Source organism: Pecten maximus, chromosome 1, assembly GCF_902652985.1.
Source record: "Pecten maximus chromosome 1, xPecMax1.1, whole genome shotgun sequence".
Classification (NCBI taxonomy): Eukaryota; Metazoa; Mollusca; class Bivalvia; order Pectinida; family Pectinidae; genus Pecten; species Pecten maximus.
Window position 1 is genome coordinate 31,138,194 of NC_047015.1, and position 111,696 is coordinate 31,249,889.

General features: G+C 36.6%; 3 protein-coding genes and 3 long non-coding RNA genes across 9 annotated transcripts; 3 read left to right on the forward strand and 3 right to left on the reverse strand.

Moving 5' to 3' along the window:
• Positions 1–2,094: 2,094 nt before the first annotated feature.
• On the forward strand, positions 2,095–17,303 carry LOC117330259 (sulfotransferase family cytosolic 1B member 1-like). Its single transcript, XM_033888458.1, has 5 exons — positions 2,095–2,346; positions 3,699–4,010; positions 5,136–5,239; positions 5,612–5,843; positions 14,348–17,303. Exons 1-5 carry the CDS (start codon positions 2,178–2,180, stop codon positions 14,470–14,472), a joined length of 942 nt encoding a protein of 313 aa, XP_033744349.1. The 5' UTR covers positions 2,095–2,177; the 3' UTR covers positions 14,473–17,303.
• Positions 17,304–29,922: 12,619 nt separating this feature from the next.
• On the reverse strand, positions 29,923–30,616 carry LOC117326746. The gene is made up of 2 exons (XR_004532508.1): positions 30,371–30,616; positions 29,923–30,008 (listed from the first exon to the last, which is right to left on the reverse strand). It is a non-coding gene; the product is annotated as an uncharacterized LOC117326746 (long non-coding RNA).
• A 1,108-nt stretch (positions 30,617–31,724) lies between these two features.
• Positions 31,725–36,839, forward strand: LOC117330275. 2 transcript variants are annotated; one of them, XR_004533318.1, is made up of 3 exons: positions 31,725–31,920; positions 34,076–34,247; positions 35,452–36,839. It is a non-coding gene; the product is annotated as an uncharacterized LOC117330275 (long non-coding RNA). The 2 variants fall into 2 exon arrangements; XR_004533317.1 differs by lacking the exon at positions 35,452–36,839 and adding an exon at positions 34,607–34,726.
• Positions 36,840–36,952: 113 nt separating this feature from the next.
• On the reverse strand, positions 36,953–38,862 carry LOC117330286. The gene is made up of 2 exons (XR_004533319.1): positions 38,605–38,862; positions 36,953–37,358 (listed from the first exon to the last, which is right to left on the reverse strand). It is a non-coding gene; the product is annotated as an uncharacterized LOC117330286 (long non-coding RNA).
• A 10,156-nt stretch (positions 38,863–49,018) lies between these two features.
• Positions 49,019–69,625, reverse strand: LOC117330292 (splicing factor 1-like). 3 transcript variants are annotated; one of them, XM_033888476.1, is made up of 13 exons: positions 69,498–69,625; positions 66,555–66,719; positions 64,155–64,230; positions 57,678–57,830; positions 57,107–57,227; positions 56,601–56,753; positions 56,121–56,239; positions 55,563–55,667; positions 55,240–55,315; positions 54,731–54,847; positions 52,732–53,068; positions 51,499–51,591; positions 49,019–51,164 (listed from the first exon to the last, which is right to left on the reverse strand). In XM_033888476.1, the coding sequence occupies exons 1-13, from the start codon at positions 69,532–69,534 to the stop codon at positions 50,890–50,892; spliced, it is 1,827 nt and encodes a 608-aa protein (XP_033744367.1). In that variant the 5' UTR covers positions 69,535–69,625; the 3' UTR covers positions 49,019–50,889. The 3 variants fall into 3 exon arrangements, with proteins under 3 accessions (XP_033744367.1, XP_033744374.1, XP_033744383.1); XM_033888483.1 differs by lacking the exon at positions 69,498–69,625 and adding an exon at positions 67,432–67,452; XM_033888492.1 differs by lacking the exons at positions 64,155–64,230; positions 66,555–66,719; positions 69,498–69,625 and adding an exon at positions 58,961–59,194 and having other exon boundaries at positions 57,678–58,919.
• A 471-nt stretch (positions 69,626–70,096) lies between these two features.
• On the forward strand, positions 70,097–105,695 carry LOC117330309 (DNA-directed RNA polymerase III subunit RPC1-like). Its single transcript, XM_033888503.1, is given in 37 exon segments — positions 70,097–70,127; positions 70,130–70,154; positions 72,766–72,901; positions 79,648–79,797; positions 79,973–80,129; positions 80,283–80,437; positions 80,828–80,881; positions 82,017–82,138; positions 82,669–82,768; positions 83,198–83,275; positions 83,757–83,894; positions 84,471–84,619; positions 84,943–85,084; positions 86,067–86,207; positions 86,607–86,676; positions 86,864–86,991; positions 87,712–87,847; positions 88,056–88,220; positions 88,864–88,948; positions 89,304–89,391; positions 89,750–89,861; positions 90,342–90,455; positions 91,222–91,379; positions 92,506–92,661; positions 94,494–94,621; positions 95,495–95,571; positions 95,979–96,071; positions 96,761–96,856; positions 97,249–97,400; positions 97,896–97,982; positions 98,418–98,483; positions 98,851–98,967; positions 99,284–99,565; positions 100,083–100,151; positions 100,376–100,439; positions 100,953–101,022; positions 103,194–105,695. Coding segments are annotated over 37 exon segments (4,155 nt in total). The 5' UTR covers positions 70,097–70,111; the 3' UTR covers positions 103,273–105,695.
• The last annotated feature ends 6,001 nt before the right edge of the window (positions 105,696–111,696 follow it).

Below are 111,696 nucleotides of genomic sequence, written 5' to 3' on the forward strand. Positions count from 1 at the left end.
CAATGACTCGTCGTACCCACCACTAACATTACTCGTCGTACCCACCACTAACATTACTCGTCGTACCCACCACTAACATTACTCGTCGTACCCACCACTAACATTACTCGTCGTACCCACCACTAGCATTACTCGTCGTACACACCACTACAATGACTCTTCGTACCCACCACTACAATGACTCGTCGTACCCACCACTAACATTACTCGTCGTACCCACCACTAACATTACTCGTCGTACCCACCACTAACATTACTCGTCGTACCCACCACTAACATTACTCGTCGTACCCACCACTACAATGACTCGTCGTACCCACCACTAACATTACTCGTCGTACCCACCACTAACATTACTCGTCGTACCCACCACTACAATGACTCGTCGTACCCACCACTAACATTACTCGTCGTACCCACCACTAACATTACTCGTCGTACCCACCACTAACATTACTCGTCGTACCCACCACTACAATGACTGTTGATTCTGTTGTATAGTTATTCATCAATAATTCATTGATTTTTTTTACTTTATTATTTCTATTAAATGTACCGTATCATTTTAAAGGTAATGGGATTCAACGAGTGTCTTTTTATCAAAGAGAACTCCAGAGCATGACAAAAAGACACAGTAGAAGGAACTCGTAATCCACATTCATCGCCATAAATCATATTTTTATGAAGAACGTCGACAGAATATCTTTTATACTATTTTCAGGTGGATGTGGAAGTTTTGATAACGATTTTATAAAGACATTCCATTACTTACCTCTCACACCTTATGATAGGCTAAGAAATTTTGTAATCTATATGTTGTATATATATTGTTAAATGGAAATTGACAAATAAAACACAGTTTAAATTAAATCCGCTCCATCACAGTGTGTAAAAATATAAATGTATTAGGGGCCACTGTGTATAAAAGACCCTCAGATCTACGCATCATATACACAGGCAAAATTCCTTCATGTGAAATTCGTGTAATTTCTTTTTCACATGAAATTCACGTGAAAAAAAAAATGGAAATCATATAATTTTACTGAAACACTGTGATACCGTTATTTATTATTTTGTTTCTTTGCTATTGTAAAATATTTTCAGTATATATACTGATATACATAAAAAGCCGCCGGCTAATCAGATACACAAAGCCACGGTGACAATGGTCATCTAGACCTGTTACTCTTCTCGTCTACACTGGCACTAGCTTTACATCCTAACACTAGGCATAAAACACGAGATGAAACAAATTATCTATCAAATCATACACAATAAATAAAAACTACACCGAGGACAAAATACAGCACGTGCTATTTGCAAGACCATATCAAACTACATATAGATACATAAATAAATACGTGTTTTAGTATCTAAGTGTATATTTCCCTGATCATTGGCCGGACGTTATCTATTTCATATCTAAGATTACACAAAACATAGATAATGTTCATACAGATTACATTTGAAACGGGTGTTGATGCTTCAACATTAAATGTTTCTTTCGAATACTACAGAATTTAAGAGTAAGGTTAACAATGCTTTAAATCAGGTAGATGATCAACTGTACCTGTAGGCTGTTGAACACAGATGCTTCAATGTCAAACTAAAGTCATTCAGATAAGAATGTAAGCATTATTTACACAAAACAAATTAGATTTACTCTGAAATAATAGTAACATTCACAGATTTTTTTAAAACAAAACGTTAAGGTGAATGATCTTTTAATGTTGTACTGACGTCTGGACTCACTGGTTATAAATAAAACACGGGGTCATCGTTCTTAAGATCAGAAACACCACATCAGATAATGACGTATTTCTATAAACTGTGAACAGGTTTCACAGCTTTGTCAACTTAATCAGGTTCCTATTTTAAGAATCGATGTTGAAAAAATACAAATTTATATTCAGTCAGTCAATCCATTGATTTATGTCAAACACTCGAGGTACACCACAAATTTATCTTCCGTTTTATTTAGCATATTCCTATATTAGATGTTACCGGCAACGAACATATTTATATATGTATTAAGAGTATGTCAACATTTCCTGTGTTAGCGATTAATTTTTATGATTTTAAAGTTCACAGAGCACGGGTTTTACGGAAGCAGAAGGGTATATAGGCTAGTCATACATCTACCTGAGTCGATCTACCAAGCCGGATGACAACGCGATATGGAGATTCTGAGCATACCACTCGGGGAAAAGGCACTGTATCATAAGGTGTATGAGGGGAACAAATTTCCAGATATTTGTCCCGGAAATGTAGCTGACCATTTGGAAAAGATCAGGAACATGGAATGTCGTCATGACGATGTATTTATCATGTCATATCCTCGAAGTGGTAAGTGTTTATAAACAGAACAACATATCGTGTGCACCTGCAAAGTTCTGTCAGTTATAACCACTATAAAAATCATAGCAAGGCAGTTTAATGATTATATTTACTTTTTATACACATTTTAATGTTTACTGTAGATTGAAATATGTCCAATATTTAAAGAAATGTTGTCTTCGTGGCTGCATCGACTATTACATCATAACATGCGCAATATGAATGTCATTTACATTTCTTTAATCACACGCTCCTTTCTGATATCACAGTGACATTGCCTTGCATAAAACACAATTTATGTAATTATGTAATTTATTAAACTTGAATTAAGGCAGGTATTAATAAAACTAAATTACAATCTAGACTCTGAATGATGAACAGTTATATCATATACAAATAAACACGCATTGCAATAAAAGTAGTACGGTAGGTGTCGTGTACCGACCAGTCTTGTGATTACGTTGTATCATTAGGTTAGCTGGCTCGAAGGCTCAGGATGACTTGAAGCCATCGTACTTCGTCCGTCGTCGTGTGCCGTGCGTTTCACATGGCATTCAGCTCAAACTTTCCTCAAATGATCCTGAGATAGGCCTGATCACGTGTTGTTATTTTTCGGATCGGTCCGAAATCCAAGATGGCCGCCATAGCCGTTATCTTGTAAAACACATTTTAAACTTCTTCTACAGTTCCACTGACATCGTTAAGCTGAAAATTGCTGATGACGTGTAAGAAAGGAATCCGACAAAATGTTATTTTTTGGTCTCGTAAAATCTTCGACAAGGAAGCCAAGGCAGTCAGTCTGTAGCATAATTTTGTTGTGATGGTTTTCCTGAACTGCACATATTTTAGTTTCTTCACAAGTGGGATTCAGCTCAAACTTGGCTGAAACATCCTGAAATGGTACTGAACAGTTTTTATTATTTTTGGGTCAGACAGCTATGGCCGCAATCTTGAAAAACACAGTTCAAACTACTTCTCAAGTTCCACCAGTTCGATTCAGCTCTTACTGAAATTATCTCGAGATGGCTCTGACAAAGTGTTGTTATTTTCCGGATTGGTAAGAAATCAAAGATGGCCACAGTGGCCAACTGTTCCGCTAGCCTATACCTTGCAACTGAGTATGTATACTACAATAGTACTAGGGTGTTTAAAGTCAGATGACCGTTAAGGTCCATGGTCCTTTTGTATTTGTTCTACTGCCTAATATTTTGCCATTTCATTTTTACAAAAGGTAGAGCTAGGTGATCTAATGGTATCGAATACTCGTGTTTAATTGTTTCTCCAATTTTTCCACTTACAATTTCCTGTTTCATTATCGTAACTTTATACATTTATTATATTTTAACGTTTTCTTTATTCAGGTACACACTGGATTCGGGAAATCGTCGCCATGTTGATGAAAGGCAAGGCGGAATACATAGTGAACGACAATATCGACTTCCCTATCGAGCTTTTGGATATGCACACAATCGTAAATGAACCCTCACCGCGGGTTTTCTATTCACATATGCCTTTCCGGTATTTGCCGCGAGATCATTTAGCGAGAAATGGAAAAGTGATCGGATGTTTCCGTAACCCGAAGGATGTTATGACGTCAGCTTTCCATTTCTTCAACAACATTTCTTTTCAGGTTGAATGGGAAACCTACTTCAATGTTTTATTGGAAGGAAATGGTAAGCAATGAAAAATTCGACTATCAATTATTTCTAACACTTTCTGATCATTTAAATTATAGAAAAAATAATAGTATCGTTCTTCTATTGGATAAATGTTGAGTCTAGCTTAATGATGTGTAAGAATTATCATATATATCGTTTTTCATTAAGTTACGATATCTATATTGATTTAAATGGCCAATAAAAAGGAAAGCGGTATTATTAATCATAATTTATACTGACTGTGACTGTTCATAATGGCATTTTGACGTTTTTCTACTATTCATCAGTTTTCAGTTTTATTGGCAGATAGTAAGCCCCGAACACCGAGCTCCACAGCAAAAAAACAAAGAAAAAAAAAAGAAAAAAAATGGAGCTCGAGGTTCTGGTACAATGCCGACAAACCCAAATTACTATTTAGTTATAGACGCTTTCAAAATTAACATTTGAAATTGTCTGAAAAGTAAAGTAGAATATGACAGGTAATACACAGGATTGCCAAAGTTCCTGAAAAATCCTCCTCTATATTGTGTTTTGTTATTCAAAATCTAATCAATCTGTTCTACATATGTTAATCTGTGAAACATCAATGAGGTATCACCATACATCATGTTGGTGAAGTACTGAAGTCTCATCAAAGTCACATAACGTTTCGTTTCGGACTAGACCATTGACCTTATACTATTTGAGACTACTTTGAGTAATTCTTTATTCCTAGTACGTAATAGTAAAGTATGATCTAATCGAAGTGTAAGAACTTACAGCATGTATGCACTTAATATGACATTTAGCATTATATTACGAAATTGCGTACGTATACGTATACAATACACGTCTTTGTCACTGGGCATCAGACTGAATCGACAAATGCGTTACCTGTATCATGTCAGAATAGCAATCTTAAAAAGGTAAAAATAATAAATAAAAAAATTCTAGTGAGAGTTTCGGATTTTTGAATCCGTCGTTTTCTTTGTTTGATTCATTTTTTAATTAACTGTAGATTATAAAGTACGTATTAACTTTCCTGTGCTGTAATACTGCCTACGTACGAGATCTGTAGCTTGGGATTATCAAAAGACTTTTTCTCAAACACGTATCAACTTAACAGTTAGGTATATTTAGGCTTTTTGTTTGATTTTAAAGGTCCATACGGTTGTTGGTTTGCATGGAGAGACCAATGGGGACGTGTTTTGGATGACCAGACTGAAGTTCCACCCCTCACAGTTACATACGAGGATACCAGCAGGGTAAACAATGCACATATATGCGTGTACATACGTTACGGTGATATGATTATACAGTGTGTTTACTTAACACTATTTTTAATCCGTATAATTACAATATATATATGTATATGGATTTTATCGACTTGCTTTCATGATTATACTGATAACCACCAGTGAAATACTTCCTTGATGTCTGTTAAATCGTAGAAATACCGCTGAACATGTTTGATAACAAGCTTTAAAGGGTAAACAATTCTTATTTTGGTGCCTATCTTATCATAATTAACAAGTGATAACATGTAAGACAAGATGTTTAGAGCAGTCTTTGTTTCTTGAAATAGAAATGAAATAAATGTTTATTTAGTTCAACAAAACCCCGTGTTTCCATTTCAGAATTTAGAACGACAGGTGCAAAAAATCGCTGACTATCTAGGAGTTCCATACACCGAAAACTTGATAACAGACATCACACATGCATGCGAGTTCAACAATATGAAATCAGCAAAGACCCAAACCAAATCCAATATGATGAAGAGGATAAAAGATGCCGTTCAAGATTTAGAAACTTCTACATCCGAAGACGTCAACAGAAACAGAGGAGGGCACAATACAATTATTCGGAAAGGTAAGTAAAATTCTTATCATCTGAATGGTATGTTACGTAATACTGAGAAAGGGGGAAGGGTTATCTTGTATTCGTGGAGTGGCTGGTGTATCACGTGTTCGTGGAGTGGTGTATCTTGTGTTCGTGGAGTGGTGTATCTTGTGTTTGTGGAGTGGTGTATCTTGTGTTCGTGGAGGGGTGTATCTTGTGTTCGTGGAGTGGTGTATCTTGTGTTCGTGGAGTGGTGTAGCTTGTGTTCGTGGAGTGATGTATCTTGTGTTCGTGAAGTGGTGTGTCTTGTGTTCGTGGAGTGGTGTATCTTGTGTTCGTGGAGTGGTGTATCTTGTGTTCATGGAGTGTTGTATCTTGTGTTCGTGGAGTGGTGTATCTTGTGTTCGTGGAGTGGTATATCTTGTGTTCGTGGAGTGGTGTATCTTGTGTTCGTGAAGTGGTGTATCTTGTGTTCGTGGAGTGGTGTATCTTGTGTTCGTGGAGTGGTGTATCTTGTGTTCATGGAGTGTTGTATCTTGTGTTCGTGGAGTGGTGTATCTTGTGTTCGTGGAGTGGTATAGCTTGTGTTCGTGGAGTGGCGTATCTTGTGTTCGTGGAGTGGTGTATCTTGTGTTCGTGGAGTGGTGTATCTTGTGTTCGTAGAGTGGTGTATGTTGTGTTCATGGAGTGGTGTATCTTGTGTTCGTGGAGTGGTGTATCTTGTGTTCGTGGAGTGGTGTATCTTGTGTTCGTGGAGTGGTGTATCTTGTGTTCGTGGAGTGGTGTATCTTGTGTTCGTGGAGTGGTGTATATTGTGTTCGTAGAGTGGTGTATGTTGTGTTCATGGAGTGGTGTATCTTGTGTTCGTGGAGTGGTGTATCTTGTGTTCGTGGAGTGGTGTATCTTGTGTTCGTGGAGGGGTGTATCTTGTGTTTGTGGAGTGGTGTATCTTGTGTTCATGGAGTGGTGTATCTTGTGTTCGTGGAGCGGTGTATCTTGTGTTCATGGAGTGGTGTATCTTGTGTTCGTGGAGTGGTGTATCTTGTGTTCGTGGAGTGGTTGGTGTATCACGTGTTCGTGGAGTGGTTGGTGTATCTTATGTTTTTCATTTTTATCATTATGAGGACTTGACTTAACGTGGATTTGACTACGATTTGTCGATGTGTAGTCAGTATGGTATCTTATTTAACAACGAAGAAATGAAACACAATAACATTATGATTTTTGTGTGTTTCCATACATATCATATCTAATATCCACACATCACGAAAAAACCCAGAATATTGACCATTTAAACACCACTAATCAATGCTGTATCGAATATTTACACATCACGATTCACCAGCTAGTTGAATCCCTGTCTATTACTGTTTAATCCCACATCGACAACATATTACAACAACTGCGTAATTGCTACACATTAGTCTACATTGTGTGACATGCCAGTCTTCTGATAGCATGCCGGTTCAAATTTCATAATCCGTTAATACAATCTCAATTTTCATACATGGGTATAACATTGTACTTGGCAACAGCCTGACGTACTCCTATACTCTCGTGTAGAACGGTGACGTAGCCAGAAGTACTCCTATACTCCCGTGTAGAATAGTGACGTAGTCAGACGTACTCCCATACTCCCGTGATGAACAGTGACGTAGTCAGACGTACTCCCATACTCCCGTGATGAACGGTGACGTAGTCAGACGTACTCACATACTCTCGTGGAGAATAGTGACGTAGCCAGACGTACCCCCATACTCCCGTGATAAACAGTGACTTAGTCAGACGTACTCCCATACTCCCGTATAGAACGGTGACGTAGTCAGACGTACTCACATACTCTCGTGTAGAACGGTGACGTAGTCAGACGTACTCCCATACTCCCGTATAGAACGGTGACGTAGTCAGACATACCCCGATACTCCCGTGTAAAACGGTGACGTAGTCAGACATACCCCGATACTCCCGTGTAAAACGGTGACGTAGTCAGACGTACACCGATACTCCCGTGTAAAACGGTGACGTGGTCAGACGTACTCCCATACTCCCGTGTAGAACAGTGACGTAGTCAGACGTACTCACATACTCCCGTGAAGAACGGTGACGTAGTCAGACGTACCCCCATACTCCCGTGTAAAACGGTGACGTAGTCTGACGTACTCACATACTCCCGTATAGAACGGTGACGTAGCCAGACGTACTCACATACTCCCGTGAAGAACGGTGACGTAGTCAGACGTACCCCCATACTCCCGTGTAGAACGGTGACGTAGTCAGACGTACTCCCTTACTCCCGTGATGAAAAGTGACGCAGTCAGACATACTCACATACTCCTGTCTAGAACAGTGACGTAGTCAGACGTACCCCCATACTCCCGTGTAAAACGGTGACGTAGTCAGACGTACTCACATACTCCCATATAGAACGGTGACGTAGTCAGACGTACTCCCATACTCCCGTGAAGAACGGTGACGTAGTCAGACGTACCCCAATATTCCCGTGTAGAACGGTGACGTAGTCAGACGTACCCCCATACTCCCGTATAGAACGGTGACGTAGTCAGACATACTCCATACTCCCGTATAGAACGGTGACGTAGTCAGACGTACTCCCATACTCCCGTGTAGAACGGTGACGTAGTCAGACATACCCCCATACTCCCGTATAGAACGGTGACGTAGTCAGACGTACCCCCGTACTCCCTTGTAGAACGGTGACGTAGTCAGACATATTCACATACTCCCATATAGAACGGTGACGTAGTCAGACGTACTCCCATACTCCCGTGTAGAACGGTGACGTAGTCAGAAGTACCCCATACTCCAGTGTAGAACGGTGACGTAGTCAGACGTACCCCCATACTCCCGTGTAGAACGGTGACGTAGTCAGACATATTCACATACTCCCGTATAGAACGGTGAAGTAGTCAGACGTACTCCCATATTCCCGTGTAGAACGGTGACGTAGTCAGACGTACCCCATACTCCCGTGTAGAACGGTGACGTAGTCAGACGTACCCCATACTCCCGTGTAGAACGGTGACGTAGTCAGACATATTCACATACTCCCGTATAGAACGGTGAAGTAGTCAGACGTACTCCAATATTCCCGTATAGAACGGTGACGTAGTCAGACGTACCCCCATACTCCCGTATAGAACGGTGATGTAGTCAGACATACCCCGATACTCCCGTGTAGAACGGTGACGTTGTCAGACATACCCCATACTCCCGTGTAGAACGGTGACGTAGTCAGACGTACCCCCGTACTCCCTTGTAGAACGGTGACGTAGTCAGACATATTCACATACTCCCATATAGAACGGTGACGTAGTCAGACGTACCCCATACTCCCGTGTAGAACGGTGACGTAGTCAGACGTACCCCCATACTCCCGTGTAGAACGGTGACGTAGTCAGACATACTGACATACTCCCGTATAGAACGGTGACGTAGTCAGACGTACCCCCATATTTCCGTGTAGAACGGTGACGTAGTCAGACATACTCACATACTTCAATATAGAACGGTGACGTAGTCAGACGTACGCCATACTCCCGTATAGAACGGTGACGTAGTCAGACGTACTCACATACTCCCGTATGGAACGGTGACGTAGTCAGACGTACCCCCATACTCCCGTGTAGAACAGTGACGTAATCAGACGTACCCCCATACTCCCTTGTAGAACAGTGAGGTAGTAAGACGTACTCCCATACTCCCGTATATAACAGTGACGTAGTCAGACGTACTCCCATACTCCCGTGGTGAAAAGTGACGTAGTCAGACATACCCCCATACTCCCGTGTAGAACGGTGACGTAGTCAGACATACCCCGATACTCCCGTGTAGAACGGTGACGTAGTCAGACATACCCCCATACTCCCGTGTAGAACAGTGACGTAGTCAGACGTACTCCCATACTCCCTTGTAGAACAGTGACGTAGTCAGACGTACCCCCATACTCCCGTGATGAAAAGTGACGTAGTCAGACGTACCCCGATACTCCCGTGTAGAACGGTGACATAGTCAGACGTACCTCCATACTCTCGTGTAGAACGGTAACGTGGTTTGGTTTGGTTTGGTTTATTTTGTTTAACCTCCTATTTACAGCTAAGGTCATTTAAGGACGGCCTCCCGTGCGTGCGACATGCATGCGTGTGGCGAGTGCGCATGTGTGCTTTGGGAGTTGACGTAGTCAGACGTACTCCCATATTCCCATACTCCCGTATAGAACGGTGACGTAGTCAGACGTACTCCCATACTCCCGTGATGAACAGTGACGTAGTCAGACTTACCCCCATATTCCCGTGTAGAACGGTGACGTAGTCAGACGTACCCCCATACTCCCGTGTAGAACAGTGACGTAGTCAGACGTACCCCCATACTCCCGTGTAGAACGGTGACGTAGTCAGACGTACTCCCATATTCCCATACTCCTGTCTAGAACGGTGACGTAATCAGACGTACCCCCATACTCCCGTGTAGAACGGTGACGTAGTCAGACATACCCCCATACTCCCGTGATGAACAGTGACGTAGTCAGACGTACCCCCATACTCCCGTTTAGAACGGTGACGTAGTCAGACATATCCCCATACTCCCGTGTAGAACGGTGACGTAATCAGACATACCCCCATACTCCCGTGTAGAACGGTGACGTAGTCAGACGTACTCCCATATTCCCATACTCCAGTGTAGAACAGTGACGTAGTCAGACGTACTCAGACGTACTCCCATACTCCCGTGTAGAACGGTGACGTAGTCAGACGTACTCCCATACTCCCGTGATAAACAGTGACGTATCAGACGTACTCCCATACTCCCGTGTAGAACGGTGACGTAGCCAGACATACTCACATACTCCCGTATAGAACGGTGACGTAGTCAGACGTACTCCCATATTCCCTTGTAGAACGGAGACGTAGTCAGACGTACTCCCATACTCCCGTGATGAACAGTGACGTAGTCAGACGTACTTCCGTGTAGAACGGTGACGTAGCCAGACGTCCTCCCATACTCCCGTATAGAACGGCGCCTTAGTCAGACGTACTGCCATACTCCCGTATAGAACGGTGACGTAGTCAGACGTACTGCCATACCCCCGAGTAGAACAGTGACGTAGTCAGACGTACTCAGACGTACTCCCATACTCCCGTGTAGAACGGTGACGTAGTCAGACGTACCCCCATACTCCCGTGTAGAACAGTGACGTAATCAGACGTACCCCCATACTCCCTTGTAGAACAGTGAGGTAGTAAGATGTACTCCCATACTCCCGTATATAACAGTGACGTAGTCAGACGTACTCCCATACTCCCATGATGAAAAGTGACGTAGTCAGACGTACCCCCATACTCCCGTGTAGAACGGTGACGTAGTCAGACATACCCCGATACTCCCGTGTAGAACGGTGACGTAGTCAGACATACCCCCATACTCCCGTGTAGAACAATGACGTATCAGACGTACTCCCATACTCCTGTATAGAACGGTGACGTAGTCAGACGTACCCCCATACTCCCGTGTAGAACGGTGACGTAGTCAGACGTACTCCCATACTCCTGTGTAGAACGGTGACGTAGTCAGACGTACTCCCATACTCCCGTGATGAAAAGTGACGTAGTCAGACGTACCCCGATACTCCCGTGTAGAACGGTGACATAGTCAGACGTACCTCCATACTCTCGTGTAGAACGGTGACGTAGTTTGGTTTGGTTTGGTTTATTTTATTTAACCTCCTATTAACAGCTAAGGTCATTTAAGGACGGCCTCCCGTGCGTGCGACATGCATGCGTGTGGCGAGTGCGCATGTGTGTTTTGGGAGTTGACGTAGTCAGACGTACTCCCATATTCCCATACTCCCGTGTAGAACGGTGACGTAGTCAGACGTACTCCCATACTCCCGTGATGAACAGTGACGTAGTCAGACGTACCCCCATACTCCCGTGTAGAACAGTGACGTAGTCAGACGTACCCCCATACTCCCCGTGATGAACGGTGACGTAGTCAGACGTACTCCCATATTCCCATACTCCCGTGTAGAACGGTGACATAATCAGACGTACCCCCATACCCCCGTGATGAACTGTGTCGTAGTCAGACGTACCCCGATACTCCCGTGATAAACAGTGACGTATCAGATGTACCCCATACTCCCGTGTAGAACAGTGACGTAGTCAGACGTACCCCCATACTCCCGTGTAGAACGGTGACGTAGTCAGACATACCCCCATACTCCCGTGATGAACAGTGACGTAGTCAGACGTACCCCCATACTCCCGTGTAGAACGGTGACGTAGTCAGACATACCCCCATACTCCCGTGTAGAATGTTGACGTAATCAGACATATCCCCATACTCCCGTGTAGAACAGTGACGTAGTCAGACGTACTCCCATATTCCCATACTCCCGTGTAGAACGGTGACGTAGTCAGACGTACTCCCATATTCCCATACTCCCGTCTAGAACGGTGACCTAATCAGACGTACCCCCAAACTCTCGTGTAGAACGGTGACGTAGTCAGACATACCCCCATACTCCCGTGTAGAACGGTGACGTAGTCAGACATACTCACATACTCCCGTGTAGAACGGTGACCTAATCAGACGTACCCCCATACTCCCGTGATGAACAGTGACGTAGTCAGACTTACCCCCATATTCCCGTGTAGAACGGTGACGTAGTCAGACGTACCCCCATACTCCCGTGTAGAACGGTGACGTAGTCAGACGTACCCCCATACTCCCGTGTAGAACGGTGACGTAGTCAGACGTACTCCCATATTCCCATACTCCTGTCTAGAACGGTGACGTAATTAGACGTACCCCCATACCCCCGTGATGAACTGTGTCGTAGTCAGACGTACCCCGATACTCCCGTGATCAACAGTGACGTATCAGACGTACCCCATACTCCCGTGTAGAACGGTGACGTAGTCAGACGTACCCCCATACTCCCGTGTAGAACGGTGACGTAGTCAGACATACCCCCATACTCCCGTGTATGAACAGTGACGTAGTCAGACGTCCTCCCATACTCCCGTATAGAATGGTGACTTAGTCAGACGTACTCCCATACTCCCGTGTAGAACGGTGACGTAATCAGACGTACCCCCATACTCTCGTGTAGAACGGTCACGTAGTCAGACGTACCCCCATACCCCCGTGATGAACAGTGACTTATCAGACGTACCCCCATACTCCCGTGATGAACAGTGACGTAGTCAGACATACTCACATACTCCTGTCTAGAACGGTGACGTAGTCAGACGTACTCTCGTGTAGAACGGTGACGTAGCCAGACGTACTCCCATACTCCCGTGATGAACAGTGACGTAATCAGACGTACCCCCATACTCCCGTGTAGAACGCTGACGTAGTCAGACATACCCCATACTCCCGTGATGAACAGTGACGTAATCAGACGTACCCCCATACTCCCGTGTAGAACGGTGACGTAGTCAGACATACCCCATACTCCCGTGTAGAACAGTGACGTAGTCAGACATACCCCATACTCCCGTGTAGAACGGTGACGTAGTCAGACATACCCCATACTCCCGTGTAGAACGGTGACGTAGTCAGACGTACTCTCGTGTAGAACAGTGACGTAGTCAGACGTACTCCCATACTCCCGTGATGAACAGTGACGTAGTCAGACGTACTCCCATACTCCCATGTAGAATAATGACTTAGTCAATCGTACCCCCATACTCCCGTCTAGAACAGTGACGTAGTTAAACAAACTTGCATTCTCACGAGTATAGCAGTGCTGTAGTCAAACGTATTCCCATACTCCTGTGTAGGGCAGTGTATAGCTCGACGTTCGACAGTACTCCCGTGTAGAACAGTGACGTAGTCAGACGTACTCACATACTCCCGTGTAGAACGGTGACGTAGTCAGACATACTCACATACTCCCATGTAGAACGGTGACGTAGTCAGACTTACCCCCATACTCCCGTGTAGAACGGTGACGTAGTCAGACGTACTCCCATACTCCCATGTAGAACGGTGACGTAGTCAGACGTACTCCCATACTCCCGTGTAGAACGGTGACGTAGTCAGACGTACCCCCATACTCCCGTATAGAACGGTGACATAGTCAGACATACTCGCATACTCCCGTATAGAACGGTGACGTAGCCAGACGTACTGCGATACTCCCGTGTAGAACGGTGACGTAGTCTGACGTGCGGTACTCCCGTGGCATGATACAGTTTGCTAGTCAGTTATACCCTTTACAGTTTTTCAATACAATACAGTTGGTAACTTTCAAATGACAAAACATGAACACCATATACAAATTTAATTGAAAACAAATAACAACGTGCGTCGTATTAAAAAAATAATGTAGGAAATGACAAATGTGAAATTTGAAAATAGTTGTCTAAAACACAAGAAATTACATCAGAAATTGCAAAAATGCAATCTTTTTTGAAGGTCGTGGTGGTGTGTGTGGGGGTTGGGGTGGCGTGGGGTTGGTGCGAGGGGTTGTAATAAAGTTCTTTTCCGGCATTTTTTCGTTTCAGGGACAGTTGGTGACTGGAAAACACTTTTTACGAAAGAACAGAAACAAAGATTCAACACAGTGTATAGAAATAAGACATTGCCAGGCATTCGGTTAGATTTCAAAGGCTACATAGAAGATGCCTGATAGACTAAACATTCAAAAACTAATTCAGATTGTTTACGTGTGTGTTTATTAACATATATTGGTAAACAGTTTTTCATCTCTTTTTCTTGGTTTCGGATTTCTTAATATTGTTTACCGTTAATCACAGACGTCTCTGGTAAGGCACTGTAAATGATGTTTTCAAATTGTATCGTTTCGCTATTTTGGAGGATACAATGAAACCTCGGTAAATATATACATTAAATAACAACAGAGAAAATATTGGTTCGATTCACAATTTCCTAAAAAGCACAAAACAGTTACACTGTACAGTGTACATCATTCTATTGAAATCTGATGGTAACTTGAACCAACCATAAACAAACTAACTATTTCTATCTTCACAAATTCATATCCTCAGGTCATACAGAGATTAATAAGCAAAAATCTGTTGTGTTTTTTTTTTTTTTACAAAATCAAATGATATAAAGATTATGCGACACACAAAGTTAAAAAAAAGTTAAAACACACCAGTATAGACAAGGAAGGCGGTATATGCTGTCATTCTACTTTACCCTCTGCATAACATTGTCAAATTAATCTCGAACATGTTAACATTTTAATTATTCGAAATGACAATGTTACTGTAATACATATTCCAATTGTCTTATGTTCTTATGTGAGTAACCTTGCATTGATTTAACCAAAGGCGAATAAAATCACACAGAGGCTAGACTGTATTAGCTTGTTAGAATATCTTTATGGAGTAGATTGAACACATCTGGTAAAAAATCAATGTATTTTACGTCCTAACCTATCACGGAAATCATGTAATTTATTTTTGCATTTTGTTTTGACGCGTCATTTAATGTCCCTGTAAACAATCGTGTTAATCACTTATCTTATTGTAATTACATCATTTGAATTTATTATTTTTATTGTTCCTTTGCAACGACTCACCCTCAAAGATTTTATACGACTTCATTTCATTTCTTGCATACTTGTTTATTATTGATGATTTTTTCAAATTATGAATTACATGTAAAGTAAAAACAGATACAACTTGAAATAATGATGACATCAAAGGCATTCATTATTTTTTCATAAAGACAAAGATGTAAGCCTTCCCTTCAAATAAGATTTAAATAGGAGTATATGCCTCAATGAATAGTGTGTAATACAGGTGAGGTCCGCCACCTGTTTTATAACACAATCGAATTGATAGGGTGATACCGATGTTTGATGCCTTCAGTAAAATATGACTACATTCTATTTACGAAACCATCTTCACTCTTCATCAGAGAGTGAACGTGACATGCATATGTCTAGGCAGACATATACAAACAAGTTAAGATATGACACATTTTTGGACAAATACGAGTCATATGATATCTCTTAGTGTAGTAGACCGTATGCAGGTGTTTTACAAGATACATATCAAATCATGTTGATGTTTCCGATGCTGCATTCTTAGGCTGTATAATATGTTTTAGTTCTCCGAAGTCTCAAACCACGTATTCCAGTCTCAAGCGATCTATTCCAGCCTCAATTAAGCGATATATTCCAGTCTCAATTAAGCGATCTTTCCCAGCTTCAATTAGGCGATCCATTCCAGTCTCAAGCGACCTATTCAAATCACAATGACAAAGACAATGACAAAGATTTTATTCTCATAAACATATTGAGTGTAGAGAATTACATGTAAAAAAACCCAGCCTCAATCGACCTATTCCAGTCTCACGCGGTCTATTAAAACTGACTATGTTGTCTATCGTCGTGCGTCGTCCGTCGTGCGTCGTGCGTCGTCCGTCGTGCATCTGCAACAATTTACATGTTCGACTTCTCCGAAATCCCTGAACCAATTTCAATTATATTTTGCGGAAACCTTCCATGTCCGAAGGTCAGTCAAAATTGTGAATTGTACGGATCCAATCCAGAGGCCATTTGACTGAAAATTCAAAAATCCTCTTCTCAAGACCCAGATATACCAAACCTTCTTCTTAAATGGAGGGGTCGTAAGGTGCTTTATCAGCCCTTGCGGACCCCCAGGGGCTATTGGATGGAGCTAAAAAGGGTCAAATTACCTAGATATAATAAAAATGAAATACTGTTCATAAATTGAAGGGTATTAATGTGCTTTAACAAAGTTGTGAATTTATGGACTCTGGGGTATCCCGTTTCCTCCTGAGATGAGGTAAGCTTTACAATGGAATGGTTTACACATACCGGCCCTGACTGACCCTAATCGGTCTGAGGTTCAGGGCTCAAAATGGTCTGATAATCTGTTAGCTAGATATTGGATAAGACAGTTTCATTGTGGTTTGAAACATTGAATAATATTTATTTTGTTCATGCTTTGAAAACAAAAAATCATAATCCGTATATACATATTAAAACTCGGGTGACCGTTAAGGCCTAAACAAATTGGCTAATTCTGAGCCAAGCATGTATGTGATGAGTAAAAAACTGAAACATTGTCAAATGCTTATTGCGTTCAGAGGGATTATTGCGCAAAAGATGTCAAGCACCAACAATTTGTTCGATATAGCCAAGCTATGATATTCCTGGGTACAGGGACCCAAGAATTTGTCAATACGCATAGATTTTTAAAAAATCTCAGGTCCCTGTGCTCCTGGGTGCTTTTGATTTATGATTTAAACATACGTCCACTTGATACTGTTCTGATGAGTATATGTATGGACGGATACATATTGTTACATATATCTTCTTGTATATTTTCTAAAGATACCACATGCTGTGTATTATCGGCGTTCCTTATTCCTTGATTTACATCAAAGATTCAAATGGTATACTATTACTGTATTTTATATTCATTTTCTGTTTTCCACAGAAAAAATAAAGTTACATATATATTGGGTTTTTTGTCTCTTTTTTTCTCGTTTTTTATCATGTCCTGTTTTTACACAAGTCATAGTTTTTAAATGGAATACGATCCCATAAACAAAATTATTGACAATGTGCAGTTTTTCAACTTTATCAAAACTGATAATGTGAAGAAGACGACGGGGCAAAGAAACATAGAAAAATAGTCTGTGAAGACTTTAAATGATAGTTGATAGAAAAACAATAGACCCAGAGGGACTGCATCGCTCACCTGGATATTTCAGTAATTATGGCAAAAAGCTCTTACTTAAACCATATTTTCCTACTTTTCATTGAACTGCATCTCCCAACAATGGTTCAATTTACAGATCAAATCCAATCATACTTGAAGAAGAAAAAGGATTTTGTCCTGTGTCTAAAATTTCTTGCGTGTATCTTATGTGTTTAACACTATACAACCTAGGTTATTTGCAAGTGATCGGATAGGTGATTCTAAATGTTGTTTGTTACTCAGACTCATCTATAACTAGATGTTGACTTGTATAGTACACTAGAAGCTGAGAATCTGTAAACTGAACTGACAGCAGCCTCAGGAAGTAGTCTTATGGAAGGCAGATGTTTCAGATAGGAAGCTTTGGTGCCAACACTCCAAGGTCTACAGGTATTTTAGGCATATATTTTCTATCGAGGCAGGATGGGAATTTGAGTTTGTGGGACAATACTCTGCAGTTAGGAGGCCACAATATTTAGTCGAACACACAATCTGTCATAGAGTGTGCCCACACTGGGGTGTCAAAAAGTGCCTATTCTTAAGAACTCCGAGTGATATTTTGCTGGATATGCTGGAGAGATACATAGTGACTAGGTATTACTGAACCTACCTAGTTGGTGTCTAATTAAGGCCTGCTGTAAGCAAAAACTTTGATAGCCCCTCAGCAGGGAAGGGAGATAACTATGTCAGTCTTGCATCTTACTGAAAGGGATATAAAGATCCACCGTAACATTCATAGGCGGAGTTCAAGCGAGGAAAACTATGTAGTCCACATCTTTCTCCGCATCTACAAGATGTTTTGAATAGAACTTTTGATCAGGTAACCCAAAGTCAAAAGGAATTTGTTATAAGCATCAAGATATATTTGCAGGTCTTGATGGACATTTGGGGACTACCAAACTAGTTGAACATACTTTAGATACACAGAGAGCTCTTCCTATAAAGATACCTCCTAGAATGATATCCCAGTTATAAAGATTGTTGTTGAAAAAGAACAAGAGAATATGATTGATAAAGGTTTTATTCAACCCAGCTCCAGTCCTTAGTTTGCCCGAGTCTTGTTATGTTATGGGCCATAACAGCAAAGCAAAAACAGCTTTTGCAACCCATAAAGGCCTTTACGAGTTCAATGTAATGCCATTTGGCTTTTGCAATGCCCCTGCGACTTTTTCTCGCCTTATGCAGTTGGTGTTAGTCGGATTACAATGGTTCTATCTTGATGATGTAATTAATCTTATTTAAGGAAGCTAGTACATGTATTAGTTGTGACCCTGAGAAGGTTAAAGTGGTCAAAGATTGGTCACAACCTGCTTCTTCATCAGAAATTATAAGTATTTTAGACTTTGCAGGACATTACAGGAGGTTGATCCCGAATTGTTCAGACAAAGCAGCTCCCTTAACAAATTCAACTATGAAAAGAGAAGTATTTAAATAGGATGAACAATTTCAATATGCATCTACTAGTAACTAGTCGTATTCTTTCGTATCCACAAAAGTACTTTTGTATTTGATTGTGATGCTAGCAATTTTTGAATGGGATGTGTTCTCAGTCACATTCAGATCATAGGGGACACATAACCCTTAGTAGAGCACAACAAAATTACTGTACAACACGTAGAGAATTACTTGCTGTGGTCACCTTCCTTAGGATTTAAGCATTTTATTTGGCGTACCCATTTCATCATACGAACCGACCACGCTGCTTTAACATGGTTAAAAAAATTCAAAGAGCCATAAGGTTTACTAGCTAGATAGGTAAGCGTAGTCGATATGTTTATATCGGCCATCGGCCATGTTGACAGCACGGAAATCCCTGATAGCCTATCCCGCAGACCAAAGAGCAGTGTGGTAGACAAGCATATCATGACTGTATAACTACTGAAAATTTTATCTCTTCCTCAGAAGACGAAACAAACATATCTGAGTTGGGCAGTCGGGAAAAAAATTACAAATTGAATCATGGGGTATAGAAAAAAAACTCAGAAAAGTGCAGGACAGTGACCCAAATATAGCTGATAGGACTACCTAACAAAAAAGGGATGGGATGACATGAGTGAATTAGCATATGAGAAACGGATATCCCTGCTAGAGAATGGTCTGTGATGTACAGAATAATAATGGTAATATTCTTTTCAGAGTTCCTGCCCCTGTGAGTTTATGAGAACAGATTCTGTATCAGCTTTTGATCGGTACCTTGATCCATAGAAGGGCTATAACTCGAGTGGGTATTTTAATCATCACTGTGGAAAAAAAACTTGAGAGTTTGGAACACAACGTTAAATGAAACCCCCAAGAAAACAAGTATATCAAATGTAAATATTCATTGCCAAAGACGCGAATATTGCCATGAACATTTACACTAGATCGATTGCATAGATTGGGATACAAATTGTATTTTGTCGTCTGCTTGGTACGTATCAAAATTAGAGCGATAACGTACGGGAATCGCTTCCAGTGCGTGGCGCGGAACAGTGTGTGCATGTAATAAATAATTTCTTGTGGGTCATGTATTCTGATAAACATTGGATTAATACATACAACTATGCCAAGCCTTTAGTGTTTTTTACTTTATCTAATTCAGATATCTATACATGTAATTCAATACATAAATCTGTACTTTAAATAGATATGTTTGAGATAGATATTTCTGTATTTTGTCAACAAACAGAGATATACTTCTATGATAAACAGATATCTCTGATTTGATTAGATATACCTTTAATATATACCCTTATTTAAGACAAGAATTTCTGAATAAAATTGGTAAATTTAAATAATCAAATAGGTAAACAAAGTGGAATGAAATACATTTATAAAAAATAATAATATCAGGTTTGCATTCAAATTTGAAATATGGAATATTCTTGGGAATGGATCAAGATTTTATGACATGGACATTAGGCCTGTAATGCACTGATGTTACTTGTCAAATATATAAATATACATATATTGTAATTCAATGGGTTTTTGTTTTAGTTATTAAACATGATATACTACGAAAGCCGGTTGGGATCATTTTCGAAGGAGAAGAAAATAATTATATTTTTCTTGCGTTCTATCGCAAAACTAACGCGTTATTACGCGAAACATTTACGTTTTATCGCGATGCTTACGCACTATTAAAAAATGAATTATTACGAGAAACTTTCTTTAATCTTAAGCTGAAAAAAATACATAATGCAAAAACAAGAGGCCATGGGCATAAATGGTCACCTGACAAACACTTACAGTAGAGTTTTGTTTGGTTTGGTTTGTTTAGCGTTCTATTAACCAGCAACATTACCATTGATTGTCTGTTCGCAGCCAGTAATGTTTCAGATCAAATTTTGACTTAAAGGAGGGGTAGCATCTTAAAGCAAAATTTCAACCAAATTACCTTTTTGTGGCCCCGCCCCTCTGACCCCAGGGGAAGCCTCATTTATATAAATGATGGTTGCCCTCTCCCTATGATGTTCCACATTAAATTTGGTTGTAATCCACTCAAGGTTTAAGAAAGAGTAGGGTTTTAAAGCAAAGTTTCAGCAAAGTCCCGCCCCTGTCCCCAGTCGTCGGAGCAGCTGGATTTTTATATGAATGGGAGTGGACGGGGCACACGTTTTCAACTAATAAGCAAGTACACAAGAGAAGGGGAAGTGCAACACAAAATGGCACTTAGTTTCGAATTAGAAATGTTAGTCCAAATCTCGTACGGTGCTATTATGTCGGTGAGGTTGCCTGTTAGCTTGTCAATGTCATGAAGTATAAAGGTTATACCTCCGATTTTACATTGCTGAATTTTATTGTGTATAAAAACACACATGTATGATTTAAGCGGTATAAAACGCTACTCAAAGTCAACCAATTTCACCTAACCACCCGTACGTGTGAAACAATTGGCATTTAGTTGGTTGGTCAACATTTGGTAAAGCGATGGTCTGCAATAAGATATGACTGCCTATCCCCGATGATGTTTCACACAAAATTTGGATATAATCCACCCAACGGCTAAGAGGGAGTAGGGTTTTAAATCAAATATTCGCCAAAGTTCCCCATTTTTTGCCATGACCCTGTGTTCCTAGGGGTCGAAACAGCGTCATTTATATAAAAAATGATTTCCCTCTCAAAATGATGCTTCACAACAAAATGGGATGAAATCCACCCAAGGGTTAAGAAGTAGTAGTGTTTTCAAACAAAAATTCCCCTTTTGGAGCCCCACCCAACAGGACCCAGGGGTCATACTAGCCTCATTTATACAAAATGTGATTGCCCTCCCTCAAGAACATTTCACACCAAATTTGGTTGTAATCCACTCAAAGGTTAAGGAGAAGGAGGGTTTAAAGCAAATTACGGCAAAATCCCCCATTTGTTGCCCCACCACTCGGGCCACATGGGACACATCAGCCTCATTTATATACAATATTTGATTAATCCATCCAAGGGTTAAGAAGAATGATTTTAAAGAAAATAATCATCACCCCCCCCCCCCCCCCCCCCCCCCCCCCCCCCCCTCCCCCCCCCCCTGTCCCCAGGGTTCGGACAAGCCTCATTTATATAGAATATGATTTCGCTCCCCAAATGATGTTTCACACCAAATTTGGAAGTAGCCCGTTGGGTTTAGAGAGGAAAAGCATTTTGAAGTAAAAGTTTAACGGCAGACGACGACGGACGGATCATGATGGCGACAGGTCATCCTGACACTTCGAATCAGACGACCTAAAATTAGATCGAATGTAAAAACTCCTAAAACTCTTAAAACATCGACTGAACGTTAAGCGTTAAGTTAGCCAGGGGAAGCTGTTAGGGGTTAAGGACTCTGGTATGTACATTATATCTCCCATCATATAATTATCCCCAATAATATCTGTATACCCCATGACAGCTAGGATAGGATTCTTTATTCACTATTTTCTAGTGGGACCGAGCTCTAACTTGCCTGAAATGATCATGAGATTGTCCTGACCATGTGTTGTTATTATTCGGGTTGATCCGAAATCCGACATGGCTTCCATCTTGAAGAAAACATATTTTAAACTTCCTCTCCAGTTCCAATGGTATCATAAAGCTGAAAATTGTTAGAAATGTTAAGCCAGCAAAGTTTTGTTATTTTTCGGCCTTGTAAAAACTTTAACATGGAAGCCACAGCGACCATTTTGTAACATAATTTCATAATCATGGTTTTCCTGAACAGTACCTATTTCAAACTTCCTCTCAAGTTCCACCAGCTGGATTCAGTTCTAACTTAACTGAAATAATCCTGAGATAGTCCTGACCAAGTGTTGTTATTTTCAAGGTTGGTCCGCCATCTTGTAAAACACATTTTAAGCTTCTCCAGCTCCATTAGTACCATATCGTTTTTGTAACATGATTGCGCAATCAGGTTTTTTCTGAACAACATTTCAAACTTCTTCTCGATTTCCAACAGTGGGATTCAGCCCTAACTTACCTAAATGATCCTGAAATAGTCCTGAGCAAGTGCTGTTATTTATCTGTTCGGTCAAAAATCCAAGATGGCCGCCATGTCAGCCATGGCCAACGATACACTTTATTTGCTACTAAGTATGTATTCTACAATACTATATGGGACTTTAGAGTCAGATGACCGTAAGGCATTTGGGTCTCTTGTTTGAAAAAGCCAATCAATTTTTAACCATATGCTCAAATTTAAGCATAGTTAAGAATTTTCCTGCAAGCGAGCAACCAACTCAGTCAAATAGGTATACTGATCCAGTCTCTTTAATCACTGTACAGCCTTTGTTCATCTGGTGCGGCGCAGGTACATACTTTTATTTTAATCATTATTCTCTGTATTGCCTCCAAAAATAGAGTACAACCGAAAGTAGAAAACATATTATACACCTGTGGAAAGCATTCGGTACAATTATATGATAGACATTACATTTCTATACTTAATATAAATGATTTTGCATATAAAGTGTCAAATCAATAGAGCATATTAAGTATACCTAAAAGATCTACACTTAATTACAATACACTTATACGTGATGCATAACACATACATGACCATGTTTAAACCTTCAATGCATCTACATATTCGTAATTACGTTCGATAAAGGTATCTCTATACTATTTATTACATACCCCAGGTAATGCGTTTCGTTTTCCTTAACTATACACATAAGATTTATTTTGAACTATTACATGGCTCAAATGGATCACTAGCGTACTATTGAACACCTGTGACGTTTCGGAATGTCCTCCTATCCTTTCAAGCGTCTAAGTCAGATATCAACACTGTCGACGACAGAGATGTCAGTGATTCTCACTGTGTTTTAGTGATTATGTAATAAAACGAGTATGCCATGGGTGTCTGTGCAGTAATCCAGAATATTTGACCCTCGGTACTGGTGATCGACCGATGTTCTATTGCACTCGGCCGAAACAAGAATATTTGACCCTCGGTACTGGTAATCGACTGATGTTCTATTGCACTCGGCCTTCGGCCTCGTGCAGAGATGTTGACAGGAGGGAAAGCACTTCGGCCTCGTCAATAGAACATCGGTCGATCACCGGTACCGAGGGTCAAATATTCTGGACTATTGCACAGACACCCATTATATATTTGTATAATACATAGCATAGTAATACAATGAAGAAGGACGGCAACTTTATGACTCGTGCCCTGACCGGGCACGATCTATGGCACCCAATCGCCTAGCCAGAAATATCCGCAGCTTAAACTGAACGTTTCAATTAAGCAGTGATGGTCGATCCGATACCGTGACATGATCATATAGACAAGTCATCTATTTGATGATATGAATACCTGCATGGATCGCAATAAATATACATACATGGATGCGAATTGTAAACATATTATAAATACTCATCACAGTACAACTACGACAGGAAATTCAAATCTTTACCTTCGGATCAACACACATAGTACATGATACATTGTGCTAATAATTAGATATATTGAACTCAACTCATGATCTGCATTATCCAATCACTTAGCCAGAAATACCCGCAGCTTATATAGTATGTGGTATACAGAAAAAAACATAAACAAACACACACACAAAATAAAAACAAAAACGCGGTGGATACATTGGATGGTCCGGATCACACAATGACGAGGGAGGGCCTCACCCGTGGTGTTCTACCTGCCCACTCACATATACCATCATACTGGCATATCATGTTTGCCAAGTGAGTTGATACAAAAGCATACATTATATAAGAATGTAATTAACGTTTTATCAAAAATATTGTATACATTAGGCAAAGCATAGTTTACACATCTTGCACATATAATTAATTTTCCATTGTTTGTACGCAGAATACGGCTTTCTGATTGGTTGAGATTTTTTTTCATATCACTATGAAAAAAAATCCGAGAAAAAATGTGACGTTATTTTGTTTGCAAACTTCTGTATGAATCCTCGTAAGTTTGCAAACAAATTTTTTTTCATACCCCGATGAAACTTAAAAAAATTGACATCAATCTTATATCATTCAACTCGTCCATCTATTAGACAATTACTATGTCTAATCTTAACAACACGAGGACTATGTAATATCGCTCGGATCTGCTACTGATTCACTAATTGTCTCTACCTCCCCACAAGTAGCCATGTCTGTTTTGATAGACACTCTCTATTCCAGGAAAGTGCTATGTTTGCTTGTTCTTCTATCATGGGCACTGTCTATGATTTTCCCATATCCTTATATACTGGCTCTTGCCGACATCTGGAGACATAGAGCTAAATCCTGGTCCTATTTCATCTAGCTCGTCCTCCTCATCTATATGGTCAGGTATTAGTGGTCTGCTTGACACAGGAAATAACTTTTCTTTTGTTCATCTTAATGTCCAAAGCAGTAAACAAAAGATAGACATTCTTTATACTGAATTAAGTAATATATCAATTCTTTCCTTTACTGAGACATGGTTGAACTTAGATGATGTTATATCAGATCTAAGTCAGCCTGGTTTCTCTGACCATTCTGCTATTGTCGTCCCCACCATGTGGGCGGTGGTATATCAGTTTATGTGAAAGAAACTATTGCTGCAAAAAGAAGGACTGATATTGAGCTCGCTAGTGTTGAATGTCTTTGGCTAAAACTTGTTCTTGGTTCAGAAAAAAATAATGTATGGCACCTTCTACCGACCTCCGAACTCTCCTGCTATTGTATGGGCCCATATCTCTAAATCTACTGAAAATGATTATAATACTGGAAATCCCATATTGTGATAACTGGTGACCTTAATGCAAATATCCTAGAGGGCCGTCACTCGTCCCACTTACGCGATATACTTTTTTCATTCATTCTTTCTCAACTTGTTGAATCCCCAACATTTTATACTGAGGCTTCTGAGTCACTGTTAGATATTGTTTGTACAAGTAATGATAACCTTATTAGTAAATACTTTGTTGGAGAGAGTTTCCTTGAGAAACCGTCAGATATCACTGTCCAATCTAGTGTTGATTTAATATTCAAAAGCCAATGCAAGTATTTAAGCGGAATATTTGGTATTTCGACCAAGGGAACTATGATCTAATTAAGGGGAAAAACAGCTCAGTAAATTGGAATATGTTGAGTGATTTCGGTGATATAAATGATGCTATCAAAACATTTACAGGTCCTTTCCTTGATACTGCACGGTCTTGTATTCCTGATAAAGAAATTACCATCAGATCTAATAACCGCCTTGGCTACCAAACGAAATCAAGACATTAATTTGAAAACGTAAATGTGCTCATAAAAAGCCAAATGCTCATCAACTATTGCTCACCGGGGAATTTTTTTGTAAAATCCTCAATAAATGTGTTGACACCATCAAGCATGCCAAACTAACATATGTTTCTAATAAGCCTTCGTAAATCTATTATATGTGCTAAACAATGACGGAAACTTTAAAATTACTATTGCCCAGTTCTGGTAAATTTTGTATACCATCACTGAATCAAAACAATAATTGAATTTCAGATGACTTTGTTTAACTTGTTTATTCAATGAATTATTTTATGCTCAGTCAACAGTTGATGACTCTAATGTAAATCTCCCTACCATCGACGATGAAACTAATAAGTCTCTATCTCTATCTATATCACAGCAAATAATGTCGGGGGTGCCATTCTCACAATTGACTGTTCTAGGGACATTGGTCCTGACCTATTAAATCCTCCTCGACTCCTTAAAGAATCAGTAAATATTATAAGAGTTCCTTTAAGTAACCTTTTCAATAAATCAATTAGAATCGATGTTTTCCCAAATGAATGGAAATCTGCTAATGTTACCGCTAGGCGCAAAAAAGATTACAAGTCTATATTAACCAATTACAGATCAAATTCATTGCTATCTGTTATCGGTAAACTATTGGAAAGATGCGTCTTCAAATATGTCTACATCTTCTAACATACTCACTCCCTGTTTCCCTCCATCGATCTGGATTCAGGCATGGTGACTCACCAACCAATCAACTCATTGCGATTATTCATGATATGTGTTTAGCATTAGATAGCGGAAAGGAGATTCGTATGGTCTTTTGTGATATTAGCAAAGCCTTTGATCGTGTTTAGCACAAAGGTCTTCTTTCTAAGTTATCTAGCTTCGGTATTCGCAACTCATTATTAGCCTGGTTTGAAAATTATCTATCTAGTCGTAAGCAGAGAGTTATCATAAATGGTCAAAAATCTAATTGGTTATATGTTAAGTCTGGTGTACCACAGGGCTCCATTTTTTGGCCTCTTTTATTTCTGATATATATATATAAATGATATTGTTAAAGCTACAGATATCCTTAATAGTGATCTAGATAAATTCCATAACTGTTCAAAAAGGTGGTTGATAAATTTTAACCCTTCTAAAACAGAAACTCTCCTCATTAGTAGAAAACAAATAAACCTCTCCATCCACCATTAACCATAAACAATACTAACATCTCTAAGGTTACTTGACACAAACACTTAGGCATTTTTCTCTCTGTAAATAGTCATTGGAATGAGCAAATTGATAATTTAATATCAAAGATTACTCCCAAACTGAACATTTTACATAAATTTAAATTTTCTCTTGAAAGGAATAGTCTTCAAACTATGTATTTTACTCTTATTAGACTCATATTAGACTATGGTGATATCCTGTGGGACTGTCTCACCAAAGCTCAATCAGAACTTTTAGAAAGTCTTCAGCTAGAAGCCGCATGTATGTATATATATGCGTGTCGGTATTACATTACAACTGTGCACAGGTGGCTTCATTTGACACGGTCAGTTAATTTTGTGATTACAACTAGGATACATCACTTCAATAACAAACACTGGTCATATCTGTCAACAAGATTTACTTACATGAAAGCCAATAATGCCTTTCTTAATCGTAGCTGTCGGTACTAGCGTTTGTACTGCCGCCATCTTTAATACGTCAATACTAATAAAAAGTCGTAAACTGACACAAATATCCGGATTTCAATTTGGGCCAGAAAAAAAAATATTTTGGTTTTAAGAAGTAAGACTATAACACAAAATAATTAGTAGTAACACAAATATAATTAATTAATTAATTATTGTGTATTCTTTTTCTTTATCTATGAAAGAAAGGGAGATAATTTGATAGATACATATAGCATTATTTCAGAACAAAATATTTAAAAAAAATTATCCATAAGACCATTTTGAGTTATATTTTGTGTTTGGGTCCACAAAATCATTAAATATTAAACCCTTCAGATTTATAAAGTTTATGCATTTGTTTAACTTCTGACTGGTCTTCTGAATGCCCTGTTCAATGACAATTTATTTATGGCAGTTTTAAGTAAATTGGTTGGTGCAATAATTTTGACCTGTCTATAAAAGGCAACCTGTCTATAGTGACCGTTTTTCCGCCTCCCCTTGGGCGGTCGCTATAGACAGGTTTGACTGGTATATATATATATAGTCACCATTGGTACGAGACTGACGAGTAGGGTTAAATTGTATATAGAAACCGGTTGGCTCCCCCTCGAGGAAAGACGTAAACATCATAAGATCATACTTTTTCACAAAATGGTCCATTGCCTAGCACCTCAATATCTTTTTAATATTTTACTTCGGCGAAACCGAAACTATCACAACCATATAATACTCGGACGGGCAGTAACTTTCGTCCACCATCCTGCCACACGTCTCTTCATAACAAATCCTTTCTTCTATCAGTCATCAGTATCTGGAACTCTACCAGACAAGGTTAAAATCGATCCTTCAATCTATAACTGAAAACCCATCTACGCAAGCCCGCCAATAAAATTCCAATATTCTACTTCTCTGGTAGCAGAATTAGTCAGATCTACAACGCTAGGCTGAGAATAACTTCACTGAACACATCTTTTTGATAGTCCTCTGTGTATGGAATCACACGAAACAAACATTATCTATTACATTGTCGTCTCTTTTCACATATTTAACGACATAGATCTTCCTCTCACAACTGAACTACTTTTGTTCGGGAACGATGAAGTTTCCGATAATGAAAATACTTTCATATTTTCAAGTGTACAAAATTTCATCGTCAACTCTAAAAGATTTTACTGAATTATCTCATTCAGTCATCCTCTATTCCTATAAACTACTTTCTACTCTTATTGGCACGGGCAATCCCACCTTTTTCCCCATCTCTTAACCCAAGGCCTCTCGCTCACACCCAACCCCACCGTTATATATATTTTGTAATCATTCCGAACATTTGTCAACATATTATTTATTACTAATTGATTAGATAACTCTTGGAAATGGATCCATATAAGTTCTAGAAAACTTGTTTCCGAATCCCATTCCTCTGTATATACTCTTTGTTATGCTTATACAAAAATAGAATGGTACAAAGTTTATATTAAATCGCTCCCATCCGAGAGAGTAGGTCAATTTGTTATCAAAAATTCGACCTTGATGTGCTTTTTCGTGACTGGTTAATTATCATATGTGTTTTTGACACTGACATTTTTTTTTGGATAAAATCTGTACATGGGGCGAGGAATTTGAGGGGTTCCATATATATTTAGGGGATAGTAAGTTGTTTTGAGTGGCTATACTGGCGATTAGAACATGAAATTTGGTTTGAACTCGAGACCGATAGGTCGAGAGTTTAAACCAAATTTCATGTTCTAATCGCCAGTATAGCCACGAAAAACAACGTACTATCCCCATTTTATCCAATGACGCCTCGGTTTTTCTTTGATCTTTTGTTGGCGATATATTGCATACTATGTGATATTTCAAATATCACATATGTGATATCTGAAATATCACATATGTGATATCTGAAATATCACATGGCATTTCTGATTGGTCCATGCCTCAGTCTTGAGGCGGGGCCAATTTCAAATGTAGGCGTGACAAATGAACAAAGACAGGAAATGCATTTCAAACAAAATTTAATGAAATACGAGTGCCGTTTAGAAATTTTCTGTCTTCTTTCTTCACCTTGTATGCACGTACAGCCCTGCTGCGATGTACCGTTCTGTCCATAATGAGTTGTTCATCAAAACCTGACCGAACAGAATATAAAACCCTGTTCATATTTTATTAAGTAAAATCTATTTTAACAGGTCAGTAAAAAAAACGAATACATTACATGATTACATATAAAATTTCAGTCATTTAAAAAAAATGGTTATACAGATTACGCTAAATGTAACAATATACTTTCGTTGCATAAAAAAGCTTATCATAAACAAAATAGTGATGAAAATGATAACAAGACGAGTGGATAAAAATACCGATTAACCGATTCATTGATTTCTTTAAACAATTTCACAGATTTTGAAAGGATTTTAACATTGTGAACGTCGAAATTTACGAAAAATATTTCATTTCACAATTTGTTCAAACGATATGATTTTAGACTTACCTGCTTGGTAAAGGGAAGTAGCGCAGGTCCTCTTTCCGGAATGGTTTATGTAATTTCCCTCGAATCCTGCAGCCTTTCACATGTTTTTCACATTACCATTCAGTTCATTTACAACAATTGGCTGAGTTAATTCCTTGGTATCAAATATTCCAATGTCAGTAGCTACCGTGTCACTATCTTCAAGTTCATACTCATACTTATCTACGGCCTGTGATAATGTTGTATCGTCGAGGTCAGTGAACACATCGACATTTAGTAGATACTCGTATTTTTTCTATGGTATTATATCTCAGTTTACTGTCAGAACTTCAGACGCCTGTGCATGGTTGACAGTCTCACTAGAAATGAATAGGCTACTGTGACAGAAAACAAAACGTGTCAGAAATTGGCGGGAAACATATCACAGTGAAAGGTTCTGATCAATTTTATAGCTCCACCCCTAGGCACGTGGGTGACAAAACCTCGGCTGTCATTGGATAAAACAGATACAAAATGGGTACTCGTGACGTATCGCATATATCACACTCGTGCTACGCACTCGTGTGATATATCCGATACATCACTCGTACCCATTATGTATCTATTACCTAACACGTTTACTATCGCATATATTTAGAAACATTGTTTTACAGCGCTACAAGTACGCTGTTAAGTACTCTGTGACCTCCGTTAGTGACTTGTCATACTGTGGCGGATTGACCAATCAGAGAGAAGCTATCAAAGTCGGTCAATTGGCTACGCCCATACTGGCGAGAGCTCGGTCTGCATGTTAACGAAGCGGGGTATTTGGATTGTTGTGAAAGTCCTGTTTCCGAAGATTTAAAGACATATTTGGATTTACGCAGTATGCTTAAAGGCCGGGGATGACCTACATAAAAAACCGGGTGGTTAGCAATTAAGCCGATAAGGGAGTAGGAGGGGCTACAACAGCCTTTGCTGCTGCTGTAAACACAACCACATGGGCCTAAACCACGTGTACCTGGTCACAGCAATACAGAAGCACTACAGTATAACCAACAGTCATTTATGATTTGATACAGCCTGCATATTTATTTAGAAATATTCAAATTAAACATATAGACATTTCTATTTACATGCAAAAACCCCTATTTGATTAAAGCGACTATTCGGGGAAGAAATAGGTCAAAGTTGAAAAAAACGGCAAATCCATAAAGAAAATACACTCTTATGAAAAATTCTTATTGAAGTTTTGGCGATATGTAACTCCTAGAATTAAAAAATAATAATTTTCTGGGGAATCCTCTCACTGTCGAATGACGAGATAAAATGCAAATTTCCCGCTTTGGGCGCATGCGCAAGAATCTAGGCAAGTAGAACGTAAACATACGCGGCAGAAACATGGCTTCCGAAGCCAAGAGATGTCGGCCTAGAATTGTAACGAGTTCGGCAACATAGCGACGTAAATAGAAATGGTCACAGGTCAACCCGATTATACGACTGGGGAAACAACACACTAGGTGGAAGACATTCAATGAAGAAAATAGTTTCTCTACAAACGAGCATGCAGCACGGATTCTTCTGGATAAGTGGTAAGCCCGTAGAACGAATATTCATACCCTGCCTACACTGCTCTCCGGCAGGGTATGAAGTCCCTCCCATTGCCGATAGTGTAGCAAGCCCCGATGTGATTCACATCGGGCAGTATTTAGCTGCGGTAATTTTTTTCTCGAATAAAAAAAACATGTAAATTGATGATTCTGGTATCTATTATCAATATTCAAGCCACAAACCTGCACATTACGTAAATTGTTTGACAATAAATAGTAAAATCCAAAACGAGCAAGACATACGAAGATATCAGTTCAAACATACCGCCATCTTTGACACAAGTGTAAAGGTCAATTTCCTTATAAGGAAATCAAAATAAATTGATGCTAATGAGATTTCCCGCGAGATGTCAACAGAAAAACAGATTCGGAGTTATATACCTCGGTGGGGAAGGTCAATTCATTCTGAAATTATTTAATTACGCAAAGTAAGGGCGAATTTGTTCTCCTAAAACCAGTTTTAGTTTCGAACCGGTTCTGTAAACTTTCCATTTGTTGAGTAAACCAGTTTCAAACCACATTTAAACTGAAACCGGTTCATTCATTTGTTTCTGATAAACCTAAACTAGTTTATTAAACCATTCAAACCACCACCGGTTGTGGTTTGGAAGGTTTCGTTTCTGAAAACAAGATGGCGAATGTTGTCAACACACATGCAGAATGTGCTCTTGAAGTGCGCTACGTGCTCCAAACTTGCCAGCTATGGCTTGTAGTGTCATTTGACTGGACAAATAAAATATAAATTATAAATATAATAATTGTTTTCCCATTGGTATGACAGTTTTCCCTTGTGTTTGAAAGAAAGTCTGCTAGAACTGCATGCGTTTCCCTGTCATTGCATTGAATTGTGGAAGTATGTCTTCAACATAATTTGGGATTCGGGGGATTTTTGTGCATTCATGAGGTATTAACGTTTCAAATACTGCTCTGAAGCTTTTTCTCCCAAAGACACCATATTGAAAACTAGAATTTCGCATTTGTTTCTCAAGAGCAAACTAGTTTTAGTTTACAAACCGTTTTGAAAACCAGGTTTAAACCATAAACCCAAACCTAAACCAGTTTATTTGCAACAAATTTGCCCTTAGGTTCGCTTTCTTCACAAGAGTTACAAAACAGTGGTTAAATATCTCTGATTATGTATTTATTTATCGTAGTAGCTTCATCCATATATGGATCATGGGTTCCATATTTGGGTTAGAATCCTCGCGAGAGTTCTTCGAGAAGTAGCATGGCGGATCACGGAGACAACTCCGAGCAGTATGATATCAGAATATGCGAATTAAAGATTTCTAGATAAGACGGTAGGCTAATACATTGCAAAATTATATTAGAAATGTTTAATTATACGAACTATTACTCCAAAGTTAAACAATATCCGCTATTTGTAGCATTTTCGAGGTTCACCGTTTTGCTACATTACGAGCAATGGGAGGGAATCGTAGCTCTGACGACGACCATCTGTCAGAAAGTGTCCGTCCGTCGTCCAGAGCTACGTTATCGCAGCTAGTAAGCCCGTAGCCTGCGTAGGGTCAGTTCTATTCTATTGCCGCACATTTTATATCGTTATCAGAATGTAACTCGTAAATGTCCTTAATTTTGTTGACAAACAATGCATAAAGTATGTTGCTTAAGTGTAATGGTTATTAGTTTCAAGCAACATAAATGAAAAATGATGTGTAGAATGAAGAGATAGACACATTCCACCTCCGTTTTATGGGGCCCCGTAAGGGGTAATTTATACGTTTTTTTTTTATTGTTCGCATATCACAGCTATAGGCTATATTTATGCCACTATCATTTTAATTATGAAAAATTATAAATTGATGTATGACTGATGATTATGTCAGACCTATCAAGCTTACTGTTTTCTTTATTAAATACAAAATGGTGTATGTGTAAAGTTCAGTAGGACTTTCAGGACGACTATCATATTACATGTAGGCATATAGGCCTATATGTTTCAGATATACAGTTGACTCATAATATAAACGATTTGCAAATAATATTGGTGTATGGCTTCAAATACAAGTGCTGTTTTGTTCCATTCTTTGAAATGTGGTAAAAATTACGATTTGTGGGGAAAAAATTATCATTATAACTTAGCATGCAGTACATAATTATTTTTATATTTTTCAAGTGCACTTCATTGACACAAGAAGTTCATGCAGGTGAAGACATCCCGACACCAGCTGAAACTTCTATGGGACCGCCATCACATGTGTGCACCCCTACACCAGTAACATCTACGCCTGCACATGCCCATAAAGAACCTATAGCTATAGATAGACCTCCGATGTCTCAGATATAGAGTAAGTTCTTGGATCTAACTATGTTGGATTTATAACCCCTCAAAATATACATTGATGTATCTTAATTTTTTTATTCAGTGTTCATCGTTCCATGTTGAAGTAAACTGTAGCAGGTCACACATATATGACATTGTAATTCCATAAATGTTTTTACTATTTTGTTTTTTACAACATATTTTAACTGTTAGACCCAGCACCATATTGTATGGTAGGGTGAGCAGTCAAACATACTAAATTTATATTCTGTAATTATAAACATGCTCTGCTACTGCATGTCATGAATAAATAATACACCATTTCGGGCATATATATTTGTTTTTAAAAGAATTGTGTAATTTTTCATAATTTTAATATTTCAGAGCTCAGTCATCGCACTCGTCTGATTTATCTTGTGTGGAAGCATTACAATCAGACTCCCAGAGTAACATTAATGCCAGCTTGCTTTCCCATTACCAACAGAAGGCTAAAGAGGCTGACACCTTGAGTAAGTATGTTGTGTTATTTTTGATGGTGTGTTCTTATTGCTATAATAATACATTTACTTGTATATATAGTAAAGAGGTATTGGTACGCCCAATTTCCCCGCAGGACATTATGTTCTGTCACCTGTCATCCTGCACACAGTCTGTAAATGGATGACCTTGCTGTCAATGTCATTCAAGGTCACACAGGTCTAACATCCTCAATAGTAAACTAAAAGGACATTTTTGTCAATAACCAAGAAACATATAATTATAACTGTAATATGCTGCTGTGGAGGAGTAATGGGGCGGCATCCAACGTCTGTCCCGCTGTCTTTCTGTCTGGCCATCCGGTGTCCACGTTTTACTTTAAACAACTTTTTCTCAATAACCAAGAGGCACAGGGACTTGATATTAGGCCTGTAGCATGCTGGTGTAAAAGGCTACCAAGTTTGTTCAAAATGAATGACATTCATTCTATGTAATTTGGGTTAAATATAGGCTTAATCTTTAAAAAAAATGGTTTCTCACTAGCAGAGGCTCTGAAACCTAATTGTATGCTGGAAGTTAATTGTTATTGATAAACCTAGCCTACTGTGGTTTTGATAAAGCGGTAATCTTCATAGTATCTTCAGAAATAACTGAGATAACTTCAAAGTTGCTGTATAGCCAAGTGAGCGATACAGGTTCATTGGGCCTCTTGTTTAAATGAATTACATTGTACATTATCTTTTACTATCCAGTATACCTCAGACACATCAACCTGAACACTTGCCAATGGCTGAAGATCCCATAGAAATGGAAGAGGTTGATGTTGATGATGAGCTTGCAGAGGATGAAGGAGACATTGTGGAAACAGACACTCAAAATGATAGTGTTGAAGAAAGGAAATCCATATGCTTCCAAAGTGCCCTGTTGTAACTCACGTCAGTTCGAATACCCACAACTTGTCAAAGAAAAGCATGTGGTGCAAATATCATTCTCCAATGGGGATATGTTGGATGTGCAGTACAGTTGAAATGAATTGGAGGAGCAGCATTTGGTTCTAGTCCTGGATCCTCTGGTTCACCTACATTTTCGCAAAGGTCAAAAACTAGGCCTGGCTGACGATACACTAGCTGAAGAACTAAATTTATCAGTGGCTTTGGGTCCATCCTTCTGATTATATCCTAATACATAAAACAGTTATTATAGAACAAATCCATGTGGGTGGGAGTACTGTAGCATTCTAATGTATAAAAATAACTGTTTTTCCTTATTTTTGGTTTTTGAGTTGATAAATTTTAATGCACTTATATAACTTATCTATTTTCCCTCAAATTTCATCCCAAATTTTTCTACTAAGGTTTTATTTAAGGTATGTATGCGTTTTTTGATAATTGTTTGTGGAAGTAAGTATTGTGTAAATGTGGTGTTCAATTTCAGAACATGTAGGAGGTAGGTGTTCACTTAATGGTGTATTGCAGGTGTTTACATTTCAGTACTAGTGTGTGTTTGAGAGTGTTCACTTGACAGTAAATGCAGGTGTTCTTTCAACATTGTGTGTAGGAAGTGTTCAATTATCAGTTTGCAGGAAGTGTTCACTTATCAGTTTGTGTAGGAAGTGTTCACTAGCAGTGTGTATAGGAAGTGTTCACTATCAGTGTGTGTAGGAAGTGTTCACTTATCAGTGTGTGTAGGAAGTGTTCAATTATCAGTGTGTGTAGGAATTATTCACTATCAGTTTGTAGGAAGTGTTCAATTATCAGTGTGTGTAGGAAGTGTTCACTATCAGTTTGTAGGAAGTGTTCAATTATCAGTGTTTATACGAAGTGTTCACTTGTGAGAATGTGTTTGAGGTGCACGTGTGTACTAACATTGTGTGTAGTTGTTATTAACTTATAATAACATTGTGTTCATAGATGGTTCATTCTGATAAATGTGTTAATCAAGTGTCTAGTTGCATATTTTTTCAATATTCTGTGAACTAAAATGAAATACCCCCATGTGTAATGTAAATACCTACCTAGAGAAACAGGTCTTATAACCATACCATTCACTTGGTTGGTTAAAAATTAGGTGTTCATACACATATGGGAAGTATGTTTGATGTGTGAGAGGGTCTGTGTATTTTTGGTAAAATTTAACACTTTCAGTGAGTAATAGTATAAATTGTCTCCTGAATGCTTTGGTAAAATGTCTACTGTTCTGTTTGTCTGTGTACATGCCAAAGAAATATCAAAATAAAAAAGATATGAAAAGAAATAATACAGTACTTTGTAATTGATTATCAACTAGTCAAAATAATTTGAATGATGAAGTAAATTGTGGATAACATTCATAAAACAGTAGCATACAGAAAGTCACACTACTAATATTACAAAAATATGATTATTAGCTTTGTATGATAGGAGCGCAAGGTTCATGTAGATCCCTTCTCCTTTGCTGTTGCAATGTCAGTACCCTGGCCCGATCCTCCTGCTGCAGCACAGCAACTGTACCACGTGCACCCCTTGGCCCCCTTCCTCTACCTCGCCCTCTCCATCCTTGGACTGCTGTCTGCCCCGAGACCCCTTCCTCGACCCCTTAGCCGTCCACAGGTTCCTCCCCTCCTCCTTAATCCCCTCCCCCTCCTTGGGGATGTATGGACTTGTGCATATTCATAATCTATCTGATGAGAAAGCAAGAAATTATTGTAAGAGCAAAACTGAAGGAAAAAGTTTACAATGCAATGCAACGCAACAGAAAAGTTTACTGATGAATTTTATATTGCTATGCATATCGAAGACAAAATATAAATACATTTGTATATACATGTATATTTGTATACATGTACATACTAATTCATTTATATATGTGTAACAATAGAAAACTAAAGAAATTTGCATGTTCAGCAACCAAAAGTAGGTATTCTAATACACTTCAGTTAACAAGATCACATAAGCCTGGTATGAAAATATGATTAGTCTATAGCTATATACGTATGCTCTATTTGGTATATTGATTATGTTTGGTGATCAATGACAGCAGCATTCCTTTAAATGGTAATGATGGGGGTAAGACTTTGGTATCAAAAGAATTCTTCAAGTGCAAAATTTAAATAATGTTATACATACAGCAGTACTATGCAAACTATTACAACTTTCCATGGGGGAACTCATTATTCAAAATTAAACATAATTGAAATTTATTCAATATATAGAGACAAATAAAATAACAATATAAAATGGCATATTTTGAGTATTTCTTTTATAAAGAATCAATAGATCTTTAAATATACAAATAGTCTAGCTTTATTAATTGATAATAGTAAATTGAGCTGTCCAAAATTGGAAACTCCGTCCTAAACAGGGAGCTCGAGGTTGAATTGGCAATTCATTACATGAAGTTCTTCAAACTGATGAGAAAACAAAACACATATCGTCATGGAAGTAAGAATCTTGGAGCTAAGAGGCTTTGTCAATAGCCGTTATGTGCATGTATACATGTATAAAATATTGGTAATTGAAACGTTTCCCGAAGCTTCACTTCTGTCGAGAAATACATGTAGGTCTACATGCATGATATTTGATTGTTTAAATTACTGTAAGCATTCACCTCATCTACTCATATCCTGTTAAATCAATAACACTATGTCTTGATTGTTTTCTAATATATATATATATATATATATATATATATATATATGCCTACACAACTATTGATTTAGTGTAAATGAATTGATCACGATATCACCGGTGACGATGACATACATTAGATTACCCCACATTGGGCCCCATCTCTGCATCGGATGCCGATTCACACCGATTTCAGTTTTTATTGTTATTATTGCATGTATTAAGTCATATGAAAACAATCTTTAGGCATAAGTCCCACACATGCATCATATATGACATGTTAATTAAGTGTTTACGTACCGTGTTACTGCTTTGACTGCTTGATGAATCGGACATCTCTAAAAATTCACGTGTTTCTGTTGACGTTTTCTCACTGCCTCGTTTTCGAAATACCACGTGACTTATAAAAATAGATATGTGTTATATTAGGACAGGGCTTTTCCCGAATTAAAGTGGTCAAAACTGGACAATGCAAGCAGAACTTGACCATCGCATTGCTGTGATAGAACTTTTGGAAGACCAGATAATGCATCTAGACTAAGTTTGTTTCCCCGAATAGTCGCTTTAAATATATCTTTATTTCAAATACAGACATTTATTTTTCTTATATATAAACTATTATTATTATGTACTATACATTTTTCAGTATTCAATTCAAACATCTAAATAATATCTGAATATTTGTCAGGAAATATATATCAATTTGTACCGTATTTAGCATTCTAGATAATAATTATCTGAAAAAATACTAGATATCTGAATAAATAGGATATGCCTATACCATAATTACAAATTGTTAACTCACTTAGTCACATTCAGATGCTCACTGAATCACAATATGATTGTTCTCACGTGTGTATTCCTTTGTTCCATGTATAGCTTATATCACCGAAATAATTTTTTTTATACATTTGTTCCAAACAGAATTTCTATAATTGTGTGTTGGGGGTTTATAGGTTTTCTTTCAATCAACTGAATATTGTCAGAAATATTTGTGTACATATATATGTTAAGAGTAAAAGTTGACCCCTTAGGTCAAGTCGATTTCATTGAAGTTGAGGTTAGTTTTACAATTAGGCGCTACTCAGGCTATCCCAGTGCAGTCCGTATGATAAATTTCATAGCTGTCAGGACACCTAGCTTTGTGACAACGGTAGATGTCAGATAACTTGATGCATGTCGTTAATGAATTTTGGATTTAGAATAGCGTAACTTTATTTCATGCCTATTTTCATTTTATAATTGCTCAAGGATTCCTTTGTATTGTAAATGGTATATCAAGTAAACTGAATTTGATACCTTATACCAAACACATGTTATGATGCAACAGGAAACACTGACCTCCATCTCACTGGTCAAACAGATATAATCTGGGGAGTGTTTGGAGGGAAATATTCTCAGTAGGTCTCTCAGTCATTGTAAGGTGTGGCAAGATAAACATGGCCAAGGAAAGAAAATACTGTTTAGTTGTGAGCCAGGAACAGAGAGACAATATTTTTAGTTTGTTTTCACATTATGACTGGGATTTAGAGGAAAGGATTTGTAATGAAAAGTTTACTGCCAGTGATGAATTTGAAAACAGATGTAAAGCCACAATGACAGAACCTGAGAATATGTCAAAGGAATATGAAGAAACCGGCGATTCATCTCAACTAGAGCAATATGCAGAATTTATTATTGCAAAAGATCCTCTGTCAAATGAGTGTCCTCATTGTTTTAGTCAACCATGTGTCACAGACGAAACTTTCAGACAGATGTGGTGGGAAACTAAAAACCAACCACAACATGCACGGAATCATCATTGCAGGAAAGAAATGTACAAACGGTTTTGGGTTATGTTACTACATAGACAAGTCTGGAAAGATGCTAAATACTTAGTTAAGAAAAAAAAAACAAGCACTTGAGAGGAAAAGTGAAATACAGAAACTTGTGTGGCATAAACATGACATTATGCCTAACTGTGTTATACAATTAGTGAGGAGCTGGTATCTTAATCCAGATGGTTTCCATACATGGGCCATTTCTGGGACTAAATCTGACCACTAGCCGAGAGAACCTGTGTGATACTTATTCTAGACTGTAAATCTTGATGGAGTAGATTAAATCTGGTGATGATTGCTTTATACATATTTGCAGAGACATATATACAGAGAGATTGGCAGCTCTCTATTTGCCCTTGTGTTTACATAGTGGCCCCTGACCTTCCCACAATCCTTTGCGGTCGCTCGGTTCAGTCCTCACTAGACGCCACATTGGAGAAAACTTGAAAACCAGACACATAATTATCGATAATTTCTATTTGAAATCATCACCAAGATCCAATTATGTGCGTTAATTTTATTAATATCAAAGTGCAGAAGTGTCATCAATATGAAATATATCACAATTTGCTGTCCAAGTGTTTGTATTTTGAGTATGAAAGTCAAGCACAACGCAGGAAAGATCGGCGGGAATCTCCAATTTTCGAAAAGTCCCTATTGGGTTTTCGAGAATACGGATAAATGACAACAATATGCATGATAATCAAGACCACATTCCATAAGTATGATTGTTTTTGGTTAATGTGGTAACTTTTGTAGTGGCCTAGATAAAACGATGTGCTTTTTGTGTGCGTTTAAAATTGACGATGTTTTGGTCGGACGTACATGTAATGGCTGCTAAATTACAAAACTTGGACATGTCGAATAGGACCCAATGGATTTTAGAAAATACGGATAAATGGCAACGATGTGCATGATCAATAAGACTATATCCCATAGATATGATAGTTTTTGGTTAATGTGGTAACTTTTGTAGTGGCCAAAATAAAACGATGTGCTTTTTGTGTGCGTTTAAAATTGACTATGTTTTGGTCTGACGTAATGGCGGCTAAGTACAAACTTGGACATGTCGAATAGGACCCAATGGATTTTCGAAAATACGGATAAATGACAACAATGTGCATGATCAATAAGACTATATCCCATAAGTATGATAGTTTTTGGTTAATGTGGTAACTTTTGTAGTGGCCAAAATAAAACGATGTGCTTTTTGTGTGCGTTTAAAATTGACGATGTTTTGGCCTGACGTAATGGCGGCTAATTACAAATTTGGACATGTCGAATAGGACCCAATGGATTTTCGAAAATACGGATAAATGACAACTATCCCATAAGTATGATAGTTTTTGGTTAATGTGGTAACTTTTGTAGTGGCCAAAATAAAACGATGTGCTTTTTGTGTGCGTTTAAAATTGACGATGTTTTGGTCTGACGTTATGGCTGCTTAATTACAAAACTTGGACATGTCGATAGGACCCAATGGATTTTCGAAAATACGGATAAATGACAACAATGTGCATGATCAATAAGACTATATCCCATAAGTTTGATAGTTTTTGGTTAATGTGGTAACTTTTGTAGTGGCCAAAATAAAACGATGTGCTTTCTGTGTGTATTTGAAATGACGATGTTTTGGCCTGACGTAATGGCGGATTAACCAGAACATGTCGAATAAGTTCCAATACATCGATACACACATGCGCAAAGCCCAATTTACCTGCGCTCGCTTGGTTTGATAGGAGACAGGACGCTCTCGATAAGGGATATGCTTGAGTGAATAACGAATAAAGGGAGCCACTACGTGTACGGGGAAATAGCGATGTTACTTATCTCTCTGTATATATGTCTCTGATATTTGTTTAGGAAAAGTGTGAAATAATTGGATTAATGTATATTCCTGTAATATATATGTGCTTCAGGGATCTAGTTTCTGGACATTGCCGCCAAAATGTTGATAAGGTAGGAGATTTTGTTTAGTCAGCATGCCTAGCTAGGGTCATAGCAACACTGTGTATGTAAACTTCCGGTATCAACTTCCGGGGAGGCAAATTCAAATTTCAAATTTGATTGACAGCCTCCAACATTGGCAAATAAATATTTTACATCAGGATTAAAACTAAATTAGATTTTTAAAAAGAAAACCATTACCATATTCAAATTCATTACAAGAATATCTTCATCCCCAACAAAATTAGTAACATCAGCTTTATTGAAAAACATGAATTTATAGAAAATCCTTCTCTGAAGTGAAGGCAGCCAAAGTTTTGCATATTCCTCCATTTTCCTGAGTTGTCTCCCTTTTATACCCCATCCCCGGCCTTTAACGACATGTGTATTTTAACAAAGTCAGGGTTGATGTGTTTCTACAGGCTCAACCGTTATGTGAAGTTGTGTGCACTTGTTCCATTTCATTTCGGATTTTACTTGACCTTAGATGCTTACACACGGACGAAATGAACGTTTCAATCAATAAATGACGGTAAGAATGATGTTAACGATTTTTGTTAAATTTATTAAGTTAATACATTCTATTCGATTTCTTCACTTTCGATTCCAATATCGCGGGTCATCAATCATAAATGGTGCAGAGTGTTGAATTTCGCTACGAGTCGAACTTGACGCCATATTGTTTTGATTAGAAACGGGGCGTGGCTTAACACGATATGTCATGGTTCTATCGCAGATTAGAAGTCGGTCCGCAACCAATCAAAACACGCGTTGCAAACGAATCGTGTTAGAAATAATTTTTCTTTGTTTTCATGGTAAATACTCAAATGTGATTGGTCGAAAAATTCTTTTCATTCTTCTATGAAAGAAATTCCGAGAATGGCGCGAAAAATGTGACGTCACAATACGACAATTGACGTTGCGTATTGATTTGAGAAAAAGAATCCCATTTAAAACCAGTAAAATTGTACATAAAACATGTTTTAAATTAGAAAATCATTTTCAAAACAAATTTTGTTTGCAAACTTCTGTAAGAATCCGCTACGCGGATTCATACAGTTTGCAAACAAAATTTGTTTCATACCCCGATGAAACTTTAAAAAAAATGACATCAATGCTTAAATAGATCTATATATATAACATAGTAACACAAATGACGAAGGAAGACAACTTTTTGACTCGTGCCCTGACCGGGCCTCGAACACACGATCTACGGCACCCAATCGCCTAGCCAGAAATATCCGCAGCTTATAAAAAAAGAACGTTTCAATGGTGCAGTGATGGTCGGCCCGATACCCTGAAATGACAAGTGTGGAAGTCGTCTTTTAGATAAAATGAATACCAGGATCGCAATGTATTAACATTATAAATATTTCTCTCGGTACAACTACGACAGGAATTTGAAATCTATATTTTCGGATCACCAACACATAGTGTATATGATACATTGTGCTAATAAATAGATATACAAGATAGTAACACAAATGACGAAGGAAGACAACTTTATAGATGATCTTACAAACACCCTAATGTATAATCGTCTCAGATAGTCTGTAGTTAGCACGTTTTGAAGTCTATACGACGTGTGCTGAATTTATGAATACGTGTAAGATTGCGTTTAGCATCATTATTGCATAAAACCTGACAAACGTGTTTAAAAGAAATTTGAACAAGTATGACATCTTTATAAATATATGCATGACGAGCTGATATAATATATATTAAGGTAATTTGTTCAATGTCGGAGAGCGTGTAGATGTTTTTACCTTTAAAACATTTTATGGAAAGCAAGGTTGTCATTAACAAGGGTCATTGAATAAATGCTGTCACTGCACGGCTATAAACAATACAGCGCTTTGACACACAGAAATACACTATTTTATAGCAATGTACACGTGTGCAAGAAGATTTAGAATTTGATGAATAATATATACTCCTGAACAGTGACAGTTTGATTATATTGAAAATCACGAGATATTGTTATAGCTTTGCCGTCTGTCAACTTATAATAGGCATTCTCCTCACACACTCCTAATGACCTTAGCTGTTAATAGGACGTTAAACAAAATAAACCAAACCAAACCTCACATACTTCAGTTTCACGTAAACATAAGCTCGGTTATGTACCTGCGATCTGACCAGCGAAACACGTCGTAATTGGTTACATGTATCGGTATCTTCCATTTCTTTATTCTCTGGTGGCCATTTTCAATTGCAAATTTTCAATGTGTTGTCGCTATTTCTTCGGTCTTCATCGGACGATATTTTCCAAATTTCATATACGTAAACAATATAAGTTCTCCTTGGTCTCTAGTTGTGTAAATTGAATTTTGTTACTGATCAGAAATTTGGCATTTGAAGACTGTTACTGCTACATGTATTTTCAAAAAGTTCTTCGTTGATCATTTATTCCTCTGAACGTTCTGTATGGATCTTTCTCAAAGGTGGGGTCAACGCCTTTAGCGATGTTACATTAGCGCCGGCTCCAACTCTAATTTCTTTTGATTATAAACCATAATTGTATAAATCATTCACCTCCTTGCATAACACCAAGTTGAGTGAAGGCGGTACCCTAGCAAAATGGTTAACGATTTTCACAGGCAAATGTAGATTTAAAAATCAATTATAACAGTTTTCAGTGTATATAAATTTACTGTTATTTTAATACCAAATATGTCATATTGACATACATGAAGTGAGCAAAGTGATAAATTTAATTAGAAAAGCATGCAAAATTTCCCCAAAATTTCCTAGTAAAATGCATCCAACATGGTCGTATTAGAATTTATCTAGTTTAGTTGTGTAATTGACCGGTTTTGAAGTTTCTTCAAATTAATTCTGTAGAAAGTATACTTATATGTGGAAAGTTACAAAAAAAAAAAAATATAGACAGTGATTACAACTATACTTATTCAAGTCGAGAAGATTGTATACTTTTTAAATTTTGTGAAAATTTTGCATGTTATTCTAATAAAATGTATCCCTGCACTTACTTCATTTATGCTAATATGACATATTTAGTATCAAAATAACAGTTAATTGATTACACTGTAAACTGTTATATTTGATTTTCAAAGAAGTATGTGGCATTATTAACCAATTTTTTTAGAGGGGGCGGGCAAGGCAAAAGTTGACCAAACCTTTCAAAATGTGAATTCCTTATATAAACTAGTAATGTTAACCTCCTCCCCAGGGGCAAACATGAGTGAGACGCCAGGGTCATGAAATTCACAATTTTGGTAAAACACTGTAAGACCCTTCCCTCTATGAAGAGCATTTGATTCTATTTTATTTCGGATTTGAGAAGAAGATTTTGAAATTTCAGTAAATTTGACCTTTTCTGGCCCTGCCCATCAGCCCCTCGGGTCAGTGCCAACATGTGCATACCATAAAAATCTCATCCAATGCTGATAATGTTAACCAAATAAAAGTGAGTTCCGAAAGAATTCCAACTATTCAAAAATGTGATTTCCCAATATGAACTATAGTAACATTTACCCCTTCCCCAGGGGCAAACTTTCGACCCCAGGGTCATGAATTTGGAAAGTTTGGTAAAGCACCCTTCGATCTACGAAGAGTATTTCACTTTACCTCATTTTGGTCTAAAGAAAAAGATTTGACTTTTTTGCCCCTCCCCCCTCCAGCCCAAGGACATAAAAATGTCATCCCATGATAATGTAAACCAAGTTAAAATGAATTCTAATAAATCAAACAAATGATACTTAAAAATGTGATTTCTCAATAAAAACTATAGTAAAGTTTACCCCCTCCCTAGGGGCAAACATGAGACCCCAGGGTCATGAAACTCACAATTTTGGTAATGCCCCTGGAGACCCTTCGATCTATGAAGAGTATTTGATTCTATCCTGTATGGGTCTTGAGAAGATTTTTTGAAATTAAGTAAGTTTGGCCCCTCTCCTCAGTCCCAGGAGAAGTGGGAACCATATAATTCACAATTTTGGAATTTTGGAGGATTTCATTAAAATTGGTTCAGGGGTTTCCGCAAAGTCGAAAATGTAAATGTACAGATACACAACTGAGGACAAAAGGTGATTAGAATACCTATAGGTCGCGTCAGACTTTGTCTCAGGTGATGATCACTATTTATTTCGTGTACATTTTCCAAATTTCAGTTGTAGGTTCCTCTTGGTCTCTTTTTTTAGACTTATCGGAAAACAATGTCCAACGGACGATAATTTTGAATTTCTACATGAATCTTTCTCAATTTTCAAAAGAGGATAAGGGTAGAGATGATTAAAGTAGAAAAGGCTGTCTCACCAGGAACTAATAAAGAATTTAATGGTTGGTGCAAATGTCCCTAAATGTAGTTGTGTTAATATCTGACTTTAGGTAAAAATATTGAGGGTGGTTTACTATCTATTCAATCCCAAATGTAGTTAAATATTAGTTAAATTACTTAAAATTGCATCAGTTGACTGCTGTTAGCTGTTTCTTTTGACATTATTGTCCTGAAATTTGTGTAGCACTGCATCAAACTAAAAAAAGTCATTCAGGAGAGGTCGTTTTGCTCGTGACAGATAAGAAGTATGCGAAGTCATATGAGTAATAAATAGATTTGTTTCGGTGTCGATGCATTTTTACGTCAATCAGAACGAATATTTATAGTTTGAAATATGAGTTATGCATCTTTGTGGTTCTCTGTCACTGCTCCTATTTAAACTTGCGACATAAAAGAGCGTTATCCAAATGAGATAGTTTAATGTTGTCTTACAAAAATCTCAAACTTTTGTTGTTGTTAGGCCTTAAAAGCCTGTTAATGTATGTCTTTATATATAGTGTCATAAGGAACATATTGATGCATGTCAAATTGTAGTGAAACCTTCTTTTCCCCCTTTTCCTCTTAACACATGTATATACTTGATAGCAAGGGCGACCTACATACATGTGAATCTAAGTAAGATAAATAAGAACTGCAGGTAACCAACACATCACATTTGAGAAATATCCCTCCAGTTCTTCCAACAGTCAAAATCCAAGATGGCTGCCTGTCAGCCATTGTGCTTTCCTGACTAAACTCAAAATGTAATGGCAAACTAAGGGACAAAGGGAAACCTACATATCCAGTTTGAGAAATATAATATCTTAATTGTAACAGTACTTCTCAAGAAATAGTGATAAACTAAACAAGGCATAATTAAGTACAAATGGGAACCTACACCTGAAGTTTAACAAAGATCTTGTACTTCTTGTACTTCTCAAGACAAGAGGCCTATATGGGCCTTAACGGTCACCTGTCAGTGAGTTATAATATATTTCAGTCAATTTTACCCCACCTTCCAGACCCTGGGGGTCAGTCAGCGCCAATATGTGCATATCAATTGTACTATCAAACTGCCATCTGATTCTGATAATTCTAACCAAGTCGGAATTATTCCAATGGCAAATCATCATATGATGCTCAAAAATGTGATTCCTCCAATATATGATATACAATAGTCAATTTTACCCCCTCCCATGGGGAAGCACGAGACCCCAGAGCCATGAAATTAACATTTTTTGTAAGGCACATTAAAACCATTCGACCAATGAAGAGTATGATTATACCTTATTTGGGACTGAAGATGAAGATTTTTGCATCTCAATTTGACCCCTTTTTGCTCCTTCATTTAGGCCCATGGGATAAAGCACTTGAAGACCCTTCAATCTATAAAAAGTATTTGGTTCTATAATGTATCTACTAGTAGGTAATTTGACTCTTTTTAGCTCTGCCCATTAGCCCCTGGGGTAGGTTAGGGCTGATAAACCATCTTAAGAATTCCTTCATTTAGAAGAGCATTTGATTCTACCATATCTGAGTCCAAGAAGATTTTTGAAATTTCAGTCAATTTGTCCTGCCTCTCAGGCCCCTGGAATTGGGTCCATACAATTCATAATTTTGATGGATCTTTGGCCACAAAACTGCAAGGTTAGTATCATATTTCCTTACATATAGCCTCACATTCTGTGTGTACCGTAAGCCGACACATACAGATCAGTACCTGCAGTATGACAGTCATCAGCTTCTTGGAACACAAACTTGGGGTTGTAAGAACTCTTACTCATCGGGCGAACACTATTTGTTCTACGGATGATAGTTTGGAGCAGGAGATTGACCACCTAAAGCAGGTACTGAGTATATCCAGCTACAGCAACTGGGCATGGAACCAGCATAGCAGCATGAAGAAGACACCCCACCCTTCCACCATCAGGGAACACCCAGCTAAAGGACATATCACTATTCCTTATGTGGGCGGCGTGTCTGAGACTATAGCCAGAAAGATCCGTAAGCTGGTTGTGATGGTCCACACCAAGCCAGTCAACACCATCCGTAGCATGCTAGTGGCTCCTAAGGATAAGACCAATACACTAGATAAGTCAGGAGCTATCTACCACATCCAGTGTGCAGACTGTCCAGCTACATATGTAGGCGAGACAGAGAGAGCTCTCGAAGAGGGTCACAGAACACCGCCGAGAATCATCACCTGTGGGAGTACACATGGACCAGCGTTCCTACTCCTTTGCGGCACAGAACATCAATGTTCTAGACCAGGACCCGCGCTGGTTTCAGAGAGGGGTTAAAGAGGCCATCTACATCTCGGCATCTAGACCCACACTCAACCAGGACAGGGGACGCTACCATCTACCACCAGTCTATGCCAGCCTGATTCAGTCACATGACCTAGGGTTGATCCCTGGGTCACGTGACTGAATCCCACACCAGATTAGTCTGTAGCCCCTGACTGACCACAGTTAGGGCTGAAGAAGGCCACCAGATAGTGGTCGAAATCTACCCGTGAGTAGAATCTAAAGCTACCCGTGAGTAGAATCTATGTGTTGAGTGACATTGTAAAAGATTTCATTTATTATGTTAGTATCATATGTTACTGCAAGGTTTCTGCAAAATTTCATTGACCTAAAAAAGCGATAACAAACTTAGACTGTCAAAATTCAAGATGGTTGTAAGTCATTTTATTTTCTAGATAACTCAAAATCAAATTGTACAACTAGTGACCATGGGAAACATAACTATCAAGTTTGAGAAATATCATTCAAGTACAAACACCTGTCAAAATTCAAAATGGCCACCTTTCAGCCAGTTTTTTTCCCAATCATCATGCACAACTAGGGACCTGGAGAAACTCCCAATGAAATTGGAGAAACAGCAATACAGACAGACGGCAGACAAAGGGCGAATTGCATAGAGAATGAGAAGTTGTTTAAAGACTAGCAAATTTTGATCAAGTGACCTTGAAAGTTGGTCAAGGTCATTTATTTGAACAAAACACAAAACTATGTAGCTCATCATCCAAGCATACTACAAGCCTATTTTCAGGTCTCTGGCTTCATGGTTATTGGTAAAGACACTTAAATCTTTTTAGAATATTTGATCTCTGTGACTTTGAAAGTAGATCATTTATTTTAACACATCTGGTATCCGAGAATGCTACTGGTCCAATATCAGTTCTGTGACTGTGAAAGTTGTGGTAATTGGTACTTAGAAGCTCTTCATCCAAGCAAATTACAGCCAGATTGTTTGGCCTCTTAGTTATTTAGTTGTTTGAATGAAAAGTTTATGCTGGATGAACAAAGGATAGGATGCCATCATAACAGAAGCTCACTTGCCGCATGGGCAGTGAAGGAAAAATGTTTGCCATAGTCCTACAACTGGTGTTAAGTAAAGTTTGTATTTCATACATATATTTTCCATCAAAAACTATTAAAAAACTTAATAACATTCTTTAATATTTTTATGTTTATTTCTGATAATCAAATCAGTGCATTTTATGTATAATCATCGTGCAGATATAGTTTTTTTAGTTCTTAGAACCATAAATCCAGTTTATGGTATGGTATGTACATACTTAAGTTCCAGTGTTTACTCAACTCTGGAATAGGTCGCTACTGGTGCAATTAAAATCAGTATAAAATGCAACATGAAAAGAAAATGAAAATGTGACATACACATGCTGAAATTATAGACAATGAAAGTTTGTAAAGTTTAAAGACCTTTTACTATTGTAGCAAAGAAGGTTGATTCAATGAGAACAAAATTATCATGTTGAAATGATGATAATAAAGTTAACAATTTTGCAGCAGAACCAACAGCCTTTCCTGCTGCTCTGTCATTCATTCATTTTAGCAAAATCTACATTAATCACACAAAAGATCTTTACAAATTATTTTCATCAATTTAATAGAACTTTCCCTGAATAAATACCAATTACACTTGAACTTTTTTTATTTTCATCCTTTTCATTCTAGTGTTGGTTTAATTTTCAATTCATTTACATGCATACCATGATAGATTAAATATAATGATTTTTTTTACTAAGATCACTGTATTAAAATTGCCAAAAAAGGGTATTTTATTTAGGCTGTAAAACTACTGTACACAGCTCTTTTATGGAGTTATTTTCTTTGAAAATATATAATATTAAATCATGACTATCTTTCTCATAAATAAAGCGATAACATACATACAAAATTTTTGATCTTCACTATATTATAATCACACAGAAAAATTAAAACACAATGTCACATTAATAAAAAATATTATTATTCACCAAAATCTGGTAAGAGTGACAGATTTTGGTATATAATGTGTGCTATCTTCCCTCTTACAAAACATAACATTGTATGAATCAATTAGTCTGAGGCACAAGACTAGCAGTAATTCAGGCTAGTGTACAAGGTCAGATTTTGTTGCACATGGCCAGCTAGATATCTGAAATCTGATTTTGTAATAACTAAAAGAACACACATTTCAAGTTGGTTGGAATCCTGGAATACTGTCTGTTTTTACAACGTAATGCTGCCATCAGTTTGGAGGAGGGGGTGGTGGATTGACCAACATTTGGTTTAACCCTCCTAAATTGTTCATGTCAAATCCTCCTGGAGGAGGAGGAGGTGGTATCGGGTTGTAGCCTCCTGGCTGACTAGGTGGTGGAGGAGGTGGGGCCACAGGGTTGGGCGCATGTCCTGCTTGCTGCTGCCAGGGTGCCAGCTGTGAGGGGGGTGGGGGAGGTGCTGTTGTACCCCAAGGAGAGGGAGTTCCTGCAGATGTCACAGGTGGGGGTGGAGGTACACCTGCATCTGAAAAAATAAATAAATGAAAAAATAAATTAATAAAATCAAAAATGTTGATAGCCAACAATTATAAGAAATGAATACTTAATTTCATTACATTTGGAACATAGACTTTTTTCATTTAAGGTTTTTTGATGTTTCATAAATGCCCTCTGCCACTTGCCACCCCAAAACACAGTTTGGTGAGGATCGCATCAGCAGCTCCTGAGATTACATAGTTACAATGCAACAGTATGGGACAGACATGAGTAACAGTATATCCCCCCCCCCCCTCCCATTTTCTAGCAGGGGCATAAACATTATTCATGCTGCACATTCATTTACTTAAAATTGAACTTACTCTGTGGAGGTTGCATCCATGACATAGAATTTGGGGGCTGACTGCTTGGTGGAGGAGGTGGCGGAGCTGATAGCAGTGAAGGAGGAGGAACACCTGAAGTAAAAAAGTGTCATTATATTATTTCCATTAGGCCAGATAATAAGTAAGATCTATCATATTAAGCTTATATTAACTATTATAATGTTAAATCTTATTTGTGTGTTTTCCTGAGATGTATATTCCAATTAGAACATCTCTATTTATCTCCAGCTAGAGATCACAAAATGTCATATAATAGTTCTTATTCTGCACAATACAATTCATAATTATACACAATTTTATCAATTGTTTTTTTTCCTTATGAAATACTGTTTAAAGTGTTTAACTCTTTACGTACTCATTCAAATTTCGCAGTCGCTACCGGAAGTGAATGCTGGGTAGGTCCTTTGTCTATTGGAGCATATGGCTATCACATCAGACGTCGATAAAACGATCTTTTACTGATCTTTTACTGTTGTATAATGCTTAATATTAAATGAAGTTTATCATATGGAACAAGTACTGAGTACGGAAACTCTTTTACCCAATTTTTCCTTTAAAATACGGCGAAATCACCAGGCAGAATCGCGGGAAATGACATGTTGATCGGCACATGTGTCACACGTGTGCAAGAAATCACGCAGCCAAAACATCGCTTTTTCGGTGTGTAAAAATATTTTACGTATTTCTTATTTATTTTGATGATAAACGTTACTCAATTATATATATATTATCGTTTTTAATTGTTTTATTGTGTTTAACACCTCAACAATCTCGCAGAAAACGAAAGTAAATCTGAGGCCGCCATTTTGTAGCTATGTAAACAACTCGGCATGAACCGGCAGAATTCTTTGAAATAGACAATCTTAACGAATGAATATGCATCTGGTACGTAAAATATACCATCAATACAATATTTACATTGCTTTTTATTTCTTAAAAACATCATTTCCGTGTCAATTCCTTCGTATGACTATGCTAAACCAGCAAGTAATATCAACATCTTTCGCGATGTTTTACGACGATTTGAGTCGTCACAAAGGATGGAAGGCATGTTAATTGTGACGTGTGTAGTCGTCATGAAGGATACAAGAGCACGTTTTTGTGACGTCTGTAGTCGTCGTGAGTACGGAAAGAGTTAAGCCATAGAAAAGCAAGATTTCATTTGTGATATCCCTGATGACGCAGGTTCCACTATACATTCCAAAACCTTACCCATGACTGCTGTCGTGTTGGAGCTACTCGGTGTAGGAACTGCAGTGACAGACTGCTGCCATGGAGGTGGCACTGGCCCTGCAGAAGAATTGAACTGAGAGGGGGGTGGGGGGCCAACAGGTGCTGGCATCTGACTTGGAGGGGGCTGCATTTGTGTAGGGGGCATGGACCCCATGGGCATACCCATACCAGCAGGGGGTTGCCGATGCATGAACTGCTGCTGTTGTTGCTGCATCGGAGGTTGATTCTGCTGTGACGTCGGATGTTGGTTCATTCTCATCATTGAGGGTGGACCAGGTCTTTGCATCGTGTTTTGCTGCCATGGGGGATTTACTCCCTTTCAAACAAAGAAATTGACATATCATCTCTTGAGGTACAATATCTCACTCTCTGTATGAACTAACAAGTATGCAATGTTTTACTGTTTTTCCATTTCTTGTAACAAGTACAACTGGTAACATATTTTATAAGTAGTTCAATCTCTGTAAAAACTTCTGTATATTCAAATACACATGAGGCCCAACGGGCCTGCATTGTTCATCTGAGTATTTCAGTGATTATTGAAAAACACTGGTAATATTACAAATATTTTCCCATTTTGGGATCTGCCTCTCTGTGAGTTCTGTGCAAGGAAGTCAACAAAGAAACATAGTTGTGTAGGATTAACAGAGTCCAACATATTAAGGTAATTTAAAGTAATGTTGATATTTCTATCAACTAATGAGTATATATTAGTGGTGTCAGAACCAAAACTGAATGAGGTTAGATTCAAAACAAGGCAGCCATTTGTCAACCATTTTGTTTTTCTGATCAGTTTTACAATTGATCATGCCCAACAAGGGACCAAAGGGAATATACAGGTGAAATTTGAGAAATATTCTTTCAGCACTTCTCAAGAAAGATTGTTAACAAAACAATTCATCGAATTACAGTTCCCCGACGAATCTGAAGTTGTATGACAAGAACACACAGATGACAAGTAAATCTGATGGTAATTCCTTTTACCATGAAATTGGATCTGTCAACACCTATATATAAATATATTCATAATTTGATTGCATTTGGTGGTATGAATTTTAGTAATAAAAATAATTCTACATCAGGATTGAAATGTGAAAACAAAAATTCAAAGAGGCAATGTGACTAATTTGACTAATGATAATGCCCGTTCAAGAGTGTAAAAACAACCACAATTATTTGAACTGATAATATAACTTATCTAAAGTTGGTATTTTACCAATTTAATCATCTTATGTTGATACTGCTTCCTGAATTAGAAATATATTTCATACCCAAATTTGGTTAATTGTATTTAAAAGGTCTATTTTCAATATATCATCTTCAATCTGCATACAGATGTATCAGGATCATACTGTATGGAAACTGAATATCTAAAGTTGTCCATCACAGTAGTTCTGTAGTCTGCCTTACATGTAGTTCAAAGGGCAAAATGTGGGTTAGAGTGACCAACTTCTGGCACACAACACATTGCCTTATTTAGGTGAACTCATGCATGCCCCAGGTATGAAGTGCCAGTGTTAAGAAGTGTAGGAGAAAGAGCCTGGACAAACTTTTTCTTTGATGTAGGTCAAAGGTCACAATGCAAGTCAGAGTGACATACTTTTGGTAAGTGACACACCGCCTCACTTAGGTGAACCCATATACATTGTATGCCACAAGTATGAAGTGCCAGTGTTACTAAATGTAGGAGATAGAGCCCGGACAAAACATTTTCTTTGATGTAGGTCAAAGGTTACAATGTAGGTCAAAGTGACCTACTATGTTATGTGCAACAAACCTCATTTAGGGGACCCATGCCCCAAGTATGATGTGCTAATGTAGAAAAGTGTAGGAGATAGAGCCCAGACAAGATAATGTGAAGAAGGACAGATATGTGCACTTTTGCTGAGGTACGAGAAATATAAATACGGAGTATAAAGTGTGAATGATCTCACAAGTGCATTTTCTTTTTTTTGTCAATCGATATGGATATATTTACCATAGGATTGGGAGGAGGGTGGCTCATCTGAGGTCTGAAGGGTTGAGCTGGATGAGGAGTGGGTTTCTGTTGTGATGGGGGTGGTCCTTCCCCAAGTTCTGCCATCAATGACATGTACTGTAATAAAGTTTTAGTCATGTATTAAAAATCGTCATTTTAAATGTTTGTCCACCTAAATAGCATTTAGTATCAATCATCAAATTAGCACTCAACTGATTTTATCAAATCATTTTAAACAAAAGAAGCAGTGAAGAAATTAATATTAAATTTTCAGAATAAATCCTTCCCTTAGCAGGAATATAATACAATCATAACAAAAGAACCAAAATTTCAATTTATAGAAATTACATGTTAGTACACTGTAATTTACCTGATCAGTTATATGTTGCTACACAAATATATAAAAATCAATGCAAGCAATTTGGAAAATCAAGTTATTTTTGATGGCCTACAATAAACACTCAGTTATGAGGATATCGAAAGCCTAAAAATAATTCTGATCCATTTACCTCACTGTCCATCTTTGCCTTGTCAACTTGATTAATGGCTGGTGTGGGTGTAGTTATTCTCAGCGTGTCACCAGGTCTGTAAGAGGGAAGCCACAGAGTAGTGATAAAATACACAATTACTCATTTGAAACTAATGTCACATTTAATAGTTCAAAATATGGAAGTTTTGTCAATATTTCATATAAAACTTTCAATACACATATTTCTCTGAAAAATAGGATATCACAAAAAATGTTACTAAAACAGACAACACACTAGAAATAATAATCACTCTTGAAGATGTTACCATTTAATGAATCAGTCGCTATGGGCAGACAACTCACCGTTTAGCCTTACAGTCCTGAGCTATATGACCAGTCCCTCCACACACAGAACAGATGATTGTGTTAGTGATAATGGTTTGGGCCTGTTGTAACTGCTTTAATTTCCTGAAAAAATTAAATATAGAATTCCTGATTCCCCCATTAAATTAAATATAGAATTCCTGATTCCCCCATTAAATTAAATATAGAATTCCTGATTCCCCTCTTCTGACTGACCAGTATGTCAAAAGTTCTGTCTCACAGTTTACAGGTTTTTCTTCTGCCTTTCTTTAACACAACTTCTTTTTTAATGAGTAATACTGCATAATCAATATATTTCAGTTGCATACATTGTGGCTCTAAAGAAGCATTTAACAAATTTTAATATCAATTACATTCATTCTGACACCAATGATATGTCAATTGAAAACTTGGTGAAGAGATCAGAAACAAGATGATTGACAATACCATGATATGTAAGTAATGTGATAATCAGTTCACTTTTATAAATTTGAATGACGCATATTTTAGGTTTTGATAGAAAGTTAACAGAATTAACAAAAACAGAATCAGACATACGCTAAGCCATCGTTTTCTCTGAGAGTTCCATTGAGCAGGGCTAATTCTCTTAGCTGTTGGCGGCGGAGATCGTTTTGTCCTTCAGGAACCTCAATACCTTGAGTTATGATTTCCTTTATCTGTACAACAAAACATGAAATACTGTAGTCAGGATAAATGCCAAGAAAAATATTTTAAAGAAAAAACATGATAGTAATACATGTATACACAAGCCTTAGAACCTACTTATTGGTATTTATACAGTCTACATCATCTAGCAATTTTTTTCTTCATAATTTTATTCTAGAACACTACATACTTATTGTAATCTCCACATCAATTTATTCAAAAAATTCAAGTCCTGTTAGATAAATTGAAACTTCTAAAATTATTATTTTTCTTTTTTTTTTGCTGAAAAATCTATCAGGGTTTAAGTAAAATATAAAACAGGATTTGAAAAAAAATATAGCAAAAATGGTGTAGCTTTCAATCAGTACATACCTTCTCAACAGCTTTTTTCACATTTTCTGGGTTGTTGGCGGTGACATAAGCATGTAAGGGCTCATCCTCTCCTGGTAAAGGTTGTCCATCCTTTCGTCCAATTTTCCCTTCCTTCACTGATCCCTTCCCTCGGATGATAATTTTGGCCCCAGTCTAAATTTACCAAACGAAAATCCCATTATATATAGAAAATTTTATAAAACAAAATATCTGCTCAAGACTTTGCATAATGTCAACAGATTGTTAAAAAGTTCTATGGAACCAGATGATAAAGTTCATTATATCTAAAATTTGTTAAAGGATTTCAATGAGTATATGGTTGAGGCAAATCAGGGCTTTTTATTTACTTTAAAATATCAATGCAGAAATTTGTATCAAGCCCATTAATCTTTTGAAAATTTTAACTGTATAAGGCATGAAATTTTTTCCAATAAAAATATTTTTATTGACTAGTGCATAATTCAAACTTTGTAAAAGCAATCGACATGTATGTTAGCTTACTGTACCTCTTTTTCCAGATTTTTCAGTGTATTTCCTCGAGGTCCAATTAGAAGCCCAACAAAGTTGATCTCTGGGTTTTCTTCCTGAGGTATCATGACTTTGTCATTGACTCTTATCACTGGTGGCCTGAAAATACCCATGCCAAAACAGTATAATAAAAGATTATTTTCTCTCTAGAATGATTATAAGCAACTTCAGGAGTGGAATATTATTTGACACTCATCCAATTATTTTAAAGAATTTTACCAGTATTATATAACTTTTCAATTCTCCCTGCGCTCTCCAATAACCAATCAAATAATGTTTATTTCATTACATAATTATAATTTATAAATCATCCAAATCATCATACCCTAGGAAGTTTATCCATAATAAAATCAATATATGACCGGACTCATTTTAAAAGGCTAAATGCAGACCTCCTATATCATTTGATGGATAATTCCAATAAATTCAAGCCAGGAAAACAAACATACATATGCAAATTACTTGTTGGAATCACCTCTACTACAACATTTAGAGTTCAAATGGAATGTCATCTTAATGGTATTGTTTACCAAAACATTTGTAACATACTTGTAATCTGCTGGAGGTTTGTACTCATCGTTGAGGTCCATAGCTTCCTGAACAAGTTTGTGGCGTTCTTCCTCAAGTTTTTTCCTGGTTCTGTACTCTCGAGTGTTCAGCCTCTTTCCCTCATTGTTATAGATTGGCTCAGGTGAAGGGGACCTAAAAAGAACAAACAGTTTACTAATATTACTCATCTGTTTGGGCATTAAAATATACATTTGGCCCTACCTATCTTTAAAAATCCAAAATCTACCTGTATTGAATATCACTTTATGACGAAAGAAAACATTAAAATCGTAATTTAAGATACTGACTACATAGAAAAAACTGTGGCTTTCAATGATGTAAATAAGATACCAAACAAATGGTAAAAAAATCCCCTTGATTCATTTCAATCCTTACAAACAAAAGTTAGGACATGAACCACATCTAAAAACCAATGTAACAGGTTGCAGTTTCTACCCATATATAGTCTGACAAGTCAAAACAACAATAACACAGATTCAACAGTACATTTATCTTATAATAAAAATTTTAAAAAAAAATAATTAAAAAAAAATCAGATTTGAAAAAAAAAGTTTGTGATCTTATTGTGTTGATATATCAGCAAACTCATATAATTCCCACAAACAATTGTTGAAATGTGAAGTATCTTTTGAAGAGTTCTCATCAAATAGCTAATGTGTTTTGAATTTAAAGTTGAAACGATGAAATTTACATCAGAGTGGAGAATAAATGTTTTCTTTAGTTACTAAATTAAATCTATCAATTAACTAAATGAATCATAACTATTCTTATACTGAAGAAGAACTGTATACTTAATAGTTTAGAAAATGGGGCATCATTATTACTATTCATTAATTTATATTAATATTAATACAAATATATTTTGTTTCATGATAATGGATGGACAAATGACATTGGGGTTACCCTAAAGAACATTCAAGTACAGTACCTTACAGAAGAATAGCATCAGGCCTAGGTATATCTTAATATATGGAATGTTAGTATATGTACATTGTGTACTTATATTAGTAACAATATATATGATGTAATCAAACATTTTCCTATCTTAATGTAATATTCTACTAAACACTTATACAAGATCTTGGTAAAAGAAAACAAAAATTAATAATTTATCCTGCAAAATTTTATATTAATTGAAAATAGCAATTGGAAAAGATAACTCCATGCCAATTGTGATCTGAAATCAAATGAATCACTTCTTTCAGCATGTTACATCAAAACCTTTGGATAATTTCACTTCTTTCAGCATGTTACATCAAAACCTTTGGATAATTTCAAACAATCAAATCCACTGGGAAAATTAACTGTTTTCTAAACATTTGTCATGATTGCATCAATGTTTTAGAAAGTTCCAGCATTTCTTTCTGTTTAATTAACATGTATCCACATCATGCACTTTCAGGTCATTATTATCATAATAAATTGATATCTTTTATCAAACATTAAATAACTGCTGTTTTATTTGCTGAGAAAACAAACTATATATAGCTACATGTATCTGTTTTTGTATGTTTTTGCAATATAGCTCAGCTTCATTATCAAACAGTGGTTTTAGTGCAATATAAATACATGTATATGGTTTTCCTAAAAAAAAAAAATAATAAAATAAAAACAATTTGAAGCTATTCAGGTTGATCATTTACTAAATGCTAAACTTATACAATATAATTCTCATATGAGGATGAATGTGTACACAATGAAGCTGAATACATAATCATATATACATATACAAGTCCTTACAATGATTGTCTATTAGCTGGGTTTAGTTAGCTGCCCCATGAACAGCCAACAAAATGTTCATTTTGAGGCAGGGTCTCCTTGTAGTAGTTAGTGACCACCTCACTGAACAATATATGGGAGGCCTGTTCCATTGAAAACAATTATGGTAAAGCTTTATGACCAAGGACACAACCAGGACAGCACAGACTGGCCCATTTCTCAGCTTCCTGAGAAACACATACTGATACAGGCAAGAAGTATTGAGCCATGTACCTCAGATCTTCACCTGAGGCTACGTGATCAACAATCTAACTGACTGAGCCATCGTGGCCCCCGAACAAATGAAATGTCCATATGGTATGTATAGATTTAAGTAATTACTTATCATTATATAACTAACTGCCTGAAAACATCAAACACAAAATTAACATAACAAAATCTGTAATGTAATATTTTATGATAAAAAATTAGAGCCGCAATATTCACAAAGTGACAGAAAACAATAATCAAGGTTACATATTTATGACTAAATCATATTTCTGAAAAATCAAGATTAAACTCAGTGACAAGTAAAAGTATTTGCGATGGACAGCTGCCAGTAACAAAATCACATAAGTACCCATTAGCAATGAGTATGATGTCCCTGCTTTTCCAGGCTCCTTATATATATCGTTTTTCATTTCAATAGAAAAATGTATGTGAACTTCACAGCATAGACAACAAAGTCAAAAATAAAATTTCAGATCATGGACTGACTTAATGCTGAGAAGTTAAGAATGAAAGATGAAAAAAAAAAATGTGATTTCAATGCCATAAAAATTGTAATATGTATTCAATGCAAAATTTGAGGCAAAATACCAGGGAAACCAAGTCTAGAGTACTAAGCTATGAAGTCCAAAGTGACCTTCCAAAAGCAGTAACTTGATATTCCTGCATCAATTATCATTTTGATACAAAACATCAATTGATGTACATACATTTTGTATATTGTAAATGTCCATATCAATATACATGTAGTGTCTAGTAGATTTATAGCTATGGAATAGAATACTACACAGATGATTTAAGTCTTATGATAACAAACAATGACATTGACATTTCGCTTCAACTGCAAAGAAAATATTGGGTAGTAAACATTGAAAAATTTAATCATTTTCAATGGATGAATTGTGACTATGGGAATTGCTTACAATGTAACATATATATTACTATAAATTGGAAAAAATACAAAAACATCATTAATAAAAATATAATTTAAAAGCTTACAATTCGAAAAAATGCCACACTTACAATTACACAAAACTTTGAAAACAATATTCTATTTCCTATGGAATAAAATTACTGTCAGAAAAACAGCCTATATCTAGATTATTAAGACATATGTTTGCTAAAATGTTAAAAAATATATGCATACGTCATGCCAAAATGACATACCGAGTACATTCTTGTCTGAAATGTAGCACTTAAAAAAATTAGTTTAAGGCTATAACTATTTTCAAGCAGTCCAATCAACCCGCCACTCAGGAAGCACAACTACACATATGGTTAAGGAGATCTCCAAATAACCTTAACATAATGATACTCTATCAATTATTGTGGAGTCAAAATATCACTCAGGAAAAAATAACTACCTTAAACCTCAAGGAAACTCGAGAGAGGAGATCTCCAGACAAGTAAGTATGGCAGATGTACAACACCATACAATACCAGGTAATGTTTCCGTGAAATTTTCGAAAGCATGAAAAAGGGTACCTGTATATCAAAAAACAAAAGGCTGTAAACACTTGGTGTTTGAACAGAGAGAGAGAGAGAGAAAAAAAACACTAATTAAATATTAAATGAAAAGCAATCAGTGGTATTGAAAAATCAACCTCTTTTAACTCACATTTCAAAATATAGGTATACAAATCAAGAAATTTACCATATGAAAGCCACATTTTCTACATACATTAATTTTTTTCCTCCTGTATACATTTAGAAATAAAAGATCTAATATCTTCCATTCTAATGGATATGTAAAATTATTTAGTTAAAGATAAATAGTTTGTAAAAATTTGTAACTATGTACACCTAACACCTGAAGGCAATACTTTTTTGTGGACTTCATGAACTAGTGTATGGCCAGATGACATTGAAATTTTAAATAGTTTCATTGTTTTTTAAATCTATTTGTTAAACTTAAATATCCAGCATCATGAATTCAATTACATTCAATGACCGACGTCTTCTTCAATCTTCAAGAAAATGTATGGGAATCATGAAAATTAATGAATATTCTTGGATAATGGACCATGAAACCATTTTCTTGAAAATAAGAACAAATGTTTTGTAAAATTATTAGGTCATGCATGTCCACCTCCAAAATCAGGTTCGTGAGGTTCCATTGTACGGATTTAATTTTCTATGCTGTTGTGCATTGTACCTCAGTTTTCAAAATCCGCAAGAAGATAATGTGTACATGTATATTGAAGGTGAAAGCAGAGTTTTGTATATTAAAGGATTATTATGCTGCTACTTTTAAATATCAGGGCTTTTTCCTTCATAAGGACGGGGCCTATTTGACTCCTTTCTGGAAAGAAAAAGGAGACTTGGCAAGAAAATTTTCAGGACAATTTTGGGAATTTGGCTTTCATATGAATTTTCGACTGGGACCGATGCCCATTCTCAGCCCCAAAAAGCCCTCAGAAAAAGCCCTAATCTATCAGTACTATAAACAATGACATGAATGGATTGGATTTTAAAAATTAAATCACAAAACTTACCTTTGTTTTTGTCCCATATTCTCTGCTTTACTAGCACTAAATTACTTTGAAAGATTAAAAAGTTTCTAGGTTGACGTGCCTATACAATGTTTTCTTTCTGATATTTCATTTATTGGAAGTAAAAGTATCTATCTCAAAGAAATAGATTTCAATGATATTATCAAACAAACAAAAAAATAAACAATGGATCAAAACTTTAAACTGCAATAGACATGGGTAGGGTTGTTTCTTTCAAGACATTGGTTTATTGCTAGATAAATATGGTTCTTAAATAATTTCTGATTTGCTCATAACAAACCTTTCTCATCAGATTCACTGGTTCTTCAAAATGTCTTCAAATAAAACAAATATAAATTCCTACCTCAGTGTGTTGTTCTGAATCAGAGGACATCGTTCGTGTGGTCCAAATTTCTTACCTACTCTTTGGAACTTACCGTATATCTCTTTCTTACTGTATGTCTCTTTCTATACCATTACTGTGAATTATTTAAGCAGTAACAGACATCCTTTTCAAAAGTACCTATTTAATTTTGAATACAATTCGTACAATTACTCCCAAATATTATACTGTAGTGATCAATTCTGAAAGGAAGGGGTTATTCTCTAGTCCTATCCTACATGATAAATGTAGCATGATCAGGGATCACATCATAGGATTCGCTGCTCTAGTAACTACACCTGCGGAGAACACCTGTTAATTAGGTTTGATGGTTTGTCTTTGTCCCATGTTTGTGTACACAGGGCCGCACCTCCATTGTCTTCGAAAAGAATGATTTATTATCAGGGAGAAAATGTTAAGATTAGACAATAAAACATCTAGTTACACTATACCTGTGTGTAGGGTTAGAAATGGCACAATATTAAAAAGTTATTAGCAATAAAAAAAAAAGTGAAAAATTTAAAGCTTGCTATTTTTCAATTGCCAAACTCGTCTAACCAGAATATCATAATTTAAATGACTGGAATTTCCACCTTTTTATGAATTTTCATTAATTTAGACTAAATATACTTTGTGTTGAGTATTTTTTATTTTACCATAATGTTATTTTGAAAATGTCTACCCTCGCCAAAAACCTATTAAAAAAGTTTCATATTTTAAAAAAATATATTTTTACAGAATAACTCATTTATCACAGTAAAACCACCATATTTTCTCTGTATGTAGTGTTAACTTTTATTTTTTTATGTGGAATACATGTATTGGAAATCATAAATTGTGAATTACTGAATTTTGCATGTAAAAATAATTAATATCTGTCATTTGGACAAGATTCTTTTTTAGTTTATTTATATACATGTATATATAATTACCATATAGTATCTACATACGATGTGTAAAATATTATTAGTTCTTTGCCAAATTACAATTTTGAGTTTAATACATTGTATTGATGAGCAAATACTCTTTTTTTCAACATTATTTATAGAAAGCTATTTATGTTTAACATTAAATTCTATCCAGTTGATTATATAATTACTCTTTATATTTTCCAATCATCAATTACAGTCCTTATATACTAATTGATCTTATAACTAAATTTTCTCTCCTGGGTGTAGAACATTTTCCCTCACATAATTATGAACCAATAATTAATACAATCTATCTCTTCCATATCCCCCCCCCCCCCCCCCCCCCCCCCCCCCCCAAAAAAAAAAAGAAAAAAAAAGACACTATGTAACTAAGAGTTATCAGTGAAACAGAAAATTTATTTCATCTCCCTTAAAAATTATGATCCAAAAATTCCTCTGCATCCTCTCTTTTTTGAGGTACATAAGTTTCTTGATAAGGTGCAGTATTTATCTATTTCATTATTTTTTGGTGATCTGTATAAATGTTATATGAATGTGTTTACATCTTGTGCCATTTCGCCCTAACATCGACCCTGGGACATCTACAGTGACCGCTCTCCTGTTTTGCAAAGAAGATTGGTTATTCGGTTACAGGACAAAACCGGTCTGATGTGGCGAACCAAACCTGTCTTCTGGATTGGGTGGAATCCCCAGGTCTCCTGTCCGCAGCCTGCGACTAATCTCTTCGATTTGGAGGTGCACTGTAATACAAGCGGTTAGATTAACAATATATTGACACAACTAGATACTTCCAAATCACACTTCAGCCACCAGCTTTTAGTCCAAAGTTTAAAATAACCTAGTGCCCTAAATATGACCATTCCTTTCTTAGAGACATTTTAAACACATACTGTTTAAAGTATGAATGGTTTTATTACTTAGAAGATATTTGGTTATCAATGGTTTGTACATATTACAAATCTTACTTTATATTTTTATGAGTTATCAAATGTTCGGCAGAAATACTGTTTTGGGACATTTAAAATGGCTTGTAGTTCAGGGTCAAATGGAAGCCTAATCCATTTTCACACATATCGATGTTGATATTTAAATTTATATTTCATAATTTTCATTCCAAAAAAATGTATTTTGCATTCAATTTCTGAGCTTATATCTACAAGGGATTAACTTTTAAATCTAAATTTCTATGGAATATCTCATAAACTACAATTTTATCTATTTGCAACTATTGATAAGTTGCCTGAATAATAATTGTTATCTTACCTGGTCAAAAGACTTGGTTGGCAAGCCAATTTGATTTTGAATGCTATTTTGTAATGTTCACATAATACGTACAAGGGAATTTTTTTTCTAATTCAAGGTACATACAAAAATAAGCCTTGAAGTTCTGGAAATACTTCTATTAAATTATTCAAGATTATAATTGATTAATGAGAAATTGTGTCATACTTTTGGGGTATCATTCACAGTATTTCAAACATTTTCACAGATAGAAAAAAAAACCTTCGACTGATCATGATTTCTTTAAGGACATTCAGGTATTGATCCAATCTGTATCCTCACTAAGTAAACAGTTTATTAAAATGGCATATTGATAGGACACTAGATATTTTTCAACATGAAAACTCCTAATTTTAAATCTCAATCTTGTTCTAATTTTATTTTTATCTATTTACTTTTTTGCTTTTTAATTTTAAGAAAGTGACATCAGACTACATTATCTCTGAATCCGTTTAAATATTGGTCCAAGATAAAATCGAGTCACCATATCTCTTCACTGCAGCATATACTTTACGGGAACACTTGGCAGCAGTAGTTGGTGTTGGTAAATTCATTCACTGTTAATTTATGTAAATAGGATTATGAAAAAACAGGTTCCTTGAGAAGCTGATATACTGAAAAATACTGATTGATAATGTAAATTCATACAATTTTTATGAAATAATTGACAGAATTTTAAATCCTGGTACAATTGGTAGGATCTGGTATCTTGTGTGTGACCCATGGCCATATGGTTTCTATTTTCATTAATAAAAAAAAACATCAAAAATTTATCAAAAACTCAAATAATTGATTTATTATATATATAATTAATTCTATTAATGTGCAGTTATTTTGATTATCATATTGCAACGAAAAAAATAATGAACATCTGTAAAACATTTCTGATGGAAATTTTGATCGGATGCCCATATATAAAGACATAGCTGATGGCATATTACATGTGATCAGGAGAAAAACTCTACAAATAAACTGAATGTATAATCATTAGAACTGCTTCTGGAATCGAAGGAAACTAATGATCTTGTTATCAAAAGGAATGATTACTTAATACAAATAGTATAATAATATATGCGGAAGATTTAAATTCATTAATTCAAAAAGGTATATAACTAAGCAATTATTATTACTGATGAATCATCCAGATTGTGATTTTATCAGAACTGAAAGAATCAATTATTATAAGCTATGATTAAATGTGATTTCATTATATATCTATATGTGTATGTCATGAACAGAGAGCAAATATTCTGGTATTAAACACGATAGTGTGAAAAGCTAAATTGACAATTCATATGAACAACATCAACAACAACATCAACAATGTGTACAAAAAATCCACAAAACTTTCTGTCCTACAAAATTAAATGTTTGGGTAAATTAATGTGAAATGTTTGCATTAAAGCTGAAACCAGATTTTTGTTAATAAGTACATTATGTTCTGATAAATGTATACAAAATGAAAATTTACTCAAGTGCTTCAATAACATGCTCTGAAAAGGAAGGGAAACTTTAATTTAGATTTGGTCTTCACTTCACTTACCACACATAATTTGGACCGAAGCATGCTGATCTGTTAAAAAGCTGACAAAATATCTGTGTGAAGTGCAAGTATAAAATAGACTTGATCATCAGGACATTATCAACTACCTATTTTTTCAATTACAGACAACATGTATTCTGGATGTACAACCTAAATGTTGAAAGCTTTTTTATTTTGGTAAAAAAAAACATTTTGAAAGATAGAGTAACCTCCCATATTCCTTTCCAGTGCCATACTTACGAAGATACTGTTTTTCTTGGATGGTACTCATGCCAGTCGGAATCACAGTTGGCATGCCTGGAATCACTGTCTTGTCTACCTCTGTATCTGTTGCCCACCGGCTCTTCCTTTTCTTTTTCCTGTCTGATTCACCACTACCTGCTCCATTGGACCAACCTCCAGATGCTATAACCAAGATATCATTTCAGACAATGCAAATATTTCAAAGTTATAAAGATGTGCAACACAAAGGACTGTCATGATCAGCACTTGATGACCTATTCTCGTCGGAAAGGTTTCCCATTCATGTCACGTCATATATATAACTAGCAGAAACTACATGCTTAACGAATAATACATTTCCCCCCATCATTTAAACAGGTATCCAGTTTAATGATTTATCGGAAAATGTTTTCTGGTGATCAGTCATGAGTAAATCATATCTATTTTTCCTAGTGTCTGTGATGGAAATCAGTTAAGATTTTCACAATTGATTAATAGGGATAATCGGATGACCTTATCCTATCAATTATCGTTTATAATCGGATTTTTAAAAATCAGATTTAATCTGAAAATAAATGTCTAAAATGTGTCTTAGTTATGCAAATGATTTTTAGTAAACATCATTGCTTTATTGTTTGTTCAATTCAGGAGCAAAACAATTGATCAAAACTTCAGTATGTTGCTTTAATTTGAGGTAGAAAATATACCAAAGATGACTAGATATTAACCAGACAGATCATTGCTTTGATCCTGGAATTAGATAATACAAGTCCTTGTTTGATTGATATTTAATTGGTGAAGATCACAACTACATAACAACTTCACTTCAAATTCAACTGTTGCGGTTATTGACACATATCATGTCTATATGTAAATTAAATACCCAATGAATTACCTTTATTTCAACCACATGTAGTGCTGACGCATTTACATTTGTCTACTCCTGATATCTTTAATTCATTCACTTATGTTTCCATACACAAACACCACATCCAGTGACCGCCAAGTACCCTGTTTGAAAGCTAAGGTCATCTTTACATTTAAACATCAACATACACACCAAACCTTGGCAAGCTGGTTGACTGAACAAACAAATTCATATGCCATTTTGTAAAGTGTGCATGGGTCAGTCAGATGCTTTAGTGCTACTATAATTATATATATAAGCAGTCAAACAAGCGTCTGCAGGACCCCGTTGACTAATAGAGAAAACAACAGATTTTGAATGTAATCAATGGGTGGCTAACCACTATTTTTTCCTTTTTAAGAGTTAAGGGAAAGAACCGATACTATTATATAACTAAATTCTTAAAATTAGGTTGCATGATGAATATTAGTGACAGCAAATTTACAAAATTCTGGGATCAATAGATTCCAATCACAAAATCATACAGAATCTATTAGAATAATAGAGGGTATTATCTCATGCAGTAGCTATATATATAGCTATCATTAGGTATTTCAATGATGCAGTCAAGTTGAAGTTTTCATCAAACAAATAAATTGATTTTGGGAACCTTCTGACCTTTCAATGTTTCCAAAGAGATAATAATGATGTTTAAACATTTTAATAATCCTCACATCATATTTTTCTAATGTTCTTATGTCACTTAATAAGTTAAGTGCATCATCTTGAGCTTGTCCCTATCGATATCCAAATCTCAAAGCAAACATTTGAATGTTCATGATATATGTGAAGTCCTGAAGCGTCTGCATTGGAAGCAGTAATCGTCAGTCTTATGTAATCAAAATAGGCTTCCTAGTCTATGTGAAGACCCAATCGTTTTTTTCTAAATTAAAGATTTAATTTTGAAAAATCAGTATTTAATTTGTCTTCCAAGTTTCAGCTGATATTTAAAGATAATACAATCGTTTTATCATACGTAACCTCAATGCTGAATGTATAATGTTCACAGTTCAATACTGAATGTAATGTTCATAGTAGCAAAAGTGCTTGATGAAAACTCAAAAGGTTTCCAAAAACAATATTTGTTCAATAGTTTAAACTTTAAAATGCAATTTAAGCGTTTTCTGCTGTTATCAGGAGAATCTGTGCATGAAGCTACATGTAATGTCAAATGAGCGTATAAATTGTGTTGATCAGTCCTTTCAAAATGACGCTGTCAAGTTGATGTGAAGTAACGTCACAAAGACAGATGACATCGTGAATTATGTTACTGATTCCAGCACTTTTTGACCCTATAAATTTTGCAATGTTTTTAAGATTATGAAATGCAATAAAAAGAAAATTGAATGGTTTCCCGTTTAACATAACATATATGCAATAAACGAAAATTGAATGGTTTTCCGTTTAATATAACATAATTTGTCATAAATTTCACTCGTATGACAGAATATTTCGTGCTTTGCACTTGTGAAAAAATTGATATTCTATCATACTCGTGAAATACATATGTTATATTAAACGGAAACCATTCAATACCCTCTATTTCTTCATTTATGAATATATGTTCTTTAATCCTAGACATGATATTTTTATGTTTTTAACAAAACATTTCAAAACTAATGAAAATATTATAAAATCAGATAAGTGACAAACACTCAACGTATCAGACTGGGTCTGACACTATAGGTAAGTTGTCACAGTTATTTTATTTGTTTAATGCATATGTACGATCGCGACTGCACAGTATATAAAATATGCATAATCCGTCAAAACAGGTGACACAACTGAAATCAAACGCATTACGATAATCGGGCCGCGATAATCATGTCATATACGATGGATTGTGTTTAAAAATGCAAACTGTAACGATATCAACTGTTATATATGCCTAATGCATGTTTTCTAAATGTAGAAACATTTCATTATGTGAAATATCAGAAATTCGATGCAACGCGGACAGGAAATTATTTTGTTGATTGACGTACCTTTACCAATAAATTAATGATATAAAATGGTGCAGTTATATGGAATACATATATTCATAACATAGTTACCCATATCAGAAGGCCTCTTTCCTTGTGGTGTAAACATTTTCTCAAATTAATACTGCTGTATGCACTCAATATACGGAAAGTCAATAAAAATGGAGGCCAACGAGTTCTGACGTACGGTGTGCTAAATTCGACAAAGTCAACAAATCAAAAAACGGAGAATTAACGCCAAGAAGATGGAAGATGCTAAAGAAATAATGTCACGTTAATCCTGCAATTAATTATGAATATTGCAGGCATTTAAGAGTAATATATAGTCACTAATATTATTGAAATCACATAAATCGTCCTGCTACAAATATAATTCTACAGTTCTTAAGCCTCTCTCTATTACGTTAAAAATATCCGAATGTTGTTTAGTATTACTTCATGGTGCATAATCTCTAAACTCTACCTTTAAGCATGCATGGCTTCTTTTCCAGATTTGATAGGATTTAATTAATCATTCAAGCTTAAATCATTAATATTCTATTAGAGACTATATCCTTATATTTGAAAAAAAGTGTAATCAAAGCAAAGCAAAACTCTTAAAAAATACTGTATAATCTCGAAGCTACAAACAGGGCAAAATGATGTAAAACACGTGAAATCTTGGTTGGCGTAAGAAAAAGGCGACCATGGTGAAGGAACAATTCGAGAGGCCGATGTGGCCAAGAAAATGTAATTTTATGTTTGGTTTTGTCTGTTTAAAGCGCATCCATGTTTTTTTTTATTTATGGCAAACTGATTTCAGGCTATCGGATTCGACGCACAGGGACATGAGTATTGAAATTATTCCGCGCACAGGGGCACGTCACTATCGAACTACTGTTGTAGGTTTTGTAACTTTGGACTAGATATTTACTAAGTGTGGTTTGATTGTACCCTACCTCACTTCATCCAATATGGGTACCATCATAATAGTGCCTCATTATCTGACGTTTATCTGTAAACATGGGAATTTCTAATTGGATATATTGTAGCGAAATAGCCGGGGAACTTTAATCAAAGTCCCGCAGCCCTCGGTAGGTGTCCTCGAGGTAGCGTCAGACACCCGCCACAATACCCGAGTTTAGAAATAAGTAGTGTGGGTCGTCGAGAAACACAATTCAATACCGTTGTGAAGTTCCAGTCTATGTATATTCAGCAACATCAGCAGTGTACAGAGCATATATAACTAGCAACACCGCTCTCGCTTTCATCAAAACACGTAGTAACATCCAACAAAGTAACACCTAGGCACGCAAAACTCAAACTCCCTCTCAAACTCCAACTCCGCTCTCGCTCCTGCTCAAGCTCTATTCTTTCAGTATAGGAGATAACGTGGCGATATGTTAGAAGTCTACAAAATATTATCAAGGAAAAATGATTGTGAATTGTCGGATATTTTTAAAATCAGGGATGGTTCCTCGACATGGGGCATGACCTCAAATTCTATAAAAAAATTCTATATTAAATGTTACAAAATATTCGTTTACAAAGAGAACTGTCAATGTGTGACACACTCTCCCGTCAAATGTAGTAAATACAAACACTGTCAAGGCATTTGAATATAAGTTTTTCAAACGGAAAAATAAACCACAGAAATATTGTTATAAAAAGGCAAAAAAATGACCTATGAATGTTTCATTTTAGATATATCTGTAATTTTCTACTTTTGTCAGAATAAAATCTATGTATGTATAACTGTAATTGTCACTCTTCTATACATGTTTGATTAAATATTAAGGTATATCCCTTAACCTTCATCATGTTTACCTGTTCTGAATGTTATTTTTTTTATCTTTTTTTTATTATTGTTTTGATTAATTCCTCTTTGCATTGATCACTAATTTTCCTAAATATGATAGTAGACTCATAACATTTTCTTGTTTTATCATTTCTTCAAACTCTTTTATCCTTTTGTGATACTTTTCAATTGTTTGACCTCAAGTTTCATATTTTTCTTGATGGTGACTCAGCAAGAAGCACAGAACCTTCTCAATGTTTGTTGTCTCCAGTGTTGATTCACCTAGCTTTTATTTGGTCCTTATTGCTTTAGTATGATACCAGCATACTCTTACACATTCAAATACATATCTGCTACCAAAGACACATATACATTCTCCTTCTTTCCACACACAATGGAACACTAAATGTTAGAGGACTGCAAGGTACACATACCACATACAGTCCTTGAAGCCCTTGTAAACAAACACTGGGTCAAACACACCCCTTTTACCTGTTTTAACCATACTACATAAAAAAACAAAACTTTAACTCTTACTAGTACCCCTGTGTATCCCCTCAAAACCCCATAACTGTTGACATTGACAGAGGGGTTTTACAATAAGAAGGAGAAGGGTCTGTCATTAATTAATTATGGAACGCCAAAATTAACATATATTAAATTCATTGAACCTATCTTCAATTATTTGAAGATAGGTTAAATTAATTGAAGATAGGTTCAATTATTTGTACCTACATTTAATGTACCTTTAATTATTTAAAGAAAGGTACAATTGAATTGAACCTATCTTTAATTAAATTGAACCTATCTCTAATTGAATTGAACCTATCTTCAAATACAACATATCCTTAATTAAATTAAACCTATCTTCAATTCAATTGGACCTATCTTTAATTCAATTGAACCTATATCTTCGTCCCTTTTCCATATTTGTTCGTAATTGAAGATAGGTTCAATTCGATTAGAGATAGGTTTAATTCAATTAGAGATAGGTACAATTCAATTAAATCAATTGAAGATAGGTTCAATTAGTCTTATTTAAACCTATCTTTAATAGAATTTGGCGTTCCATAATTAATTGCATATATTACATGACCAAGACTTACGGTAGTTTTTTTTCCAAGTTTTTGGTGAATGTATGCTCCGACTGCTAGTGTTTCAGTACTTGTTCATTGCTAAATGGTTGTCGAGATTTGAGATGGAATTTTGTTTTTGTTTATTTATTTATTTTTTTACATTTAAAGGTCAATATTTCAACTTGCAAAATGGGAGCCATATTTCACAAGCAACATCAACAAAATTTGAATATCCAACATGAACTGACCATTTCTTTATTCATTGACATTACATGTATATACCACTAACCATATTTATACTGCATCTCTGAATATTTTTGTAAAAATCAAATACCAAATAAATTATATTAAGAATGTGTGGTTCAATGAAGCATATAGAGTAAAGATGATGTAAAGTGTTTTTATATAGATATAGATCTAATTAGTTGTTTGAAGATTGATTTTGATAAGAAAAGTACATGTATATGTCTTTTTTTTTTTACAACAGAAGCCATGTTACCTTCGGGTTGTTGAATTCCCACCAAATGCAGCAGATGTCTCATTTACATGTAGTCAGTAAAACCCTTTACAATCAAGATGGTAGTCGAAAACCTGTGCCAAATGGTGTACTGGACCATAAGATGGTGAGTGAAAGATTATAAGATTGTCATGTTTAAAGCAGAAGAGTTATGAAACGTTCCAAATATCTCATTCTGAATATAAATTTCAGGGATTTTCCTACAATTTTTTAACTGGGCCCAGGGTCCATTGAATTGGGAGTTCCTATGCGACAAAATGTGACATTGGAAAAAAAAAAGTGAAATTCATACAAATTTCAGTTTTTAGCCCACCATCATCAGATGGTGGGCTATTCAAATCGCCCTGCGTCCGTGGTCCGTCGTCCGTCCGTCCGTCCGTCCGTCCCTCCGTCCGTAAACAATTCTTGTTATCGCTATTTCTGAGAAAGTACTGATGGGATCTTTCTCAAATTTCATATGTAGGTTCCCCTTGGTGCCTAGTTGTGCATATTGCATTTTGGGACCGATCGGAAAACAACATGGCCGACAGGCAGCCATCTTGGATTTTGACAATTGAAGTTTGTTATCTCTATTTCTGAGAAAGTATTAAAGGGATCTATCTCAAATTTCATATGTAGGTTTCCTTTGGTGCCTAGTTATGCATATTGCATTTTGGGACCAATCGGAAAACAAAATGGCCGACAGGCAGCCATCTTGGATTTTGACAATTGAAGTTTGTTATCGCTATTTCTGTGAAAGTACTGAAGGGATCTTTCTCAAATTTCATATGCAGGTTCCTCTTTGTGCCTAGTTATGCATATTGCATTTTGGGACCGATCAGAAAACAACATGGCCGACAGGCAGCCATCTTGGATTTTGACAATTGGAGTTTGTTATCGCTATTTCTGAGGAAGTACTGAAGGGATCTTTCTCAAATTTCATATGTAGGTTCCCTTTGGTGCCTAGTTATGCATATTGCATTTTGGGACCAATCGGAAAACAACATGGCCGACAGGCAGCCATCTTGGATTTTGACAATTGGAGTTTGTTATCGCTATTTCTGAGGAAGTACTGAAGGGATCTTTCTCAAATTTCGTATGTAGGTTCCCTTTGGTGCCTAGTTATGCATATTGCATTTTGGGACCAATCGGAAAACAAAATGGCCGACAGGCAGCCATCTTGGATTTTGACAATTGAAGTTTGTTATCGCTATTTCTGTGAAAGTACTGAAGGAATCTTTCTCAAATTTCATATGCAGGTTCCTCTTTGTGCCTGGTTATGCATATTGCATTTTGAGACTAATCGGAAAACAACATGGCCGACAGGCAGCCATCTTGGATTTTGACAATTCGAGTTTGTTATCTCTATTTCTGTGAAAGTACTGAAGGGATCTTTCTCAAATTTCATATGCAGGTTCCTCTTTGTGCCTGGTTATGCATATTGCATTTTGAGACTAATCAGAAAACAACATGGCCGACAGGCAGCCATCTTGGATTCTGACAATTAAAGTTTGTTATCGCTATTTCTGTGAAAGTAATGAAGGGATCTTTCTGAAATTTCATATGCATGTTCCCGTCGGTGCCTAGTTATGCATATTGCATTTTGAGACTAATCAGAAAACAACATGGCCGACAGGCAGCCATCTCAGATTTTGACAATTGAAGTTTTTTATCGCTATTTCTGTGAAAGTACTGAAGGGATCTTTCTGAAATTTCATATGCAGGTTCCCCTCAGTGCCTAGTTATGCATATTGCATTTTGAGACCAATCGGAAAACAACATGGCTGACAGGCAGCCATCTTGGATTTTGACAATTGAAGTTTGTTATCGCTATTTCTCAGAAGGTAATGAAGGGATCTTTCTAAAATTTCATATGCATGTTCCCGTCGGTGCCTAGTTATGCATATTGCATTTTGAGACTAATCAGAAAACAACATGGCCGACAGGCAGCCATCTCGGATTTTGACAATTGAAGTTTTTTATCGCTATTTCTGTGAAAGTACTGAAGGGATCTTTTTCAAATTTCATATGTAGGTTCCCCTCAGTGCCTAGTTTTGCATATTGGGACCAATACAAAACAACATGGCCGACAGACAGCCATTATAGCTAAATCTTAAATTCTATATATAGGTTCCCCTTGTTTGAAAAGTACTAGAGGGCTGTTTCTGAATTTACACAGATAAGTAAGACTTAGAGGAAGGGAAAAGTAGAGAAAAGATCAATCTGACATGGAACCTATAAAGATCATTCAATGGTGGGCGCCAAGATCCCTCTGGGATCTCTTGTTCTATGATAAATATTGCATTTAAATTATTTTTGATTTCATTTTGTTATCTGTCCTGTTTTTTAGCCCACCATCTGATGATGGTGGGCTATTCAAATCGCCCTGCGTCCGTGGTCCGTCCGTCAGTCCGTCCGTCCGTCCCTCCGTCCGTAAACAATTCTTGTTATCGCTATTTCTGAGAAAGTACTGAAGGGATCTTTCTCAAATTTCATATGTAGGTTCCCCTTGGTGCCTAGTTATGCATATTGCCATTTGAGACTAATCGGAAAACAACATGGCCGACAGGCAGCCATCTTGGATTTTGACAATTGAAGTTTGTTATCACTATTTCTGAGAGTGTACTGAATGGATCTTTCTGAAATTTCATATGTAAGTTTCCCTTGGTGCCTAGTTATGCATATTGCGTTTTGAGACCAATCTGAAAACAACATGGCCGACAGGCAGCCATCTTGGATTTTGACAATTGAAGTTTGTTATCGCTATTTCTGAGAATGTACTGAAGGGATCTTTCTCAAATTTCATATGTAGGTTCCCCTTGGTGCCTAGTTATGCATATTGCGTTTTGAGACCAATCTGAAAACAACATGGCCGACAGGCAGCCATCTTGGATTTTAACAATTGAAGATTGTTATCGCTATTTCTGAGAATGTATTGAATGGATCTTTCTGAAATTTCATATGTAAGTTTCCCTTGGTGCCTAGTTATGCATATTGCGTTTTGAGACCAATCCGAAAACAACATGGCCGACAGGCAGCCATCTTGGATTTTAACAATTGAAGATTGTTATCGCTATTTCTGAGAATGTATTGAATGGATCTTTCTGAAATTTCATATGTAAGTTTCCCTTGGTGCCTAGTTATGCATATTGCGTTTTGAGACCAATCTGAAAACAACATGGCCGACAGGCAGCCATCTTGGATTTTGACAATTGAAGTTTGTTATCGCTATTTCTGAGAAAGTACTGAAGGGATCTTTCTCTAATATCATATGAAGGTTCCCCTTGGTGCCTAGTTATGCATATTGCGATTTGAGACTAATCGGATAACAACATGGCCGACAGGCAGCCATCTTGGATTTTGACAATTTAAGTTTGTTATCGCTATTTCTGAGAATGTATTGAATGGATCTTTCTGAAATTTCATATGTAAGTTTCCCTTGGTGCTTAGTTATGCATATTGCGTTTTGAGACCAATCTGAAAACAACATGGCCGACAGGCAGCCATCTTGGATTTTGACAATTGAAGTTTGTTATCGCTATTTCTGAGAAGGTACTGAAGGGATCTTTCTCAAATTTCATATGTAGGTTCCCCTTGGTGCCTAGTTATGCATATTGCGTTTTGAGACCAATCCGAAAATAACATGGCCGACAGGCAGCCATCTTGGATTTTAACAATTGAAGATTGTTATCGCTATTTCTGAGAATGTATTGAATGGATCTTTCTGAAATTTCATATGTAAGTTTCCCTTGGTGCCTAGTTATGCATATTGCGTTTTGAGACCAATCTGAAAACAACATGGCCGACAGGCAGCCATCTTGGATTTTGACAATTGAAGTTTTTATCGCTATTTCTGAGAAAGTACTGAAGGGATCTTTCTCTAATATCATATGAAGGTTCCCCTTGGTGCCTAGTTATGCATATTGCGATTTGAGACTAATCGGATAACAACATGGCCGACAGGCAGCCATCTTGGATTTTGACAATTGAAGTTTGTTATCGCTATTTTTGAGAAATTACTGAAGGGATCTTTCTCCAATTTCATATGAAGGTTCCCCTTGGTGCCTCTTTATGCTTATTGCATTTTGAGATCAATTGGAAAACAATATGGCCGACAGACCGCCATCTTGGATTTTGACAATTGAAGTTTGTTATCTCTATTTCTCAAAGTACTGAATGGATCTTTCTCAAATTTCATAAGTAGGTTCCCCTTGGTCCCTTGTATTGCATTTTTGGACCAGTCTGTCCTGAAAACAACCTGGCAAACAAATAGCCATTATCGTTAAATCTCAAATTTCTTATATAGCTAGGATTCCCTTGTTTGAAAAGTACTGGAGGGATGTCTCAATTTGCACAGATTAGTAAAATGAAGGGAAAAGTAGAGAAAAGATCAATCTGACATGGAACCTATGAAGATCATTCAATGGTGGGCGCCAAGATCCCTCTGGGATCTCTTGTTATTTTTAGCTCACCTGGTCCGAAGGACCAAGGTGAGCTTATGCCATACCGTTGCGTCCGTCGTCCGTCCGTCCGTCAACAATGACTTCTTCTTCATAACCACTGATCAGAATTTGACAAAATTTTGTCAGAAGCATCCCTATGGGATGTGGACTCAAAATTGTACAAATGGTGGGGCTGACCCCCCTGGGGTCTGAGGGGCGGGGCCAAAAGAGGTCAATATACCTATATTGATATTAACGACTTCTCTGAAACCAAGCAATGGTTCTTGCTCATATTTGCCTGGTAGCATCACTATGGGGTGGGGATTCAAAATTGTACAAATGATGCAGGGGGCTGACCCCCTGGGGGCCTGAGGGGCAGGGCCAAATGTGTTCAATTGGGCTATATTGATATAAACGACTTCTTCTCTGAAACTGAGCAATGGATATTGCTCATATTTGCCTGGTACCATCACTATTGGGTGGGGATTCAAAATTGTACAAATGGTGAGGCTGACCCCACGGGGGCCTGAGGGGTGGGGCCAGAGGGGTCAATTTGGCTAAATTGATATGAACAACTTCTCTTCTGAAACCAAGCAATAGATATTGCTCATATTTGACTGTGAGCATACCTTTGGGGTCGGGATTCAAAATTGTACAAATAGTGGGGCCGGCCTCCCTTGGGGCTGAGAGGCGGGGCCAAAAGGGGTCATTTTGGCAGATTTGACATAAACAACTTTTTCTCTGAAACTAAGCAATGGATATCTCTAATATTTGACTGGTAGCATTCCCTTGGGTTAAGGATTCAAAATTGAACAAATGATGGGGCCAACCCCCTTGGGGCTGAGGGGTGGGGCCAAAAGGGGTCAATTTGGTTAAATTGATATAAACAAATTCTCTGAAACTAATCAATGGATATCACTCACATTTGTATGGTAGTATGGTCATGGGGTGGGGATTCAAAATTGTACAAATTTTAGGGTTGACCCCACCAGGGGGCTGAGGGGTGGGGCCAAAAGGGGTCAATTTGGCTAAATTGATATGAACAACTTCTTCTCTGAAACAGCTCATATTTGACAGGTAGCATTCTTTTGGGTAAGGATTCAAAATTTTATAAAGGAAGGAACTGACCCCCCGGGTGCAGAGGGCGGGGTCAAAAGGGGTCAATGGGTTTAAACAACTTCTTTTCTGAAACTAAGCAATGGATATCACTCACATTTGTGTGGTAGCATCCCTAAGGGGTTGCGCCAAAAGTCATTTTTTGGCATGACATAGCAATACCAGTGACAAATATACTTAATCATCATTCTTGTTTCATATATCATAAAATCCAGGTGAGCGATACAGGCCCTCTGGGCCTCTTGTTCAACATTGCCTTAATATAGGTCTTTGTTTATAAAATATACTTAATCATTCAAAAGTGACTTCAAAATTGGGAAATGTTCAGTGGCAAATTGGGAATTTTCTCAAGATTGTTTTTAGGGGAATGGGTCCTTTCAACAAACCCTGTTTCTATTGTAGGAAAATCCCTGTTTATGACTATAAAGGTGTTCATTGCCCACATGATAAAATATTGGTCAGATATCAAATTTAACCATGCATTTTGCCTCCAGATGTCTATTCCTACTTTCTTTGACTGGACAGTCTGGTGTCCAGCTTGACAATTAAAATACTTTCCTATAAATATCCCTGTTTAAAGGCTAAATTTGAGTGACACGATTATATGAAAAGCAAGGCTATAACTACTACCAGTATATATAACATAGAACAAGATCTAAGTACCCAGATTGTGAGTTTTTATTTCACTTCAACAACAGGTTCATGAAAGATTGAAAGTTTAATTTTGTTTTGATAGACAGTTAAATTTTCATTCATATAGCCCTTATTGAGATAAAAATTACATTAAGTTTATGTACTGCATGCTATATGAAAGCAATATGGGATTGGGCATAGCATGCAAAAAACTAGACTTTTTCCCATCTGTACCATGTCAAGTAGAATGCAGGCTTCTCAGTTTTGTTTGATATTTTTTTCGGAACCAATAGACAATCTTAAATTTGCACTTAATTCATTTTAGGCCGGAAATGGTAATATGCCTTGATGCTGACCACTTTTAATGTATTAGATTTTCCACCTTTTAATGTACATGTATCAGATTTTGATGACATATATCTCTAGTCTTGGAAGCAGTTCAGTTACTGCCATTTGTGTTCTGTTATGATATTTTCTGCTTTAGTCCACATGCACCATATATATTGGAGTGTTACCAGGTTCATACAAGGGAATTTGTGTGTGTCACAGCAGTTTTTGTTTTTCTGACTTCTTGCAATGGTGATAGCAGACAAGAAATGTATGATCAATATTAGGAATACCTTTAGATTCAAAGAAAAAATCATATTAGAATAATTAGTATGTGTTATAATAATGATTTCAGGGAACAAGTGAGAAAGACAACAACTGTGACACATGTGGAAAGGGACTGGCAGATTGTACAGGACATTTTGGATACATTGACCTTGAGCTACCTTGCTTCCATATAGGATACTTCCGAGCAATTATCAATGTTCTACAAATGACATGCAAGGTAAATAGCTCTCATTTCATATTGTTAATTTTTAAGAATTATGATTGAGTTAATATTCCTGTGAGTAAAGACTAAATGCCTCTCATCAGAAATAAAAATGTCTGATATTACAATTAAAACAAATTGAAAATGTTTATTGAAGCTCGAAATATTATACATATATATATGAATGCAGGAATGCAGTGGAATTCTGCTCCGTTCCGAGGACAAGACACATTTTTTAGAGAGCATCAAGCGACCACTCACCTACCTCCAATGCAAAGCAATGAAGAAAAAGATCTACGAAAAGTGTAGGAAGGTGTCCATTTGTCCATCTTGTGGAGCATACAATGGTGAGGAATACAGGGACATACTCATGATTAGTTTTATATTAGAATGAGTGTCGTACTTGGAAATCAATAAAATTTATGATAAAGTTTAGAATCAATTTAATCTATTTGTTATGTTACTGTGATATACTATAAAGTTTATTGATGATTTTATAGGTATGGTGAAGAAGTGTGGTTTACTGAAAATCATCCATGATAAGTATAAAACTGGCCACAAGGGTAATGAAATCATCCGTTCAGACTTCCTGTCATCCTTTCAAGATGCAGTGGAGCATGACAAGGAGATAGAGCCCCTCCTGAATAAAACACAGGTACTGGAGCTATTATTACTGGTAGTATATACTTGAAAAGTCCTTAATCTGTATTTGAAAAAAAAGTATTAATTTGAATCTGCAGTATTATCTTGTGTTGATATATATTTCTGGGTATATTGGAACTGTAATCATCAGTTTAGGAAAAGTCATCAGATTACCAAAAAATATTGTGATATATACCTGGTAAGCTTCAAATTACTGCCATTAAAATAGTTCTTTAAATGAAGAAAGTGTGGAGAACATCTATTGTACATCTGAGGTTATTAAAATCTTCCTCATAATTCTTGAAACAATTGATAACAAAACAAAAATATGATAAAACAAAGTAAAATGTTAATTGCAGATTATTGTAATTTATCAATGAATTTGGTTTTGGTGTTGTTGAAGGTTATACTCAATCCTGTCATGGTGCTGAAGCTGTTCCAGAGAATTTCTGATGAGGTTAGTATTAACCAATGTATTGTTTTCCACAATCTTGCAGAAAGGTAGAATATGTCCACATACAGTCATCCAATAATGCCAGTCTTATTTATTCTTTTTCTCTAATTGGGAATGATAATGCCACTGTTATATTAATATTAATATGGGGCCGCGGTGGCCGAGTCGTTAAGGTGTCCTGACACTTTATCACTAGTCCTTCACCTCTGGGTTGCGAGTTCAAAACCTATGTGGGGCAGTTGCCAGGTACTGACCTTAGGCTGGTGGTTTTTCTCCGGGTACTCCAGCTTTCCTCCACCTCCAAAAACTGGCATGTCCTTAAATCATCATTAGATGGTGGGCTATTCAAATCGCCTTGCGTCCATGGTCAGTGGTCCGTCCGTCCGTCCGTATGTCCCTCCGTCCCTCTGTAAACAATTCTTGTTATCGCTATTTCTCAGAAAGTACTGTAGGGATCTTTCTCAAATTGCATATGTTGGTTCCCCTTGGTGCCTAGTTATGCATATTGCATTTTGGGAACAGTCAGAAGACAACATGGCCGACAGGCAGCCATCTTGGATTTTGACAATTGAAGTTTGTTATTGCTATTTCTCAGAAAGTACTGAAGGGATCTTTCTGACTTTTCATATGTAGGTTCCCCTTGGTCCCTCGTATTGCATTTTGGGACCAATCTGAAAACAACATGGTCAACAGACAGTCTTTATCACTAAATCTCAAACTTCATATATAGAATCCCCTTGTTTGAAAAGTACTGGAGGGATGTTTCTCAATTTATACAGATTAGTAAGAGGAAGGGAAAAGTAGAGAGAAGATCAATCTGATATGAAACCTATATAGATCATTCAATGGTGGGCGCCAAGATCCCTCTGGGGTCTCTTGTATCAATTTATTTTAAAAAGAGGTTCTACCTGAAGTTTTCAACAATTTTTTGCCATAACTATAATGATGTTTGTTATATTAATTTCAAATATAAAATAAAATCATAATATTTATATGCGTAGTACATATCATACCTTTTTTCGTTGTAACCATGTTTCTGTGTGTCCTATCTTTGTCTTGATTTTTTAACTTTATTTTGGTGAAACTTTTCACACACACCATCAAAATCATCTTGAGAATTTATTGTTTTTCCTGTCAGGACATGCCGCTGTTGATGATGAACTCAGATATTGCTCGACCTGAAGACCTCATCCTAACAAGAGTTTTAGTGCCACCCATTTGTATTCGGCCATCTGTACTGTCAGACCTTAAATCTGGAACGTAAGAAGGATAAAAATTTTCTGTTCAGAAGCCATTGCTGCAATAAATTAGGACTGCTATGTGGATAGAATTTCAGTCTTGGGCATCATTAATTACAAATCATGTATCTTATCAAAATCTGTGATATTAGATATGGGTTACATTATTTAGTTCAACACTCTTGCCATAATTAATAGCACATTGAAATTGGTTTCCAGCTATATGTGCTAATGTTGAAAAAACCCAAATCAATCCTGTTTTTATTATGCCACAAAGTGTATATTTTGTACAAGTTCACTTGAGAATTTTACCAGTTTGCAAAGCATTTAAATATGGTGATGGGATGCTGATGGTTTGCTTTAAAGCTCTTACAGGATCAGATACGATTGCTTTTCAGCAAGATTTAAAGTAATAACAGTTTTTTTTTCAAATCTTTGACATGTTTTGAATTCAAGTTGAAGTTCTCCTTCAGCTCATTTTTTTAGCATTCAATTAAAACCAAAATGTCCAGAGTTTACATATTTCACAATCTTGTTATTTATTTTTTACAGTAATGAAGATGATATCACAATGAAACTGACTGAGATATTGTTCCTTAATGATGTCATTCAGAAACACAAGGCTACAGGAGCAAAGATGTATATGATTATGGTAAATCCTTTATTCTTCCTGACTCCTCATAAATAATTTAGAGTAGATGATGGAATACTCATTCCAATGTCATATGATCATGGAAGAAAAATAAACAGCAAAAGGAAATTGTTGAAGACCAGTTACCAACATGTCAGTCTCCCATTTCACAATTGTTAAATGATTTTGTTATAGACAGAATTTTGTAGGCAAATTAATGTACATTTTATTGATAACATCAAAACATATCCTGAAAATAGATATTCATGTGAAAAATAATAAATTTTGTGTTATTTACAGGAATCATTATAAAGAGGTTTATCTTAACACAAATAGCAAATAAAGACTGATGTAAACAAAGTTTTCTATCACTGTTTGTATTTTAATGAAATATCTTTCCTGATAATACTTCTACCCAACTGATGAATCTCATTCAAAATTATTTTACAGGAAGACTGGGACTACCTACAACTACAGGTGGCATTGTTATACAACAGTGAGACATCAGGCATACCTATACATATGCAGGTAATTCCTTACTGAATTATTGATTGTACTAAAAATAAGTGTAATTTCACCAGGGTATATTCATCATGTACACTGGTTGACCTTATATGGGTCATCCATGTACTGTTGTCATTATGTCAAGTGCAAATCCATTGGCTGTTGGGCTCAAACTTGAGTCACGGAAATGGGCAAAACAGAATATGATATGGCAGCAATGAAGAAATATTTGGAGCAAATAAACAAAATTTTTTTTTGACAAACTCAGTTGTAGACTGGTAACATTTTATTAGGGGCTTTCTAATTAGAAAGAAACAATATTTCACATGCTAGACATCGCTTATGTTGATGTAGATTGATTTTATAAAATATCATTCAGAAATACAAAGCACTGGAGACAAGATGCATATGAATGCATTTCATCATATGACCTCATGTTAATGTTCAGTTGTTTGTGTTAATTCATTCAATAAATACTTTTATTAATAGAGATTATTGGTTTCAGCCTAAGAAATCTACAAGGGGTTTTGTACAAAGACTGAAAGGGAAACAGGGTCGTTTCCGTGGTAATCTGTCGGGCAAACGAGTTGACTTCTCCGGCAGAACTGTGATTTCCCCCGATCCCAACATGAGAATAGATCAGGTTTGTTTTGTATGGTAATATTGTGGCTTGCTGATTTTCACCTGATATTGCAGAAATTAAAGACAGGGATTTTAATAAGTGTACTTTACAATTGAAGTGTAGTTGATTTAGCCTGTGCCAGATAGTAATCTACTATGAAATCATACCAAATAATATTTCATTGTCCTGAGATATGCAAACTTCCTACCTCAAGTCATTATTAAAGTCATTAAAGAACACAGTATAAATATGGTATAATGAGAGTTTTACATTAATTTATTGATACATATGGCTTTTATCACATTCCTGCGAATCACTGTGTATCATATAAATTGAAGAGAGAGAAGTAATAGTTATATCATTGATTTATGTTCAGTTTTCTTCTTAAAATTATGTGTGTAATATCTTTGCAAAAATATTTTAGTATTCTATTTCTATGAATTTAAAGAGAAATCAAAGACAGATTTTTTGTGTCTTGATAAAAAGTTAACCCCAGATATTAAATATTTCAACAGTAGGATGCCTTAGAAGATTATGCTTTCCTTATAAAAATATCTTTTGTTTGTCAGTTAAGTTTGATAATCTGCTGCATAATAGGTTGCTGTACCAGTACATGTCGCAAAAGTGTTGACGTACCCAGAGCGTGTCAACAAAGCCAATATAAAGATGCTGCGTAAACTGGTAAAGAATGGATGTGACATCCATCCGGGGGCTAACTTTATACAGCAGAGGAACCACATCAAAAGGTGGAAATCATTTTGAGCAATTATTATTGAACAATATTATGAACCATCTACAGATTTTTCTTGTTTGTAATTTTGTTTATTTTCAAAATGAAATTAACTATTTAAGGAATACAAAAATTTTTGAAGTGCTGATTTTGCAAATTGACAAGAAAACTAAAATGAATTCTTGGTTTTGTACTGATAATGGATCAGTCTTAAAGATAAGTTACAAAATGTTTCTAACAGCGTGAGCCTAAAGGCAAACACAAAGTTACCTTTATGTATACCATCTGCTATATATATATATATATATATATAATTAAAGAAGTGTTTTTTTTATTCAGATTTTTAAAATACGGAAATCGAGAAAAAGTTGCAAAGGAGCTCAAGTATGGTGACATTGTAGAACGACATCTGATAGATGGTGATGTTGTACTGTTTAATCGACAGCCTTCACTCCACAAGCTCAGTATACAGGCTTTTTATGTAAGTGCCCATAATCACTAGGTTTGTACATCTGCTTTACTTATACATACATTTCATCTGAATTCAATAATATGAAGGAATCAACACTCCAGACATCTTAAATAGCAGGAAAGTTCTGTAGTGAGGGGACCAAAACTTTGTCAAGGGGAACATTTATAGGGAACAACCAACCAATTGAAAAAATATATTTTTGAAACAGCCCCTGTGTATAGAAAGTTGAGCCAAGGATAAAATGTCGGGCAGCCACTGATTGGCCAGTATGTTATGAAGCGAGAAAATAGATATGTAGCCTGATAGGTAACTATCAATAAGAAATGTTGATATAAATTTCGTAAGTCCGATTGATTTTTTTCCCAAAAGTTCAGGTAATTATAATAAACAGGTAAACATTTAAGATTTTTGAGAATTTTTACTGCGAAATTCACCTATTTTCAAAATGGCTACCCTGGAGAAAATTTGAGCTGAAGGACCCAACTTTTTTTTTTGATTAGGTGTTATATCAGACCCTAAACTTTTGTTATAAACCATAATTGTCATATTGAATTCAAGAATTTGAATGAAATACTCCAAAACGTTACCACTAAAGTCTATGGGAAAACAATTAACACTAAAGTCTATGGGAAAACAATTGGTTGGTTGGTCTCTAGAAGAAGTTAATAAATATCTAGTTAAAACAATGGTGTATAGAAAGCTGCATTTTCTCCAGCACTACCATGGATAGAAGTTCTCTCTTTCAGGAGTCCTTGTGAAGGATATAAATTTTACTGGAATAGTCCTCAATAATGTGTTGATGACTATCATTTACTTTTAGGTTAATTTCTGTATACATACTGCACCATATTTATTCAGCAATAAGTTCATACTTATTGATTAATAACCTCTCCCATACCTATTGTCAGAGGTCGAAGGTTATGTGTTGACCATTGGCTTATTGCAGGATAAAAATAGTACCGTTAAATCTCTTCATTTATTTGGTTTTCAGGCAAAAGTTATGCCCCATCGGACATTTCGCTTCAATGAGTGCTGTTGCAACCCTTTCAATGCAGATTTTGATGGTGATGAAATGAATCTTCATCTGCCGCAGACAGAGGAAGCCAAGGCCGAGGCAATCACTTTGATGGGGGTGAGAAGTTGTTAAGATGTTAAGAATTTTATTTATTCCCATCCAGTTAATTTTTTCTCTATTATATGTTTTAATAATAGATCATTCTCCAAATGCTTCACAACATTTTTCTTTTTCTACCTCTCAATGTCTTGAAAAATGAGTGAGAAAAATGATTCCATACTAACGGTAAAGTATGTCTGACATTTAACAGGTATATATTCTTTTTTATGGAAATAATGTTCAGAACTTTTCATTATATTCACATGCATATGATGTAACTTAATTTGATTTAAAATATGTTTTAAATGTTTAACTGGGTGTGGAATGGTTTTTATAGCATTCCCAGAACAATAAGTCATACATCTGATTGTGTATATGTATGTTAGACATTGTCTGTTTCTGTTTTGTGTGTTTCAGTCTAAAGCTAACATCATAACACCGAGAAACGGAGAACCGCTGATAGCTGCTATACAGGATTTTATCACAGGTAGCTATATATTTCTTCATTTCATCTGAATTTGGTTTTCTTACTGAAAATAAAGCACAAAAAAAGATATTTTAAAATTATCATTGGAATAATTATAGTGTTTATTAAAGTCATAGTTTAGCTGTGGAATTTTCCTGATCTTAATAAGAAAAAAAGAAAACTCTCCATATTTTGAATTCTTTAACAGGTGCCTACCTCATTACCCAGAAAGATGTGTTCTTTGATCGGGCTCGAACCTGTCAGTTGATTTCAGCCATGTTGTCAGGGACAGACAGTGACATGAAGATAGATTTACCTCCTCCATGTATCATAAAGGTTAGTGAAGCTTGCTGATAGATTTACCTCCCCATGTATTGTGAAGGTTGATTGAAGCTTGCTGATAGATTTACCTCCCCATGTATTGTGAAGGTTGATTGAAGCTTGCTGATAGATTTACCTCCCCATGTATCATAAAGGTTGGTGAAGCTTGCTGATAGATTTACCTCCACATGTATTGTGAAGGTTAGTGAAGCTTGCTGATAGATTTAACTCCCCGTGTATTGTAAAGTTTGGTGAAGTTTGCTGATAGATTTACCTCCCCATGTATCATAAATGTTGGTGAAGTTTGCTGATATATTTACCCTGACCATGTATCAAATGTTGATGAACCTTGCTGATATATTTACTTACCCATGTATCATATAGGTCAATGATCTACCTTTTCTCTGTATCATAAATGTTTGGATGTGGACAACAAATTTTTAAAAAATTTCTAAATCTTATTCTATTAAAGTGACCATGTTATAATTATGTACAATTTATTAACATGAAATTTGTTAAGGTATAGATATAAATTAAATAATTAAAGTCAGATATCAATGATGTTCGAAATGAATTTGCAAGTACATATTGTAGTTAGTAATATGTTTCATGTACCACATTTCCTGAAAGTTATATACATTGTGATAAAATACCTCACTCTGAGAAGTGTGTTTAACCTTTATATCATTATGTGTATATGTTGAGTGCTCATTATTACCATTTTCCTTTTAATAGCCCTGCAAGTTGTGGACTGGCAAACAGATATTTGGCGTACTGTTACGACCAAATAAGAATTGTCCAGTGAAGGCCAATCTTCGTACTCGTGGGAAAAACTACTCAACAGGGGAGGATCTCTGCTATAATGACTCTTGTGAGTACATATTAATGATTGTTATTCTCCAGCACCCATCATGCATAGAGTTTCTTTTACTTTCTTGTGCTCCCATTTATTTAAAGGATTTATTAACTGGAATAGCCCTAAGAGTGAATTTTATTTTTTTTCAGAATTCAGTATTGAACCCAGTGATTTTAAGCAATTTGATCAACAGAATAAACAATTGTGATATTTGCTGTTGCAGTTGTTGTCATACGTAACAGTGAACTAATGTGTGGGTCAATGGACAAAGGAACGTTGGGGTCTGGCTCCAAAAATAATATCTTCTATGTGATTCTGAGGGACTATGGTGAACAGTATGCTGCCTATGCCTTGGTTCGCCTGGCCAGACTCTGTCCAGCTTTCCTCAGTAAGTAACAGGAAGTCACCACTTGTCAGTCAGCGGACATTAGATTCACTGCTATCCATAAAAAACTATATAAACTCTTTTGACTTATTGGTATATTATAAATGCATAAGAAAACTCTTTGACTCTATAGAAAATAACCTACCTCCATGAAGTTGCAGGGAGGGTCAAGGGAAGGACCTATCTTTCAAAATATTCAAAAATGCATATTTTTTTTTACACAAATACCATAATATCATAATCAAAGAATGATCGATTTAAAAAACAATACTGTTCTGAAAAAATGCTCGCAATTTAAAGAAATTTCTAAAAGACAAACTATATTACAAAATTGTTGCATTTTGAGTATTTTTATTGTCAATAGCAATGCTACTGTATTGACTACTGATAGACTATATAAGTATTATGAAAAGTAGTTATCAGACAAAATATTTATATTGTAGTCAACTATCAGATTTACTGACCTTCAAAATATTTTTCTGTAAAGTGTCAAGGAGGGCTAAAGTGTCAAGTGACCCTCTGTCATTTGTTTCTATACAAAACATTACTCTTGGTGACTTGGTTGAAATAATTATGATCATTAGGATAATCTAAAATAACCATACAGAAGATTATTAGAAAAATAATTACAAGATGTTTACAACAGGTAACCGAGGGTTTTCCATTGGTATCGGGGATGTAACACCAGGTGTTGGACTGGTCAAGGCCAAGAACCTACTTCTGGAGGATGGGTCAGTAGTAACCATGACAACCACATTACAATTTTTGTCCTGGACCTAAGGACCAATGCTACAATTGTTGAAAATCATGTTGATATGACTTCTTCAGAAAAATGTCTTCAGTTAATACATTGCACTGTATGTGTTAAATATTTTCCACTTTATACTTACTTGAGGTAAGAAAAAATATTTCAATACTTTAAAATTGGAAGTATTTTAAACGATAGAAAATAAGCCTCTAACTGTAAATCAATGCCAGCATAGCTGTGTTTGTCTTAATCTATATGTTGCCTTTGTAGTTGAAGAGTATGACTGTTTTGTAGTAATCTGTGTTACCTAATATGTCTCATTACTTTTTCTTGTACAGATATTCAAAGTGTGAGAGTTACATCCGTGACTTGGATGAAGGACGACTACAGACACAGCCTGGATGTAGTGAAGAAGAAACACTGGAGGTAATAGAGAAGGGGTTAGAGAATGATTTTCATTTGTTGGTTGCTGGGTTTATTCTCATAGGAACAGCTGATGGCTGTCTCCAGATCAGCAACATGTGGGAGGCCCAGTGCATGCTATCTAGAGCAACAGTAATAGTGTCATGCCCATGGACACAGCTGTGACAGTACAGTACGGCCTATGATCTCAGCTTCATGAGAAACACAAACCATCTTGTGTATGTTCGCCTCTGGGCCTTATTACAGTATAGATATGGTACTTTTGAATTAATCATTATTGCAAGTTGTCTTAATCTCATTACAGTCAGTTTAACACATTTTGGTGATGTCTTTAAGTGGTCATGGTTATGTGATGTTTCAGGCCTGTATCCTAAAAGAACTGTCTGTAATCCGTGACCATGCTGGAAAAGCTTGTCTTCGAGAGCTACACAAGAGTAACAGCCCCCTGACTATGGCCATCTGTGGTTCTAAGGGTAAGATCGACCAAATCATCAACATTGTAGACTTGTACTATGTTTAGTTTTCTTGTACCAGATCTAGAGGTGTTCAAGTGTAATTACATCAAAGTAGTTATATTCAAGAAACACAAAAAAAGAAAAGTTTTAATAAGAGTCGTATAAAGGTGTACCCTGGTGAGAAGTCAGGTTGTGGGGATTTGTGTGATAATACTTGGTTGCTGTTATCAAATGTTCATCCTCATCATTTAAACAAATTGATACTTCATCGTTTCATGCCATTTAATCTGTTTAGATGTCAGTTTTGTAGATCACGTGACTCAGTATATTTGTTTTTATTTCCACACTTTCCACTGCTAACATCACTAACAAGACTTAGTAGTATGACACATCTATATGATGGTGCAGTTTTATGTCCATAATTAACATGTACTTAATCTATCACTAAATTCATCTATAGAGGTGCTGTTCCCTTATCTTTTACACGATCTTTTGTAGGATCATTCATCAACATTTCTCAGATGATATCCTGTGTGGGACAGCAGGCCATAAGTGGTAAGAGGACACCCAATGGCTTCGAGGATCGTGCTCTACCTCACTTTGAAAAGCATGGTGAGTCTTATGAAGAAATCAGTAACATTCTCTGCCCTATGAAATGAAGGAAGGCATAATGATTCAGTACTGGGTCTGATCCAGATATATTCTTAATCAACGATATGTTTGATTTGTTTACAGGTTAGGACCCGACCCAGCAGTTAGACTGGTTCCCTACTAAGTTACCTCTCTACACAAAGGACTGGTAGCAAGTAACCATCTTGAGTAGAATTCCAAATTCAGCCTATGTGCATCTTTATTGCGTTGTTATGTTATCATGGAGATGTTCCTTCAGCTAAAGAAACAAGCTTCAATAGTGTCATGGTCATAAACATATTAGGCACTGTTTGTCTGAAGTAATTTTTAAAAATAAGATCCTCTTCCTTTGTTTATCAGCCAAAGTGTATGCTTCCTCTTGAGGCCGAGATCCATCGCTTTATGTTTATTAGGGTTTTCCGTGTCTTAAATTAGCAATACATATGTCATAGAATGTAACAATTGAAAAAATCGTCATGGTTACCCACTACCGATCCTTTGTGAGCGGAGTGCAGCTCTGGCTGAGAGAATTAAAGGAAGGAACCAGTCTACCCAGCAGTGATCTGAATCTGCTATATGTTTGATTTGTGAACAGCTAAGGACCCAGCATTGATCTGAATCCGCAATATGTTTGATTTGTATACAGCTAAGGACCCAGCATTGATCTGAATTAGCTATATGTTTGATTTGTTTACAACTAAAGACTCTACAGCAATCAAATTCAGCAATATGTTTGATATGATTACAGCTAAGGATCCAGCAGCACGAGGTTTCGTTGAGAACAGTTTCTACACTGGTCTGACACCAACAGAGTTTTTCTTCCATACCATGGCAGGCCGAGAAGGTTTGGTTGACACAGCAGTCAAGACAGCAGAGACTGGCTACATGCAGCGACGACTGGTGAAAGTAAGTCGACCACACCGTTTGTCTGTTAAGTGTTACAGTAGTGTTTGATGTTGTGCTGGTGCTTTTGCAGTAATTAACTACAGGTTCAAACACCCTGAGTAGTCCCTGAAAGTAGGTTCGATAATTGTTGTACATGTTGTCTCCAACTTTTAATGGCAGTTTAATTGTGGACTTTTATCTCTTCTATCCTTTAATAACTGTATCTTTCCTTTATGACTCCATGGACATTTCCTCACTTTCAATTGGAGTTAGGTGTTTGCCCTAACTATAATAACATAACTCTGGATGACTGACGGATGATTTCTGACAGTTGGTCCTGCCGGAGAGTAGTGTACGCAGGGTATTAATATTAGTTATATGTTTGCCCCAGTGAGAAAGGCTTTGTGTTTTGTCCCCATGCTGTGACCTACCTATATGTGTTGGACCATGTACAACAGAGCTGTAATATTACCTTTAAATCACATACGTAGCGGACATTTACAAAGGTGTGTAGAATATCTGTATAAAGGCATATCAGAAAAATATTTGAATACAATTTTAGTTGATGTAAGTAAACAGATAAAAATTGAATAGCATATAATAATGAAAAATGCTACTAACATTTGAAATTTGGCATGTGATTCTGTGAGTTTTAAAGGTAGCATTCATGAAGAATAATTAGCTTAATTTAAATTTATTATGCCACCATTTTTTAGAATAAAACACAACAAACCCAAGAGTTATACCCTAGACCAATAAATTGAACTGTTGATTCCTGCTAATGTCTGTTAAAAGTAGAAATTCATCACAAGAAATGAATATCGCATATTGTACACTTAGGGTGCCTAGGGTGTCTCAGTAGCCGTGATCTCTAATGCGATGAAAGTAGAATGCTGTCATGAGTACTGGTCGTGTTAGCATCATGCCACTCTTCCCTAGAAAATGAGATTGAGACGCACTGATGGCAGGGGATGGTGTTTGTTTGGTTAGTTTCCCCACTAACCCACTGATGGCACATTGGTTTTCCTCCAACATCTGTAATAACAAAAATGTTCTATTAGCAGTGATGTAATTAAAGCTTTACAGAGCTTATGATGATTAGAGGTTATTATTATCACTGATTTACATTTTATCCTGTGTTTTCTAGTCACTTGAAGACCTGTGTTCCCACTATGATCTGACAGTAAGGAGTTCTACGGGAGATATCGTCCAGTTCCTGTACGGAGGTGACAGCCTCGACCCAGCTTGCATGGAGGGCAAGGATACACCCATAGACTTCAAACGTGTGTTTGACCATGTCAGGGTCAGTGTATATCTTGAATTATTTAGCATTCACCTGGAATCTTTCATCGCTAAAAAATGTGTCTTGTCCTACATATCAAGCATTTTGTTTGACCATATCTGGGCTATGATGTAGATCTTTTATATAATTATAATAACAGAAAATAGTTACATTATACACCTAAAACATTTGACTGATATGTCAAGGTCTAGGTTGTAACCTTGTGATCACAAATTTAGATATTGTTTAAGCACAGACATGTTTGTGAAGGTGTAGTTTTAGTGTATTATTGTGTTAAAAATATGTCAAGAGAAAGCGGCTGATGCTTACCACCTACACATATACACATTTGTTAGGATGTTACAATCTTAGTTGTAGCTATAGGCATATACAGGTATGTGTATCCCAATTCAATTGCAGTCAGTTTCATCAAAATTTAAATTTGGACTTTCTTTTACCCACTATCGATTTTGAAACATAAGTGTTAATTCATAATATGTACATGCAGGCAACACACTGAAATAAGAATGCACCATATGTGCATTGAGTACATTGTCAATTGAAAGATGCCAATACAAAACTACCAATTTTGTGTCATGAAGTGTCATTGAGCTTATGGTATGGTGCATGAGTGGGCATCCGTTCGTCAACTTTTAACTTCTTCTTGAAAACTACAAGCAACTCAAAACTGATATTTTGTCAGCAAGTACGTAGGACGGAGTGGTATAAAGTTTACTCATATAAATGACCTTGACCCATTCTCAAGGTCACTAGGGTCAAGTAGTTGAATGTTCCTTTGTGAATTTTCTGCTCGTGTTCTAAAAGACCTGGAGTACTCATCTTTGGCCAGTTAATACCTACTATGGATTGCTAGGAAATTTTTTATACCAATGACCTCAATGGGCTCAAATATGTTGAAAATGTCTAGAATCTTCTCAAGTCCCAGAAGACCCAGAGGCCTGATATTTTGCTTGCATGTACCTAGGAAAGAGTGGTATAAAGTTTCTTCATATGAATTACCTTGACCTATTTTCAGACATTAGGACCAAATAGTTAAAAATAAATTTTCAAATCGTATTCTCAAGTCCTAAAAGACCTAGGGTACTCATTGTAGGCCAGTAGGTTCCTGCTATGGACTGCTATCAATGATATTTACCTGTTTTCCAAGTGACAAGATTTTAATATGTTAGAAACTTTAATGATCTTATTTTCAAGTTCCAAAAGACCCATATGTATAATATTTTTCCAGCATGTCACAAGGATTGAGTTGTATGTAGAATCAGGATACAAATGTCCTTGACCTATTTTCAAGGTCACCATTGAGAAATATGAATTATGTGACCTATTATGTACACTCTGTACTACACATGATCAACAACATGCTTCACATATTGCTACAGTATTGTACAGTATGTAATGGGTTTTGCACAGGTTATGTTTGATTTAACAAAAACACCATCAGACTGAGGTAATTTTTGGAATTTCAATACATTAACTGACTTGAACATTATTATATGCATCTATGCGAAACCCTACATTATGATTCACCAAGGCATCAGTGAATCATTTCATCTCTGTCAGAAATATAGTATGCCTTTTCATTAAACATTACTAAAATATACCTCAGTATTACAATCATAATGAAAATGGGAAATTATAAAGTATGTTGCCATAATTACTAACTGGCCACATGAGCAATTCAGGCCTTCTGGGCCTCTTGTTTGAATTTAAAATTCATATTCAGCATTATTGTTTCTTCAAGGCAATATATATTTGACACTTGAGAAAAAGTTTTATAGCAGTGCAAGTGCAAGAAATAGTTCACATTGGTGTAATATTTCAATATTCTACAGGCAAACACCAGAAGAAGTAGTCAAGGAGAAAAAGCACTCAATGGTAAAACCATTGTCCAACTGGTTGAACAGAAATTAGCTACCAACATGTTCCAGACCTGTAGTGCAGAATTTAAGAATGACCTTAAGTATGTGACTTTTACCTGTTATTTTACTATAGTGTGTTTATCACAAAATAAGCACACAATAAGCTTATTACCAGTGATTAATAGAATCTTTTACCCCCATGGAAGTGAGAAGGAAATCTTGATCGAAAGGGAAGATTCTTAAATGGCCAAAGATGAGGCTTTGATTATTTTTCTCTTACCCTGTTAACCAACTTATGTATCCAATATGGACATTACATCAATGCAAGGAAATGATGATGTGACGTGATTGAATTGTCATCGGGATGTCATTGTATTGTTGTCGTGACGTCATGGTATTGTTGACGTGACGAAATGCAATTATTGAGAATGTGTAGCTTGTCTCAATCTAGGGTGAGATAAGAAAATCTCACACCGGTAAAATTGTGAATATCCCTGTCCAGGGCAAGAGAAAAAAAATCTCACACCAGTAAAATTGTGGATATCCCTGTCCAGGGTAAGAGAAAAAAAAATCTCACACCGGTAAAATTGTGGATATCCCTGTCCAGGGTAAGAGAAAAGGATATCCAAGTCTACTGTGCTCCGTATAAAATTAAGAATATCCTATTTCATTGATCTTAAACAATACCACCCTACTCTAAGTCAAAGGTTTATGTAGGAAGTACTGTTGATCTTCTGGGCATATGACAGGGTAAACATGGTATATATAAGATAATTTAGCTGGTAATTAGTTACTATCATACCTGGACTTTTGTATGACATTGTTATCTACAGGTTACCACACATAAGATAGGATTTAATATATAGTTTAACCTTTTATGTTCAAGATAGGATTTCATATGTAGTTTAACCTTTTATGTTCTAAACCCTTTTGTTTATCAATGAAATGTCATTCTGTACAGGCAATTTATAAAGAAAATGGCTGAAAAGTATCAACAAATCTAGACAAAAGTATGGTATTCTTGATGAGCAGGAGCAGCGACTTCCACCAGGTAATTTGGAAAATCAGCATAGGATAAGTTCAGAAATTTGTAATTAATCAACCTTTATGCAACCTTTTTCAACTTCTTTCACTTTCTAAATGACTATTTATAATAATATATTATGTATGTAGGGACACAAGACATCTAGCTTTGATAACTTAATGAAGGGATTAAATGTGATTATTTAGTGTATTGTATAGAGTAGAAATGTTTCTGCATTAATGTTAATGATTTCAGTCTCAAAACCAAAAAAACTGATTACATCAAATAAATTTATCTCTTTACTGACTCAGGTTTACATGGATAAGCTGATTGTTTCATCAACAAGTTAGATTTTGAATATAAAACCATGGAAGATGTTTTCAGATATACATACAATGAATTGAGGACATTTTGACATCTCTTTGATTTAACAGTGCTCCTTGAGGTGGAGAGAGTGACTGAAACCCAACTTGACCATTTCCTGTCCTGCTGTAAGCACAAATTTATGCGGGCCCAAATAGAACCAGGTAAGCTGAAGGTCATGTGGTACTTATTTATTGTGTTATATCAGTAAGTGAATTTATTAATTTATTAATAATTCATTCTGGAAATTTATGTCTTTTAACATTGTACTGTTAATTTGTGCTACAAGTACTTTTAATTGGAACATTTACTTTGAATTTTGAGTGTAGAATGAATTTAACTGTTACACTGTGTATTAGATTTCAATATTATATTATATCTTTTAAATTTCTGCTTTGATTGCTGAATTCACCTCCTTGTTTTCTGAGTGCATTACAAATATGGGAACTGTACAGTTACTGTAATTACCTTTCAATACGTTAATGCCTAGTAAAAAGCTCATCATATTTATTGCAGTTCAGTATAATTGCTGAATTAGTAAACTAAATAAGCCCACTTCCTGACTTGTAAAGTTGTCTTTTGGCTCCTTGAGCATATTTCAGTATAAGTACGTTAGGTGAGTATTGTTTTTACTCCCTTGGCATATTTCAGGATAAATACAAAAGGTGAGTGTTGTTTTGTCTCCCTGGGCATATTTCAAGATAAGTACGGTAGGTGAGCATTGTTTTTACTCCCTTGGCATATTTTAGGATAAATACAGAAGGTGAACGTTGTTTTGTCTCCCTGGGCATATTTCAGGATAAATACAGTAGATGAGCATTGTTTTGACATATATAATCTCTGTGTTTTACAGGGACAGCTGTTGGAGCTGTGTGTGCACAGAGTATTGGGGAGCCAGGCACACAGATGACCTTGAAGACATTTCACTTTGCTGGTGTTGCTTCCATGAGTATCTTTGACATACACAGCTGACTCCTACGTTGAGATACCTTTGACTCTCACTCGCCTATATTGATGGAAAATCTGGCATCGGTAGGGGACATGGTATTGCTTTAGCATTACTCTCAGAGTGCTTGTTTATCTATATAAGTTGAAGTTCTCTCCAGATCAGGGGTGGCAAGTTGACAGGTTTTTGCAGGGAAATGACTAAATGACTATAATAATGCTTCACCGTTGTCAGGCCATTTGATTTTCCATCAGATTAAAAGTGTGAGTCAGAGGAAACTCACACTAACTTACAATAATACTGCCTTTTAGATCAAATCAGCGGTAAGGTTTGTTTCTTTTTCGGGAAATGTTCATTACAATGATGTTGGTACTTTGACCTTAACCCCAAAACAGACATCACACAGGGTGTGCCTAGGATTAAAGAAATCATCAACGCCTCAAAAATCATTAGTACACCCATCATCACAGCCCAGTTGGAAGTGGAAAATGATGCAGAATTTGCACGAGTCGTCAAGGGTCGCATTGAAAAGACAACTTTAGGAGAGGTTTGTTGATCATTACATTGGGTTTATAACAGTGCGACAGCCATTTCAGAGTGAAGCTTGATAATAGTGTGAAGTCACTTTTTCAGACCTACAGAATTTAATATTTGACAACCTTTTAATTATTAAGTATTGATCTTTCATGCCAGAGTGTTCATCTTTATAGAGCAAGAGCAAAAATGTAATGGTAGGCAACAAGAGTATGTACCTACAACTTATTAGTCCCCTACTTGTAAAACCAGGGGAACTTTAGGTTTCCTCTCTGTCTGTCCTGTATGAATGTTATAATATATGTAATGCCAAATTTTGTCAGCATTTTAGTGGCTTCATTTCTTGAGAGGAGGGCTTTTATATGTAGTAATTAAGCTACATTTATTTATTATTTCCCCTGCTTTCATTGGGGATATTAATTTAGGTTTGTCTGTCATGCTTTGTTTCTGTTAAATAACTGGAACAGACCCATGTTAGATTCTTAGACTATTGATGTCTATTTGATAGGTGTCTGAATATATGGAGGAAGTGTTCTTGCCAGATGACTGCTTCATATTGATCAAGCTTGACTTGGAAAGAATACGCCTGCTCAAGGTAGGTCCCAATTAGCATATGGAATTAATAAAAATACACTCAAGAAGGACTTTTCATGATAGTTATTGTTTATGCTAGGACATCACAAGGTCTTTATAACTATTATTCAAAGTTTGTATTAGTATGATTTAATTAGCATAAACATATAGAAGGTTGATTTATGAGATGGACATTTGTGTAGAAATTATGAAACAAACCAGAGATTTTTATTTCGTATTCAGTGTTAATTAATTTTGTATTTTGACATTAGATTAATATTTTTGTATACAAGTTTGAAAATCAATATAAACTATGTATTCAATAAGCTATTAAATCAGTTGTTAATTGTTAAGTAAACATTTGTTTTCTACATTAATTTACTTTATAAATTGTTGCAAAAATAACATTGTATTTATAATAAGATATCAACTAAACCAAATTCTCTCAAATCCCCAGCTGGAAGTCCATGCAGACAGTATCAAATTTGCCATATGCAGCTCCAAGCTCAAGGTGAAACCACAGGTAAGTACTTGGTATACAGTGAAATAACATTCAGGAGCATTGATTTTGACACTGCAGACATCAACAAATTTTAAAGCACTTTACAACCAGAGAATCCAGATTGTCACTGTTAAAAACTTTATTTTGATCAGATATCATGTTAGTCGGATAAACCTTTGTGACTTTTGACCTTACCTGGCATTGAATTTGACTTGTGATATAGCAATGCTTTGGTGTATAATGACTTGGTTGTTGTCAATGAGTTGTTGATAAATTTCATCTTAGCACTAAAATTTGACTTCAGACATTTGCCCTTGAGTATTTCTATAGACAACATTTGACCTTGATTATTTCTTACCTTGGAAACATTTGACCTTGATTTATACAGCACATCCAGATCCACAGTGAAGCTGTCATTACAGTGAAGCCAAACGAAACTTCCAAGAGCTCAATGTACTACGTTCTGCAGACACTGAAGAAGGAGCTGCCAGGTGTAATGATCAAGGTAGGTCACTGTCATGCTCTAGCTGACAGGGTTGGTTAATTAGTCATTGTCATATTATACCCTCGCAATGTGATTACTGGGGGTATACTGGAAGAATACTGGGGTTTACTTGAGGAATACTGGAAATATTCTGGTTAGGTTGGAGGTAATTGGAGAAATACTGGAGGTATACTGGGTCATTATTGGCATAGTGATGCATAATTCTCTGTTTGAATGTACATGAAAGGTCAAGGTCGGACTAGGGCCAAGGAGAATACAGCTGACCTTTGCTAGCAAAGGCCCACATTGTTATAGAAAAAAATGTTGTTTTTACCAGGGTATACCATCCGTGACTAGAGCTGTGATACACATAGACGAGGGTGAGGGAGACAAGTACAAACTACTGGTAGAGGGGGACAATCTGAGAGCAGTCATAGCCACACCAGGGGTAAAGGGTACCCACGTGTCGTCCAACAACACACTGGAAGTAGAAAAGACATTGGGTATTGAGGCTGCTCGTACCACCATCATGAACGAGATCAACTACACAATGTCAAGTCACGGAATGAGTATTGACATCCGCCATGTGATGCTTCTAGCTGACCTTATGACCTTTAAGGTAAGGTTTTTATATCATTATACCCTCAACATAAGTAAATATATGTGGTGTATACAGTTACTGTAATAACTTTGTCAGGTCAGTTGATAAAAGCTTGTAGGTATGAAGGTATGATGTATGACCTCAAACATGAACAAACATGAAGATCTGTAGCTCAAACTTGGGGATGGGGGTGGGGGGACAACACATTTACTTCAACACAAATAGGAGGTAGGTTTATTTTGCATGTCACTGAAATAGCATCTGTTAGCATATTTTACTGAATAGGCTTGGTACAAGGCATGGGCTTTATCCAGGATAAATACAGTATATGGAACATGATGTATTTATAAAGTATATCTGAACTCATTTAATCTCATGAAGTATTATCATATATGATATATAGATAATCATATTTCTGATTGACTTCCAGTGATTTAGTAATGAATGCTTCTTGTGTTAATAAACTGCAAAATATGACATTTTTCTATTTTCCAAATTGACATGAAATACAAAGATGCATATTAATTTTTTACAGGGAGAAGTTTTGGGGATTACCCGATTTGGATTGGCCAAAATGAAGGAGAGTGTCCTCATGCTGGCTTCGGTAATATCTGGTTTTTATATGATCAGGCTATCCAAGTACCAAATGCCATCAGTTATATTACAATTAAAATACATCCAACAGTATACTAGTGAAAAATATAATACCCCTCAGTATTTATATGACATTATCCGGCCAATGTATAATTTAATTATTCACCTGATACACTTAGAAATTTAAGATACACTACACAATATCTTTATCATGCTTTTATCACATTGCTTCAGTTTGAGAAGACAGCAGACCATTTATTTGAAGCTGCCTATCATGGACAGAAAGACACAATCAATGGTGAGTTATCTCCCTTCCTTACAAAATCAACAGTTTATGAAATAGAGTGACCTTGCTCTGATTTCTGGAGAGTCATGATAAATATGTATAAACAAATAGGCTCCAAGGGACCTGTAAATATCAATGTAAAACAATGTCAGGCTATGCGTTTCATCTCCATTTCGTAAACAACAAACTCATCAACATCTAGTCAATATGGAATACAATAAATAAAATCAGCCAGGGGTAGAAGTGAAATGATCAATCTGAAACCTAATATACAAATGCCAGGAAAATCTATGATGTGAATATGTTTTGATTATCTGACTCTGCTAAGATGACATACAATTTTGATGTTAATTGAATATTTCAGTATGTAATTGTGTAAAATATTAACATTTATCTAATACATAGGCATGTTGCAATTTAAGTTTCCACAAACTAAGTTTTTCTTCAAGTGACAATGCTATTATAGTTATTCATGTCTGATCATGTTTTATCTTCTTATGAATTGGTTTGGTGTGATTCTTGTAGGTGTGAGTGAATGCATCATCATGGGCATCCCGATGGGAATCGGCACCGGACTATTCAAGCTACTACACAAATATCCTTTACTTTGTATGATACATTATTCTGTAGGCATAATGATATGCCATTTGATTCTCTAGACACATCATTAAAGAACTAACAACTGTCCAAACCGTTGGAAGATTTTGTTCTTTAACAGGTAAAATGAAAGAATCAGTTAATAATTCCCTATAAAAAGTACCGTAGAAAGTAGTTGAACCTTGACATATATTTTGGCAGTATCTGATTAGGCCCACTATTGGAGACACGGGTGCCATATAATAATCACTGTCTGACGGACTGACTGTCCGGAAACATTTTACTCCTGGCAATAACTTCAGTATTTGTTAACCTATCTACATGATGGCACATCGAGATGTTAAGTTTACAAAAATACACACTAAGGTAAAAAGTAAAGGTCAATGGTCAAAGTCATCAGATTCAAAGGTCAAGGTAAAAGTTTGCAGATAAGGCAATATTGTTAGAATTAAACAATGAGTCTACTGACCAAAGGTCAGAGGTAAAGGTCACTGGGCTAATGGTCAAGGTCAAATGTTTAGCCTTCCACTAATGAACCTTTTGTTGTGACACTACAAAGCTTTGTTGCTTGGATTTCAATGGGGTCAACTGACCAGAGTCAAGGTCACTGGGTCAAAGGTCAAGTCAAATTTTCATCAATGAACATTTTTGAAGCAATATTGATTAAAGTTACATGAGTCAACTGACCAAAGGTCAAGGTCACATGGTCAAAGGTAATTTTACGATTGAAACTTTCTTGTGACTATGTAGCAATGCTGGGTGGATTTTAACAAGAAGTGCACTGACCAAGGGTCAGTGTCATTTGGTCAAAGGTCAAGGTCAAATTTTGTGCCTTTTCACTGATGAAGATGTTATGACACTTTGAAGCAATGTATGTGGTCAGGATTATACTAAGAGTCAACTGACCAAAAGTCAAAGTCTCTTGATCAAAGGTCAAGGTAAAATTTTGTATCTTTTTATTGATGGACATAATTAAACAAGGAATCAACTGATGTACTGCTAAAGTCACTGAGTAAATGTCATGTTCAAATTTTGTTATGGTAATTACCGTAATAATGAAGCAAAGTTGGAGAGAATGAAACAAGGAATTAATCTGTCGAAAGGTCAAAGTCATGGGAATAAATGGTTCATTGTCAATGTAAGGTTTAGTATTTTTCACTGATGAACATTTTGATATGACACTATGAAGCTAAATAGATCTGAATTACAGGATATGTCAACTGGCCAAAGATCAATGTCTCTGGAATATAGTTTATTTGTTGGGTTTATCACCTGTGAACAGCTAGGGTTATGTTAAGGCAGGGTCTCCTTGTAGTAGCTAGTGGCTACCTCACTAAACCAACATGCCATCCAGAGTAATTAGGGTAAAGTGTCTTTCTAAATTGTCCTTTCTTAGCTTCTCAAAAAACCAAAAAACTGCTACCAGTAGTGTCAAACAACTGACCTCAGATCTTCACCCGAGATTATGTATGTGGCTGATGCTCTAACAAACTGAGTTATCACAGCTCCTCACTGGATTTAAGGTCAAGGTCATTTTGGTGAAAAGGTCGAAGACAAAGTTGATCTCCGACTACAACCCTGGATCTTGATGGGAATATTTTGAAATAAAACAAATCAAAACTAACAAATGAAGATTGCACCTGGTCCATTATTTACATTTCTGTTAGCCCAGCAAATATGAAGCAAGCCCAGCAAATATGAAGGTGGAAGGAAACATGAGTCACATCATAGTAAATGTAAAATGCATTATTTTGCTTCCTTGCAATTGTTTTTGAAGTCTAAATGTCAGCCTCAGTTATATGGACAGATGTCTTCTTGACATGATGGGGTATAAATTGCCACAAGACGGGGCCATTGCTGACCTGTCAGTGTTCTAGTATAGTTTTATTCACCATTGATAGAAATGGCATTTTAATAGCAAAATCTTAATATTAACAGAATATAAATTACTGTCAACATATAAGATTATTAAAAGGATGTAAGTGTCATCCTTTCAAACTGATTTTAGGTTAATTCCTTTTAAGCTCCTATACAGCGATAATGTGTATTATGTATATAATCTTACTTCCAGTCAACCGTAGTTCTGCTTGGAAGATCTACAGCATTATTTTCTTTATAATTCAGCAAATCTAGAAATACCTCAATAGATCAAACCTTAACTCTATATACAGCAGAGAAGAACGTGAAGCCGCGACGACGCCCACTTGTCTTTGACAGGACAGAGTTTCACCTTCCAGTAGTATCCTGACATGAGTGCTGTTAAATATCTCCGAGTATTTTGTTAAGTTTGATCATGTTAATGTTCTCTGATGATTGTGTACCAGATATTGAGTATATGTATTTATATTGTCAAAAGCTCTGTTATGACAACTATTGAGTATGAAGGATATTTGAGGCTATATTGGATTGTTTCTATTTCTTTTCTAATTTCTGCTTGGCTTGGAAAATATTTTTGATTTCGTTGAATGTCGCTGAGCAGAGGAAAAAGGAACTAAAGCAAGTAAATCCAGTGTAGTTTCAGGCATCCTTAGGGAGAAGTAGAAGATGTATGTGGTGAGTCCAGGGCCTTTCAGATGAATGTACCGGTACAATGTGTGTGGCAAGTCCAGGGCCTTTCAGATGAATGTACTAATACAATGTGTGTGGCGAGCACAGGGCCTTTCAGATGAATGTACCGGTACAATGTGTGTGGCGAGCACAGGGCCTTTCAGATGAATGTACCGGTACAATGTGTGTGGCAAGTCCAGGGCCTTTCAGATGAATGTACCGGTACAATGTGTGTGGTGAGCCCAGGGCCTTTCAGATGAATGTACCAATACAATGTGTGCAATGAGTCCAGGGCCCTTTAGATGAATGTTGGTACAATGTGTGTGGCAAGTCCAGGGCCCTTTAGATGAATGTACCAGTACAATGTGTGTAGCGAGTCCAGGGCCCTTTAGATGAAGGTACCGGTACAATGTGTGTGGTGAGCCCAGGGCGTTTTAGATGAATGTACCGGGACAATGTGTGTGGCAAGTCCAGGGCCTTTCAGATGAATGTACCAATACAATGTGTGTGGTGAGTCCAGGGCCTTTTAGATGAAGGTACCGGTACAATGTGTGCGATGAGTCCAGGGCCTTTCAGATGAATGTACCGGTACAATGTGTGTGGTGAGTCCAGGGCCTTTTAGATGAATGTACCAATACAATGTGTGTGGTGAGTCCAGGGCCTTTTAGATGAATGTACCGGTAAGATGTGTGCGATGAGTCCAGGGCCTTTCAGATGAATGTTGGTACAATGTGTGTGGCAAGTCCAGGGCCCTTTAGATGAATGTACCAGTACAATGTGTGTAGCGAGTCCAGGGCCCTTTAGATGAAGGTACCGGTACAATGTGTGTGGTGAGCCCAGGGCGTTTTAGATGAATGTACCAGTAAGATGTGTGCGATGAGTCCAGGGCCTTTCAGATGAATGTACCGGTACAATGTGTGTGGCGAGTCCAGGGCCTTTTAGATGAATGTACCGGTACAATGTGTGTGGCAAGTCCAGGGCCCTTTAGATGAATGTACCGGTACAATGTGTGTGGCAAGTCCAGGGCCTTTTAGATGAATGTACCGGTACAATGTGTGTGGCAAGTCCAGGGCCCTTTAGATGAATGTACCGGTACAATGTGTGTGGCAAGTCCAGGGCCCTTTAGATGAATGTACCGGGACAATGTGTGCGATGAGTCCAGGGCCCTTTAGATGAATGTACCGGGACAATGTGTGTGGCGAGCACAGGGCCTTTCAGATGAATGTACCGGTACAATGTGTGTGGCAAGTCCAGGGCCTTTCAGATGAATGTACCGGTACAATGTGTGCGATGAGTCCAGTGCCCTTTAGATGAATGTACCGGTACAATGTGTGTGGCAAGTCCAGGGCCTTTCAGATGATTGTACTGGTACAATATGTGTTATGAGTCCAGGGCCATTTAGATGAATGTACCAGTAAGATTTGTCTGATGACTCCAGGGCCCTTTAGATGAATGTACCGTAAGATGTGTGTGATGATTCCAGGGCCCTTTAGATGAATGTACCGTAAGATGTGTGTGATGATTCCAGGGCCCTTTAGATGAATGTACCGTAAGATGTGTGTGCATTATTAGAATTCCATTTCAATGAGGTTTTGTTGTGTAATGTTAATGTGTGGGATTGCGTGACATTTCAGATAACTTTCAGATGTGTAAAAGATCTGATTTGATAACTAGTCTAGGGTGTCTGCTACATCAGACTTTCTTTGTGACAAGTATCAGATATTATAACATGCAACATTATCACAGGTCTACAGTTTCCTCTGACTTTCACCAGACTGTTGATGGAGAAGCATGTGGCTTGACAGTGGGGGAAAGTCTGATTCAAACAGACTCTCATGTGCCTTCAAGCCATCAGATCAAGGAAGAGTTGGACCACATTTTGAGTGTATGGCATGTCACAGCTTTGTCTTGATATGTGCGTAGTTTATGTGATATTTACACTGACTTGTGGTTCAAGTGTGCATGTTCTATTAAAGTAATGTTTCAGCTATATCATATATTAACACTGTCACTGTTTATTTAGGAAGGTTTTGAGTCAGAATGATATATGTGAGAAAGAAGTCAGAGTTTGCAATAAATCAGTATAAAGACACATAAAATGGAAATAAAGTTTGTATTTATATTGAAGGGTCTATTGATTGGTTTGTCTGTGGTGCAATCCTTTGAGTTTACAGTAAAACATAAAAAGTCAAACAGGGATCACTTGACCTTGTTACAATGTATGATACAGACAATGATATAAATGACCCAAATTCATTGGTTGTCTACCGTAACTTGGCTTATGACAAAGCAATAGATGAATGCATTACAATAAACAATTATTTTTCAATGAGATAAAGATTTTATGCGTACATAATACAGTGAAAAATATGCTGTTATAAAAACAAGGCATGCAACACACTCATACACATTCATAAGGGACATGGTGAATTCAATATAAATTATTAATTATAAAAACGATATAAACATTGTACTCAAAATCATATCCAAATGATTAAAATGACATGTTAAGCCTACAATAAACAAAAGACTAACAGCAGAGACCAGCCCCTTCATCCCAAGTGGTCAAACCAGCCCCTTCATCCCAAATGGTCAAACCAGCCTCATTTGTATGAATTAGGACTGCCCTTCTACACTGATATTTCAGACCAAACTTGGTGGTAATCCATTAAGCCAAATAAGGAGGAGTAGCAATTTAATGCAAAATTTCAGCCAAGCTCCCCTTTTGGGGCCCCGACCCTGTCCCCAGTGTCAAACCAGCTTCATTTATATAAATTATGACTGCTCTTCCCTGTGATCCAGATCAGGGTCCAGAGTATGAAGTGGAGTTTTCCTTTCCAACCCAGGGGATGACAGAGATATCACACCCTAGGGGGTGACGGATATCTCACACTATGGATGACAACTATATCACACCCTAAGGGATGACAGAGATACCACACTCTAGGGGGTGACAGAGATACCACACTCTAGGGGGTGACAGAGATATCACACCCTAGGGGGTGACAGAGATATCACACACTAGGGATGACAAATATATCACACCCTAGGGGGTGACAGATATATCGCACCCTAAGGGATGACAGAGATACCACACACTAGGGGGTGACAGATATATCACACCCTAGGGGGTGACTGAGATATCACACCCTAGGGGGTGACAAATATATCACACACTAGGGGGTGACATATATCACACCCCAAGGGGTGACAGAGATATCAAACCCTAGGGGGTGACGGAGATATCACACACTAGGGGATGACATAATATCACACCCTAGGGGATGACAGAGATACCACACACTAGGGGGTGACGGAGATATCACACACTAGGGGATGACATAATATCACACCCTAGGGGATGACAAGATATCACACACTAGGGGATGACATAATATCACACCCTAGGGGATGACAGAGATACCACACACTAGGGGATACGGAGATATCACACCCTAGGGGTTGACAAGATATCACACACTAGGGGATGACGGAGATATCACACCATAGGGGTGACGGAGATATCACAAACTAGGGGATGACAGATATCACACCCTAGGGGATGACAGAGAGATATCACACCCTAGAGGATGACAGAGATATCACACTCTAGGGGTTGACAGAGATATCACAACCTGGGGGGATGACAGACATATCACACCCTGTGGGATGACAGAGATATCACACCCTAGGGGGTGACAGATATATCGCACCCTAGGGGGTGACAGATATATAACACTATGGATGACAGAGATACCACACACTAGGGGGTGACAGATATATAACACTATGGATGACAGAGATATCACACCCTAGAGGATGACCAAATCTTGAAACGGGTAAAATGGGAGACAAATCTGTAAAATGGCATAACATGGGGTAGGGAAAGACGGCACAACGTGCTATGACATTATAATGATGAAATGTCATACAATGTTTAATGTTTCAATCAATGTTTATTCTGATTGAATTTTAGTTGAAAATGACTTTAAAACGCCCTTGAGATTGTTTTAATTAAAGATTAATAGGATTTGGAAATAAGTTTGAATAACCATTTGATGGTAATTATATGATAGGTATACTACATTAACAAAATATCACAGAGGAATCTTGGCACCCACCATGAAATTGAGTTCATTTTCCCCATGTAAGACTTTTCTCTACTTTTCCTTTCTTTCCTCTTTTGATCACATTGAAGGCCTTTATATGAAAGTTATGAAATATCTAAGAAGAGAAATATCGATAACAAGCTTAGTAGCCATTTTGTTTTCTTTATCAAACTCGACTTTGAATAGACACAGTGGGCATGGCTAAGGACCAAGAGTGGAATAAGGTGAAGCTCGAGAAATATCTCTCCGAGTACTTCTCAAGAGGTGGCGATTTTGTTTTCCCTATCAGCTAAAACGCTTACAACTAGTGACCAATGGGAATCTACTTGTGAAGAGATATCCCTTCAATACTCCTCAAGAAATAGCAATAATAGTAATCTTCGGGGACTTTCCAAATCTAAGGTAGTTGTTAGTCGACCATTTCGTTTTCCTGATCAGTCTCAAAATTGAATCTGCATAACTATATAGCAAAGGAAATTTACTTGTGAAGTTTGAGAAATATCCCTCCAGTACTTCTTACAACAACTTCCAACTGTCAAAACCCAAGATGGCTGGCTGTTGGTCATTTCGTTTTCCCGATCATACTCGAAATTAAATGGGCATAACTATGGACCAAAAGGAATTTACTTGTGAAGTCTGAGAAATATCCCACCAGTTCTCATATTAAACAACTTCAACTGTCAAAATCCAAGATGGCTGCCTATTGGTCATTTTGTTGACTCAAAATTAAATGGGAACAGCAAGGAAGCAAGGGGATCGTTAACCTACGTGTTAAGTTTAGAAATTATAACAAACTTCAGTTGTCAAAATCCTAGATGGCTGCCTGTCGGCCATTTGTATTCCATATTTGTTTAATAAACACCCTTCCATTACTTCCCAAGATATAACAATAATAAGGATTGTTTACGGACGGGCCACGGGCCAGTTGCGACTGAAGTAGTCCATTATCTGGTGATGCTAAACAAGTCACAGAATCTTGATAAATTATTAATTTACAGGATAAATTCCACTGGTATGTTTTTACACCAAAGAGAGAAAACATTTTAATTTTTAGCCCACCATCATCAGATGTTGGGCTATTCAAATCGCCCTGCGTCCGTGGTCCGTGGTCCGTCCGTCCGTCCGTCCGGCCGTCCCTCCGTCCGTTAACAATTCTTGTTATCGCTATTTCTCAGAAAGTACTGAAGGGATCTTTCTCAAGTTTCATATATAGGTTCCCCTTGGTTCCTAGTTATGCATATTGCATTTTGAGAGCAATCGGAAAACAACATGGCCGACAGGCAGCCATCTTGGATTTTGACAATTGAAGTTTGTTATCGCTATTTCTCAGAAAGCGCTGAAAGGATCTTTCTCAAATTTCATATGTAGATTCCCCTTGGTCTGTAGTTATGCATATTACATCTTGGGACCAATAGGAAAACAACATGGCCGACAGGCAGCCATCTTGGATTTTGACAATTGAAGTTTGTTATCGCTATTTCTCAGAAAGTGCTGAAGGGATCTTTCTCAAATTGCATATGTAGGTTCCCCTTGGTGCCTAATTATGCATATTGCATTTTGAGAGCAATCGGAAAACAACATGGCCGACAGGCAGCCATCTTGGATTTTGACAATTGAAGTTTGTTATCGCTATTTCTCAGAAAGCGCTGAAAGGATCTTTCTCAAATTTCATATGTAGATTCCCCTTGGTCTGTAGTTATGCATATTACATCTTGGGACCAATAGGAAAACAACATGGCCGACAGGCAGCCATCTTGGATTTTGACAATTGAAGTTTGTTATCGCTATTTCTCAGAAAGTGCTGAAGGGATCTTTCTCAAATTGCATATGTAGGTTCCCCTTGGTGCCTAATTATGCATATTGCATTTTGAGGCCAATCAGAAAACAACATGGCCGACAGGCAGCCATCTTGGATTTTGACAATTGAAGTTTGTTATCGCTATTTCTCAGAAAGCGCTGAAAGGATCTTTCTTAAATTTCAGATGTAGGTTCCCCTTGGTCTGTAGTTATGCATATTGCATTTTGAGACTAATCGGAAAACAACATGGCCGACAGGCAGCCATCTTGGATTTTGACAATTGAAGTTTGTTATCGCTATTTCTCAGAAAGTGCTGAAGGGATCTTTCTCAAATTGCATATGTAGGTTCCCCTTGGTGCCTAATTATGCATATTGCATTTTGAGGCCAATCAGAAAACAACATGGCCGATAGGCAGCCATCTTGGATTTTGACAATTGAAGTTTGTTATCGCTATTTCTCAGAAAGCGCTGAAAGGATCTTTCTTAAATTTCAGATGTAGGTTCCCCTCGGTGCCTAGTTATGCATATTGCATTTTGAGACCAATCAGAAAACAACATGGCCGACAGGCAGCCATCTTGGATTTTGACAATTGAAGTTTGTTATCGCTATTTCTCAGAAAGCACTGAAGGAATCTTTCTCAAATTTCATATGTAGGCTCCCCTCGGTGCCTAGTTATGCATATTGCATTTTGAGACCAATCAGAAAACAACGTGGCCGACAGGCAGCCATCTTGGATTTTGACAATTGAAGTTTGTTATTGCTATTTCTCAGAAAGTGCTGAAGGGATCTTTCTCAAATTTCATATGTAGGTTTCCCTCTGTGCCTAGTTATGCATATTGCATTTTGAGGCCAATCGGAAAACAACATGGCCGACAGGTAGCCATCTTGGATTTTGACAATTGAAGTTTGTTATCACTATTTCTCAGAAAGTACTGAAAGGATCTTTTTCAAATTTCATATGTAGGTTCCCCTCGGTATCTTGTTATGCACATTGCATTTTGAGACCTATCAGAAAACAACATGGCCGACAGGCAGCCATCTTGGATTTTGACAATTGAAGTTTGTTATCATTATTTCTCAGAAAGTGCTGAAGGGATCTTTCTCAATTTTCATGTATAGGTTCCCCTCGGTGCCTAGTTATGCATATTGCATTTTGAGACCAATCGGAAAACAACATGGCCGAAAGGCAGCCATCTTGGATTTTGACAATTGCAGTTTGTTATCGCTATTCCTCAGAAAGTACTGAAGGGATCTTTCTCAAACTTTTTTGTAGATTCCCCTTGGTCTGTAGTTATGCATATTACATCTTGGGACCAATAGGAAAACAACATGGCCGACAGGCAGCCATCTTGGATTTTGACAATTGAAGTTTGTTATTGCTATTTTACAGAAGATACTGAAAGGATCTTTCTCAAATTTCATATGAAGGTTCCCCTTGGTCCCTGGTATTGCATTTTGGGACCGATCTTTCTCAAATTTCATATGTAGGTTCCCCTTGGTCCCTGGTATTGCATTTTGGGACCAATCCGAAAACAACATGGCCGACAGACCGCCATTATCGCTAAATCATAAATTTTATATATAGGTTCCCCTTGTTTGAATAGTACTAGAGGGCTGTTTCTGAATTTACACAGATTAGTAACACTTAGAGGAAGAGAAAAGTAGAGAAAAGATCAATCTGACATGGAACCTATAAAGATCATTCAATGGTGGGCGCCAAGATCCCTCTGGGATCTCTTGTTTGTAATTCCCTACCATAAAATCCGTCTATATTGAGTTGTTATTTGTATTTCAAATTTGTTTAAAATCAAGGTCAGTAATCATGTATGACAAGGAAAAGAAGTGTCCGTCCCCGATAACAGGTACCCATGTTCAAACCGTTCAAGTAGCTATACCTTAGATAAATGTTCTGCTTTAAATACTATCTGTGTCATGTTGTGACTGAGGCTTCATTCTAGCTGTTGTACGCTGAAACATTGAAAGAAATTCCTTCTGATTGTTCGAAATTAGTTGGTTGTCGGGCTCTGAATTGATGGTACACCCGACAAAAAACGACGAGAAACAATCATACTTTTCCTGTAATAAAACAAGTGAGTTGGGTGTAAGACTCGCATAGTCATACATCTAATGTAACATCTAAATATATACACTAACCGATACAATTTGTTTTTACCACAAAGTAAAATCGTAGCCACCCATACATCTTTTAGCCACTTT

Excerpts from the sequence above, each read along its gene's own strand:
- LOC117330292 (XM_033888476.1), bottom strand. The coding sequence starts at position 69,534 with ATGTTTACACCACAAGGAAAGAGGCCTTCTGATATGG. Across the intron at positions 56,754-57,106 it reads TGAAAAATCTGGAAAAAGAG|ACTGGGGCCAAAATTATCAT; the intron begins GTACAGTAAGCT and ends TGGTAAATTTAG. Across the intron at positions 53,069-54,730 it reads ACCCTCCTCCCAATCCTATG|GGAGTAAATCCCCCATGGCA; the intron begins GTAAATATATCC and ends TTTGTTTGAAAG.
- LOC117330259 (XM_033888458.1), top strand. The coding sequence starts at position 2,178 with ATGGAGATTCTGAGCATACCACTCGGGGAAAAGGCACTGTATCATAAG. Across the intron at positions 2,347-3,698 it reads CATGTCATATCCTCGAAGTG|GTACACACTGGATTCGGGAA; the intron begins GTAAGTGTTTAT and ends TTCTTTATTCAG. Across the intron at positions 4,011-5,135 it reads TGTTTTATTGGAAGGAAATG|GTCCATACGGTTGTTGGTTT; the intron begins GTAAGCAATGAA and ends TTGATTTTAAAG.